Raw genomic sequence first — 144,179 nt, forward strand, 5'->3', positions numbered from 1 at the left:
GAAAGAGATGTTTTACAAGTGTTGACATGGATATTCCCTGCAGAATTTATTCTAAGGGCAGTGTTATGAGGAAGATAAACATATTAGGAATGAATTGCAATATCCAAATCATATATAGTTAGGTAGCCATGGGGACAGGGAGATCACAAAGAGCCAAATTCAATAGAAATTTTCGAAGGAAAAGTCATTATGACTTGATGGGCTAATAAAACAGGAGTGAGGTAAATACCGATGTAAAATTAAGATTCCGACTCCGCAAACTTGTACTATCAAGAAAATGATAGTACCTTTGACAACTGCAAGGGATAGAGAATGACCTCGTATGTTACATTTTGTTGCTGTTTTCATTGGTGTTGTAGTGTTGGAAAAGATAGAAACTCCCTTCTCCATTCAGATCCCCTTGCTGCATTTTTTTACCCTAGGCTAAATCAATCCAGTTTCCTCTTAAATGTGCGTTATGTCCTTAACTAGAAAATGCTCTGCATTCCACTTGCAGTCAAGGGCTCAGTTGAGCACAGGAGAGGTTAAGTCTTCTGACTTAGGGGTTTTTTTGTGGTTATTTGATAGAAATCAGAGATGAACATCTTCCTGAGATCAGGAGATTGGTTTCTCAGAAAAATATCCAGAATCAGATTCCTGTACTGAACAGCCTTTGCATGGCTTCCCATGTGCTGCTGATATCTGAAGAATGTTCATATACTAAGAGAATGAACTTCTGTTTACAATAAAAAAGAATGCAGGGTTGGAAGGGCTTATTACTAAGTGATGGAGGATAAGCCTCTGAATTCTTCATTTTGGATAAAGGTTGCTCTTCCCAGAACCTCTCAACACTGTTGATTCTTCTGGACCACATGCTTATTCTATAAGCTTTTGGAGTAAAGAAGGAAAGATCTCTCTCCATATCCACCCTCCTGAAAGATAGCAGATCCTTTTATTTACAAATTCATTATTATTACAAATTCATTTATATGAATTTGTAGAAACAACAGTCACATCATTTATTCATTCATTCATTTGTTGTTTAAAAAACACTTATTGAGAACCTAGCATGTGCATGACACTGTCTATGTTGTGAAGAATACAACAAACAAACAACAACAACTACCTAGTCCCTTTCCTCAAGAAGACAATATAAGAGAGGGGAAAAAAAAGATGAGTGATGTTACATCCCAAGTCAATGGCACAGACAGTACCATGTGACTTATCACAGAAGATGCTGAAGAGTAGAGAGAAAATCTGAACGTGCAAGTGCAAAGTGTGCACTTTATTTACTATGGAGGTAAATAAAAGCATGCAGGCAAAGATACTGAGGGTGATAGTCCAAGGGGGGTCCACAGTACTCAGCTAAGGAGAATTGAGAAATGAGAATTAAGGTGGAAAGGGTAGATTGAGGCTATATTATGGAGTGCTTTGAATGCAGCATGAGTACCTTCTCTTCTTTGATGAGAAATTATGTTTCAAGGAACTGGATTCTTCTCTTAACTGACAAAGCTCAGATGCTTTCTATTGTCCTGCCCAAATTGAATATTCTTTGACTGTATAAGAAAAGCAGAATTTATGATTGATCTGGAGAAATGGACAGGAAATCAGAGTAGGACACCAATGCAATACAGCAAGCTATGATAAGTTTTACACATATATTAACTGATTAACCTTCATAACAGTTCTTTATAATAAACAGACAAGATATTATTGTCTGATTTCACAGATGAATACATTGAAGGTCCTTGGGGTTAAATGACTTGTTAAAAATTACATATAAAGTAATAGGACAAGACCTTACTGAATCTGTAGCTTTTTCACTCTCTCTGTACCTTTGGCATAATAAATCCATCCTGTTCCAAAAAGTTACCAATCAGACATACTCTAAAATATACTGTAAAATGTAAAATTTTTTTGAATAACAGAGTAGCTCTTATATTGATCCACAGAAGCAGGAGTGGGTAGGCAGGATTATGTAAAATTCCTTTACAGAGACTTTTAAAAAATAGAGGATATATCTGTTGACTTTCTGAATACCATGTCTTAAACAATTCTTTTCATTTCAGTGTCTTATGATCAAGAGACAATATTTGAAGCCTACCGAAAATATAGCCAAGCTCACTTAGTGCTAACTTTACTTCTTTCTAGTAATTGAGTAATTTATAATAAAGACAATTTATTTCTTTCAGGCCAATAGAGGTTGAATGAACAATCATTACAACATTTCTGTGCTCATGGGACAAGGGCCACATCTTTTTTTTTTAGTAGAAGTGAGATGTCTTGTCACCATAGTAAATTGGCAACTGATACTCTTACCAGATTCTGTGCAATATAACCTCTTTTCTGGCTTTGTCTAGAACTTAGATGTTACCCTCCTAGTTAGGTTTTCATTATAGTTTGCCTATTGATGGAATAGCTCCATTTATAAAGTTTTATACATCAAAAAGTTTTGAATTTGATAACGCTGTCCATTAATTCAATTCTGAAAAAGTTAGATGGTATTTAATCTTAGCTACTATATTTTACAGCATTAAAAAGCTTAGGCATTAGGTAGCTTCTCAAACTGTTTTTCTGGCCTTATGCATGAGGCAAAGGCTCCCTGGGATTCTATTCATGAAAAAGACTTTTGATTTTGAGAGAGTTTTAGTTTAAGTAGACCTGAGGTCTCACTGGAGTCTTAGGAAGACCATTAGAATTGCTCTGAATTTATTCTTTCCAGGCTTGCTGGTTGTAAGATTCTTTTTTTAAAAAATAATTTCTCTCACTCTTCCCACCCTACGATGTGCCAACTGTTAAGGACATACAGATGTGGACCCAGGGGCCGTTTGCCTTGGTCATAGTGACATATCATCATGCTGTAGCAGGAAGAGAATCTTATTCACCTGGCAGTTGTAGACTAAAGAATGGCGACAGAACTACTTAGCTCCTGAGCGGTGGGTTCTCAGGACACTAAGAAGAGATTTGTTATCTGGCTTTCAATTTCTCTTCACTTCTTATTTACTTCTTACCCTTTTTTCCCCCTTAACAGTATTATTTTTTCTCACCTCTTCTGATATTCTTCACTCTCTGCACTCTGGTCTATCCCTCAATCAAGTCAACACTTAAGAAAGACTCTATGAGTATAATCACGTTCTCCTTATTGTGGATTCCAGGGAGTGCAAGATCAACATAAAAAGATTTCAGACATTGGGAGGAAAGTGTCTCTACTTTTAATTCATCTTTGATTAACTTGCTTATTGAATAGTTGAATTTGGACAGAAAAAATGTTTTCTCTAACAACCAGTTTCAGATACGCTCTGTTGTATCCCCCTTCCCAGACTCTTTTACTGTTCTTTTTCATTTCTTTTACTGGTAATTTCTGCTCTTTTTTTAAAAATTAAAATGTATTCGGGTGAAAATGGTTAGTAAAATTATACAGGTTTCAAGTGTATAATTCTGTAATACCTCATCTATATATCACATTGTGTGTTCACCACCCAGAGTCAGTTCTCCTTCCATCTCCATATACGTGTATTTAACCCATTTACCCTCTTCAACCATCTTCCCTCCTTACACTCTGGTAACCATTAAACTATTCTCTGTGTCTATGAGTTTTTGTTTCTTTATTTGTTTGTCTTGTTCCTTTGTTGCTTTCAGTTTTACATCCCGCATGTCAGTGAAATCATATTGTTCTCGACTTTTACTGTCTGACTTATTTCGCTCAGCATAATAATCTCAAGATCCATGCATGTTGTCATAAATGGCACTACTTCATCTTTTCTTATGGCAGAGTAGTATTCCATTGTGTAATATACCACAACTTCTCTATCCAATTATCTATTGAAGGACACTTTGGTTATTTTCATGTCTTGACCACCCTAAATAAAGCTGCAATGAACAGTAGAGCACATATATCTTTATGGATAAATGTTTTCAGATTTTTTTGGTATATACCCAGAAGAGGGATTGCTGACTCATATGGTAATTCTACTCTTAAATTTTTGAGGAACCTCCACACTGCCTTCCATAACGGCTGCACCAGTCTGCATTCCCACCAACAGTGTATGAGGGTTCCTTTTTCTCCACAGCCTCTCCAACACTTGTTACTATTTGTCTTGTTGATGATAGCCATTCCAACTCATGTGAGGTGATATCACATTGTGATTTTTATTTGCATTTTTCTGATGATTAGTGATCTTAGCATCTTTTCATATGCCTATTGGCCATCTGTATGTCCTCTTTGGAGAAATGTCTATTCAGGTCCTCTGCCAATTTTTTAATTGGATTTTGTTGTTGTTGTTGTTGTTGAGTTGTATGAGTTCCTTATATATTTTGCATATTAGCTCATTATCGGTGGTATTGTTTGCAAATATCTTCTCTCAATCAGTTGGTTGCTCTTTATTTATTTATTTATTTATTTATTTATTTATTATTATTATTTTTGTTTTGGTTGCTCTTTATTTAGTCATTGGTTTCTTTTGCTGTGCAGAAGCTTTTTAGTTTGATATAGTCCCATTCATTTGTTTTAGATTTTCCTTCCTTTGCCTTTGAGGTCAAATTCATAAAATACTCTTTGAAACCAAGTTCCATAAGTTTAGTACCTATGCTTTCTTCTATACAGTTTATTGTTTTATGTCTTATGTTTAGGTCTTTGATCCATTTTGAATTAATTTTAGTACATGGTGATTGATAGTGTAGTTTCATTCTTTTGCATGTGGCTTTCCAATTCTCACAGCACCATTTATTGAGAAGGCTTTCTTTTCTCCATTGTATTTTTTTGGACACTTTGTCAAAAATTATCTGTCCGTATTTATGTGGATTTATTTCTGGGTTTTCAGTTCTATTCCATTGGTCTGTGTGTCTGCTTTTCTACCAATACCATACTGTTTTGATTATTGTTGCCCTGTAGTACAAACTGAAGTCAGGGAGTGTGATAATTCCAGCATTATTCTTTTTTCTTGGGATTGCTTTGGCTATTTGGGGTGTTTTGTGGTTCTACACAAATCTGATGATTTTTTGTTCTTTCGTTAAAAAATGCTATTGGGATGTTGATGGAGATTGCACTAAATCTGTATATTGCTTTGGGTAATATGGCCATTTTAAGTATGTTGATTCTTCCAATCCTTGAGCATGGGATGTCTTTCTATTTCTTTGTGTCTTCTTCAATTTATTTTTAAAATGTCTTATGGTTTTTAGTGTATACTAGGTTCTTCACATCCTCGGTTAAGTTTATTCCTAGGTATTTTATTCTTTTTGCTGCAATTGCAAAAGGAATTTTTAAATTTAGTTTCTTATTCTGAGATTTCATTGTTAGTATATAGAAATGCAATGAACTTTTGTACATTGACTTTGTAGCCAGCAACTTTACTGTATTTGTTTGTTGTTTCTAATAGCTTTTTGTGGAGTCTTTTGGGTTTTCTATATGTAGCATCGGGTCATCTGCAAAAAGTGACAATTTAACTTCTTCATTCCCATTTTGGACCTTTTATTCCTTTCTCTTGCCTGATTGCTCTGGCTAGGATTTCCAATACAGTGTTGAAAAGCAGAGGTGATAGGGGACAACCCTGTCTTGTTCTTGAACGTAGAGCAAAGGGCTTCAGTTTTTCACCATTAATTATGAGATTAGCTGAGGGTTTGGCATATATGGCCTTTATTATGTTAAGGTATTTTCCTCTATACCCATTTTATTAAGCGTTTTTATTATAAATGAATGTTGTATCTTGTTAAATTCTTTGGTTTGCATCTATTGATATAATCATACATTTTTTCCTTTATTTTGTTTATGTAATGTATCACATTATTCGATCTGTGTATCGAACAATGTGTATTGAGCCATCCCTGTGCCCTTGGGATTAACCCTACTTGATCATGATATATAATCTTTAGAATGCATTGTTGTAGTGTATTTGCTAAAATTTTGTTTAAGATTTTTGCATCTGTATTCATCAGAGATATTGATCTGTAATTTTCTTTTGTTCTTTCATCCTTACTAGGTTTTGGTATGAGGGTAATATTGGCCTCATAAAGTGAGTTAGGGAGTATTGTCTCTTCTTCAATTATTTGGAAGAGTTTGAGTAGGATAGGCATTAGATCCTCTTTGAATGTTTGGTAGAAATTCACTAATGAAGCCCTCTGGTCCTGGACTTTTGCTTTTGGGAAGGTTTTAGATGACTGATTCAATTTCCTTACTGTTGATCGGCCAATGTAGATTTTCCAGTTCTTCATGATTCAGCCTAGACTCTTTTTATAGCTCAAACACATTTCATAGATATGTGGTCACTTTCAGCCTTTTCAAAGTCCATTTAAAACTTAAATTTCACATTCAATTTTTCTTTTTCCTTCTATCCCAATTCAGGCTTTACTTATTTTTCAGAGAATGTGTGTGTGTGTGTGTGTGTGTGTGTGTGTGTGTGTGTGTGTGAATGTGTATTTAGTTTTCCATAATTTCTTTACTCCCTTTCTGCTACTTTTGGCTTCTCAGAAAGAGGAAGGGAAATTTAAGGCAAAGAGGCAAAAAGTTGCGGACAGATGCTAAGGTCATCTAGCCACTGCCGCACCCTCCTCTTCTCTGCAGTACTAGCCTATTCCAGCTAGCTTCCTGCCTTAGGAATGATCCAAAAAAAGAAGCAGATGTCAGTTTCTACACTGGTGTAACCCTCCAAACCTCAGTGCATGCACATACACATTACACCTGGATGAACTTTCTCAGCTCAGCAGCAGTTCTGATTTCAGCACATGAGGTTCTGCAGCTTAGTCAAATTCATCAAGCCAGTGAATAAGTTGTCAGTTTTTTTGGGGAACTTCAACTCCATCTCTTCAGAGGCTCTCTCTCATGTAGGGTTGAGATAACGGAATAGACCCTTCCCCCATGCTCTTTCTATTCTAACAACTCTTTCAATTTATGAAATCCTCTTAGATTTCTGGCCTTTCTCTTATAAAAGTTAGCTGCTTATATAGAAACTAACTGGCTTGAAGAGCACGGGACTGTTTCTGCTATCTTCAGTAAGCCCTGGAAGATAGATATTGTAGTTTTCAGAAGTTATCTTTAGACGGTATATGTACCCCCACCTATTGTTCCAAAATATGAGGCTGAGAGATGAGGAAAATCCCATTAACTTCTTGTTAATACTATGTTAGCATTGTTTGCATTCCCAGACCAAACATTACGCATGGCATTTGGAAGTTTATTCAAAGGCAGAATGAATGAATGAATGAACGGTCAAGTAAATAAATGTGAAAGAAAAGTCATGCTGGTATAGTGGTCCGAACATCATATTAATGGCAGTTCCATTAGATATTTATTATTGCAGAACAAATTACCCCACAACTTAATAGCTTAAAACAGCATTTTTTTATCTCACAGTTTCTGAGAGTCAAAAATCCAGCAGCAAATTAGCTGAATGGTTCTGGCTCAGGGTCTCACATGAGGCTGTAGTAAAGATGTTGGCCAGGACAGCAGGCATCTGAAAGCATGACTGGGCTGAGGGATCTCTGTTTAAGATGATACATGCACAAGCCTGTTGGCAAATGTCTTCTTCATTTCTTAACCACATGAGGCTTTCCACAGAGCTGCTCAGAACATAGCATCTTGGTTTCCTCAGAGCCATAATCAGAGAGAGAGAGAGACAGAGAGACAGACAGAGAGAGAGGTGCCAAGTCAGAAGCTGTAATGTTTTTTATAACTTAATGTTGGAAGAAACACAAATATCACTTCTGGCATATTCTATCTGTCACACAGGCTGACTCTACCATAATGTGGGAAGTGACTACATAAGGGTGTGAATAACAGGAAGCAGGAATCATTGAGGTTTATCTTGGAGGCTCGCTACCACAGCAGACTATTCATATGTCTAAACTCTTTAAATGCTCATAAATTCAAAAAAGTAGAAGAAATGGACCCATTCCCTACAAACCACAAACTGCTGAAACTCAACCAGGATTAAGTAATCAACCTAATAGTTCCATAACCATTAAGGACATTAAATTTATAATTAAAATCTCCTGAAAAAGAGATATAGCCAGGCCCATATGGTTTCACTGGAGAAGCTTACCAAACATTTAAAGAAGGATTAATAGCAATTTTACACAATCTTTTTTTAAAAATTTTTATTAAATTTTTTAAGGTGACATTGGTTAGTAAAATTATACAGGTTTCAAGGGGCATGAGTCTATATACATCATCTATACATTGCCTTCTGTGTTCACAACCCTGAGTCAGTTCTCCTTCCATCACCATATATTTGACCCCATTTACCCTCTTCTACCACCTCCCTTCCCCCATTACCCTCTGGTAACCACTAAACTGTTGTCTGTGTCTATGATTTTTTGTTTGTTTGTTTGTCTTATTCATTTGCTGCTTTCAGTTTTATATCTCACATATAAGTGAATTCATATGGTTCTTGACATTTTCTATCTATTTCACTTAGCATGATAATCTCAGGATCCATCCACGTTGTCGCAAATGGCACTATTTCATCTTTTCTTATGGCCGACTAATATTCCATTGTATATATGTACCACATCTTCTTTATCCAAGCATCTATTGAAGGACACTTTGGTTGTTTCCATGTCTTGTCCATGAATAATGCTGCAATGAACATAAAGGTGCATATATTATCTTGGTATAGAATTAACCCTTGATCGTTCACAGAATATAAAAGGAATTTACAAGACTCTACAAGAGTGAACAAAGTTTTATCGAAAGTCAAAGAGAGACAGCTCTGGCAAAGGGAAATTTTGCGAGGACAGAGTCCGATAGGGACAGCTTCACTGATGAGAAGTTCTGAGGTTTTATATTTTTCTAAGCAGGATGTAGGGTACTTGTTAGCTTGCAGGGGGTAGTGGGCTGCCGTTACAATTGTCTTTTCCTGGGAACTGTCCTGTTCCTATCTATGATGGATGTTAGCTTGCAGGGGGTTGCTGTTGTGATTGGGAACTGTTCTGTTCCTACCTATGATGGATGTAAGGTGCTTGTCAGCTTGTAGGTGCAGTGCTAGCCAGTGGAGTCAGAGTGAAACAGTTACTGTTTAGCTCATTCCTGTTATCCCACAAGCTCATTCCTGTTAAATCTTTGCCTGTCCCATCCTGCCAGCTCACAAGCCAAGTCCTGTTAACTCTTTACTTGTCTCATCATATATCTTTATGGATAAATGTTTTCAGACTTTTAGGGCAGATACCCAGAAGAGGGGTTGCTGGGTCAAATGGTTATTCTATTCTTAATTTATTTTAGGAATCTCCATACTGTTTTCCATAGTGGCTACACTAATTTACACTCCCACCAGCAGTGTATGAGGGTTCTTTTTTCTCTACAACCTCTCCAATGCAAATCAAGACCACGATGAGATACCACTTCACACCTGTTAGAATGGCTATTACCAATAAGAGAAGTAATAACAATTTTATACAATCTTTATGAAACTAAAATTATCCTTATACCAAAACCAGAAATGAGAATGCAGAAAAAGACTACAGACCAATACCCTTCATTAACTCAGATGCAAAAATCTTCAACAAAATATCAGCAAATTAAATGTATAAAAAGAATTATACACCATGACTAACTGGGCTTTATTCCAGGGATACAAAACAGAGTCAACATTCAAAAGCAATTGTGTAACCACCATATTAACAGATTAAAGAAGAAAAACCAAATAACTCTATGAATCAATATAGAAAAAAGCATTTGACAAAATTCAAAATCCATTCAATAAATTAAAAAAGCTCTCAGAAAAATAGGAATAGAAAAAAACTTTAACTTACTAAAGATTATATATATATATATATATATATATATATATATATATATATATATATATATATATTTAACAGGCAAAACAAAATGCAAAAATACCCTACAGCTAACATCATACTAAGTTGGTAAATAACTGTTCCAGTAAGCCTTTCCTCTAAGATTAAGAACAATCAAGTATGTCTGCTCTCACTACGGTTAATAAGTGTAGTACTGAAGCCATTATAATAAGCTATTATAATAAGGCAAGAAAGCAAATATATATATGGCCAAAAAAATTTATACACATTTTAATAAAGGAGAAAACTGTATTAAAGTTGTAATACTGAATATATACCGATAACAAAAGATGAACACACGTCACGTTTGACTTCTGTAATTATTAGGTTTGTGCAAAAGTAACTGCAGTTTGAAAGGTTAAAAATAATTGCAAAAACCGCAATTACTGTTGCACCAGCCTAATACAAGAGGTGCTCAGAGTGGTTACCATCAGCATCCAGACACTTTTGATTATGGTGAACTACTGCTGCAGCAACGTTGACCAAAGTGTCCACTTGTATCACTGCACCTGCCATTTCAATTTCTTTCCAAAGCACTATGTATCTCAAACTTACCATGAATGCATGCAGTTGTTAGGCGTGCTGGAGGTCCTGTTACATACTCGTGCTTCCACTGTCATTGTACTTCCACAATGTTATCAAATTCAAATACCACTTCAAAATGGACTTGTGCTCCCAGAACAACAAATGTGCTTCCACCATTTTCTTTGATTGTCCTGCCTGTCACATGGTGATGCTAGCATTCATTTGATTAATGCCATTTTTTGAGGAAATGTCATTATACACATTGCTACTGTAATTCAAGTACAAATTGGTAGTTACAAAATAGTCATGGGAAGTACAGTAAAGCATAGGGAATATAGTCAATAATATGGTAATAAGTATGTATAGTGCCAGGTGGGTACTAGTGCCAGGGGGTGTCACTTCTTGAATTATATAAATGTCTAACCATTATGCTGTACCCCTGAAATTAATATAAAATAATACTGAATGTCAACTGTAATTGAAAAATTGAAAAGGGGGGAAGGTGAAGGGGAATAAAAGTTTCCAATTTCCAGATATAAAACAAATAAGTCATGAAGGTGTAACGTACAGAACAGGGAATACAGTTAATAATACTAGGGACGTCATCAAAATGGCGGCGTGAGGTGAGCCTCTGGAAATCTCCCCTGGAATTTACAACAAATTGAAAAACTATAACTCCACAAAGGACTCTGCACAGCAGACAGGCAAGACGAAGGGTCTCACTACTGAATTCACCTAAAGGTGGGCAAATTGTGTGAGCGGGGGAGGAGGGGAGGGAGAAGTGCAGAGACGGAGCCCCGAGGGCGCAGGAAGCAGACCTAGCTCAGTGATCCGAGCGCTGCATCCCGGAACTACTGCAGCTGCAGGAAAGGGAAGAACTAGGAATGGTAGGGCTTCATTTATGGCCAACAGGGCTGAGGGGACAGCATATAACACGGCTGAACCCAAGTCTCATGGCAGAGACCTCAGAGCAAAGACTGAGGGAAGAAGGCTGAAAATGGTGCTTTAAGCCCTCACTGCTACATGGAATGGAAGCCTTAGGCACTGAGACTAGATGCCCCCTCCCTACCCTCCCAGAGCTTGCCCCACCCCCACCTGCCCAGTGCTAGAAGTGGAACAGTAGCAGTGTCAGATCAAAAGAACAGAATGTTTGCAGTTCTGAGAACTGTTGTCCACAGACACAGATTCGCAGCCCAACTACTTCTGGCAAAGGGGAGGGAGTTGTGGAAGCAGGACCGGCTGTGGTGGTGGTCACCGACACTGCTCTGGGTCACCTCTCACAACCCACCCCGATCGTGTCCCCACCTATCTGAGCAGATCCCTGCAGGAGTAAACAGAACTGCTGAGACAAATGGGCTCTGAATCTGGTGCCGGAAGAGCTTTGGAACTTCAGAAGCTATCCACATCCCCACAGGGATGCGAGCCCTATGACCCAGGTGAACTGTTAACAGAGGAGAAGCCTGTCTCCCAGGGAATCCCCTCATTGTGTGACAAGCTGGAATAGTGCAGAGAAAAATACAACACTACCGTGTAAGAGAGATAAAAAGGCTGAAGTCGGAGAGAAAATAAAACATTAACAAAAACGTACTGGAAAACAAAAGAAAGACCTCTTCCTATCAATCTGTTGCAGAACCCACTCCTGTAGATGTTTAGGAAGAGAAATAATAAATCATTAATTGCTATGAATAACCAAGACAACAAGACAGCTCAGAAAGAAAGTGAAAAGTCTCCAGAAAATGAACTTAAAGATATGGAAATATGTGACTTAAATGACAGAGAATTCAAGATTGCAGTTCTGAAAAAACTCAACGAGATGCAAGAAAACACAGAAAAGCAGTTTAATGAACTCAGAAACACGATCAAAGAACAACATGAGCATTTTACAAAAGAGACTGAAATTTTAAAAAAGAACCACATAGAATTTCTGGAGATTAAGAACTCAATAGAAGAAATTAGGAATGAAATAGCCAATTTAGGTAGTAGAGTTGACCGGATGGAGGAAAGAATCAGTGACATCAAAGATAGAAAGCTGGAAATGACACGGATGGAAGAAGAAAGAGACTTGAGACTTAAAAGAAATGAAAGAACTCTACAAGAACTTTCTGACTCCATCAGAAAGAGCAATATAAGAATAATGGGCATACCAGAAGGAGAAGAAAGAGAGAAGGGAACACAGAGTATACTCAAACAAATTGTCGATGAGAACTTCCCAAACTTGTGGACAGAACTGGATCCTTGAATCCAAGAAGCAAATAGAACACCTAATTGCCTCAACCACAACAGGCTTTCTCCAAGGCACATTTTATTGAAGCTGTCAAAAATTGACAAACAAAGAATCCTTAGGGCAGCCAGGGAGAAGAAGACGGTAACCTACAAAGGAAAGCCCATTAGATTATCATCAGATTTCTCAGCAGAAACTCTACAAGACAAGAAGGAGTGCAACCAAATATTCAAACTATTGAAAGAGAGAAATTATGAGCCAAGAATAATATACCCAGCAAAGATATCCTTTAGATATGAAGGAGGAATAAAAACCTTTCCAGACATACAGAAGCTCAGGGAATTTTCTAATACACAACCTGCACTACAAGAAATACTAAAGAAGCCTATTTGACCACGATCAAGAGGGACAATTTGTGGCAACCGAAACATAAAACAGGGGAGAGTAAAGGCCTGAACTGGAATATGAGAATGGAGAATGTAAGCATGTTGAAGAAAATGAAATACTCTAAATATCAAACTTTCTTTTACATAAACTTAAGGGTAACCACTCAAAAAAAAAAAAAAAAAAAAAAATCCCGAACTGAAATATATACTGTAATAAAAGAGGAAACAGAGGAAAACATCATGGAATACCACCACACAGAAATAACAGACAACAACCAAAGGCAAAGAAACAATGGAGACACAGTCTTACTAGAAAACTAAAGATAGAATGATAGGAAATCCTCACATATCAATAATAACCCTAAATGTAAATGGACTGAACTCACCAATAAAAAGGCACAGAGTAGCAGACTGGATCAAAAAACTAAACACAACCATATGCTGTCTCCAAGAGACACATCTCAGCTACAAGGACGAGCATAGATTCAAAGTGAATGGGTGGAAATTGATACTCCAAGCAAATGATATCCAGAGAAAATAGGGGTAGCCATACTGATATCAGATGAAACAGGCTGCAGGGTGAAAAGGGTAACAAGAGACAAAGACGGACATTTCATAATGGTAAAGGGGACTATACAACAAGAAGACATAACAGTCATCAATATTTATGCCCCCAATCAGGGAGCACTGAAATATACCAAGCAACTATTAACAGAACTAAAGGGAGAAATTGACCAAAATACATTGAACTAGGGGACCTAAATATGTCACTGACAGCTATGAATAGATCATCCAAACAGAAAATAAATAATGAAATAGCAGCCCTAAATGACACACTATATGAAATGGACACAAATACATGGAGATTAAACTACATACTTTCAAAGAACGATGGGGTCCAAGAAGAAATTAGAGGAGAGATCAAAAGATACATAGAAACAAATGACAATGAAAATACATCCTACCAAAATTTTGGGGATGCAGTGAAAGCGGTTTTAAGAGGGAAATTTATATAATTACAGGCCTATCTCAAGAAACAAGAAAAATCCCAAATAAATAACCTCATGTTACACCTTAAAGAACTACAAAAAAAAAAAAAAAAAAAAGAACAGATGAAACCAAAGGTCAGCAGACGAAAGGAAATAATAAAAAACAGAGTAGAGCAAACGAAATAGAGAACAAAAAGACAATAGAAAAAATTAATGTGACAAAGAGCTGGTTCTTCGAAAAGATTAACAAAATTGACGAACCCTTGGCTAGGCTCAATGATATAAAAAGAGAGTAGACACTAATAAATAAGATCAGAAATGAAAAAGGGGAAGTTATCACGGATGCCACAGAAATACAAAGGATCGTCCAAGAATGCTATGAAGGACTATATGCCACTAAACTCAATAACCTAGAAGAAATGGACAAGTTCTTAGAAACATATAGCCTTCCTAGGATGAACCATGAAGAACTGGAAAATCTAAACAGACCGATCACCAGCAACGAATTGAATCAGTCATCCAAAACCTTCCCAAAAGCAAAAGGTCCCAGACTTTTGCTAGTAAATTCTACCAAACCTTCAAAGAGGATCTAATACCAATCCTGCTCAAACTCTTCCAAAAAATTGAAGAAGAAACAGTATTCCCTAACTCATTTTATGAGGCCAACATTACCCTGATATCAAAACCTGGTAAGGACAACACAAAAAAAGAGAACTGCAAACCAATATCTCTGATGAATACAGATGCAAAAATCCTAAGCAAAATTCTAGCAAATCGAATGCAACAATGCATTAAAAAGATTATTCGTCATGACCAACTGGGGTTCATCCCAGTGGCACACGGATGGTTCAACATATGCAAATCCATCAACGTGATACATCACATAAAATAAAGCACAAAAATTATATGATTATATCAATCGATGCAGAAAAAAGCATTTGACAAGATACAACATCCATTTATGATTAAAACACTTAATAAAATAGGTATAGAAGGAAGATACATTAACATAATAAAGGCCATATATGACAAACCCTCAGCTAATCTCATAATTAATGGTGAAAAACTGAAGCCCTTTGCTCTACGTTCAGGAACACGACAGGGCTGTCCCCAATCACCTCTGCTTTTACAACAGAGTGTTGGAAGTCCTCGCCAGAGCAATCAGGCAAGAGAAAGAAATAAAAGGCATCCATATTGGGAATGAAGAAGTTCAATTATCACTCTTTGCAGATGACATGATACTATGTATAGAAAACCCTAAAGACTCCACCAAAAAAGCTATTAGAAACAATCAACGAATACAGTAAAGTTGCCGGCTACAAAATCAATGTACAAAAGTCCATTGCATTCCTATATACTAACAATGAAATCTCAGAAAAAGAAATTAAAAAAAAAAAAGTTCCTTTTGCAATTGTAGCAAAAAGAATAAAATACCTAGGAATAAACTTAACCAAGGATGTGAAAGACCTATATGCTGAAAACTATAAGACATTTTTAAAAGAAATTGAAGAAGACATAAAGAAATGGAAAGACATTCCGTGCTAATGGATTGGAAGAATCAACATAGTTAAAATGGCCATATTACCCAAAGCAATACACAGATTTAATGCAATCCCCATCAAAATCGCAATGGCATTTTTTAAAGAAATAGAACAAAAAAATCATCAGATTTGTTTGGAACCACAAAAGACCCCGAATAGCCAAAGCAACATTAAGAAAAAAGAACAATGCTGGAGGTATCACACTCCCTGACTTCAGCTTGTACTACAGGGCTACAATACTCAGAACAGCATGGTATTGGTACAAAAACAGACACATAGACCAATGGAATAGAATTGAGAACTCAGAAATAAAACCACATAAATATGGACAGATAATTTTTGACAAAGAAGCCAAAAACATACAATGGAGAAAAGACAGCCTCTTCAATAAATGGTGCTGGAAGAATTGGGAAGCCACGTGCAAAAGAATGAAACTGGATTGCTATCTGTCACCATGTACCAAAATTAATTCAAAATGGATCAAAGACTTAAGCATAAGACCTGAAACAATAAACTGCATAGAAGAAAACATAGGTAATAAACTGATGGACCGTGGGTTCAAAGAGCATTTTATGAATTTGACTCCAAAGGCAAGGGAAGTAAAAGCTAAAATAAATTAATGGGACTATATCAAACTAAAACCTTCTGCACAGCAAAAGAAACCATCAACAAAATAAAGAGGCAACAAACTGAATGGAAGAAGATTTTTGCAAACAGTGCCTCCGATAAGGAGCTAATATGCAAAATATACAAGGAACTCATGCAACTCAACAACAAAAAAACAAACAACCCAATTGAAAAATGGGCAGAGGACCTGAAGAGACATTTCTCCAAAGAGGACATACAAATGGCAAGTAGACATATGAAAAAATGCTCAACATCACTAATCATCAGAGAAATACAAATAAAAACCACAATGAGATATCACCTCACCCCAGTCAGAATAGCTACCATCAACAAGACAAATAGTAACAAGTTTGGAGAGGCTGTGGAGAAAAAGGAACACTCATACACTGTTGGTGGGAATGCAGACTAGTGCAGCCGCTATGGAAGGCAGTGTGGAAGTTCTTCAAAAATTACTAATAGAATTACCGTATGACCCAGCAATCTCTCTCCTGGGTATCTACCGAAAAAATCTGAAAACATTTATCCATAAAGACACTTGTGCTCCAATGTTCATTGTAGCTTTATTTACGGTGGCCAAGACATGGAAACAACCAAAATGTCCTTCGATAGATGAATGGATAAAGAGGTTGTGGTATATATACACAATGGAATATTATTTGCCAGTAAGAAAAGATGAAATAGGACCATTTGTGACAACATGGATGGAATGAGAGTATAATACTAAGCGAAATAAGTCAGACAGAAAAAGCAGAGAACCGTATGATTTCACTGATATGTGGTATACAAACCAAAAACAACAAAAGAACAAGACAAACAAATAGAAACAAAAACTCATAGACACAGACAATAGTTTAGTGGTTGCCAGAGGGTAAGGGGGGTGGGGGGTGGGGGGTGATAGATGAGGGTAAAGGTGATCAAATATATGGTGATGGAAGGAGAACTGACTCTGGGTGGTGAACACACAATGGGTTTTATAGATGATTGCAATACAGAATTGTACACCTGAAATCTATATAACTTTACTAAGAATTGTCATCCCAATAAACTTTAATTAAAAATAAATAATAATAATATAATGATAGTGTGGTATGGTGTCAGATGTTTGCTGGACTTATTATGGTGATCACTTCCTTAGGTATATAAATGTTGAATAACTATAGTGTAAACTTGAAACTAATATAATATTGCATATTAGCTATATTTTAACAGAAATCTTAATAAAATCCATTTTAAAAATGTGTGTACTGTCTGAAAATAAAACTGTCTTTATTTTCAGAACACATGATTATTTACACAAAAAATTGCAAGGAATCTACAACAACAAAAAAAATTGCCTTAGAACTAATAAGGGAACTTAACAATTTCTCACAATACAAGATGAACATGCAAAAATCAATCACTTTTATATATAGTAACAACAAATACTTGGAAATCAAAATTTGAAACACTATTAAAAACACAAACTTTTACAATCACTCCAAAGAAAATTATATATTTAGGTATAAATTTAACAAAATATGCACAGGCTCTTTATGCTAAAAATTTTAGAGTGCTGATGAAGGAACTCAAATAACTCAATAAATGGAGAGAAATACTGTGTAATGGGATTGGAAGACTCAGAATAATAAATATGTCCATTCTCCTTAAATTGATCTACTGGTTTAATATAATTCCTGTCTAAATTCCAGCAAGACTATTGTGGACGTCTACAAGATTACTCAAAAATTTATATGGAAAGTCAATAGCCTAGAATAGATAAAATAATCTTGAAAATAAAGAATAAATTGGGAGGAGACTAAGCCTGAATCTAAGGCTTACTATTATAGCTGTAGCAAGCAAGACAGTGTAGAACTGATGGAGGCACAGACATAGTTCTACAGAACAGAATAGATAACCCAGAAGTATATGCATACCAATATGCCCAAATAATTTTTTAAATTGAACTTTTTATGTTGAGATAAATACAGATCACATGCAGTTGTAAGAAATAATACAGGGATATCCCATGTATACTTTACCTAGTTTCCCTCAGTGAAACATCTTGCAAAACAGTGGTTTAATATCACATCCGGAAGAGTTCTGTTACCACAGAGATCTTTTGTTGCCCCTTAACTACGTTTCCCTCCTCCTGCCCCCAAACCTAAAGAATGTGTGACCTACACAATGTTATATAAATAGAATCACAGTACATGACCATTTGGAACTGGCTTTTTACACTTAGCATAATCCCATGGATACCAATTGTTGCATTATCAATAGTTTGTTCTCTTTTCATTGCTGAGGAATATTCCATGGTATTGATGCACTGTTTGTTTAACCACTCATCCATTGATGAACATCTTGATTATTCCAGTATTCAGCCATTATGAATAAAGCTACTCTAAACACCCATATACAGTTGTTTATCTTCATATTGAGTTAGGTTGAGCAAACACATTTTAAGGGAATATTTCCATTTGTGAAAATATTTTCAGTAATATTTAAGAATTATGGAGAAGTGAAGATTGTAGGCACCCCTTCCTTACTCTTTTTACCTCTTCAGTCCTCTCCTGTAAACTCTTCCCATTCAGAAGGCCCGAGAGCCCACTACTACGCAACCATTTTGGGGGCCACATTATCTCTTTCCACAGAACATTGAAGTCTCTGCTTTTGGCTCACTTCTTTTGCCTTTCAAATTCTGGTCAGGGAAAGAAAGGATGAATTCTGATTAATAACCAGATAGTATCTGGTTTTCTCCTAAATTCATAAACTCAAATACAGTTCATCATCATTACATTTCTTTTAATTATGAGTAAATAGTTTGCATGAGAAATGCATTCTCCATTTATTAACAAGACTTTGACCCTATTGGTTGTGAAAGAATAACCATAACAATTATTATAAAGGTATATATACATATATATATATATATATATATATATATACCTTTATATATATATATATATATATATATACATATATATATATATATACCTTTATATATATATATATATATATATATATATATATATATATACCTTTATATATATATATATATATATATATATATACACACACACATATACATTTTGATATATATATATAGTTTGTTTTTTTGATATTATATATATCTATATATACCTTTTGCTCTTAAATTCATCACAAGGCTTTATTACATCAAACAAAATATATTTGCCTGCGCTTTTTAAATGAATGACACCATGCCAAAACTTCATCTAGTATATGTCATGTAGGTTCCACTCAGTAAATATCCATTGACTTAATCTCTGGAATTTTTCCTTGATCTTGTGAGCATAATGAGAACTGATAGATTATTGCCTATTTCTTTATAGGGCAGAAGGGTCAATGGATGGAACTGATAGGATGATCGAATTAGACCGTTTTGTAAAAAACCTTTCTAATATTGAGCTATTCAAAACGTAGAATGTACAGATTTTTGAAGTGGTAATCAACTTATTACTAGAACTATTTTCAAGATTAAGGTAGGAGACGTGATGGCATTGGGTAGAGGTTGGAAAACATCATCTTAAAAATCCCATGCAATTCTAAGATTCTATGTGTTTATACCCTTTTAATTGAAAAAATCTTAACTCAACGAATTTTTATATTAAAATATGTATAAATATAGACTGCATATCTTTTAAATTTTCCTAAGCAAATGCTATGGGAGAGAAAAAAGTCATCTGCTCCATCACCAATCCATTTTGGACTCTCTTACTAAATGAAATGACAATAAATGAGTTTCAAGAAAAAAAGATCTATACCGATAGGCAGAAATGTAAAATCAGTTTTTAACTCTGCCAAATTTTAGAGAGTTAACTTTATTTTGTTGAATATATATATATATATATATATATATATATATATATATATATATGTAACTTTATTGAAAAGGGAATATTATTTAATTCAACACCCATTTCCTTATGCTAGATGTGATTGTTAGTCTTATGTGTTAACTTGGTTAAACTATAGTACTCAGTTATTTAATCAAACACTAATATAGGTGTTGCTGTGAAGAAATTTTGTTAATGTGGTTAACGTCTGTATTCAGTTGACTTTAAGTAAAGATTAATTTTGATGATATGAGTGAGCCTGATCCAATCAATCAAAAGCGATAAGTACAAAAACTGAGGTTTCCCAGAGAAGAAGAAATTCTGCCTCAAGACCATAGCATCAAATCCTTTCTGATTTTGATTTTGCAGACTGTCAGCCTGATCTATGGATTTTAGACTTGCCAACCCCTACAATTATGTGGCAAGCCAATACCTTTAAATTAAAAAAAAAATGTATAAATAAATAAATGTGTGTGTGTGTGTGTGTGTGTGTGTGTGTGTGTGTGTGTGTACATATCAATTTGGTTCTGTTTCTCTGGAGAAACCTGACCCACTAGTTTTCTTATCTCCACTACCAAAATGTCTCCCTTATGGAGAAGATGTTGCTAATTTGGTCAGATTCCAGAACACAGTTTAGGTCAAATTCACTACTTCCTTAAAATGTTAGAGCTCTTACTTCTCATACTTATATTTTTTTGCTCCAAACATTCAAATATTCAAGTTCTTTATGATCATTTGTATTACCATTTGCCAAATGCTTATAGTTACTTATGGCAACCTGATTTAAGGAAACCATCAATAAAACAAAAAGGCAAACTACTGAGTGAAAGAAGATATTTGCAAATGATATATCTGATAAGAGATTAATATCCAAAATATATAAAGAACTCATACAGCTCAACATCAAAAAAAAAAAAAAAATCCAATTAAAAAAATGGAGGTGGATATGAATAGACACTTCTCTAAAGAGGACATCCAGATGGCCAACAGAGATGGGAAAAGATGCTCAACATCACTAATCATCAAGGAAATGCAAATCAAATCCTCACTGAGGCATCACCTCACAGCTGTCAGAATGGCTATCAACAAACTACAAGTGTTGGTGAGGATGTGGAGAAAAGGAAAACCTCATGTACCATTGGTGGGAATGGAAATTGGTATAGCCACTATGGAAAACAGTATGGAGTTTCCCCAAAAAAATAAAAATAGAACTACCATATGATTAAGTTATTTGACTTCTGGGTATTTATACAAAGAAATCCAAAACCCTAATTTGAAAAGATATATGTACCCCTATGTTTATAGCAGCATTATTGCAATAGCCAAGACATGGAAGCAACCTAAAAGCTCACTGATAAATGAATGGATAAAGAAGAAGTGGTACATTTCATATATACAATGAAATTTTACAATAAAGAATGAAATCTTGCCATTTGCAACAACATGCATGGACCTAGAAGGTATTAGGTTAAGTGAAGTAAGTCAGACAGAGAAGTACATATATCATATGATTTCACTTATATGTGGAATCTAAAAAACAAAATAAATGAGTAATGAAAACTGAAACAAACTCATAGATACAGAGAACAAATTGATGGTCATCAGATTCGGAGGGGTGTTGATGGAATGGATGAAAAAGGTGAAAGGGATTAAGAAGTACAAATTTCCTATTAAAATAGTCACAGGATATAAAGTACAACATAGGGAATATAATTAATAATATTGTAATACCTACGTATGGTGTCAGATGGTTACTAGACTTATTGGGATGATCACTTCGTAAGGTATATAAATGTCTAATCACTATGTTGTACATATGAAATTAATATAATATTGTATGTCAACTGCAATTGAAAAAAATAAATAAAAGATCAAAATTAACCAAAAAAATAATTTCATAGAATCATTGAATGCCAGACATAGAAAAGATCTTAGAAATCATCTCGTCCAAATTTTCACTTAATACACAAAGAAGGCCTTGATTGCTAATGTTAGAACTGGGCTAAGCAGCCATGTTTTATCAAACACAATTATATCATTCCACTCTGACATAGCCTTCTCATGCTGATAGTCTCCTCCTATCCCTCAGCCCTTGAAAACTGTCTGATTAGGCCACCATAGAGTGAACCAATTCTACTTCACTTGATGATTGTGGATGGGGTGGGAGAAACCATGGGGAAAGGAAATCTCTACATTTTTTTCAGGAACCCTACCATTAGCAAAAGCATTCAAGCCTTCCAAAGCTACCATGACCAGCCACATCCTCTGAGTTTTGGAGCCCTCTAGGAACTCTGGCACAATCAAAAAATAACGTGTTCCACTTGAATTCACACATGGTTCAAATATGCAACTTTCTCTGCATAAAAATTTTAAAAAGCCCAAAACATTTAAGAAACAGAAAGAACTTTGCTGCCAACAATTACTGATAGAATTTGTTTCCCCTCTAAGTGTAGTTTTATTTTCAAAATCAAGCTTGCAGAGAGTAATGTGCAGATAATGAGATTTTGTACTGAGAAAGTGAAACACAGTGTCTCAGACTTAGTGCTGCATTGGGACATTGGGTTTCTTTTGGGGAGTGTGACCCTTCATTGTGCAGAGTTATATTCTTTTAGCTGCCACCGGATACCATGGTGTTGGGGACCGTTTTGTATTGGGAGGAGTGAATTGGGGTTATGAAGTGAATATATAGTTGTTCTTAATGCCAAGAAACTGATTGAAATGTGGTACTGCAGGTCTTGCAAATTTTTCCTATAGAGATAAAAAAATGTTTCTGACTTTTAATCACACTAAGTTTTGTACTTAGTTCTTTACTCCAAATTTTGCACATGCATTTCTAAGAATAAATGGGTAGTGTTTTATGGCTTTAAAAGATTTCCAGACACAGAACCTCCATGGATTGTGGTAACTCAATGACGCATGCAGTGTAGCAATGGGGAAAACTAAGGCTATGGAGAGTATAGTCATTTCCCAACATCAAATAACTAGTAGTCAGCAGACTTAGGTCTTAATCTAGGTTTTATGATTCAAAATTTCATGAATTTTCACTACAGATTTTTGGCCATATAAATATCAAAACAGTATACTAGGTTAGACAGCTGAACCTCTCTTTTCTCTTCTTTATTTATGGTTCAGGAAAGATCAGCTCTACTGAATTTTAGCTCTTGATGTCTAAATTTAGTATAAAGAATTCTAATAATGCTTCATTTTTATATCTGTGGAATAAATGTCTACCATAAATGTTGGGCTATTACCCCAGTATTATAAATAAGGGCTATGAAATTCATGAGCTTTCACAATTTATGCAAGTTCCTTGGCATTCATCCATGACCCACAACTCCAAGTCAGCATTTCTAAATCTCTCCAGTCCCACCTCTCAGCTGGGGAGTTCCCAGGGTGAGGGACTTCAGAGCCAAAGGTTCCCTGAGGTAGCTTCGAGGCTGATTCATTGCTCTGGTATGAACCTTGAAGACCAGCTAGTTTAGGTGGAGTCCATTAGGCACCCACGTCAACAGAGAACACAAAACTGATTCATTCCCTAGCTCATGCACCTATATGGATGCTACAAAATCAGTAAGCATTCGATTTATAAAAGTTTGAATCACGTCTCTAATTTAGTCACTGGTAGTCTACCTAGGACTTCTGAAGCACAGTATTGGGAAGGCAAGTCAGCTTGCTTGTCAATGTTGGCTTATGTTGGCTGGAAGATTAATCTTTATATAGAAAGTATATATTTGGAAGTTGAAGTCACTCTATCTGCCTAGAACACCCTTCAGGACTTATGCTGTAACTGGTCCCAAATAAATTTGTTTTTCATCCCCTCATATGGATGAGGGTCCATATTTTTGCTCAATTTTGAGCCCCTTATTTTTTTTCTATTCTCTAAAAATAAGCCTCCTTATCTTAAAGGAAAAAAAATCACAGCAAAATATGGCTCAGAGTCTTCTCAGAAATCAAGGCGAACTTATGAAACACTATTTGCTTGTATTAATGTAAGTGTCAGTAAATCAAAATCATATGGGTTAAATTTCCTTGCAAATAAATAAGGGCTCACTAATGAGGAGTTGAGTTTGCATTTTGTCAAAACTAAAGTAACTTAGTAAACATGTGTAGCCTTTTTTGAACCAGATGGACCCACTATTTCACAGTAGAAAGCTAAATAGATAATAAAAAAAAAGTTCCAATACATCTTGATAAGGTATCCTCAAATCATTTAAAAAACTCTGACCAGTTATTGATTTTGGGTATAGATAAAAATTAGCAAATGTTGTAATCTTTAAAATTAATATTAACAAATACTATTTGGTTAATGAAAATTCCTGGGAACAGGTACATGAAAATGAACTCAACATCAGTAATCATTAGAGAAATACAAATCAAAACCAAAATGAGATATCACCTCATGCCTATTATTAATGGAATGGTGTCATTAAAAAGATAAGAGATAACAATTGCTGGCAAGTATGTGGAGAAAAAAGAACCCTTTGCACTGTTAGTGGGATTACCACTGTTAGTGGTACAGCCACTAGGGCAAACAGTATTGAGGTGCCTCAAAAAAAAAAAAATAAATAAATAAAAAAACTGAGTTATCATATAATCCAGCAATTCCATTTCTGGAAATGTATCCAGAAGAAATGAAAACACTATATGGAAGAGTTATCTTCACCCAATTTTCATAGCAGCATTATTTTCAATAGTCAAGACATGAATACAACTTAAGTGTCATTGATGGATAAATGAATAAAGAATTTGTGATATCTATCTATCTATCTATCTATCTATCTATCTATCTATCTATAGAGAGAGAGTTCAGCTATGAAAAAGAAACATTGCCATTTGTGATAACATGGACAGACCTTAAGGGCATTACACTAAATGAAATAAGTCAGATAGAGAAATGAAAATTCTGTATGATCTCACTTATATGTCAATACAAAAAACCACAAACAACACCTCATAGAAAGAGAGATCAGATTTGTGGTTACAAGAAGCAGAGGTTAGGGGGAGGGTGGATTGGGTAAAGGTGCTCAAAAGGTACAAACTTCTAGTTATAAGATAAATAAGCAGTAAGGATATAATGTACAACATCATGAATATAGTTAATGCTGCTCTATGATTTTTTTTTAATTTTATTAGTTTCAGGTTTACAAAACAACATAATATTAGACATTTACAACCCTCACAAAGTGATAAGCCCCCCAATCTGCTACCCTTCTGGCATCATATATAGCTGTTACAATACGATTGACTATTTGAAAGTTAAGACAGTAAATCCTAAGAGTTCTCATCACAAGGAAAATACATTTTTTTTCCTCTTTTTTTTTTTTTTTTTTGGTACCTATATGAGATGATGGATGTTAAATTAACTTATTGTGGTAATCATTTCACAATATATATAAGTCAGATCATTATGTTGTAGTTCCAGTCAAGATGGCAAAGAAGGTAAATGCTGTGCTTACCCCCTCTCACAGCTACATCAAAATTATAATTAAACTGCAGAACAACCATCATTGAGAATGAGACCTAAAGTCTAGCTGAACTGAAGCCCTACAACTAAGGACATTCAGAAGAAGCCACCTCGAGACTGGTAGGAGAGTCAGAGACAGAGAATGGGCTGGTCTCACAGCCGTGTGTGAGCATTAAAAATCAGGGGGGCTATCTTGGCTGCAGAGGTCCCCCTGAGGAGCAAAGGGTTCCAGCCTCACGCCAGGCTCCCTGGCCCAGGGTTCCAGTGCCCAGGAAAGAAGTCCTGAAAACTCCTGGTTGTGAAAACCAGAGGAGATTGTGTGTGGGTGAGATGGATGGTGGCTGCAGTCCCAGATGTTCCTCTTAAAGAGCCCACACATAGACTCACTCACTGACAGACTCACTTGCTCTTAGTTCCAGTGCTGGGGCAGCAGCTCAAAAGGTAACAGGGACATACGGGGAGGAACTGAATTGTCTGGCTACAGACCAAGAGCTGGAGGGGCAGTTTTCTCCCAGATGGAAGAGCTGGAGGAAGCCATTATTTTTTTGTTGAGCCCTCCTCCCTCATGGCATGAAAATATAGGCAGATGCCATATCTGAATCTCCATTAACCTGGCTAACACCATTCATTTGCCCCACTATGGTGATTCCTAGACCCTACCCCACCCAACTTTCTGACACAGCCAAACTGCTTCCAGTGGCTTTTCTGTACAAATGTCCTGTCTTGGCATGCTGCAGACTTTCCTAAAATCTCTCAAAGGTTCACGAAACCCAAACATGCAGCATCTGGCTTTAGCATGTCCCAGACTTCTGGATGAGCATCCCTACATCCAGTACTAGCAACAACCAGCCTCAGTTTGTGGTTTGGCCTCTCGACGCACCAACAAGCCCAGTGTGGGCAGCAGCCATTGCTTTGTGACTCACGCTAGGCAGCCCCAAGAAGCACACAGGCTACAGTTGTAAATTGCCTGCAGAGAGTCCTCTCCCAGGAGTCCCCAGGGCTGCCACACATGGTTGCCAGCATCAGACTTAGCTGGAGCATCATCTAGCTACATTCAAGGGATGACACACCGAAGGGCTAACTGGGCAGGTACCAGAGCCCTCCTAAAGCAAACACTGCCTTGTAGGGTCAGCCCTTACCACACAGCTCCTCTACTGTAGTCACAACCAGTCTTTAGAACCAGTCAGCCTGAGGGTCAATCACTCCCATGTTATATAAATGGCAACTAAGTCTCATCTACAACAGGAGGGTACACACAACCCACACAAGAGACACACCTGGAACACCCAGCTCTGGGGACCAGGGAGATTGTGCCACTGGGCCCCATAGGACACACTACATAGGGCTACTCTACTAAGACCAGGAGACATAGCAGCCATACCTAATACATAGAAACAAACACAGGGAGGCAGCCAAAATGGGGAAACGAAGAAACATGTCCCAAATGAAATAACAGAACAAAGCTGCAAAAAAGAGCTAAACAAAATGGAGACAAGTAATCTACCAGACACAGAGTTCAAAATACTGGTTGTTAGGATGTTCAATGATTTCTATGAGAACTTCAACAAAGAGATAAGAAACATAAACATGGAGATAAAAAAGAACCAGTCAGAAATAAAGAGTACAATAACTGAAGTGAAGAATACATTAGAGGGAATAAACCATAGATTAGATGAAGCAGAGGATCAAATCAGTAATTTAGAAAATAAGATAGTAGAAAGGACTCATTCAGAACAGGAAAAAAATAAATCCAAAAATATGAGGATAATGTATACCTTAAGGTGCCTCTGGGACAACATCAAGTGTACCAACATTCCCATCATGGGGTTCCAGAGAAAAAAAGAGATAGCAAGGAATAAATGAAAACATATTTGAAGAAATAATGATGGAAAACTTTCCTAACCTGGCAAAGGAAAGAGATATACAAGTCCAGGAAGAACAGTGAGTCCCAAACAAGATGAACCCAAAGAGGCCCACACCAAGACACATCATAATTTAAATGGCAAAGATTAAAGGCAAAGAAAGAATCTTAAAAGCAGCAAGAGAAAAGCAATTAGTTACCTACAAGGGAGCTCCCATAAGACTGTCAGCTGATTTCTGAACAGAAAATTTTCAGGCCAGGTAGGATTGGCAGGAAATATTCAAAGTGATGAAAAGAAATGACCTACCAAGATTACTCGACCTAGCAAAATTATCATTTAGAATCAAAGGACAGAAAAAGTGCTTCCCAGACAAGAAAAAGCTGAAGGAGTCCATTACCACCAAACCAGTATTACAAGGAATCTTAGAGGGACTTCTTTAAGATGAAAAAAAAAAATCAAAATATGAATAGTAAAATGGCAATAACTACATACCTATCAGCAATTACTTTAAATGTAAATGGATTAAATGCCAATCAAAAGACATATGGTGGCTGAATGGATAAGAAAACAAGACCCTTACTTAGGCCGCCTATAAGTGACTCATTTTAGATAGGAAGATACACACAGTCTGAAAGTAAAGGATGGAAAAAGACATTTCCTGGAAATGGAAACAAGCAAAAAAAGCTGGAGTAGCAATAATTATACCAGACAAAATAGGCTTTAAAATAAAGTCTATAACAAGATACAAATAAAGATTTAGTAACCCCACTTCAGGGTATTTATCCAAAGAAAACCAAATGCTACGATGTGGGAACGTTTGCATCTGTATGTTCATTGCATCATTGTTTACAATGGCCAAGATGTGGAGGCAGCCTTGGTATCTGATGATGGATTAATGGATAAAGAGAAGGTTGTACTTATGGAATATTGCTCAGCCATGGAAGGGAATGAGTTCTTGCCATCTGTGGCACATGGATGTACCTGGAGGATATTGTGCTAAGTGGCATATGTCAGACAGAGAAAGATAGATGCAATATGATTTCACTTATATGTGGAATCTAAAGAACAAAATAAACAAATCAGAAACAAACCCATAGATAAAAGAACTTTTTGATGGTTGCCAAATGGGAGGAGGGATGGGGTGAGCAAAAAAGAATGGCTTAAAAAGTACAAATTGGTTGTGACACAGTATTCATAAGGATCTAGGGTATAGCATAAGTGATATAGTCAATAATATTGTAATAACTATTTATTGTGTCAGGTGGGTACTAGATTTATCAAGGTGATAGATGGGAAAGGGATTGGGGAGCAGGGTGAAAATGGTGAAGGGATTAACAGGTACAAATTAGTAGTTACGAAATAGTTGTGGGGATGTAAAATAAAGCATAGAGAATACAGTCAATAATATGATAATAACTATGCATAGTGCCAGGTGGGTACTAGACTAGTCAGGTGGATCACTTTTTAAATTATATAAATTTCTAACCACTATGCTGTACAACTGAAATTAATATAAAATAATATTGAATGTCAATAGTAATTAAAAAATTAAAAGGGGGGGTGGGAGATGAAGGGGAATAAAAGGTTCAAATTTCCTGGTATAAAACAAATAAATTGTGGGGATTTAATGTACAGCAAAAGGAATATAGTCAATAATATTGTGATAGTATGGTACAGTGTCAAGTAGTTGCTATACTTATCATGGTGATCACTTCCTTACATATACTAATGTTAAATATCTATGGTACACCTGAAAATAATATTGTTATTTTATATAAAATAATTATAATTTATAATTATATAAAATAATACAATTTTATTAATTGTGCTAATGCAACATTAATGAAATCTAAAAAAATAACTTTACATCCATGTTTAGAAATGGGTTGTTTAATTATGCATGGCATCAGATGGGTACAAGGTTTATCAGAGTGGTCAATTCATAAGTTATGTAAATGTCTAATCACAATGTTGCACACCTGAAACTAAAATAATATTGTATGTCAACTGTTATTGAAAAAAAACTTAAATCTAAAAAAATGGAATGGGTTATTTAATGATTCAACAGTGGTATTTATCCACATAAAATTATGCAAAAATAAGATTCAAACTAGAAAAAGTATGATCTGAAGATGCTTAATCAGATATTCCTGTCTTTTTCCAGCCATATTACCAGTAATATACAAGTAATTACAGACTATAGTGAATATTTTGACTTGTTCTGGATAATGCTGGACAAAACTCTTGAGAGAAATTGGATAAAACAATGTTTTTATTTTTATAATGCATTTTGACCCAAAGCCAAGACTTACAGGCTTTTGCTTGGAATTACATTCTATTATTTGCAAACAAAGAGTTCCCTTGACTGTTAGATTGACAGAGCTAATAAAATACTGCTCATATGAGGCTATTTAATCTTAGCACTTTGAAAAGGTCCAATCTATTACTGCTACTAAATTTAACCTCATGTGAGTCACACCACTGGGGCATGAGGTTCACCATTCTTCTCAGCACAGAAAGTGAAAGTTTCTTTTCCCCATGCTTTGGTTAACACTCAGGATCACCATGATAAAGTGTATCCAGATGAAGCCCGGTCCTGCAGCTTTTTGTTGAGCTAATAGATATTTCCGTTGTGCCTATTATCTATTTAGGCTCATTGTACAGTCTTGGGTATATTTCTAGTTCTAGGGAACTCTGAGTCTAGTAGCAGGGAGAAATGCATAAACAAATGATCATGGTAAAATGTGAATCTTATAATAGAAATAGACACAGAGTGTTGGGATGTTTCAGAGTTCAAAATGCCTAGATATCTGAGGCTGGAGTTGGGTGGGCTTGTACCAATGGTCTATTGCCACATAACACTCCATTCAAGAACTAAGTGGTTTAAAACAATTGGCATTTATTTGTTTATGATTTTGCTCTGGCGTCTGGGCTCAGGCACACAGGTTTTCTGCTGATGTGTCCTGGGATTACTCATGGTGGTTTGGCTAGGGTCGGAGAGTCAAAGAAAAACTTACATACCTTGGGTAGGATTCCCAGCTGGGCATCTCGGTTCTCCTCCACGTGGCCTTTACAGCAGGTTAGCCCAGGTGTTTAATGTGGTGGCCGCAACACCCTAAGAAAGTGAGAACAACACCTGCAAGACATCTGAGCTCATGCTCGGCGATTATACAACATCACGTCTACTGCATTTTATTGGAGAAAGCAAGTAACTTCTATTCCAGAATCAAGAATGGGGGAAATAGTCCCCATCTCATGATGGGAGGAGCTGAAAAGAAGTTGTAGTCATTTTAAAGTACTACAGCATTAGTTGGGGAACACATCAAAGGAAGTTCTGTTGAACTGGATCTTTAAAAGATTTATATGACGTGCGTGTGTGTGTGTGTGTGGGGGGGGGGGCAGAAGGTAGTCCAGGAAAGGCAGAGGAAGCATTCCAAACTCAGAGATTAACATGAACAAAGGATGGTGCAATATGTGTGAAATTGCAAGTAAGTATGGATGGATATAGAATGCATCATAGCTATCAGGAGGAGAGAGTGACTAGCGGTGAAATAACGGTGAAGAAAGTGATGGAAAGACAGCTTAGCAAAGATTGTTAAGGAGTTTATGTGAAAGGCTGAGTGATTTGGAATTTATCCTTTAGGCATTGGGTAACTAGGAATCATTGTTATATCAAGTTTTAGGCCTATGTGACCTGGGTAAGTCCCTGAATAAGAATTTGTTAAATAAAGAAAAGCAGATTAGTAAAGTGATCAGATTTGTCATTCTTTTAAAAACAAATGGGATAAAGTTAAGAAGGCTTTTTTAAATGCCCTTGATCTAATGGTGGCTCTGAAAGGGTTTAGGGTAACAATGCAACTAGGGTGGAATGGTAGCTAGGAAACGATCTTGAAAAACATCCTTGGTTTTACTCTGCTGGTATATTTATTTGTTGTGGCCTTGGAGTCCTGTGGAGATTATGGGTGGGAGTACTCAGGCACCCCCAAACAACATCTTGGCTCTACTACTGAGGAAAGCTCAATGTCAAAATGACGAGATTGCATTGGCACATTGCTGTGGGCTAGACCACAGAGCTTATTCAGTTTTTATTATTTTTAAATTTCTTTGTGTGTGTGTTTCTAAGTAATTTTATCCCACACACAGATTCATATAATCACCACCACAGTCAAGGTAGGAACTCGTCCATCACTACAAAGACTCTCCTTCATGCTACACCTTCATATTTGCACATCCCTTTCTCTGAGTTAATTGATATGAATGGGATAGTGTTGGGATAATTATACAGAGGAGGGCATGCCTCAAGGCACTATGCTCCATTGTCCTGGAGCCTTATGCATTATATGTTATGAGCTACACCACGTTTTCTTGCTTTTCAGTCCTGGCATCATTATCTTGCTTAAAGTTGGATGGGTGCGAAATTTGAAAATATGTTGGTTCCAAGTTTAAAGATTTATTTTGCTTGCATCTCTCTTGTTTTATGGGAAGCACTCTTGCGGCACTTCCTGTCCTCCTCCACCTCCTGCCAAAGAAAGCCTGTCTCATATATTTACTATCTTTTCATTGGCAGAGGTCATTACTTCAAGTGCTAACTATCTGTCAAGAAAGCCCAGTTTAAAATGTGTGTTTGTATTAAGTTGGTGCAAAGGTAATTGTGGTTTTTGCAATTGTTTTTAACCTTTTAAACCACAATTACTTTTGCACCAACTTAATGTTATGTATTTGGAACATAGAGAATCACCACTGTTTTGCAAGCTCTTTTCCTTTAACTAATAACTAGTGAAAATAGAGTGATTAAGGATGATAGAGACTGACAGTAAGGTTGGTGATAAGAGACAGTGATTAAGGATGGTAGTAGTTGAGGCTCATACAGACAAAGGTATAAATTTGTATTATCTGGAAACAAAATAATTGTGGATAGTCACATTTATTTGATACGAACTTTGACTATTATGGACAATATTTGGTTGTGAATTAATTTCCAAAGGACCCACCTTTCACTATTCCTGCCAGTTTCTCTCTTGGCTTTTCATTAATCTATGAATTCATTGACTATTGTAAATGTAAGTGCCATGTTTCCCTGAAAATAAGCCCCAGTTAAGATTGTCAGCCAGATGGATGCATTTAGTACATTATGACGATGTTCCAGAAGATGACATGACTATATTTGAATAAATGTAGATTGTTGTACATGAAAAAATAAGACATTCCCTGAAAATATGCCCAACTGCATCTTTTGGAGCAAAAATTAATATAATGCCCAGTCTTATTTTGGGGAAAATATGGTATAAGACCTGGTCTTATTTTCAGGGAAACAAGGTATATTTCCTAAGAATGGAGACAAAGAAGGATTTTTTTTTCCCGAAAGAGAGGACACTCCTTCCTAGTTTGTCCCCTTCATGTGTACTCTACCTCAATCCTAGAGTATTTCTTAGAATTCTCCTTTCTTAGTAGCTAACCCCCTCTAAATGCTTAATAGTTTTAATATTAAACTTTCATTGTTCAAATTGATGGGCGATTTCTGTCTTCTGACTTCACTCCAAATGATATATAAACTAACTAAATTAAAGGCCTTTTCACACTGTTCTTCTACAACAGTGAGAAATAATTTGGCTTCCATTTGCTCAATTCAGTGAGAACCTCAAGCTTTATTCCAGATGTTCCTAACTATGTTGTACAAAGAATGTTGGTCAGCAACTGGCACTAAGGAAGAAAGAAAAAAAGACATTACATTATAAGTATTTTAACTACATTAAACCATTAAATTGCTTGGAGATATATATATATATATTTGGGGATGGGTGGTGTGGCGGGATGTGGATAAGAATTTAATGCTCACCCTTACCAATAGCAGCAAACTATTTTTTACTGGTGACCATCTCCTCTCAATTTGTTTATTATAAATATTAGGTAAACATCATCTCTGCAATGTGTTATTTTTTAAAACCTCATAACTGTGGTGATGTACTCCTGAGATGTTTAAGTTGATTCATCTAGCAAGAAGATAAAACATAGCCAGAAATGGAGCAGTGACGTCATGGTGCTGTTAGGAAGTAAGGTAGAATGAGCAGAGACTGTAGATTTGGAAACAGTTGAGAAACAAAGCTTTTGCATGCTGTGCCTAGTGGTTTCTAACATAATTGGAAAAAAGATCAATGCTTTTAGTTTGTTGCTTCGTTGGATTTTCAAGAAGGGCCCTAAATACAGAGTGGAACAAGATGTTTTGAGAGAAAAGTTGAAAGAGTTTGAGAGACCAAATGCCACAGTAAAGGCTAGACATTCAGTCCACAAATCTTCCAAACTTAACATAACATTTGCATAAGCTTATTAAATTTTCTTGCACTTGGCAGAGCTGGACTGTCACAGAAGACTTTGCCATTTATGACTTAGTTTGGAATCTTGCCCTGACTTGATATCTATTTTTTTTTTCTTTAACAAAACCTCGTGTCAATGGATCAAGCAATCTTGGGCTAGGGCGGAGGCTCTGAGATGTTTTTTTACTCACATCCAGTGGATGATTGTGAGATCACTCATCTATCTGCTGAGTGAATCATGGATCTTCTGGCCAAATATATGCGGGCCACATGTGAAACAGTATCTCCCTGCCAGACACCAATCATAGAAAGTCTTCATTAATAATTTCATGAGACAGATAATATAGAGAGATTAGTCCCAGTTATTCACATGCTGGGTTTCAGGGACAGCTCTGGCCCATAGGAGATGTTTGAGAAAGCCCCGCCCTGTCGATAGATGTTGTCATTCGCTGTGTGCAATAGATGAACAGCATCTGTGAGGAAGATAGAGCCTCTAATCAGCTGTTGGCAGAGGCATCTCTGGCTGCTTTTCAAGGCTAGGACCATAGCTTGTCTGGAGACAGGTTTAAAAGATAGGTGAACTCAATCCACCCAGTGATCACCCAGTTAAGGATGAGTAGGCAGGGCTCCTGGGTTTTCCCAAGTACATTGAAGCACCTCTCCCTTCTATTCCTAATGAAAGGCTGTTGTTCTCTTTGGCTGATTCCATTTTGGTGGTGTCTCAGCACACTGTATACATTCAAGACTGTAGCACAGTGGGTGGGATTTCATCTACTTAATTTAAAGGAGAGTGAATGGGTAGTAACAAAGCAAGAGGACAAAAAGGCACCTGCAAAATACCTCCATTCCCACTCCCCTCAACTCACTTTTAAGGAGTAGAGAATTTAGAAGTCCTTACTAAGAAATGTCCTAAATGTTCACCATGAGGTTTTCAATAGGGTCCTCTGAAACCAAATGATAGAGATTAGATTCTCTGCACAGAATGGCTTGACTCACATAAAGTCCAGTTCTTGACCTCATTGTGTCTTTCAAAATTAGCACCACTTAGTTAAGTTTCCTTAGCAACTTGCCTGTCTGCCTGCTTTTATTATATTGGTTACTATACAATGGTGTGTTGTTTGTTAAAATATGTGTCGCTCACATAGTTGTTGAACAGCTTACTCACTCATAGCAGTATCCTCAGCTGCTTAAAGGATGATCAATACTTAGAAAAATGCTTAACAATACTTGTTGGCCTATTAAATGTTGGTGCTGACACTGGTCAGTTGAAGGACCCACCATTCTGCTATCCTCACTTTCTTATTGTTTCCAATGTATCTTAAATACATGCCTTCCAAGAAGTAGGACCAGATGACTTAACGTTGCAAAGTGATGAAGAGCCCAGAGGTTCTGGAAGCAGATATTGGTGTGAATCCCAGGTATAGCATCGACTATGAAAAATTAGGTATGTTATTTAAAATTTTTACATTGTCACTTTCTTTATTTGTAAAATGAGTTTAATAACATTACCAAAGTCATAGAGTTTTGTGAAAATTAGATAATGTACATAAAGTGCCTGATATATAATAAACACTGAGAAAACGTTAGCTATTATTATGGCTATTGGCATATTACTCATCAAGTATAGGAAACCATATCTCTGTCATTTTAAGATTGGTGTTATGGAGCGCTACCATATTATTTTACCAACTATCCCTTGTAACTATTGCTGAGTATGAGGAAAGATGTGGTACAGTCATTCTCCAATGGCTCTTTTATTTGTAAAGACCTTTGAATTTTTTTAAGAGGGTGCATTAAAAAGCTGAGATATTTATTTGTGGCACCAAGAGTCAAAATAACTAACAGGGATTCCAGCAAGGATTTTTAACAACCTTTAAAGGCAGCATTTACAGACATTTTATCACGTCACCAAGAAATTTAGCTTTGTGAAGCAGAGGATGGTAATGTATTTAGCTGTTAAGGCTCTTATTTTCAAACAATTTGCATCAGATTCATCTGTGTTAGGAAAATGGAAATAAAAAAATTTGAGTCAGCTAAAACTGATTGTCTCCTTTCATTGGCTTATGGGATTCCACTCCACACAAACAACTACAGTGCCAGCTGGTATTTCAGCTGGAAACATCTGCAGGACCCTAAAATTGTTCCTTGCATCATTTTTTGTCCTGCTAATTTTTTTCCCCTCTTCTGTTGGTGATTGCACTCATTGAAGAAAAGTAGGATTGGGAGAGAGAGACAGACAGTTACGGTCACAGATGGAGTTCAATAATAAGACACAGAGCAAAATACTGTAGAAGTAAGGTGATTATTGGATAATTAGGACAAAAACTAAATTTTCAGGTAATCAGAGCTAAAATGGCATAATGAAGTCAAATCAGTTTTGAACATGTAGACATCATGTAATAGAAATAGCTTCCAATAAAATTTCTGAGTTCCACAAAGTGAAATCATTAGTTCGTAATAGAAGATACAAAACTCAAAATTTTCATCTAATAGTTAACTGATGCAACAAAGCCCAAATATAATATTTTTAAAGTGCAGCATTATTTGATATATCAATATTACATAACACTGTAGTCATATGATAGTATCAATATATTATTATATTTATTTCAGTAATGACCTTATGGTTTTAGGGTAGCGATTCAACCGATGACTCTCCTTTGCCATCTGATTTATGGATTAGAACAAAATGAATGCTAATCATCCAAGCTATCCTTGAGATAGAGTAATTGATTAGGTGTAGGTTGTGTTTCTTTGGAAGATCACTCATTCTTTAAGACCCCTGAACATAAGGATGTCATAGAGAATAGTGTAGCAATGACTTACTGCTTATTAATCAAGAATAAGCATACTTCATGAAGTCCCTCCCACCAAAAAATGTTTATGAGTTGAGAGAAGAGGAAATTTAAAAAAAAAAATACCCTTACATTAGTGTTTGTAAAAGTGAGCTTCATCGACTATCTGCATCTGAATTATCTGTAGGGTGTTTGTTAAAAATGCCAAACCTATGGCCCCATCCTAGATCTAGATTCAATCTTTGGGTGTGGCTTGGATCTATGCACTTAACAAGCTACTTATGCACTCTTTTTCATGTTAATGTTTGGGAATACTTGACCTGGAATGTCAGGGAGTCAGGGGAACCAGAGAGAATGTGGGGATATAGGTTTGCTATGCTACAAATTTTTTCAAATTAAGCTGTGAGAAATGCTCCCTGGGAACCAATAGCAATGACCAGGAAAAACAAACACCATGAGGCTGCCAATAGCGACCTCATTATCGAATAAAAAGGTAAGAATTATACTATTTCTATTAGTACTATTACCTAATTTGGTAAATACTGTGCAGAAATTCATATCCTGGGAAAATTGAACATTATTACATGTTTTTTCCTTTTTTAACAATTACTTTGCAGTGTAATTTGTGATTAGTTACTTTTCTGGACTGCAAGCTCTCTATTTGATCCTTATGTATTTTAAGTCCAATAATCAGATAGGTTCATTTTTTCCACTCTTCTTAGAATTTAAGTCCTGAAAAGACGTGGAACAAATTCCTTCCCAGACTAATGAAAAACAGTCTTCTACAAATTTTGAGGAACTCTACATGCAGGAACTCAGGAGTTATGTACAAATGTATGTGAATGTATGATTGTGCATTAGATTAGAAACCATTGCCAACAGCATCTAATTAATTCTGGTCACCAACATCTGAAAGAGCCTAACATCCTTTTATTTTTTTTATATTTATATTGCCATTAAAGTTGTTTGCTGTGTTGAACAATTCAAAAGGTCTCCGCATATACCAGTTTCCCATAGATTGACACTAGCTTTGGAAATCTGTGGCAGCGTCCTTCATGAAGTTTTTCCTTGCCTTTTGTTGCTGTTATCTGCAGAATCTTTCTGGAGTCTGTAATACATTAGGAGTTCAAAAAGGGAAGGTGACTACAAATGTGCTTTGCAGTTTGACCAGATGTGCAGCCAGTGTCATGAAATGTATTCGATTATACTATAAATAGAGGGCAGAGACATACTATTTACCACTTGGTAATTAATAAAATGTGCAGAATGCTGAGATATTTCTTACTCCCTATTACTCAATTACTATATCCAGTCTTTTTTCCCAGCAAAAGAAAAGTTTTGCAGATTTAAGAGAATGGATTTCATAATGGGAGTCTCTTTACAATAGCCTGAGAAAATACAGCTTAGACTGCAAACCAGAAGAAGCTGGATTTCTTTTCCTTTTTTACCCCAAAAGTTATAAAAATAAAGACAATAAAGAGATTTAGATGAGGAAAAAAATTCTGATCTATAACATTTTTTAACTCTGAAGGTAAAAAGGTACACATATATTGTGAATAGTTTGGTCTTCCCATTGGACTAGTATAGATCCAATAAAATTTACAACAGGAAAAAAATCTTAATTTGTCATTGTTAATCAAATTACCCATCTTTTGTAAAAAGTTTTCTACTTTTTCTTCCCCCTGTGATCTCAGGTATGGACAATTTCTCTGTGTCAATTTCTTGCCGGGTCATATGCAATGAAATGTGAGTTATTTATATTATGTATTATATTATATATTATGTATTTGTCTAAAGGGTACCAGAAAAGGAAAGGCCAGTGAAACATGTAAGTTGCATTTTTGGGTGGCTGAATGTATATACTTTGTTGATGAAGTGCTTTTCAATGTAAACTTTAAACCAGCCACTAAGCATTTGCCTGCTTCTGAACTGTGAGAGCCAAAGCAGTCATGTAAACAGAAATGCAAACTTTCTAGCACAACATTCCTGCTGAGGACTCAAGGATTATTCATCTAAATTCAAAATAAGTCCAGTGTATATGTTTTTCTAACAGCATTGGCAGGCATTTGCCCATATTCTCCTCTCCTCTCCTCTCCTCTCCTCTCCTCTCCTCTCCTCTCCTCTCCTCTCCTCTCCTCTCCTCTCCTCTCCTTTACTCTTTCCCCTCCTCTCTCTCATCCTCCCCTCCCTTCCCCTCCTCTCCCCCCTACCCCTCTCGCTCTGTCAGGACAAACTTAAATACTGTCATTTTCCGAACATGATGATTGATGCTCGGGTATATCTTTCCTGTGGCTGGTCTTGGCTGTACCAAACTCTCATTTCCCCCAGCTGTTTCCGATGTAACTGTTACATAAGATCACACTTGCCTTGCTTACTCCTTTACTGGAGGAACAGTTGTGGTTCAGCTGTCCCCAAATGTCTTTCAGGGCAAAGTGTTATAGTATAATAGAAACAGGAAGACATGGCTTTGTGAATTGATGTACAGCAAAACCAAGTGGAGAGTTAAGAAATTATATAATAAATTTTGAAATTCGTTGAGAGATATTTTGGGTAATTCTGGACTAAGGAAGACTTATTCCTTCCATAACAGATACTTTGATTGCACCCCCATTGAATTCAAGTGCTTTTTTAGACACCTCTAATATTCTAAAATTATTTATCTGATAGAAAAAATTATCATAAATTCATTGGATTTATGTCCCACTTCTATTAGGTATTTGGCAATGTCCTCTTACTTTTTTGTGTGTATTCTTTTACCATATTAGGCCATTTCCAAACAGTCTTGAGCGTAGTCACCTATGGTGGAGTCTCTGTGTAAGACCTAACTCATTTTTTTTTAAATTTATGATGAAAGAGAGAAAGATGTTTATTCAAATTGCCATGCACTTCCAAAAAAATAAAAATAAAAGGAAGGAACAGAAGGGAAGAAAAAGAAAGTGGAAAAAAAGAGAAAGAAAGAGAAGAAGAAGGAGCAGAGGAAGGAAATAAGGTAAAAGAAAAGAAGGAAGGAAAAAAGGAAGGGGAGGAAGGATGGATGGAAGAAAAGAAGGAAGGACAAGGTGTCAATATCATTATTTATTGCATATAATTACTTATGGAGAAAACTTCTGGAAATCACTGCCATATATGGCTGCCTGAACCACTGCTGAGGCTTGTCATTTGGTTCCAGAACGCATGTTACCTCAGGGAGAGACGTGGTCTCATGGTCTGATTCAGTGAATCGGTGTTAGGGTGGAAAAGACACATTAACTCATGTTCTTGCCTTTGCATTTAAAAAAAAAGTGATCCCATAGTATTGGTCTCTGGGGCTCAGTCCAGTCAGATTTCAAAATATTCCAAGCTTGAAGGCTTCGACCATTTCCCCCAGAGAGTATTTTATCATCTAGCTGATCTTAGACATACGGAAGGTTTTCCAGTTATTATTTTCCAAGTTCCTTTTTTAAAATGACATTCTAGTATTTACACTATTTCATTATGTCTTATTTTTATACCTTAGATTTTATAGCCTTCAAGTACTAAAAGATGGTTGTCATTTAACCCTCTTTATCCATCTTGTGACCAAAAGAACACAAAAGAGTTATTAAGTTCTGCATTACTGGAGTTTGTAAGCCCTATCCATAAACCAAAAATCCTAGCCTTGGGAAACAGGTACATATATATGGTAAAAGGAAATTTACTTTTAATATTTACATTTCTTTTTTAGTTTCAAATGCTTCTATCAACTGAGATGCTCACCAAAGTTCTGATTGATGAAAATCCTAGAGTGTGAATAAAAGAACCACAGACTTTCAGGGTGAGAAGGAACCTTCCTTAAAAAACATATCTGTACCAATTCTCCTTATATTGAGAAGCTAGAAGCTTCTCAAATATTCATGTCAAGTCATCATTCAGGCTTCACTAACAAGAGATACACAGAGAGCAAGATAACCTCCACCAAATAAATGGAACAAATTTTCCAGATGCAAAGGCATAATTCACATCCTCTGTGAGATTGAACTTCAACTCTATGTTTCTCTCTGTCCTGGAGGAACAAGAACAATCACAAAATTCAGCACCATTGAGCACCCATTCACAGAACAGGGATTCTGGAAATTAAATAGACTTCATTTAATTTTTATATCCCCCTGGGATAGATTTATCATCATTTCAAAATACAGAAATAGGATCAGAGAATTAATGAACTTGCTCAAGTTCTCAGAGATTTTAACTATTGGAATAACAGTTTGTGATTATGGAACCAGTAACGTAGAGATCCATGATATGTTTTGTTGTAGCACAGCTTGAAGTAAGATTATGCCTCAAAGTACTGAACAAATACCGAATATTCATTGAACAAGTTTGGTTCTTTAGGGAGACAGTTTTACTTACTTCTGTGATGAAGAGCTTATTCAATATTTAGTCCGGACCTAGTAAGTGCCCGACAATTTTTTAGTACTGGGGATACAGTTGTAAACAGAGCAGGCAAACATCCTGCTCTCATGCAACTCACATTCTAAATAAAATAAATATAGAAGATGCATAGTTTATCAGACAGTTGTTAAGTACTGTCGAGAAAAAAAAAAACTAGAACAAGAAAGGGGTGGGATTATAAACAAAGAGGTAATAAACAAATTTGTAGTTTATCAGACCATTTTATGTGCTAAGGAGAAAAGTAAAGTAAGGAAAAGGTTAAATAGCACTGGAAGGATGAGGGAAATCGTCTCCGGAGGTGACATTTAGACCAAGATTGAAAGAAGGTTAGAGAGTGAGCCAGCTGCGCTTAGCATTCCAGATCATCAAGTGCAAAGTCTCTGAGGTAGGGGGTGTCTAGTGTGTTCAAGGAAACACAGGAGAGCCAGTCCAACAGGGGCAAAATGAATGAGGGAGAGAACAGTAGAATGCTGTCAGGTGAGCAGGGAAGTTTGCATTGCTCCGTGTAAGCCATTGGAAGAACTCTGATCTTTATTTTGAGTGAGATAAAAAGCTATTAGATAGTTTTGAGCAGAATGACATTATGATTTACACTTTAAAAGTATCACTCTGGCTGTTATTTTAAAAAATGTGCTACCTATTAAAGAACAGGGGTCCAAAAAAGACCAATTAATACTTAGTAGTTAATAATGATTCCTAAACATAACAGTAGACATTTATTGGAACGCTTTGATATTTATTTTATACCCATTTTCTCATTTATTTTCACAATCTGTGTAATGGCTATCATCATTATATCCTTCTTGATATTTCTACTTGAGAATTCATGGGATTTTAATGGCAGTTGATCCAACACACATGTGGAGAGGAGCATATATTTGACTTGAATATATTTAGTTTTGTGTGTGTTTATCTTGGTAAGTGCATGATTTTTAAAATGTAAGTTAAAGATATAGTACCTGAACACTCAACAGATAATTAATTTGTAATGAATAGTCAACTAACTATATGAATCAACTCAAATTTTTATGAAAGAATGGGAATATTGAAAAATAATTAAACAAATGATCAGGTTTCTTCAGAGAAAGATAGAGAGCTTTCAGACCCAGAAAATGTGGCTGTTTCAAACTGGGGGTGTAATAACAGGGAAGGGAACTGTTATGGGGAAAGGATTTCCCATTTTTCCACAGCCCTGCATCTCACCAGGCTGTTTGTAAAGACGTTGCAGATAACTACTTCTTGTCAAAACTGGGGCTCAGGCAATAGCTCAGAGTCTAAAATATCCTCAGGGACAGGCCAAATTGTGGTCTGTGTAGGGGATCAGTGTCAGGGAGGGAGTATGCTACAAATGGACAGGGATGATTCATCTGAGGCCAACTGCTTTAACAAACAATGCCCACATTTCAGAAGCTTAAAAGAACAAAGGTCCATTTCTCATTCTAGCACTGAACTACTGTGGGTTCATGGTGTGGAGGGGCTGCTCTGTCTCTTGTCCCACACTTAGTCATTTGGGGGCCCAGGATTCCTCCATCTGGTAGCTCTTCAGACTCCAGGGTGTTAGAATTCTCTACCAGATGCATTCCAACCTCCTGACTGAAGAGGAATGAGAGAGAATAGAGAATCATATGCAAGATTTTAGAGACCAAGTCAGAAAAATCGTGTATATAGCTTTCACCTTTATTCCCTTAGCCAGACCTCAGTCATGTGGCCTCCACCTAAGAGCAAAGGGAGGAAAATGAGTAGAATTGTCTGATACAGGAGCTCAGGTATGTGCAAGTAAAGGGTAATCTTTAAGAAAAGCTATTTAAGAATTATTTTATAAAATTTCAAGCTGAAGTATGTCATTATACCCAGAAGACCACAGATAACTTTCCTTTCAACATGATTTGATCAGTTATCACATTTGAAATAAGGTCCACAGGTTTTTTTACACTTACGGTTGCCAGAGGGGACGGGGGTTGAGAGGCTGGCTGAAAAAGGTGAAGGGATTAAGAAATACAAATTGGTAGTTACAAAGTCATCACAGGGATGTAAAGTACAGCATAGAGAATATAGTCAGTAATGTTGCAACAAGTGTGTACAGTGCCAGGTGGGTACTAAAGTAATTGGCCGATTACTGCATAAATTATATAAATGTCTAATCACTATGCTGTACACCTAAAATATAAAATAATACTGAATGTCAACTGTAACTGAAAAAAAAAATAAAAAGATAAAGGTCAAATAAAATTACTCTGTACAAAACTAAGTGGGATGCACTGGCTACCAGAGAGGTAAGACATTGGTATCTGGAAGAATGAGCATCAGCTTCCGGAAATGGGGCCACATGGAGGACTAGGGATAGGAACCCACGTGTGGGGAACTCCTAATGATACCTGTGGCACTGGTTCAAAGCCAAGTGGTGAGCACAGGCTTGGAGTTCTTTCTATTGTCATTGTTTTGGGGACAAGATTGGAGACGGAATCTGAGGAGACCCTGAAGGAGGATAGGAATGTTTTAGGTTGTCCCAGCTGCAGTATTGGAGTAGGTTGAGGTGAGCAAAGATTCAAGCAGGTTACTGTAGTTACTTTACATCTTCAGGGGGCCTGGACTCTCCCTGTCACTCTATAGTCTAGGTATTGGTTCTCTGGGGTACATGGAGCAAGCTCAACAAGCACCGACCAGCACTGCAGTGACCTTTTGATGGTGGCAGGTGGTGGGAGGGAGTGTGGTTCCAAACCTGTGTTCTCACCTGCTCTGTGCTAGTGAGAAAACCACAGCTTGTCTTTTCTCAGAAGCTTCTATGGACAGACCTCATTGTAATGTACTGTAATATGCTCATGGTCTCTTTTTATTGCCAGATGGGAAAATCCTTTCATAGTATGTGACTTCCTGACATTTCCCATAACAAAGAGTGTAATAAGTATGTGTGTGCCTGTGTGTGTGTGTGTGTAAGAGAATTGTAGGAAGCTAACTTTAAAACAAAACATTTCTTGAGAGACATCTGGTGTACATCCAAATATGGGTAATGACGTTCAGCTCTAGTTACCCCAATATAGTACTAAAATCCTGCAGTCCTGACTCTTGGACTCCCTTCACTCATTTCTCCTTATTGCATAGCCTACTTTTCAAGTTTGAAGTAAAAATCCCAATTAGCACCCATTCTATCCTAAATGCAGGGAATCAAATACTAGTGTTTCGTTTGTGCATACTTTCCCAATATGTCATTATGTATTTTATTATTATTCCCAGTCAGTCATACAAACAAGTTCTGATCTATAGGCTTGGAACCAAAGAAATAAACAAGGATATGAGTATACAAGGAAAAAAAAATGATTTAGAACAGAAAAGATATTACTGTGTTCTTTCTTTCTTTTGCCTTAATCTTACGTCCTTGATTGTTTGCTTGTTTAGATGGGAATTTTGGGTGAATTTACTTCAGTATTTTCTTATATACTTTTGACTTTGTGATAGAAAACTCTGTTGCTTCCTTTTGCCCACTATCTAGATAGCTAACCAACCAACAAATGTTTATGCAGATCCTATTACCATGGAAAGGCATTCTGCTAAGTATAATAAAGTTTGAAGAAGAAGAGGTATATGTATCTAGTCCTATACCATATTGAATTACAATATATGCCATATATTTTATATATACTATTTTATATATATATATAAATGTATATACATATATACATATATGTGTGTGTGTGTGTATATATATATATATATATACACATATATATTTAGTACCTACTACATTAAGTGAAATGCAGCACCGTGTTTCCATAGGAAAGGCACCGGGAGGCCTCATATTTTAACATAGATGGCTCTGGAAGACCTGCTGGCCATTGCTTTATTTGATAGTGAACAAGCATTATTGTTGACTGTATACTATTGCCAGGCACTTTGCTAGGAATTAGAAACACGTTCCAAACATATCCCCAGAGGAAACAATTCAGAGGTTGAGGCAGACAAGCAAAAATACATGTGTGAAAACTGCTATTATATATATATATATATATATATATATATATATATATATATATATATATCTCCATATTTAGTACCTACTCTTTACCAGGCATTCTGCAGGATATCAGTTGAGATGGGTTTGTCATTTAGAAACATGGGCAGGGACAATGGAAATTGTGAAAGTTAAGTGAAATCTCTTAGCCAAATACTTTTTTAATGAATGCTTGCAAGCCTGTTCCCAGGCCTTCGTTCTCTACGTACACCAGAGTGACTCTGCTGGGAAATAGACCCTGCAGACAACTGGAATGACTTTCCCAGCAGGACCTGGGCTTTAAGCCTGTCCCTAATAATATATAAAGAAGACTAGGCTGAGTTCAAAGATAGGGAACATCAATCCTTGATAGCACACATTTTTTAGGATGGTGCCAGGAGTCCGGAATGTGTGACATGACATTTAGGGCAGGAAAATGACAGATGTGGCTGCTAAAAGACAAGGCTCACGTTACACGATAAGCGTTCATTTTCTCCAGAGCTGGAAGTTTAACCCACAGCTATAGCTGCTCTGAGAGAAGGGTGAGGTTTCACAACATTTTGGGACATCCTGGTCAGGGGAGTTCTGAGATTTATGAAAGCCTCAAATCGCAGAGCACAGTCAACAGTGCAGCTGAGTTTTATAGTCAGAAATCTGAAGTCCGATTTACTTCATCCACAGTCCTAGAGACATGGCACACAAACCCTCTGTCTGGAGCAGCTGTCCTTTCACCCTCCTCCCACAATTCTGTCTGGCTTGCCTCCTTGCCCATGCCTCAAAGGTCACCTACTTTAGAAAGTGTTTTTTCATGGCTCAAAGCTTAGTTAGATGCCCATCCTGTGACTCAAACAACACTGCACATTTACTGCATAATAGCATTTTTTACACCGTGTATTTTTTGCTTGTCTGCCTCACTCTCTGAATTGCTTCCTCTAGGGATATGTTTGGGGTGTGTTTCTAATACCTACCAAAGTGCCTGGCAATAGTATACAATCAATAATGCTTGTTCACTATCAGATAAATCAATGGCCAGCAGTTCTTCCAGACCTCTCTATGTTAAAATATGAGGCCTCCTGGGAGCTCTTGCCTCTAGTTCCTATGGAAACAGGGTGCTGCATTTCACTTAATGTAGAACATCTGAAAACAGGCCTGTGTGGGAGGAACCCTGGAATGCAAGACAATGAACGGCTCATTAGTGTCAGGGAAATTTCCCTCTGTGTGCAAACACACACACCATTAACATCTGGCCCTGAGCAACTGGGAGACGCCAACAGATGTTGTAAAGACTCCATGGCCCGCCTCTCCTCATTCACAAAAATGTGTTCCTTGCTACTCTCTTATCAGCCTTGATAGAATGGGAGTGACCTTCTCAATCACCCTAACTCTGTACCCATCACACTGAACCAAATCTCTTTCCTCATTGTGGCATCTGAAAGAAAAGAGAAGGGAGAAAAAATGGGCAGATGGACATCACTGATAACAATGTATGTGTTGGGCATAGGGCGTGTGTGTGTTTGATTGTATTAGTTTGTTAGGACTGCGGTAACAAAGTACCACAAACTGAATGGCTTAAACAATAGAAATTCATCGTCTCACAGTTCTAGAGGCTAGAAGACCAAGATCAAGGTGCTGGCAGTGTTGGTTCCTTCTGACTGCTATGAGGGAGAATCCGTTCCATGTTTCTTTATTAGATTCTGGTACCTTCAGGCATTCACTGGCTTGTAACTGGGCTCTCTTCTCCCTATGTCTTCACATCATTTTCCATCTGTATGTGTCTGTCTGTGTCCAAATTTCCTCTTTTAATAAGGACACAGTCATAGTGGATTTGGTCTTGTCATAATGACTTCATTTCAATTTGATCATCTGCAAAGACTCTATTTTCAAATAAGGTCATATTCAAAGATACTTGGGGTTAGGGCTTCAACATCTTGCGGAGGGACACAATTTAATCCATAACATATGTTAAGCAATTTAAGATCATTTTAAGGTAAAAAGAAACTGAGGCACAGGGAAGATAAATTTTATAATATTACAAACCAGGTTTGCCTGATTCTGATCTTCTCCCTTGATTTTCTGTGTTTTCCATGATTTCATGTTCTAGGAAAGAGCGATTGAGAGGGGAAGGGATTCTGCCAAGAAGTTTGTCCATTCACATAAATGGCAAAGCTAAAAGTGGGAAAACACTGCTAAATTTTCCTCTTAGTGGTTTATTTTTAACTAAAGTTTTATATCAAACTAAGGTGGACACTACTGACTCTAACAAAAGCTTGTTTCACACTTTTGTTCTACAGGTATTTACTGAGTACCTGGCAAATTCCTAACATTTTTCTAAGAGGTGAAAGTACTGTAGTGAATAAGACATATTCTTGCCTTCATGGAGCTTACAGTCTAGTATGCTGAGACAGTCAATAAACAAATAAACAAAACTGATTTCCTTTCTTTATATTTACATTATTAATTCCTGATAATAAAATGTCAGGCAATGAAAAAAATAAAATAAGGCCAGGTAAGGGGATAAAGAGTTGCTGGGAATGATAAGATGAGCTGATCAGAGAAAGGATCTCTGATGAGAGATCCAAGGAAGTAAGGGTAAGAGTCCTACTGGTATTTGAGGAAAAAAACATTTAATAAAGAGCAAAGAGCAACTGCAAAGGTCCTGAGGCAGGAGTTTGCTTGGTAGCTTTGAGTATTCCAAAACAAGGTCAGAATGAGCCTTGAACATTGATTTAATTAAGTAATGAGGGTCATCAAGAAGGAAGAAATCGATATAGCTAAGGAGGAAAGTCAGAATAATATAATGCAAGTTTAGAGCAAGAAGAAGAATCATATTTCAATATAGCAGAGGTTATAAAGTAGGGAAAAATGTCAGTAGCAATGACCATCTTCAGTCATTATGAACAGAATATCAAAACGAATATCTTTTTTGTTTCCTCTGTCTTTGACCTCATAAATAAAATTGGTGACTACAGTTGGCCAGTTTTGCTCCAGATTTCCTCTCTTGGTTATCCTTTCTTTCTGGTCACCCACTGCTGCTCTAATCCGTGTTAGTGCTCATTCAGATGACTGGTCATTTATCTAGTTCATTCTTCACAGTTACCGGTTATTTCCTTAAGCATGGTTCCATTTTCCAAAGGCCCTTTTCTGCCTCCAAAATACAAACTCACCCCCCTTTCCTCACAGTTCTGAACCTGTACTCATTATACTGGGCAGCACACCCAAAGGCCCAAGAGTGAAACAAGAGGGGAGCAGTATTTGGGAATATTGGAGACATTCTCCATTAACATGTTTATATGTTTTTCCTGCCACACTGGGAAATGTTCTACTCTACTCCCACCTCTCATCCACATCTGATATAGCACTGGGCTCCTGGAAGCCATGTAACCATGCTCCTCTGGCCGCTGTTATTTGGTCCAGGATGTGGCACTTGCCAAGGTGAGCTAAGTGGTACATTTTATATCGGTAATTTAAATTAAAAACTGGAGAGATTCTGTTGCTGCCACTGTTGCTGTCATTGTTCCAGAAGTGTGGATTTGTAAGATGTAAATTTTGGAGCGGTCATGTTTTTAATACTGAAGTTTAAAGAATCAGAGGAGACCAGCAGAGGAGTGCAGGGTGAGGAAGAGAGGTATAGAGAGAGATTCAGATAGCGATAGAGATGGATAGGGAGAGGTAGAGGGAAAAGGAAAGAGAGAGAGGGAAGAAGGGAGGGAGGGAAAAAAGGTGGGAGAGAAAGAGAGAGAAAGTAAACGAATAAAAATTAAGTAAAAGGAGACTCCCGACAGCATTTAAGCCAATAGTTGCTACACCGCCCTGGATTTTGTGGGACACCATTTTTTGCCTTTTCTTTTTGTTTAATTTGAATATATTTCTGTTGATGCATAACCAAGGGTTTAAGTAATTAAATTCTTCTTTCACTTTTACCTCCATCCTAACGTCCGCCTCAGGCATTCCCATAGACAGGTAGGTAAGTTAGTTGGCATCATGTCTGTACTTAACAGGTATGTCTACAGTGGTACATTATATTATCTGCTGATGTAAAACTTATACTCTTCAAGTATCTACCATTTTCTGTCTTGAAAGAAAACAGCAAAGTCATCTATTTTTAAGTTATGCAGTTGTGTCCTGCTTTAGGAATATGTGAATTATCAAATTATAAAATAATTCTTCCAGAACTGTTTGTGAGGGCATTAGGTACTTGAACAGAAAGATATAGAAATTCTTGAAGTAGAAGTCTTATTGTCATTTCCAATCAAAGAACAAATAAAGTGAAAGTAAGACACAGCTGAAGAAATAATTGTCAGTAGAAGAATAGGATTCCATCTGTAAATGTACAGACAAATTCCTCCAAATATACATACTACATGATGCAATGTGGATTAGAAGATTTGAATACAGTTATAGAGATGTGAAGCAAAAAACCTAACATATATCTAATACATACTGTGGAACAAGCACTCAGTATGTGAGTGTTCAACACATGTTGTATAATTTAATTTTTTTTATTAAAGTTTATTGGAGTGACAATTGTTAGTAAAGTTACATAGATTTCAGGTGTACAATTCTGTCTTACATTATTTATAAATCCCATTGTGGGTTCACCACCCAGAGTCAGTTCTCCTTCCATCACCATATATTTGATCCCTTTACCCTCATCTCCCACCCCTGACCCCCTGACCCTCTGGTAACCACTAAACTATTGTCTGTGTCTATGAGCTTTTGTTTCTCATTTGTTTGTCTTGTTCTTTTGTTATTTTTGGTTTATATACCACATATCAATGAAATCACATGGTTCTCTGCTTTTTCTGTCTAACTTATTTAGTTTCTCATTATAATCTCAAGATCCATCCGTGTTGTCACAAATGGTCCTATTTCATCTTTTTTTTTTTTACCGCCGAATAGTATTCCATTGTGTACATATATCACAACTTTATTGATTCATCTATCAAAGGACATTTTGGTTGTTTCCATGTCTTGGCCACCATAAATAAAGCTGCAATGAACATTGGAGCACACGTGTCTTTATGGATAAATGTTTTCAGATTTTTTGGGTAGATACCTGTGAGCGGGATTGCTGCGTCATACGGTAATTCTATTCGTAATTTTTTGAAGAACCTCCACACTGCCTTCCATAACAGCTGCACCTGTCTGCATTTCCACCAACAGTGTATGAGGGTTCCTTTTTTCCACAGCTTCTCCAACACTTGTTACTATTAGTCTTGTTGATGATAGCCATTCTGACTGGGGTGAGGTGATATCTCATTGTGGTTTTGATTTGCATTTCTCTGATGATTAGTGATGTTGAGCATTTTTTCATAGGTCTATTTCCCATTTGTATGTCGTCTTTGGAGAAATGTCTCTTCAGGTCCTCTGCCCATTTTTCAATTGGGTTGTTAGCTTTTTTGTTGTTGAGTTGCATGAGTTCCTTGTATATTTTGGATATTAGCCCCTTATCGGAGGCACTGTTTGCAAAAATCTTCTCCCATTCAGTTGGTTGACTCTTTCTTTTGTTGATGGTTTCTTTTGCTGTGCAGAAGCTTTTAAGTTTCATATAGTCCCATTAATTTATTTTAGCTTTTACTTCCCTTGTCTTTGGAGTCAAATAAATAAAATGTTCTTTGAACCCAAGGTCCATAAGTTTAGTACCTATGTTTTCTTCTGTGCAGTTTACTGTTTCAGGTCTAATACTTAAGTCTTTGATCCATTTTGAATTAATTTTGGTACATAGTGAAATATAGCAGTCCGGTTTCATTCTTTTGCACGTGGCTTTCCAATTCTGCCAGCGCCTTTTATTAAAGAGGCTGTCTTTTCTCCATTGCATGTTTTTGGCTTCTTTGTCAAAAATTATCTGTCCACATTTATGTGGTTTTATTTCTGAGTTCTCAATTCTATTCCATTGGTCCACGTGTCTGTTTTTCTGCCACTTCCATGCTGTTTTAGTTATTGTTGCCCTGTAGTACAAGCTAAAGTCAGGGAGTGTGATACCTCCAACACTATTCTTTTTTTTAAGATTCCTTTGGCTATTCAGGGTCTTTTGTGATTCCAGACAAATCTGCAATTTTTTGTTCTATTTCTTTAAAAAATGCCACTGAGATTTTGATGGGGATTGCATTGAATCTGTATATTGCTTTGGGTAATATGGCCATTTTAAGCATGTTGATTCTTCCAATCCGTGAGCATGGAATATCTTTCCATTTCTTTGTGTCTTCTTCAATTTCTTTTAAAAATGTTTTACAGTTTTCAGCATAAAGGTCTTTCACATTCTTGGTTAAGTTTATCCCTAGGTATTTTATTCTTTTCGCTGCAATTGAAAAAGGAATTTTTTTTTTTTCTGAGATTTCATTGTTAGTGTATAGGAATGCAATGGACTTTTGCACGTTGATTTTGTGGCCGGCAATATTACTGTATTCGTTGATTGTTTCTAATAGCTTTTTGGTGGAGTCTTTAGCGTTTTCTATACATAGCATCATGTCATTTGCAAAGAGTGACAATTTACCTTCTTCATTCCCAATTTGGATGCCTTTTATTTCTTTCTCTTGCCTGATTGCTCTGGCGAGGACTTCCAACCCTCTGTTGAAAAGCAGAGGTGATACGGGACAGCCCTGTCGTGTTCCTGAACATAGAACAAAGGGCTTCAGTTTTTCACCATTAATCATGAGAATAGCTGAGGGCTTGTCATATATGGCCTTTATTATGTTAAGGTATTTTCCTTCTATAACTATTTTATTAAGTGTTTTAATCAAAAATGGATGTTGTATCTTTTCAAATGCTTTTTTCTGCATCAATTGATATAATCATATAATTTTTGTCCTTTATTTTGTTTATGTGATGTATCACATTGACGGATTTGCGGATGTTGAACCATCCTTGTGCCCCTGGGATGAACCCCAGTTGGTCGTGATGAATAATCTTTTTAATGCGTTGTTGCATTTGATTTGCTAGAATTTTGTTTAGGATTTTTGCATCTGTATTTATCAGAGATATTGGTCTGTAGTTCTCTTCTTTTGTATTGTCCTCACCAGGGTTTGGTATCATGGTACTGTCCTCATAAAATGAGTTATGGATTACTGTCTCTTCTTCAATATTTGGAAGAGTTTGAGCAGGATTGGTATTAGATCCTCTTTGAAGGTTTGGTAGAATTCACTACTGAAGTCATCTGGTCCCGGACTTTTGCTTTTGGGAAAGTTTTGGATGACTGATTCAATTTCGTCACTGGTGATTGGTCTGTTTAGATTTTCCAGTTCTTCATTGTTCAGCCTAGGAAGGCTTTATGTTTCTAAGAACTTGTCCATTTCTTCTAGGTTATTGAATTTGGTGGCATATAGTCCTTCATAGTATTCTTGGACGAACCTATGTATTTCTGTGGCATACGTGATTACTCCCCTTTTCATTTCTGATTTTGTTAATTAGTGTCTGCTCTCTTTATAGCTTAGTGAGCCTAGCCAAAGGTTTGTCAATTTTGTTAATCTTTTCAAAGAACCAGCTCTTTGTCACATTAATTTTTTCTATTGTCTTTTTGTTCTCTATTTCATTTAGTTCTGCTCTGATTTTTATTATTTCCTTTCTTCTGCTGACCTTGGGTCATTTGTCCTTCTTTTTGTAGTTCTTTAAGGTGTAACATGAGGTTATTTATTTCGGATTTTTCTTGTTTCTTGAGATAGGCCTGTAATAATATAAATTTCCCTCCTAAAACTGCTTTCACTGCATCACCCAAATTTTGGTAGGATGTATTTTCATTCTCATTTGTTTCTTTGTATCTTTTGATCTCTCCTCTAATTTCTTCTTTGACCCAGTAGTTCTTTAAAAGTATATGGTTTAATCTCCATGTATTTGTGTTTTTTCCTGCTTTCTTTTTGCAGTTGATATCCAATTTCAAAGCCTTGTGATCAGAGAATATGCTTGGTATGATTTCAGTCTTCTTAAATTTGCTGAGGTTAGTTTTATGTCCCAATATATGGTCTATCCTTGAGAATGTTCCATGTACACTTGAAAAAAATGTGTAGTCTTGTTTTAGGATGAAGTGCTCTATAAATGTCAATTATGTCCATTTCATCTAATGTGTCAATTAGGGCTGCTATTTCATTATTTATTTTCTGTTTGGATGATCTATCCATAGCTGTCAATGATGTATTTAGGTCCCCTAGTATAATTGTGTTTTTGTCAATTTCTCCCTTTAGTTCTGTTAGTAGATGCTTGGTATATTTCGGTGCTCCCTGATTGGGGGCATAAATATTGATGACTGTTATGTCTTCTTGTTGTACAGTCCCCTTCACCATTATGAAATGTCCATCTTTGTCTCTTGTTACCTTTTTCACCCTAAAGTCTGTTTCATCAGATATCAGATAAAGAAGTGTGGTATACACTGATATACATACACTATTCGGCAGTAAGAAAAGATGAAATAGAACCATTTGTGACAACATGGATGGATCTTGAGTTTATAATGCTAAACGAAATAAGTCAGACAGAAAAAGTAGAGAATCATATGATTTCACTGATACGTGGTATTTAAAAGTGAAAACAACAAAAGAACAAGAAAAACAAAGAAACAAAAACTCATAGACATAGACAATAGTTTAAGGGTTACCAGAGAATAAAGAGGGTGGGGGCGCTGTAGAAGTGGGTAAAAAGGGTCTAGTATATGTTGATGGAAAGAGAACTGACTCTAGGTGATGAACACACAATATGAGACATAGGTAATGTATTACAAAATTGTATACCAGAAATCTATGTAACTTTACCAACAATTGTCCCTCCAATAAATTTTAATTTAAAATGAATAAATAAATAAGACTAATAGAGAGAGATACACTATGAACATAGATTTTAAAATAATAGTTTAGAGACTGAATGTAATTTTAATAAATGGATAAAGAAGTTGTGGTATATATACACAATGGAATACTATTAGGCGGTAAGAAAAGATGAAATAGGACCATTTGTGACAACATGGATGGATCTTGAGATTATAATGCTAAGTGAAATAAGTCAGACAGAAAAAGCAGAGAACCATATGATTTCACTGATATGTGGTATATAAACCAAAAACAACAAAATAAAAAGACAAGCAAATGAGAAAGGAAAACACAGACACAGACAATAGTTTAATGGTTACCAGAGGGTAAGGGGGTGGGGGTTGGTAGATGAGGGTAAAGGGGATCAAATACATGGTGAAGGAAGGAGAACTGACTCTGGGTGGTGAACACACAATGGGATTTATATATGATATAACACAGTATTGTACACCTGAAATCTATGTAACTTTACTAACAATTGTCATTCCAATAAACTTTAATTAAAAAAAAATTCAATACAGTGTGTTTTGTTTTGTTGTCAGTAGAACCTTGAAGACAGATTCTTTAAAATAAAATTTGGGATGCTGTGAAAGCAGTAATAAGAGAAATGTTTGTATCCAATTTATTATCATTTGTCAGGCTTATCTCAGGAAACAAGAAAAATCCTAAATAAATAACCTAACAGTACATATTAAAGAACTAGAGAAAAGAGAACAAATGAAATGCAAAGTGAGCAAAAGGAATTAAATAATAAAAATTAGAGCAGAAATAAATGAAATAAAGAACAAAATGATAATAGGAAAAACATACAACAAAGACTGGTGCTTTGAAAAGATTAATAAAATTGACAACACTTGACTAGAGTTACTAAGGAAAAAAGAGAGAAGACACACATAAACAAAATCAGAAATGAAAGAATAGAAGTTATGATGGATACTACGGAAATACAAAAGATCATACAAGAATACTATGAAAGACTATATGACACCAAATTCAATAACCTAGAAGAAATGGACAAGTTCTTAGAAATATATAACCTTCCTAGACTGAATCACAAAGAACTGGAAAATCTGAATATACAAATTGTCCAAAACCTCCCCAAGAGCAAAAGTCCAGGACCAGATGGCTTCACTAGTGAATTCTAATAAACCTTCAAAGAGGATTTAATATCTGTTCTCAAACTCTTCCAAAAAATTGAAGAAGAGACAATACTTCCTAACTCATTTTATGAGGCCAACATTACCCCAATAGAAAAACGTTGTAAGGATAATGCAGAAAGAAAACTACAGACCAATATCTCTGATGAATACAGATGCAAAAATCATAAATAAAATGCTAGCAAATCGAATACAACAATACATTAAAAAGATTATACATCACATTCAAGTGGGGTTCATTCCAGGGGTGCACGGATGGTTCAACATACACAAATCAATCAACGTGATAGACAGCGTAAACAAAATAAAGAAGAAAAATCATATGATCATATGAATAGATGCAGAAAAAGCATTTCACAAGATACAATATCCATTTATAATTAAAACACTTAATAAAATAGGTATAGAGGGAAAATACCTTAACATAATAAAGGCCATATATGACAAACCCTCAGCTAATCTCATAACTAATGGTGAAAAACTGAAGTCCTTTGCTCTATGTTCAGGAACACGACAGGGCTGTCCCCTATCACCTCTGCTTTTCAACATAGTATTGGCAGTTTTCGCCAGAACAATTAGGCAAAAGAAAGAAATAAAAGGCATTCAAATTGGGAATGAAGAAGTCAAAGTGTCACTTTTTGAGTATAATATGATTCTTAATATAGAAAAACCTAAAGACTCCACCAAAAAATCTATTAGAAACAATAAACAAATAGTGTAAAGTTGCCGGCTACAAAATCAATGCTAAAATATCCATTGCATTCCTATATACTAAAAATAAAATCTCAGAAAAAGAAATGAAAAATAAAATTATTTTGTTATTGCAACAAAAAGAATAAAACACCTAGGAATAAACTTAACAAAGTAGGTGAAAAACTTATACACTAAAAACTACAAAACATAATTAAAAGAAATTGAAGTAAACACAAAGAGATGGAAAGATATTCCATGATCATGGATTAAAAAAATCAACATAGTTAAAATGGCCATATTACCCAAAGCAATATACAGATTCATGCAATCCCCATCAAAATTCCAATGGCACTTTTTTTTAAAGAAATAGAACAAAAAGATTCATCAGATTTTATGGAATCACAAAGGACCCTGAATAGCCAAAGCAATCCTGAGAAAAAAGAACAAGGCCAGAGGTATCACACTACCTGACTTCAATTTATACTACAAAGCTACAATAATCAAAACAGCATGGTGTTGGCAGAGAAAAAGACTCACAGAACAATGATATAGAATTGAGAACCCAGAAATAAAACCAGGTATACATGGGCAGATTTTTGACAAAGGAGCCAAAAACATACAATGTAGAAAAGAAGGCCTCTTCAATAAATGGTGCTGGGAAAATTGGAAAGCCATGGGTAAAAGAATGAAACTAGACTGCCATTTGTCACCACATACCAAAATTAACTCAAAATGGATCGAAAAATCTAAATATAAGACCGGAAACAATAAATTTCATAGTAGAAAGCATCAATACTAAACTTATGGACCTTGGTTTTAGACAGGATTTTATTAATTTGACCTCAACAGCAAGGGAAGTAAAATAAAAACTAAATGATGAGACTATATCAAACAAAATCTTCTTCACAGTAAAAGAAACTATCAACAAAACAAAGAGGCAACCAACTGAATGGGAGAAGATATTTGCAAACAACAGCTCCAATAAGAGGCTAATATCCAAAACACATAAAGAACTCATATTACTCAACAACAATAAAACAAATAATCCAATCAAAAATGGGCAGAGGACCTGAACAGACACTTCTCCCAAGAAGACATACAAATGGCCAACAGATACATGAAAAAATGCTCAACTTCGCTAGCTATAAGGGGAATGCAAATCAAAATCACAATCAGATAGTTCCTCACACCTGTTAGAATGGCTATTATCAATAAGAAAAATAATAATAAGCAGTAGATAGGCTGTGGAGAATAAAGAACCCTCATACGTACACTGTTGGTGGGAATGTAAATTGGTACAGCCACTATGGAAAGCAGTATGGTGCTTCTTCAAAAACTTTAGAATTACTATACAAACCAGCAATCCCTCTTCTGAGTACCTACCCAAAAAATCTGAAAACATTTATCCATAAAGATATACGTAGCCTGATGTTCATTGCAGCATTATTCACAGTGCCCAAGACATGGAAACAGCCAAACTATCCTTTGATAGATGCTTGGCTAAATAAGATGTGGTATATATACACAATGGAATGTTACTTGGCTAAAAGAAAGATGAAATATTGCCATTTTTGACAACATGATGGATCTTGAGATTAGTGTGCTAAGCGAAATAAGTCAGACAGAAAAAGTCATGAACCATGTCACCTTACTCATAAATCAGAGAGAAAAAGTGAGACATGAAACTGAAATCAACAAATGAACAAGACAAACAAACAAACAAACAAAAACATCATAGACACAGACAATAGTTTAGTGGTTACCAGAGGGCAAGGGGGAAGGGGGGTGTAGAAGAGGGTAAAGGGGATCAAATACATGATGATGGAAGGAGAACTGAGTCTGGGTGGTGATATATTACAATGTGATATATACAGATGTTGTATTATAGAATTGTACACTTGAAACCTATACAATTTTGCTAACCAATGTCACCCCAATAAATTTGAAGAAAAATTTTAAAAAGAAAAGATGCTCAACATCAGTCATTATCAAGGAAATGTAAATCAAAACAACAATGAGATATCACCATTAGGATGGCCACTATTAAAAGAAAAAACAGAAAATAAATAACAAGTGTTGGCAAAGATTTGGAGAAAATGGAATTCTTGTACACTGTTGTAGGGAATGTAAAATATTCAGCCACCATTGAAAACAGTATGGCGGCTTCTCAAAAAATAAATACAGAATTATTAATTGATCCATTAATCCCACTTCTGTGTATACACTCAAAAGAATTGAAAGCAGGGCCTCAAAAAGATATTTGCACACCCATGTTCACTGCAACATTGTTCACAACAGCCAAGAGGTGAAAGCAACCTAGATATCCATTGATGGATAAACAGATAAAGAAAATGTGGTATGTACATACAATGGAACATTGTTCAGTCTTAAAAATAAAGAAATCTGTCATATGGTGAATCATGGGTGATCTTGTGACATTACGCTGAGAGACACAAGCCAGTCACAAAAAGATAAATACTGCACGATTCCACTTATAGAAGGTATCTAAATAGTCAAAGTCTTTGAAGGTAGAATGGTGTTGCCAAGTGTTGCTATGCAGGAAAAGGGGAGTTGTTGTCCAATGGTACAGAGTTTCAGTTTTGCAAGATGAGAAATACTAGAGATCTGTTGTACAACAGAGTACATAGAGTTAACATTACTCTACTAAACACTTAAATGGTTAAGATGATAAATTTTATGTTATGTGTACTTTACCACAGGGAAAAAAAGACATGTGTATCCAAGAGGGAGTGAGATGTCCGTAAGCAAGCAATCTGCGGGTTTCAGTAACCCACATGGTGCAAGGATGGTTTGGACCCGACCCACTTTCATGGTTCTGGTTTTCTCTGCGGGTAGCTGTTTTCATTGTACAAACTGAAGTTGTTGATTGGGCTTGGGTCACTTCAGGCGCTGGGCTGAGAAGCCAGGGGTCACTTTGTTGCAGAACTTATTGCTTGTGCCCTACCGGAAGGCGGAAGTGCCACAGAATAGTTTAGTGGTTACCAGTGGGTAAGGGGGTGATGGAAGTTTCAGGACAGAAACTTGGGAAGCAGCTGAGCTGATGGCATTTTAAGGTAAATTACAGAGTGAAAAAGGCACAAGAATTCAAGAATATGTAGGTTGCAATCCTGGCTCCATCAGTTAACTGTTGTATGAATACCTAACCCCTCTGGTCCTCACTATGAAATGGAGTTAATAATGAAATGTATAATGAGCTCAATAGTCAAAAAAATGTGTTAACAAATAATTGGCATAATGCATGTTTCTGTTCTTTCTCTTCTACAATGTTGATCACATGGTAATTTTTGTTCAATTGTCTATGTTCCTCACTAGACTTTAAGCTCAGGGAGCCAGGGATAATAATGCTGGTCTGGTAGGCTGCTGTGTCTCCAACAATGAGCCCAGTGCCTGGCAGAGAAGTAACTGGAAAAACAGCTGTTGACCGAATGAATGAATGAATGTGTTTGATAGTGCTTTGTCAAAAATCATTAAAGTATAAGAAATTTTTACTTAAGCTTTTCCACTTCTCATCTGTTAGCTGGTTAATTTGTTGTTCAGAGAGGACCCCCTACTCAGAAGTTGTTTACAGGGAAAGATGCTGGTGAGGCATATCACTCATGATGAAATATTTACTTGGACACCCTCCCCCACCCCCAAACCCGTCTCCTGCAATCTCCACCTCACAATGATAGGACAATGACGTCCAGGAAACAGCCTATTTCTTTAGAGAATAAAAAGTTCCCTCTGTCTCTCTTTGTTCCTCAGCATAACCTTCCTCTCCCTGCCCCTCCCCCTTACTCCCACCCTTTTCTATTCTCTGCTCCCTGATCCCATCATGTCTCTAGGCCACTGCTTGAAGTGTGAGTTGCCTTATGTGATTTATGGGCCCAGTGACGCCAAGGTCAGAACACAGATTGTTTTGCAGTCTCCCTGAAGCCCCTGTGTGGTGCTGGAGATTCAAGCCCAGAGGGATAGTTCACAGGATATGGGACTGAATTTGCAACAAGAGGCACAAAGTGGCACAGGATATTTATCACCAGACAAGCAAAACAGTCATTGTTTCCACCCACCCTATGACCCAGGCCTGGGTCTAGAAGGAGACAGCAGCTGTGGTCCTGACACCCCAGATAAACACTGAATAAAGAACAATATATTAGAAGGAAACAAGGTGCTAAGTTGTGAGTGAGGATGGCGACTGAGATTTCTGGGGTTCCATTTCTGTTTGGGGTTATGTTTACCTAAGCAATGTGAATGTGATAAGATTCTTTGTAGAATTGGAGCATGGAAATGATCAAATTGTGGGTCATTCCCTCAATTGTTTGATCAACAACCTGGTACTAACACGGTCTTCTTGATGCTGAACACTGGGCTTGGGGCTGAGGCAGACAAGAGACGAGGCTGAGCACATGAGCCTTTGGGCCAGTGTTCCAGGTCCACTTCTCACTCTCTGAGCCACCTCACACAGCTTGTTCAACCTGGTGGAGGAGACAAATTGTGAATATGACACTGATACCCTCACACACACACACACACACACACACACACACACACACGAAAGTTGAACAATTAAGTTCACAAACTTTCCACCATATAAGCGCACGGTGTGTGTGTGTGTGTGTGTGTGTGTGTGTGTGTGTGTGTGTGTCTATATATGTCATGTAATGTGGGGACAGAGCCAGGAGTACAGTTCCCAGGCTCTTGCCCTCACGTGGGAAGGTGCTCACTTGGGTAGTAAATGGCCATCAACTGTGATTGGATGGCCATCAGCTGTGGCTAGTTGGCCGTCAGATGTAACCAGTGAGCCATTGGCCACTAATACAACTGCCATGGCTATGCTAGCAGAAAATGGGGGGCTAGCAAGTGGATGGTGACTGAGCTAGCAAGAGTGGATTGCAGTTAGCAAGTGAGGTGGGTTGGCAGAGAGAAGTGGCACATGGTGTCATGCGGGGTCTCAGCTCCTGTCCCCCACAAAAGAACACAGGATATGGTAAAGCCAAAAAGGAACACCAACAGAGCCATAGATAGGGGAGTCATACCACTATATTCTCACTGGTGGCTGGGGTGGAGACACAGGGAGCAAATACCCACCAGTACCCCCACAAGGGGTCTTCCTGCACCCCAGTTTGTCTGGCAGCCAGGAGAGACACACACAGAAAGTAGTATCCACACGATCCACAATCTGCCGTCCACTTTTCTGCCTGCCAACCAACCAACCAACTAGTGCAGCCACGGCAGTTATATCAGTGGCTAATTGGCTAACTGGTTACAGCTGATAGCCATCCAATCACAGTTGATGGCCATATAATATCCAAGCCAGCCTTTCCACGTGAGGCTGAGAGCCTGGAAACTGCTCTCTGGGACTCTTTCCCCACTGGATATATATATATATATATATATATATATATATATATATATATATATATATATATATATATATATCCCTAGGGGTTCAATAGTATATGTGTACATATTTAAGTATAACACACAGTTCTTACTTTTAAGAGCTTAATTACAGTTCTCTGCTTTTAAGTGTGCTGCATAATAGAATTACCTGGGGAAATTTTAAAAAGTGTCAATGCCTAGCTCCTTCCTCTAGAGATCCTGAGGACGTGGCAAAGTTTTAAAAACTTCCCATGTCATTCTAAGGCACTAACAGGATTGAGGACAACTGTTTTACAAAACATAATTAACACAGGCATAATGAGATAAAAGTGTACCTCTAAGTGTCTGAAGCAACTTTCAAAGAACCTTAGTCCTGATGGCAACTTTCTCATCTAAATTATCCACAGGGCTTTGAAAACTTCCTACAAACTCATTGAACATTTAACAGTTGTATTTGGAGGCTTCTACTAAAATTCATATTACGGGTCCCTACTTTTTAAAAAAGTCCCTTCTTCCTAGTAAGCGTCCTGGCCACTTTCTCTTGCTCTACCCATGCTCTGTTGGCTGAAAAGCATTTGAGACTTTTATCTCCAGAAGCACAGACAGATTTTTTTTTTCACTGTATCTCCCATGAAAACCAAAGCCAGGGAGCAGGAAGGAGAAATAGAGAATATTAATTGCCTTTTATAACCTTCCCCACTTCTCTGTCCCTCTTGCCCCTCAAACCCCAGCTCACCTGATTCCTATTATGCCGATGTTAATGTTTTCCAAGCCTTGGGCACTTGGAGACATTGTCAACTCCACAGCTACCTGGTCACTTCACTTCCCTTGCTCTTGTCACCCTGACCCAAAGCACCAACCAGCTCTGACCTGGATATTGACGAGAGCATGGACATCAAACTCTTAAACATGAGTGTTTTATGTCAATAAGACTTCTTAACCACCATCCTCCTCCAGTCTTATCCATCTCCCAAGCCAGGAAGTCAAATCTCTTAACAAATATCAGTAAACTAATCTTTCTGGAACCCTGGAAGGCGGTGAGACAAATTAAATATAAAGATGCAAGTAATTATCCAAGGCCATTGCAAGGAGAATCAGGTGTTCCTATCTCCCACTTCCCAACACAAGGCCTAGTTCTCTGTTTGCAGAGCACCGTGTTGCTGTAATAGCCTAATTGATTTATAATGTTTTTCTCCATATTGTACCATGTGTGCAATTAGTTACTGAAAAGGAAATGCAGCTCCGCTCACTTGCCGCATCTGCTGCTAGTCAGGGACGTGCAATTTCATGCCCTATTTTCCAGATGGCTTGATTAACATTCAGAGAAACCTGGTGACTTGGCCAGGGCTGCAAAAGAAACTGGGGGAGCTCAGGTATAATCGGAGCTGGGAGAACTACCCCATATGGACAGAAAACACAGCACAATCTCATAATGCAAGCCAAACACACAACACTGTGAGAAGGACTCAAACGTGTGGAATGGCTCTTTCCTTCCCCCATGCCATTCATGTGTAGTTCATTCATATAACAGATATTTATCAAACACTTACTAGGTACCCGTATTCTTTGATTATACAGTGGTAAGCAAACGGATATGTTCCATGCTTTTATGGAGCCCACAGTCAATTCGAGGAGTCACATATTAAATAATCGCACAATTAAAAATATGAATATGCAAGTAACATGTGTTAGGACGGAAGTACAGTACTCTGAATCAGGGGAGGCTTCTTTGAGGAAGAGGTATTAAATCTGAGACTGAAGAATAAATAAAGATTAGCTCCAGAGAGGCTGAAAGGCACTCCAAGCAGTGGGAACAGTGGATTAGAGAAAATACCTTGGTGAGTTTCAGGAATGGTGGGAAGGCTGGTGCGGCTACACGCAGGGGTGTCCAAACTGCGGCCCGCGGGCCAACTGCGGCCCATGATCCATTGTTAATTGGCCCGCAGCAAATTCCAAAAATATATTTAGTTTACTTAAATAAACCAGGTGAGGCAATACGTACTTCACCTCGAGTGAGTGGCCCGGCTGTTCGTGTATTTTACCGCACATGGCCCTTGGTGAAAAACGTTGAAAAAATTTGGACACCCCTGGGCTACAGCATAAGGAGATATGGGAAGTGGTATAGGTAAGTCTGGACCTGTTGAAGGGGAATTAGATAAATTAAGTCTTTGAAGTTTTCCTTAAGAATTTTGTGTTTGGAATCTTAAAAGAAAAAGGCAATCTCAGAAACACAGAGCAGAGAAGTGGTTGTCCGGGGCTGGAGGGTGGAGGAAATAGGAAGATGTTGGTAAAAGGATACAAACTTTCAGCTATAGGATGAATAAAATCTGAGGATTTAAAGTATAATATGGTGACTATAATTGATAACATTGTATTATGTAATGAAATTTGCTATGAAAATAGAATTTAAATTCACATACATTTTATGTGTGGTGATGGATGTGTTAATTAACTAGATGGGGGAATCCTTTCACAAATGTATCAAATCATCATGATGTACACTTTAAATATCTTGCAATTTTGTCAATTATACTTCCATAGAACTGAAAAAAGAATTTTACATTGTCAGAAAATGAACTAAATTAAGCCTTTTAAGTAGAGGAGATGATATGATTTAAAACTTTAATTATTTTTTTTATCTGCTCCATGGAGAATGGAGACAGGATTGGAAGTTTAATGAGAAAAAGCAAAGATATTAGTTAGAATCCAGGTGACTGATGGTTGAAGCTTAGGTTTGGATAAACAGAAATAGAGTGAAATAGATGGTTTAGAGCGATATCTAGGAGGCAAAATAAGTAAGATGTGGTGGCAGATTAAAAGTGGAGAGGGAGAGAAAATGGTAAGAAGAATGTTGTTTTCTTTCTTAAGCCACTGTGTGTACATGGATAACATGTACTGAGTTGGGAAAAGGCCGAGTGGCAGTAATTCTAAATATTTGTCATATAGATGGAATTTAAAACAAGAAGGTGGAGTAAATCATTTTGAGGAAAATGTAGACTAGAAGGAAAAGAGGGCTCAAGGATGAGGCTTGAAGAGTTTCAACTTTAGAGGTCAAATTGGAGAAGCATCTGGTGAGGAAGAAGTGTATCTGGAGAGAAACGAGATAAACAAGAAGAATGTGGCATCCCAGCAACTTAAGAAAAAAATATATCGAGGAAGGGCTAATTAGCTGTGCTGAATGCAGTTGTATTATCAGATACCATGAGAGTTGAAAAATGTCTATTGGGTTTAGAGCATGGAAGTCATGAATGACCTATAGGAGACCAGTTTTGATGGATGTACGACATATTTTCAAAGGCCCAAACTCAATACCAGACTGACTCCCTGAGAAGTTATGTGAAGAACACCAACATGCTAGAGATGTTTCTCTGTAAGTATTGAAAGGAACTACTGGATGGTTGAATGGGTGGGTGAAAATAGACTTTGCCTGCATCTCAAAACTTTTTTTTTTTCATTTTCTTAAGTCTTCTGGCTGGTCAATATAACATGGTAGAAATAAAGGAACTAAAAAGTGCTGGAGATGGGAGTTGTAAACTCTCCTTGCTGGGAAAGAAAGGCATGGAGAAGATGATGAAGAGGGATTGCTCATACATATCTTCTAGCTAAGAGTTTAAGACCTATCAGGAGATCCATATTAATCCTCCATCTAGACCAGCCATTCTCAAGCCTGGCTGATCATAAGAATGACACCTATACTTGCAAGTACACTAGTTCAGCAAGCAAGTGGTGAGCCTGGGAATCAGCATTCTACAAGGTCCACAGGTGACTCTGATGATCATTCAGTCAGAGAACCACTGCATCAGCTGACTCTTGGTTTTAACTTCTACCATAATGCTTCCTGAAAATTCCAACATAACCCTTTCCCCTATCCCTCTCATTGTTTTGTAGAATATTGACCACAAAGAGAACATATTTTTGATTCACTTATAGTGCCAATAAGTGTGAAAGAGTTAATTTTTCTCCTATCATCAGAGGAAACCGAGCCTGAAAAATAAGTGTAACATAATTATTTACATCCATAGGGCAGTTAATTTACAAAGCTGCTCATATTATTCTGGAATGAATATTGGGAGGCAATTATCAACTCCATCAACTTCATTTTTCATATGAGGAAACTGACAGAGAGATTAAATGCACAGCCATTACATGATAAAGTGAAGACTTCTATCCAGATGTTTTATCTCCAAGTACAAGTTGTTCTTTTGGGGGAGTTAGGGTGCTGATCACCATCCTGATTTTTGAGATGGAAACCTATACCAGAGGGGACAACCAGCCTGGTGACTTGTAATATAATCTATACCTTGACACCTAAATACATACATGCATTCATTTTGAAAATTATTGGCTCCGTATCAAGCACAGAAAGAAAAATAAAGTAGTAACTATCATGATTTCTGCCCTCAAATGAGCCTGCAGTCTCAATGCCATGATGGGACACTTACTTCTGTAATGCCCAGATAGCTAATAACACAAGGCTGCTGGGCTAAGTGCACAATGAGTACTACAGATCATATTAATAGCTGCTGAAGATTAGACAGAGGTCAATTGTAATCACTAATCTACATTCCAGGTAGATAAGTGCATCTTATGAAGCCTTCCACTTGTACATTCTGGGATGAACCCTATCCATGCATTCACATGCTCATACATTTTTTGTAAAATGTGCAAAAGTAAGACTTTTTAATTGTAAGATTTTTTTTTTTAAATTAAATTTATTGGGGTGACAATTGTTAGTAAAATTACATAGATTTCAGGTGTACAATTCTGTATTACATCATCTATAAATCCCATTGTGTGTTCATCACCCAGAGTCAGTTCTCCTTCCATCACCATATATTCGGTCCCCCTTACCCTCATCTCCCACACCCCACCCCCCGCCCCCCTTACCCTCTGGCAACCACTAAACTATGGTCTGTGTCTATGAGTTTCTGTTTCCCATTTGTTTGTCTTGTTCTTTTGTTGTTTTTGGTTTATATACCACATATCAGTGAAATCACATGGTTCTCTGCTTTTTCTGTCTGACTTGTTTCGCTCAGCATTACTCTCTCAAGATCCATCCATGTTGTCACAAATGTTCCTACCTACCCAAAAAATCTGAAAACATTTAGAGATAAAGACACTTGTGCTCCAATGTTCATTGCAGCTTTGTTTACTGTGGCCAAGACATGGAAACAACCAAAATGTCCTTCGATAGATGAATGGATAAAGAAGTTGTGGTATATATATACACAATGGAATACTATTCGGCAGTAAGAAAAGATGATGTAAGATTTTTTAATGGTCTCTTTCTGCTTTGGCTTCAACTGCGTCATATTCTTCCTCATGCCTGTTGGTGTAGGACTGGCCCTGGCCATTTTGGAGATCTGGTTAAGGGGAGTTAGAGTCGGGGATATACTTAGTTCAGGGTTAGTGGAATATGTTTATGTGGCTCACAATCACTTCCGTGCATTGTTAAATCATAGTGAGCAGTGCTGGTATAGAAGTAGCTTTCATTAATATGTGTACTGCTTACTCTACCAGCTCACCAGCATCATGCACAACGGTTCTGGGTGAGTGGTCTTCTCCCAAATGAACATGTCCCATGGAGCCTGCCACAACAAGTATGTATTAATATGTGGGCAATTTTTAATGAGTGTATCAATTCAAAGATTATTTATAAGTAGTCACTGAATAAGAAAACTTGAAATCCTTGAAATTTTACAGGTCACATGTGAGGAAAACGTGTTAGAGATTTCTCCAAACTTGACAGCAATTCTCAACTATCAATTTTTGTTTTTAGATCAATGATGTATGCTAGAGGAAAGACTGGGTTATCTGTCTAGTCTCCATATAAAAAAAGATAATACAGAATTGCTGTCCTCTGAAGAGGACGATCATATTTTATTATTATTATTATTTATTAGTTTCAAGTGTACAAAGTAACATAGCAGTTAGACATTCACCTTTCACAAAGTGATAAACCTCTCCCCCAAACTACTTCCCCTCTGACATCTTATATACCTGTTACAATACCATTGACTATCTTCCTTATGCTGTACTCCACCTCATGTGGCTGTGTGTGTGTGTGTGTGTGTGTGTATATATATATATATATATATATATATATATATATATATATATATATTTGACATATAATATTATTCTACTTCAGCTTAAATTGTACAGTGCATTGGTCAGGCATCTACACAGTCTATGAAATGATCCCCTTTATAAGGTGCCCCCATCTGGCACCCTACACTGTCTTTACAACATTGTTGATTATATTCCTCATACTGTATTTCATATCCCATGACTATATTGTGTCTACTAATTTGTTCCTTCTAATCCCTTCACCTTCTCCTCAAATAATAATTTTTTTTTCATAAAGGGCATCCTCCCCAAACTCTATACATTTCATGTCCACCCCGCCCCTCCACACACACACACAAAATGGATCTGCCACTGAGTTTAGGGAATGGATAGGTCACAGGGGAGGTTAGGCAAGGCTTCATGACTTCTAGAAAGTGGGGAAAACATTCCAGGTAGACACATTTTGCACGTGGAGGCAGTATAAAGCCCAGCTTGAAAGGAGCACTTGGAAACTGTTCCTAGTGTCCTTGAAGGAAATCTATCCAGGCCAGTTTTTGTGGGGCTGTTTCTTTGTTCCTATTCCTCGTATTGTTTTTTGTTTTTAGTCATTTAAATTTTTTTACATCTCACTGTTGTAGAGAGGGGGCATCTCCCAGTGTTTCCAGGTAGGGTTGCCACATAAAATACAGAGTGCCAGATAAATCTGAATTTCAGATGAACAATGAACATGTTTAAGTATAAATGTATCCCATGCAATACATGAGACATATTTATACTAAAACACTATTTGTTGTTCATCTGAAATTCAAATTTGACTAGGCACCCTGTATTTTTATTTGCTAAACCTGGCAACTTCATTCCAAGGATAAAGTTGGGAATTCTGAAGGAAGGAAGACCAGTTTTAGTTGTGGAAACCTCTGACTCTGGGCCAGGGGTCTGCCTCTAGACACCGTTCACTGAACCAGCTGCCATGCTATGTCCAAAGTACAGTTTTAGGATCTGAAGAGCCTCCTTCGTCGGTCCACACAGAGCAGGGTAGGTTGGTAAAGAGACAGCGCTGTTGCATGATGGACTTTACCCATTCATGTTGGTGGCAAAACTTCCTTCTGGGAAACAAATGTCAGAGAGTGAAGTAAAGGCATTCCCCAATGAATGGGGAACACAATTAGCACCAGCGAAACGGAACCCAGGAGAGCTTCACTCAAACAGATCTGAGGAACGGAAACCTGATTTTGTGCAAATCCAGGGGTGGTTTTGTTTGGTTGATTCTTAATGTATGCTTGGCCTTCCTTATAAAGATGTTTGGAATATACTTTGGTTTCCTTGATTCAAAAATAGTTCAACATAGATTTTTAATTTCAAAACTCACTTACATACAATATTGTGCTCATTTATACCCTAGTCAAATATGGGTTTGCTGTGTGGATGGCTTAAGGTCACTAGATTTAGCAAATAAAAATACAGACTGCCCAGTTCAACTTGAATTGTTGATGGACAGCAAATAATATTTCAGTGTAAAACTGAGATAACATTTGTTATCAATCAGCAATTCACATTTAGACGTGCCATGTGGCTTATTTGGTAACCCTATATGGAATACAATCTGATATTCCTGATTTTGAAGTTACACAAAGGTGAAGAAAAGAGAGGGAAAAGAGAGAATTTTGTACACACGCAACATACTGCATTTTATTAAGAGACTTCTGGCAATGGGGAGATTTGAAGTTTCCCTAGATCAGTAGAATTATATTCCTACACAGTCTCAAGCCACTCTTGGTTTTGTGACCCAGTCTCCACCTGAGAAAAACGAGGTATTTGCAAAAGCAAATGATGGACACCTGCTCTGCACACAGTCTGCTGCATAAATCTCCTAACTCAGCCCACATGCCAAAGATCACCCCTTCGGAGGACCCAGTTGGGTTTCTAGCAGAGGGCCAGACAGTGTAGAAAGGAATATCTTCCAAAGTACCATCTGTAGCAACTTCAGCAGATTCGTGGATCGCCTACAGAAGCTAACACGTTCAACTTAACACGGAAGGGAGACTTCGTGAACTACACCTTCGGATATGTCTCGACTTCTTCAGGTATCTCATTTCTCCTTCAAGAGTTCACTTCTCTCTCTCTTTTTTTTAAAATTAAATTTATTGGGGTGACAATTGTTAGTAAAATTACATAGATTTCAGGTGTACAACTCTGTATTACATCATCTATAAATCCCATTGTGTGTTTATCACTTCTCTTTGAAAATGTGACTATCTGAGTTTTTTAATAGGGGAAACTGTTCAAAGATGGAAAACGTGCTTCAGGAGGGAGTGAGCCCCTTGGATTTGGGAGACTGGGTGAGCATTTTGTGGGCATGTTACAGAAGTGATGCATATTTGAATGAAAATATTTGTTGAATGTTTGGACTCGATGACATGATGATTTCTCAGGTCCTCAAATCTGATGTAGCATAGCACAGGCTCTAGGATCATATAGATTTAGTTTCATATTCACAACTTTGCCTTTTATTAATATTAACTTTGAGTAAATTACTGTATTTTTCTACGCCTCTATTTCTTTGTTTGTAAAATGGGGGCAAGCCTAAGGAGTTGTTATAAAGATTAAAAAGATAATGGATCTAAAGCACATAACACAGTTATAGATACAAGTCATAGTGAAATGAATGTTAGCTATTATTCACGTTCCTTCTAGTTCAGAGATTATATATTTCTATGAACTTCTGCCAGAAAAACCAAAGATGGGTATTTAAAGAGACCAGGAATTTAGGTTTGTAGAAGAGGTTGGCTAAGTTCAATAGCATGAGATCCTACCATGGTAAAGATCAAAAAGATATCACGGGGTCTCTTCATCAGTATGTTTTTGGAATTGGCTCAAGGAGAATGAATTTAGGCTCTGCTTTTCTTGTCTCTCTCTCTCTGGCACCTGGCACAACATTAAGTACATTTTTGGTGCTCAGGAAATAATGTTTCATGGAGAATGTGCTCTTCTTTGCCATAAATGAGAGTAGGGACTTTGATGTTTATTCCACGAAACCTCTGGCTAGAAAGAAACAAGAAAGAAATTCAGTCACAAGGACACAATGAGGCTTTTCTGTTCTTTAATTTCTCTGCAGACCTTCTAAAAAGTGGTTGTGAGCTTAGTTGTGGATAAAGAATTCCTATTTGCATTTTAAGCAGCTCTTAGTGAGGGGATCTCACTTTTTGAAAGGGCAGTCTCAAGCATTCGAGGTAAAAGTTCTCTGACTATTTCAGTCTTTTGTCCATATTAGCACAGATTAATATTTCTAACTGCCTGCTAATCTGTTTCTCAGTAATTTGCAGAAACCCTTGTCTTTTTTTTTTTTAGGATGTCATCTTGATTTGATCCATTCTTCTAAAATAGCACTGTCCCACAGGTCAGCAGATTCAAATAATAAATACATTTGACACAGAGGCTTTATAAAAATTAGTTTGTTTCCTGCCCACATAAGGAATGTGTTGTGTATGCACAATAAACCGGGAAGATTAGTTTATGAAAATTTTAGGTCCACCCTGAGTGCACAGAGATAAGTTCTAAAAATAAAGCTGACTTGGACTCTCCTCCCCCCGCCCCCAAGGGTAAATGCTGAGCGTAAGTCTTCCAGAGCCTTGAGACTAAAACACAGCCATCGGTCCTTATTCTGCAGTCTCACAGTGCCACCTTTTGGTGCTAGCTATCTCTCGTTACCTGAAGGTAAATTCCAGACAATCAATTCTTTGGGTGATTTTTACAATCTGGCTTCCTTGGTTATGGCTTGACATAATTTCCCTGGGGAGTTCAGGCTTAGCGTATGATAATATACTTTGGATCTGCAAAGCATTAAAAGGGAGGATATTGTCAGATATATGATCTAGCCGTGGACACAGGCCAGATGCATTCGTAACGAAAAGAGAAGGCCCTCTCGTCCTGGTCCTCTCTCAACTGGTTGCCTTTGCTGTTACCTATCAGCACCTTTCTTACTTTTGCAGGAAGCCTCCATTAGTTTCATTCGTTGGCCTTCCACTTATGTTGCTGGGAGCTTTCTTATGGCCATTTGTAACAGGTGACAACACTGTATTTTCAGAGAAATAAAACCAAGAGGGCAATAGCAACCGTATCGTGTTCTAACGGCATCGTTGGAATATTTATCTACAGTAGAGAGTGGGCTGCAGTGAATTATTTATAATGGGGGCACACTTCATTTTATTTATTTAATTAATTTAATAGTACATTTATTTATTTATTTATTTATTTATTCATTATTTAGGATTGGGGTTGTAGTTCAGGCATTAACTGAAACTAGACTTGAGTTAAGAATACGAAGTATGGTCAAATAATATGGTGAAGGCTGCTGTCGAGTGCCATCCAACGGAGAGGCAGGGATCTTTAATAAGGGAAGTGGCTCATCGAACCTTAGTGACAGTGTGTGACAAGTTTCAACTTGTTTGGTGCAGTCAGTCGGGTGTGAGCTACGAGTAAGGGGAGTGTTTTAAAGCGTGCCATAAATCGTGGATCATGAACAATGCATGAAATTTTGTTTCAAACTGCCAAAAAGGGCTAAAGAAACACAGGACATGTTAAAATTAGTTTATGGTGATGCTGCAGTGACCATGATCTGGCACCGTGCAACTTCTGGCTATTTCCCAAAGTCAAAATGATCATGAAAGGTAAACATTTTGAATCAATTCAGGACATCGAGGCAGCCATGACAGCGCAACTAAAGACACTCATGAAAGAAGACTTACAGAACTGCTCAGAAAGTGGCAAGAACGATGCGATAAATTTGTTTGAAGTGAAGAAGGGTATTTTGAGGGGCATTAATGACAATGTGTCTTTTACTGTTATATATTTTCTTTAATTTAAACATTCACCGTATTTTCTGATCACAACCTGTATAATAAAATAAATCTATCTGGGCCAACATTTTGGAGGGAACTTCAAAACAGCCAGAGACAATGAGATTGTGTTTTATGCTTGTGGCTTCTGGTTGGAAAACTTGAGAGAGAAAAAAACTGGCTGAGTTCTCTACAACTAGGTTTAATGCACGCCAAACCTTAGAATTTCAAGTCAACCATTGTGGCTGAATTTCTACACGGCCCCAATAGTTAGTCAACTGAATGAAAACACAACCTCTGTTGTTTGCCCTCACGTATCCATCAGAAATAGTAGTAATTTTCCTCCTTTAGTTTTCAACCAGAAATTTTGGTTTGATAGAGACTCAGTCTGTGTTGGCAACATTGTAGAATGCTTGTTTTAGTCTGAGTTTCAACAAGGAAATAATGAAGAGATGTTAGAAATAGAAGCTCTGATCTCTACTTTCAATTTGTATTTTAATATACAAGATAAAGTATACCTTTTTGTTAGAATGTTTGAGCTCCTCTACTTACAAAAATCCTACCCATCCATCACCGTCCAGTTCAGCTTTTATTTACTCCAAAAGCCATTCTATAATAAATCCTCCAATAGAAGTCTTTCTTTACTCTGAATATCTTTATCTCTTTTACATTATGACAGTGTGTTGTGTACTAAAGATGGAAATGTCCTAGAAATCCCAGACCATGTCTTACTGACATTAGTGCTTTGTTCCTCAAATGCTCTCAGTAAGTGATTTTTGAATAAAATTATGAAGGTACACATGGCAAAAGCACAAGAACATTTCTAAAACACAACAGCATAGCTCAATATAGTATAAATATCTCTGTGAGTATATAGCCATTACCTCTCAGTCATTTCTTTTTTTCTTCTGCCCAATCTAAATTCTGCTGCCACAGCAGTCAAAAGCAAATTTGAGACTATTCCTCTTCTACTTTAAGCTCCATGCTTCTTTCTGGCCTCTGGAATAGGCTCCACACTCCTTAGATGGGTCTACCAGGCTTGTACTGTGTGTCCCAATTCACTTCTACAATTTTTCTTCTCATCGTTCCACCCCATTCACACCTTGGTCGTACTCTGACTTCTTCTGCTGTTACCCTTTTCGCAAATATCCTTCCCTCACTTTTCTGCCTGGACAAATTTTCTTCATTATTCAAGACTCAACATAAAAGTTTTCAACCTCTGTTTAGGATTTTCCAAAGATCCAAGGCGGAATAAGTCTCAACTTCCTCTTGGATTTTACATAATTTTGTTTATTATTTTATTATAGACCTACCATGTCTTGTATCAAATTTTCCCTACTTACATTAAATCACTTACTAGATTTAAGTGATTTGAAGAGATTTGAAGAGAGGGACCATATTGATTTATTTATATCTTCAAGCAGCTAGTCTAGTTTCTAACATGTAGCGAGCTTCCATAAATGTGTAACAATGACTAAATCAATAATCCTGAAGGATAATAATAATGACAATGGACTGGGAATCGGTAGGCCTGTGTTCTAGACTCAGCCGTTTCTTTCTATTGTGATCTCAGACAGTTTAATCTTACTGGTCTCTGATTACCAGCATGAACAATGAGTGCTTCAGATTAGATTATGTAGCAAGTTTCTTCTGATACAAGGCCTGTGAAGTTTTGGCTCCTGAGTAAAGTTCATTGAGGCAGGCTCTCTGGAAACCTCCAAATTGAATAAGTTTCAATCGATTAGTCATGATTGAAGTAGATTATTGCAATAATTTCTGAAGTGGTTTTTCTGACTTCACATTTGCTCCCTTACATAGACTCTTCCAGATTTGGTAGCTCAGGATGTTTTGAAAGTATATACCAAGTAAGTAATGAAAAGATTGGAATTTCTGAAAAGAATAGATTTTAATCTTGAGCTTCTGATCTGTTTAGAGATAACTAAAATGTTGCAAATTCTGTCAATTCTTATTTACTTGAGGTTAATGAATGAACATCAGAGAATAAAGAGATACATTATGTTAAACATGTGAATAAGTGAATTGATTCTTTTATAAGCTATCCACATTCAGTGTCAGACTAAATTTCATAAAAAGTAAAATCCACATATAACATTTTGGAGGGTTGAATCCAGAGCATTTTCTTAGACATTCTAACAAGGGGTCTATAGGGCAGTTACCTAACATGCAAGTTTCCAATTATGTCATACTCTATGCTTTTTTTTTTTTTCTTACTATGCCTCACTTTTTAAAAGAGAACAGAAATCTAGGAAATTGAAGACTGGCCCCTGAGTATTCAACTCTCTTCTCAATATGTAATGATGTCTAACTGACATATCAAACTTAACATGGCATAAACAGAACTCTTCATTGTCTCAAATGCCCCAGATTCACTTCTTCAAGTATTACCTAAATGCCATCATTAGTAGCTCAATTGCTCAGGACAAAAACTTAGAAGTCATTATACATTCTTCTCTTCCCCTGAATCCCATCGTCCAATTCATCATTCAGCTATAACTTTAAAATAATGCTGCACACAATCACTTCTCACCACTCCACTGCAGCCACTCTTTCTCAAGTCACCATTATCTCTTACCTAGATTATTGCAATAATTTCTGAAGTGGTTTTTCTGACTTCACATTTGCTTCCTTACATAGAGAACCTTCAGGAATTAGCAACCACTGAGATCTTTGTAAAGCAAACTCCCCTATTTAACAGTTGTTAGTGGCTTCCAAATACTGTGTTTCCCTGAAAATAAGACCTAGCTGGACAATCAGCTCTAATGCGTCTTTCGGAGCAAAAATTAATATAAGACCCGGTCTTATTTTACTATAAGACCAGGTACGATATAATATAATATAATATAATATAATATAATATAATATAATATAATATAATATAATATAATATAATACTGGGTCTTATATTAATTTTTGCTCCAAAAGACACATTAGAGCTGATTGTCTGGCTAAGTATTATTTTCAGGGAAACATTGTACACTTTGAATAAAATCCAAACTACCTTCCATGACCTTCCCAGCCCAGCATTATCTGGCCTTGCAATGTCCACAACCTAATCTCCTTCTCTTCTTCCTCTGGTTTACTTTGCTTAGTCCATGGCCCTTTTTTTTTTTTTTTTTTTTGGAGTTTTAAACATACCAAAATATTCTCATATCGTATCATGGCATTTGTATACTTACGGTTCCTTCTACATTGAGTGATCTTCCCATATGGCTGGCTTATTCTCATTACATAGGTCTCAATTAGGGTGTCATCCTCATGGAGAACTTCTCTGACCTCCCTACCGAAAACAACTTCTCCTATTATAGTCACTCTCTGTCAAAATTGCCCTATTTTATCTTCTTCATAGCACATATCAGCATCTTAATTATCTTATTTATTGGCTTATTTACTTAAATATTGTCTGATCATCTCCACTACAATGTAATCGCCTTGTAGATGGAGATCCTGCCTCTCTTATTAAGTGTTGTGTTCCACTCTTTTAGAAAGCATGGTCAACATGTCATAGAATCTCAATAAATATTGGTTAATTGGATAACCAACCAACCTTTACTATTACTATATATGAGCATTTGGAAAACAGAAGACAAATAGCTGATTCATAAGGACCTGGATATCCCCCAAACAATATAAAAGCCTTTGCTTTATAAAGGAAATTTGTAATACACGGATATAAAAGTACATAAGACTTTTTAAAATATTTTCTCCCTTTTCTCTTTGGCAAGTGTTTATAGAGATATTTGTCAGAGTGAGACTATCATATGTGTTAGATAGATAGATGATAGACAGAACCTAACAATTATTCATGATTATCAGTTAGGGTCCAAAAGGAGATACCACACTACAATTGAGTTACTTGAGGAAAGTTTAATAAAGAGATACTTTATAAAGTTGGGAACAGGGTTCAGGAGGGACCCTGGTACTAGTAACAGCAATAGGCCATTATTACCTATTTCTTAAGGGTGAAGAAGCAATTACCTGAACCCAGAGAGAGGTGGCCAGAGAAAATCTCTTGACAGCAGCTGCAGACTTTGCTAAAAGGATGGAGCTAAACCAAGGTGACCTGCCAGCAATGGAATTAGGGTAATTGCTGTCGCACTGCACTCTCCTTCCCACTGGTTTCCCATGGGCAGAGATCTCCTGGGCAGAGCTCTACCAAAGCCTGGAGCCCCTTATGCTGCACACCTGGGTCACCCTCACAGAGCACAGGGAAGGGTGGGGTGTGCGAGAATGGCTCTGCAGCAGCAAATGGAAGATATCCAGCATGTAAGGGAAATTCAAAGAAAACCACAAACTATGGTCTCATCAAAAAGTCAACAGGCCAGGTCAAACAGAGCCACAGTCTAGTCCTAAAGCAGGGGTCGATGACTGTGGAGACAGAGTCCCAGAGAGCAGTTTCCAGGCTCTCGACCTCACGTGGAAAGGTGCTGGCTCAGGTAGTAGATGGTCATCAGCTGTGGCTAATTAACCATCATCTGTAACCAGTTAGCCAATTAGCCACTGATATAACTGCTGTGGCTGGCTGGTTTGGGAGTGGGTCGAGAGAGTCAGTCGATTCGAGAATGAGTCGAGTGGAATCGGTCGGTTGGCAGGCAGAAAAGCGGACAGCAGGTCACACGTCTTGTGACTCCAGCCTCCAGTGAGACTATGGTGGTATGACTCCCCTACCTATGGCTCCGTGGGTGTTCCTTTTTGGCCTAGCCACATCCTGCGTTCTTATGTGGGGAGTGGGAGCTGAGACCCCGCAGGCCGCCCTGCATGACAATAACCTTCTAAAAGTTTTCTGCCAAGGTACAGGTATACTTTCGCGCAGGAATCATGCCTGAACATAGAACTTCCTCTTTCTTCCTTTCCTTTTGTATGTACCTTTTATAAACCTGAGATGGTGACACTGGCTCTTCCCAGAAGTGCTAGAGGCCTAGTGCCACAGCGGTCGTGTAATAGGGTACACAATAACAAGTTTTGTTGTGCTCAGAAATCCACATTTTTTAACAACTTCACATAGAAGAAATGAGTAAATTTTAACAGCTTTCTGAAGGTAAATCTAGGAAAATATGAAACAAACGAACCCAATACTGTTAAATTTTACTAACTGGTGAGGTTTGAAGCATTCTAATTAAGAAGCAATATCAAACTGCTCACAGTTTCATATTGCTCCTCAGAGCATATACCTGGTTTTCAATAATTTTCAGGTAAGTTTTAAGAGACATCACAACCATCAGAAGGAATTACTGATATGTTCTCCAGCATGGTAAAAGAAAATACCGAAAGGTTGTATATTGGTCCTTTCCATTTTATGACCTTGGCCCCAAGCAGTTGGACTTCAGCAAGAGAACAATCATAGAAATATTTAAACTTCCTGCTGTTTATTTTCCTTGAAACTTTCATGCTCTTTATTTGACCCAAAGTGATTTGGCAAAGAAGATTACAGAATATTTCATTCAACTATTATGGATTTAGGCATGGAAGAGAAAGAGTTGGGATGACCAGGCACATACAAAAAAAGTATAAAGGAAAATGAAATGGGCCTGAAAGAACTAGGAATGGGGTGATGGAAATGATACCCCCATGTCGTGCGGGGCGTCCGGCAGGGTCTCTGGTCCCGCTCCCCACATAACGCAGGATATGGTGAGGCCAAAAAGGAACATCCACGGAGCCATAAGTAGGGGAGTCATACCACTACGGTCTCACTGGAGGCTGGGTTCACTGGACGTGCGACCTGCTGTTCGTTTTGTCTGCAACCCACCGGCGACTCTCTTTCACTCTCCTCCACTCTCCTCAGCTCTCCTTCGTAGCCGCAGCAGTTATATTAGTGGCTAATGGCTCAATGGCTACAGCTGACGGCCAATCAGTCACAGCTGATGGCCATCTACTACCCGAGCCAGCACCCCTCCACGTGAGGCCGAGAGCCTGTAAACTGCTTTCTGGGGCTCTGCCCCCACACCCCAAGATCTGTATCAGACTCTAAACTTAAATTAGGGATTCTTAACCATCCATAGAGTTGTCTATAGAGCACAAAGAGAGTGACAAAGGTAAAAAGGAGAAAGGAAATGGAGAAGTTACAAGGGAAAGGAAACAGGAGGAAAGGCTAGGAGAAGAGATAGAAGGGACAGGGGAGGTGGAGAAGGGAGCAAGGTCAATGGAATGAAGAAAACTGAAACCTCATGGGAAACCAGTCTACTCAGAAGGTAGAGGGGTCATACTGGCTTGACTTGTTCCAGGCATGAAGAAGCCAGTTGCAGACAGTTTTCAGTAGTGGAATTTTTAATTCTTTTTTTCCCCCTCTTTGGAAGGGAAACCCAAATTTATTTTGACAAATATATCATTAAAAGAAAGAATAAAAGGTATTCAAAAGCACACACATTGAACACTTGAATTGTTAGCACGTATGATGAAAAAGCCATCAGTTCCCAGTCCTAAGTTATGAAATGATCAACTTAGTATTTTGCAACTTTAGACAATACCATTTTTCAGGAAAATAAATAAATAAAAAGCTAGCAGCATAAATGGAAGCCAGACCATAATAAGTCAGGATGAAAAGAAGGGCATGTTCCTTTGCTTTCTTTCTTCAAATCCTTTACCTTTCCATCTACCGTGTGCACACACACTCAGACACACACACGTGTGTGCACACATGGCTGCTTCTAGAGGAAAGGAATTTTTAAGAATCTTATGTGAGTCACTGAATCAGCTAGTATATGGGAATCCTTGTCAGGTTTGCCTGACTGACTGATGAGAGTGTGCGATGTGCAGGGCACACACCCGTGTGTGTGTGTGTGTGTGTGTGTGTGTGTGTGTGTGTGTGTGTGTGTGGAGAGAGAAAGAAATACAGGAATTGTCACCTAAGTCTCAGCCCCCCAACGGTAAGGAATTGTTTTTACAATTTAGTTTCAGTTGTCCTAAGCAGTACGATTTCCTTGGCTCTGTTTGGGAGCCAGTTCCATAAATAACTCTTTCTGCATGCAAGGGAGAATTTTCTGACATTCAGGTATAATTTCTTTCCCTTAGTGTTATTTACCTATTCCCAATTATACTTTGAGAAACCTCTAAAAAATTATTTGATCTATCTGGCTAGGAATGATAACAGTAAATGAACAACCAAAGACTTTTCTATTCTAATATGTGTTTCCTGGAGTAATACAAAGGAATTTTGAATGGTAATCAGCTTGATTAGGTGGAAATGCAGTGAAAATCTGGAACAGGATAATTTCCAAGTGTCACATGTCACAGCCTTGTACAAGCACTGACTAAATCCATGATAGAAAGATCTTTGTGTTGGCCCAAAGAGATGAGATCCTATATAGCAGCTATCAAATGGATCCTGTGTTTGAATAAATGTATTCCTACGGTAGATAGTGAATTCCCGACTATAATTAAAGGTCACAATTGTTTGCCCAGTGTGTATCATTAGCTTTGCTTCTTCTTCCTTGACGCTTGGGTGATAATATAAATTTTCAATATGTTACTGCACTTTTATTATAAGGTTCATTGAAAATTTGGCATGTTTTATTTTAAAAATCTAATTCAGTGGGCGTGCATATACCACTTCAGTGACCCAGTCTAAATCACCTTTTAGACTAAATATATGAGCATGAAAATAGAAAATTTATACTTTTCTGGAAAGTAGTTTAGTAATATTTATCAAAAAGAATGTCCTTAACTTGGGGGTCAAAAATTCCTTTTATAGGAAGTTACTGTAAAATCACAATTATAAATGTAAACGAAGATCAGTACATTTTGTAGATTTATTTATAACTGAATAGCAAGTGTGGAAATTTAAAAAAAATCAACATAAGAGGATGAGTTAAATAAAGAATGATGCATCACTTAATGGGATATTTTATAATCATCTAAAGAATCATATTTAAAAACTTTTTGATGATGTGACAATGTTCACAATATAATCTTATGTTTAGAAAAGCTAGATGAAAAGGACTTTTGAATATAATTCTAATTTTTAAAAACATATGACATGTATCTTAGCTATACCAATAACAGCTAAAAGACCAACTGCAGGTCCAGTCCATGACTAGGAAAAACATTTACATTTGCACAAATATACATGTACCCAGAGCCCAGAAGATGATACAAACTATTGATTTTCTTTCATATAAATTTCACCTTTCAAATTATACTGCATCTACTTTGGTAGGCACCTAATATTTCCTTCATATCTGAGAATCCCTTCGTCTTTTAATCTCTTTCTTTTCTCACTGGAAGTCTTGCTCCATCCTAGAGGAACAGTGTGCTGCTGGCAAGCATTTTAGGTTCTACGGGCTTTTTTAAAAGAATAAATTATCCACAAGGTAAACAAGCACATTTTTTGCCAGTATTGACCACCTCTAGCTGTCATACTCAAAACCCCTTCTCATGTGGGTGTAGGGGGCAAGCAAAGGGAGGAAGGAGAAAGGAAAATTCTAGACACACACACACACACACACACACACACACACTCGCAATTGAAGGGATAATTATCAAAATATTATGAGTGGTTATTCTTGGGTTTGGGGATTCTGGATGACTCTAAATTTCTTAGTTGTACTTTCTGTATTTTCAGGGTTTTCTAGAATAAATATATTTTATAACCATAACGTTTCTGTTTCATTCATGTCCAATGTGAAAGAGGATATATAAATCTTCAAACTGCAAAACACTGTTAACATTAGCCTTCAGTCTATGTCAGCGTTCTTATATCTAACTTACACCTTGTTATAGATACAAAAATCCTTTTTTTAAACAAAAGACTAGCAATTAAAATAACAATAAAAACATGAGCAAAAAAAATCCATCCCAGAGAGAAGCTGGTTTATATTCAATATTAGCCTCTAAATTAAATATGTATAAGATATTTTCTCTTGATTCATTCCATTTATTATTTCTACTGAGTCATAACGAACTATATTTATCAAGAAATTTGTTCAGGAGGGGTGTTACTTTAGGACAAAGTAAGCCCTTTGGCTGTCACTCAAATTCCAATTGTGTGAGGCAATTGGATTTTGGAGAGGAAATCGTGTTATTATGCTACTAGTTAATATCAGTGTCTCTTGGGGATTGTAGAAGAGTGGCTTCTAAGAGCCAATAATCTCCCAGTCCAAATTATCTCCAGCAACGCCCTGGACAACCCTGACCTGCAGTTGTACAGGGATCATTTCATCCATTAAAATGTATAAGTCATACAGAATTCAATGGCTTACATTCAATCAATGCTCTTGAGAAGATATTTTAAGGTAACAATGTGAGCTTTTGGGTTCAGACCTTCTAAGGTGTCATGACTGAGGCTGAGACAGAAATGCCAGCTTTGCTAATTAAGGTGTGACTGTTTCATTTCCTTTTCAACTGACCTGGCAAATCGGAACTCCAGAAGGTGGTAAATTGTGACCAGCCCTTGGGATTCACTCATTCTTTTGTTTTTAGAAAATTCAGGTGATGTGAATTCAACCTATTGATGAATGTCTCTTCTCCTTCCAAAGCATCATCTGTACCAAATTGTACAATTTGGCATTTGCCTTGACAACTCTAGCAAGCAATCATTTTGACAGGAGACCATCTGTGTTAAAATACACAGTGTCTACATAAAAAAAACCGAGAACAGTGCATAGGAACAAGTAATTGTCTGAAATGACCTGGAGGTTGTATTTAGAATTTTAGGGGAGAATATATGCCAAGAGTTGAATATTTCAGACAGATTTCTGTCTAGAATGGTTTCAGGGACTAAGACTCTCCCTAGAGGATTGCAACGATGAGCGAGACACATTTAATAAATAGCTACCAGCATTGGATTAAGAAGCTGGCTCTAATCCTTTCCCTTTCATTAACTGACTCTATTTCCTGGGGTAATCCACTTGACCTCTTGGTATTCTGTTCTCTTTTCTGCATTAACTAGTCGTGTGTTGCCTTGCATAAGGCATTTAGCATTGGTTTGTCTATCTAATAAGCTTGACTATTTCTAGGAATTGTCTCACCCTCTCTTCAATGAATTTCCTCAGCTCCATTCCAAACAATAAGGCTGCCCTCCCCCACCTTGGCCAAAATGCATTGCTCCAATCAGATTTGTTCCCTTGTGTTTGGAATAGAGACAAAGACATTACAACTCAAAAAAATCTTCCTGTTCTCTTGAATTCAGACATGAACTTGAGGTCTCTTGGCAGCAGCCATTTACCATCATGTATGTGTACAAGGAAACTGAAGAAACTATTCTGGACAAAATAGACGATAAAGCAGATTTTTAAAAAGGCACAGAGAAAATATTCAGATGATTCACTTGCTCTTGAAGTCTAGGTATATTCATCTCTCTGAATTTTAGGAGATGTTCTAGTATCCTTATTATTATTTTTCCCCCTTTAACTAGTTTGTCATTTACAGCAAAAGGAAAGTAACTAAATGTTTTATAGGAGTTTGGTCTCTGATTTGCTCCTATTTTTATACAGAAGTATCACTTATAAATCTTTGGTTCTCAATGAGGAAAATAAAATGATGCTATACAAAATTAGTAAGCTGAATTATATGAGCCCTGTCATTCCATTCTGTTCTGTCTATTTCTAATTCTGTTTCTGTTAAGGTCAAAGTTTGGTAAGACATCCGCACGTAAAATCCATCACCTTTTTTTTTTTTTTTTATCATTTACACTTTATTGGTCATCGCGGTTTAAAATATATTTTGTATATTTTTTCCCTACTTTTTGGTATCTTTTGCCGTATGTATGTTTTTTTTAAAGTAAACTTTAAACATTAAAGGACACATAAATACAAAAACATATATACATTATACGTGTTCACCTTGGTGAATTTTTACAAACTGAACAGGCTGCGTAATCACCATCAGATCAAGATTTAGAATGCCACCAGAACACCAGACACCTCCCCTTGCCCCACAGAGTATTAACCCTCTGAGGTGACCTCCACCCTCACTCCTAGCCACACAGATTTGTTCTGCCCCTTTAGAATTTTATACAAACGGATTCATACAGTTGGTAGTCTTTTCTGGTTATGGAAATAACATGATCATTTACAAAATTTAGAAAACATAGTAAACTATAAAGAAGAAAATAATGGTTAGAGTGGTTTAGTATATGTTTCTCATTTATGGGCCATTTCTATGTTTTTCTTCTGTGAATTGCCTGTGAGGCTTTTGCATCTTTTTTCTATTTAAAGTTCGCTTTAAAAAAAGAAATGTGTTAAAGCACCTTTTCTGGAGTAAGGATATTAACACTTTTCCATCTTTGTTGCCCATATTTTTTCTTGGTTTGGCATTTACTTAATTTTATCACTTGGGGGTACAGATACTTTTACATTTTAGGTAAAATTTTTCTTTGTTATTTAGTTGTTTCCTTACTTTAAAAGACCTTCCTTAACTTACTATGAAGTCAGTTAAATATTCAACTGTATTTTCTTTAAAATTGTTATGGTTTCTTTTTTATGTTTAGCTGATGCCAGCTCCAAGAGAAGCTACAGCAGGAAGTGTCTTCTCCCTCTGGCTTGACTACGTGATTCTGAGTTCTCGTACTTAGGTTTAATTGTGACGTCAGTCATATCAGAAATTGCAACTTAAAAATAAAATTTAAACAAATACTGTTTATTCCTATGCAGTTGGCAAGATCTGACACTTTTCAGGGCCAAAGCTGGCTCAGCTGGGAGAATGAAATGTCTGATTGTTGTACTAAGAGCCCTCCTTGAGGTGAATCTCATTGCTTACGGGCCCATAATAATTTAAAGACAATAGCAAGTTAAAGACTTGAAGAGGTAATCGACAGCTTAGTGACAGCCTTTGGAGTCAGGGTCCTCTTGGTATTCTGGTACAACTTACCTGCTCACTGCTTTCTCTGTCTGTGTTCAGTCTCCTCTCCTGGTATCTTTGTTTGCACAGATTCTCCCGTATTGTTATGGTCTCTGCCCTGTACGTCTCAATTCCAACTTCATCTCTTGAAGGAAGCTTTTAGCATACTTTATCCCACAGTGATGGTTCCCTCCTCTGAATTCAAAGTGTTTACTCTGAAAATCATGTAGAGCTGTGCTATGATAATGCTAGCTACTCTAAGAAATAAATTCCAAAAACTTCAGTGGCTTAACCCAATAGAAACTTATTTGTTATTCATAACCTAGTACAGGTTTCTAGCCATTTGATATATTTCCTCTAAATGGTGATTCAGAAACCAAGATTCCTTCCATCATGCTCTCCTGCAAAATGCTCCAAGGCCTTAGAGACACATACCATACCGTCTTGGCCTAGAAGTGATGGCCGTGCATTTTTCTTGTATTCATTCCATTGGAAAAGAACTAGTCACATGGCCTCACATGCAAGTATGATGACATATGTAGCTCCTGGCTGGATAACCCCTTTTGAATGCAACTCTGTACAAGTGGGAGCTTGAATTTTGGTTGATGGTTGGCTCTCTTTTTTCCATATTTCTTGCACTTAACTCGCTGTCTATGCAATATTTCTCATTTCAGTAGTGACACAATAATATTCTTAGTAGTGACACAATAATATTTTTTCCCTTTTTTTCTTAATTAAAGTTTATTGGACTGACAAATGTTAGCAAAGTTACGTAGATTTCAGATGTATTCCCATGGCATAAAATATACTACCTTGAACATATATTGTTATCATTAAATGTATCTTGATCAGTTTGTACTAAATTGGGAAAGCATCTAAGAATTACAGTAATGCAAAATTTCCCCAAAGTGCTTAGATATTACCGTTACCTGGTTTGATGACTCCTGGGGACAAATGGATAAATAGAATAGAAATATTCTCTAAAACTGTGGTACTGTGCTTCCCTCAACAATAGTTATTTCACAAATATTTGTTGAGTAACCACAGTTTGCCAAACATTATGCCAGATGCTTTGGCAAAGGAGATGAATATATCAGAGTCCCTGAACACGAGATTCCACAGTTAAGCCCAACAATAAAAATCAGTTATGAACATGCAGACTGGTAAGTCTTCAAGAAGAGCACAGAAGAGCGGTCCCTCACTTACAGTTTAATTCATTGAGGCAAACAATAGATAGAAGCCATGAGACTATTCTTTACCATGATAAAAATCAATGTTACTAATGTAAAAATAAAATTGGTATCACACAATATCAAATGCTTTTATGTAAATCATACTGTTTGCCTCCACTACAATTCTTTGAGGCAGGTGTAATTGGTATTTCACTTTGGGAGGACTGAAAAACCAAGGCTCAGGGAAGAAAAGTGAATTTCCCAAGATTATAAAATTAATACATAGTGGAGCTTGGAGTTATCCCACTACTGTAACAAGTTTGTACCATGTATTAGGTATCTAATTAGATTCCTTCAACTTTTATATTTTTTAATATATGGAAGTGAAGAGTCACAATGGCACAGTCAGTAATAGGAATACATCTTTTATGTCTGTCACCTTGTAGGTGCTGAAGAAATAAGCGTCCTAATGAACGGGTGAGTTGGCATTTTATGTAATTGTGTGTACAAGTTTAGATCATTAGGGGGCCATTACCAAATTGCTCTTTTCAGTAGGTGTGCTAACTAGTAAATTGATTACATATTTCCCTGGAAGTTCCAAAATAGGAGGACTTGAACTAGTATCTTATTAGCTTTTCATTTAAAATGGCAACAGTGTAGGAGGAGACAGAGTCCTTCACCGAGAGTGCAGAGAGAGAGAGCAGAGTTCACAAAGCAATGTGGAGTCCACACTGGCTCCAGACCATCTTGCCAGTAAAAACGTTATGCTGGAGTTGAGCAGTGCTACAGCTACACCTACTGGACTTTCCCTAAACCACAAGTGGAGTTTCAATACAAGTGTGACATATAATAGAAGAAAATTTAAAATTTTAATGCCAATTCATCTTTCTTTTTAAAAGATCTGCACTTACACATATGGGAAATAAGATAGCTTCCTTTGGAAAAAATAGTCACGAAAGATTACCTTACTTTCCACATGTGTCAGCATAGCTTTTTATGTAGTAGAGAAAAGATCTGACAATAAATGTTTAATTTTAGACTAAAATACAGTAAGAAATGTTTCTATTTTACCACCCAAAGCAAAAGTGGAATCATTGATAATATAGAATTGCAATAACATTAGAGTATATAAATCTGAGCGTATTTATAAAATACATTGTCTGATGAATAAGCTGTATCGCTTTTCATGTGGCTCAAAGATAAAGGTCAAATTTACTCCTCACTGAGATTGCTCTTGTTTCAAAGTTCCACAGGTCACCCCAGCCAGAACTGGGTTTGTGCTTCTTTTGTCTTTTTTTCCCCTTTCTTTTCTCTTCCACCTCCACTATTCTCCCTGTCCTCCCATAAACCTGGGGCAAAGTGTACTCCACGAGCAGCAACACCAGCCACAGCATCTTGGATTAGTTAAGAGCTTTGCAGATGAGCTCAAACTCATTTTTCATCTCATTCTTGAAGTCATCAGATTCAAGCTTGTCACATTTTCTGGACACAAAACTCCAAGCATGTTTTATTCATTATCTGTTCTCATCTTTGAGACAAACACCTGCAACCCATTTCAGGGTCGGGAGACATCTATGAAATTTCAACCTACCCTGCATAGGTTTTTGTATCTTTTCTTGGGCCAGGAATCCCAGCAACAGTGTGGTTCATTCCAGCTACTTGGTGGCCCATCTAAGAACTAGGTTCAAGTGTTCATGAACGTGTTTTTGCTGTTGGTATTTGAGGACAAACTGAAACTAACATAGGACGAATTCCTTATTAGCCTTTACATCATATGACTTAAGCTATTTTCTCGAAATTCTTGAGGATGATGGCAGAAAAATGGAAGTAATACGGACTTAAGTGCAGCTGGCTTAATTACTAACACAATGGCCTACATGCGACCTCATGACTCATGATAACGACTGTTAGTGGGCAAAACACTAGGATGCACAAGATTATTAATACTTCCAGGTAATCTTGGGAAGCTGTTCCACTTCTCTGCTTTGGTGTATCTATTGCTGAGGGAGGATAATTGTAAGCTGATCAATCATTTGCAAAAATTGCCTTCTTTCTCGAGTGCTCAAAGGAGATCACATGATAGAGATGGTGGACTCTTTTTTGATTCTTTAGAGTAAAAATATAAGTAATGTAGATGAATGGCAAATCAATGGTAGAAAGATATATACATCAAGTATTTTAATTCCAAGTCTACTGATCTTAGGAGAAGACCTTGTCCTGTGATAGAGTGTTCCCTAATAATAAAGAATCCAACATTTCTGAAGTTATTCAAAACAGAAGAAAATCAGAATTGGTTTAAAATTTAGTGGTAATAATGGTCATATGATAAATTCCATCCCAGCTTTCTATATATGTTTATCTTTGTGTAGTGTGACAAAGCTATGTTTAACTAATTAGCTAACTAACTTACAAACTAGACAAATAAATCAAAGGGGAAAGGCTCCAGAAGGTTAAATGCAAATTACTTGCACTGAAAATTCTATGGGGAGGCAATATTGGGAAACACCATTCTTTTTTCTTTTATTCACAGAAAAACAAATACAAGTACTAGGTCAGAAATCAATTGGTCATTCAGCAAATAACCTGGATACAGGCCCAGGACCTCATATAGGGTCATACCACTTCATAAAGGGATAGCATATTTGATAAGTGTCACACAAGGATGGGAGCTGAGCTAATTGATCACAAAGGATGGTTTTACTCTATTCCAATCTCACCTTCTAGTGATCACATGCAGGACACCAGTTTCCTCCTTCTCAGCTGCTGGAAGAGGTCCACAGCATGCCCTAACGGAGACTATACCTTCCCAGCCATGGCTAATACAAAGAGAAATATTCACAAAAGCTCAACCACTTCATATACATGTATCGAGGGCATGTATTGTAATTTTAAGGTATACAAATATGTATGAGATATAATCTCTGCTGACCAAGAATTTACAATCCATTTTGGAGAAATAGTACTTCCCAAAAATTTAAGCAGCAGTAGAGAAGGAGGTTACCATACATGAGGTATTATAAAGTATGTTATGATAAAAGCAAAGGAGAACAACAGGTAGAAAATGCAGGGCTTTGGGGAGGCTACATGTGGGATGAAGGGGTAGAGAAGACTTCTCAAAGGGGAATTCTGAGATGGCTATTGAAAGATGGGTAGGAGTTGGATGCTACAAATAAGTCCAGTTGTGATAGCCAATGGAAAAACAAAAATCTTGGTTGCAAACAAAAGCATGGATGGAAACAAAAAGGCAACCTGACTACATTCAGTGGCTCAGACACACATGCCCATGGCCAAATGTGTCTGGCGAACCTCGCTTTTAGACTAAGCCAGTTCAATCTGTTGGGTTGCTGGTTAGCTGCGGAAATCTGCACTTATTCCCTACTGCCTCTTTTTTATTTATTGTTCTAATCACTGGACATAATAGCGGCCAAGTCATCGAGGGATGGTCCTGTGACAGGATAATGATCTCCGGCTTTGAAAATAACGTCTCAGTTTCTTGGAGGCCTCTTCTATGGCATCAGGAGACCATTAGCTTGTCACATTGTCCGGCCCTATTGACATTATCTTTTAATTTCCCCCAAAGACCCATCTCCTAGGCAGTGGGTCTGAGGTTTTCAGAGCACCGGGCTTTTGGACTGACATCCCAATCCATTTTATCATCTAGCTTCAGAACGTCTAAGGGGAAAAGAAGATTAAAGGCTTTTTAAAATGGAGAGGGGCATTGTGGGAAGATGTAGGGAAGGATATGTTCATGACAACAATTAAAGACAAAGTAAAGTGGCAAGGAAAGCAAGTTATTCTGCAAGAATTCTAGGAACAGATGTGTGTGTGGCTGTATGTAAGGAGAAGTATGCCATGTTAAATAGAAAAAAAATCAAATTTCTGAACTGAGCATTTTTATAGTTTTATATAGGGCATAATTAGAGAAGCAGGATGGTGCCAAGTCTGGGAATATTTGCTCTGCCCTCAACTTTTCTTGGGAGACAGATCTGTATGTCTGGGTGGTCCTTTCTGTTGGCTCCATTGTTTCTGTCAAGTGTCTAACGTGTGATTATGTCCAAGAGGTTGGACAGCTGTTCCCTATCTCCACTGAAGACAAAGCAAAGTCAATCAGCTTAAACTGTAGGAAGAGGCTTTATACAGGTGAGACATAAGAAAGCAGTTTGGGACGATGGACAGTTGAGATCTGATAGTCAAAGAAAATGGAAATTTCTTGTTGTTAATAGCTGATTGGTGTGGGAGGGCTTAGGTGTAGACTTAGGTGTCGGGAATCCCCAGGTGTGTGAGGGTTAGGAGAAGAGAAGAGAAGGGTAGAGCTTCTTACATTTGAGTCCGTGGTGGGAGGGACTGACTCTGGATTTGTGACGAAAGGATGGGCACTATGGGGCACTCAAGTACAAATGGGAGGTAGACTCCATGTTTCTCTATTGCTTCAAGCCTAGGATGCTGCCTTCATCATCTTACGGCTGCGAGGTTCCCCCTGGAGCTCATTTGTGAGAAAATGAACTCTGCATTAATATGTCTTTGCCTGTGTACAGTCCTAGGACCCAGTGAACAGACACACCAAGGCAGCTATTTGGGGATGTGTACTGCTTCTTGCCCCAGCTCTGGGAGTCATGGCTTCCTGCCCATGTTTCTAGCTCACAATAACATCATGGCTGCCAGCCTCTGATTAAAGGCCTCCCTGGGGCCTTCACTTGTAGCCTGTCTTCTTTCCCTACAGTCCCACCCTCTTCTACATTCCAGAATCCCCTCCCTCTTCCTGTTATTGTCCTGCCTGTTTCTGATAAGATTTCATTTGTCCCTATGAAGAGAAAATTTTCTTTCCTGTACATTAATGTTTTTCAAAGGCACACTAATGAAAAGATCTCTACCCTCATGCCAGATAATTTATACTAAGTGTTAAGGGATCTGAGAGAGGAATAGGAAGGCCCAGGAGGTAGGGGAGCCCCGATTCTCCTTTAATCATTAATAAAACATTTGACAGACTATCAGCAAACTTCTGATTCTAGTTTCTAAGTGTAGTTTTATGTTGTCTACAGGGAAAGGAATTGCATTTTACAAGCTAGAGTGAATAGGTCAGCTGTAAAGGAGAAACAATCCAAAGAAGTGAGTTCCAGTGTTAACTTTTCTGTTGAGCTTAGCTGGTATGGGGGCAAGTCAGTTCATATCCACCTCAGCTTCTTCATTTGTGAAACAGGCCATTAATCTACCTCAGGGTTCTTGTAGGAGTTAATGAAATATTTTGCCAACCATGTCTTATACAGGGGAAATATAAATATAATGTCGTTTGATCACCTAAACATATCAATTGTGACTCAACGTACGTTTCATGAACTCTGGGAAACTGGCCCCATAAAGGGTTTTAGACACTGTCTTCATCCTCGTAGTCAGCTCCCGGCCAGGTCTCAGCATTCAAATTTTGTTTAAATATGCTACAGAAGTCTTTCCAAGCTCTACCACATGAAAAATGATCCTTAGCAATCACTTCATAGATGGTGAAATTAAAACTCCAAAGGACAAGATAATTATTCAAGTTGGTGCATAATTTTTAACAGCAAAGACAGCACTAGATAGAATTCAGTCAAGACTTGAGATACCTGGGCTGGGTTCTGTCCAGTCAAACATGGAGTTTCTTTGACCAAGAACGTGATTATTGTGATTGTCCTTTAAAGCCACATTGGATTTAACCGCAGTAGTCCATGGACCTACTGTAGGCTCCCTAGCATGAAAGCAAAGGACTTGGGTTTAAATTGATAGTAAATTTACAGCCTTCATCTGCTGAGCTGACTATCTTCTGATCTATCATCCTGTTTCCGTTGGCTCTACTGATTTATCCTTCTCTTGGCCCCGACTGAGCATCTTGGCTTGCCAGTTTACCAGAAGTTGGGGCTGGAGGGAAGTTGGCTTTGGTCCATTAATCAGTGGTTCAGAGAATTTGACACCCCTTAGTGCAATGGCAAACCTTGCTACCCCACCTGGAAATAATAGACAACTGTTTCCATAGGAGCCATAATAACAAAGGAAAACACCACTGAATTCATGTAAAAGTGAGACTGGAGACTCAAAAGACCCAGAAATCCTCAGGAAAAAAAATGGCCAAAAATAGTAGTTCTCAAACTTGTATGCAGAATTAGAATCATCCGGAACTTTTAAAAGTTTTGGATGCTGAAACCACAGCCTAGACTGGTGGTTCACCAATTTTAACATTCGTCAGAAACACATGCAGGGCTTGTTAAAACAGATTATTGGGCCCCACCTGCAGAGTTTCTGATTCAGTCGCCCTATGGTGGGATCTGAGGATTCTCAGTTCTAACAGATTTCTGGATGAGATTATGAGATTATAAGATTATGAGATTATGAGATTATGTCTCATATGTCCAGTGGTCTCATTTTGAGAAACACTTCCATAGAGCAATTATATCAAAATTTCCGGGGAAAGGCTCCAGACATCAGTACATTTTAAAACTCCCTAGGTGATGCCAATGTATAGCTAAATTTGAGAACTACCTATGATAGAGGGTAACACAGATACCAAAACAAGTAGCTATGGGGGCCCATTCATACTTCTCAAGAGGATGTATCCTGAATCTTCTCAGGAGAGTGCATCTTTCTGATAACCAGATAGCTAGGCATCTGCCTCTGTGGTATGTGCAGTTTAACTGGAAAGACACTAAGAATTCATTGTGCCAAACATTCCTTCTTATGCTCCTTTTATCCCTTCCTCTTTCCTTAACTAGAGACCTAAGCTTCATGGGGTATGTGAAGCTCACCCCCTATACCTTGAAGACATAGGGAAGGCCAGCCTTAATGTCCTAAAGGATCCTGGAAGGAGTGATGTGAGAGACTAGCCAGAGGTTCTTATCTTATCCCTGTAGTCTGAAGACATTTCCAGCTGAAAAATAAATAAATAAATAAATAAATAAATAAATAAATAAATAATAAAATAAAATAAAAAGCATAGCAGGACACTGTAGCTGTGAAATGCCAGAGGTCGCTACGTCACTAGCTTGTCCTCATGTTGGTCATCATTAAGTCCTGTTCACACTCAAAAAGCAGAATCTCTGGTCACGGAGAAGCTTTGTATGAAGCATGTAATACTGTCTCACCATCTGGAGCCAGTAGGGTGATATCTGCTAAAATGGAGTCAGTAGATAGTAACCTGACGTTTAGTCATTAATTAAGACCTAATAACTAATATTGATCGGTCATATGACAGAGCTCATTTTATACATTTTCTTATTTAATTTCATCACACCAACCTTATGAGACAGGCACTAGGTTTCTATTTTATAGAGCGGGGCACTAAGGTTCAGCAAGATAACATAGTTTGCCAAAAGTCATAAAGCTGGGATTGCTACTTAAGTCTGACCTGGTACACCACTGAGTGCCAGAAATATGAGGGGAGACTAGGCAGCAGCAGAGAGCAAAGGCATGGCATGTACAGAGGCCAGAACCATTTTGGATAGAGGAACTGCTAAAGAGGCTTGAGAGTGAGGCCAGAGATGGAAAAGAAGAGGACCATTCAAGAGACAATGAAACCAACTTCATAATTTGTCTTAAGGCCTCCTTCCTGGACTAGCGTAGTACTTAGACAATGAAAACACAAACACAATAAGGAAAGCTTGAAAACATAATTCTCATTAGCCAAAGTTATTGTTAACATAATGTAGTAATTTATGCATATGCAAATCTAATGGATTTGTAAAATCTGGAGACATGCTGCAAATACTGATTTGCAGCTTGTTTTTTTTTAATCTATGAGTTATTCAACCTAAAAATTTTATTTATCTTGATAAATATTTTTCTAAAATATGATTTTAACAAGTGGATTTTATTACACTCTATGTTTGTGTGCCATATTTAACCAATTTCATGTTGTAAGTACTTTAGCTTTTATCCAGTTGTCATCTTTATAAAATAAAATTATAATGAAGATTATATATTCCACATCCTTCCTTATTTTTAATATAAAATTCCTATAAGTTGAATTCCTGGGTCTTATGCATGCATATTTTTTAAGGTCTTTGATGCCTATTACTAAACACTACAGAAAGTTTTTATTTTGTTGAACTACTCTATACGTAAATTGTCAGAGGGTGCTCATTTCTGCCAACCTCAGAAACACTGCATAATAACGCTTTTAAATATTAATTGGAGAGGTAAGAATTGGTGCTCACTGAATTTTTTTATTGGCATCACATTCTCCTAGAAAGTAAAAAAGGACACCATTTATTTAACCAAACAGGATTATTACACTAGTAACAGGTTTCTCAACACCATTGTAATGACACATCTTCGCTTAAATCGTAATTTAGATGTACTAACATGCTTAGCCACACTTTCTTCTCCTGCTCTTACTGTTCTTTCTCTTTTATAAACTCTGAACTTTGCTATTTAGAACTCCTAGATATAAAGTCTCTCTCTCTCTCTCTCTCTCTCTCTCTCTCTCTCTCTCTCTCTCTCTCTCTCTCTCTCTCTCTCGGATGTTATTTCCCCCCAAACTTTGGTATTTAAGAACTAAATAAAATAATATTTCCTTCTTAGGAAAACCAGTATTTCTATTTGTATCTTCATTTCTCCACTGTTCTCCACCTCCTTGTTAGCTACCTCATTTCCCAATTAACCTAGGCATCCTCGATTCGGGGGGTAAAAGGCGAAACTGAGAGCTGTGCAGACAATATATAATACCCCCATGAGGGCGTCAGAATTTGACAGCCTTCAATAGGTTAATTTTTCAAAGTGGTAAGCTGATATTTCTGTATAAAATGCACATCTGCAGGGTAAATGGTATTAAGTGTTGGTGAATTATGGTCCCAGCCTAGGGGTCACTTGAGCTTCAGTGCTACAAGCACCTTAATGCTTTTTTGAATGAAGGCTCCACTAATTGCTTCCATATGACTCTGCCCTTGCCCCTCCTCCCAGCCTCCATCATTGTCCTCACCCCCTCCCAATTGTGCTTTGGCACACACAGGAATAATGAGCTATGAAATTGTACCGTATTGATTGGGGGCTGATCTTAGAGCAGAAACTGCCATTTTCCCCTGGATTTTCTTTGACTCTTGACGTTCAGACAGCTTCAGGGTCAAGTCCCAGAAGCCCTAAGTCGTCCCCCTCTGCTCCCTACGCCCCCATTCCTTTAAACCACTGGGAGTACACACTTAGACTGTGAAGGGGCAGGCAGACCATTAATTAGCTTGACTGTTATGCTGTCTGGTGGAAGTGGGATCTGAGGGCATTTTAAAGGGTGTGTTGGCATGTTCATGGGGACGAGGGAGAGGAAAGGAGTTGTAAGCATTTCCAAAATATGCCACTGGAGGGATCCCCTGGGTGAGGCAAACAAGCCCAGAAATTAGTTTTCTGAGGTTTGCCTAATTCCCACCCAGATTACCCAGCAATGTTTGAACCCCGGCACGCCGGATAGAGCCCTGAGAGACAACTCAGGCTGGTCTCCCAGTTGGAGGTTTAATTAAAATATTGTGAATTTGGTTAAAAGAGGATCAACAGGATACCTGGCGACAGGCAAATACAAAGAAGGAAGCCTACATGTATCTCACACCTATTGCAAGTAGGGTGCTCTCATAAGCATCACTGGCTCTAACTCACCTAGCTGCCATGGGAGGCAGGTATGGATATGACCACTTCTACAATGAAAAAAACGCTTACCACATCAAACTGTTTGCCCAGTAATACTACTTGTTAGTCTGATCTTACAAACAGTGTGATCTAGATTGTTGTTACCATCATTATTTCTGTTTCCTCCTAGGAACCACCAACCCCCACTGTCTCATATATTTGACACGCAGTCCGCCCTAGGGCTCCTCATTCCACCCTACCCCGATTTTAAGTGCAGTTTCTTATCCTGACCAGTCCAGGTTGAAGTGACTTTGCATTCTTTTGAATTCTCCTAATACTACCAGTCCTATTCTCTTGGCAGTAATACACACTGCTCTCTCCCTTTAATTATATTATTGAACCAGTGTTTTTCTTTTATAGCTATATAATTTCCCCATATTTATGGCTTGTTCTCCCCCAACTAAATTGTGGGGATCTCTACAGGGCAGAGGTCTCACATTTCTTTTAGTTTCTTAGTGTACCTGGTTTGAAACCATGCCAAGCATTGCTGCTCAAAGAAAGTATGAGGATTCTATTTTATAACATTTTAATAAAGAGTGTAAAATCTTGTTTTAGATACCCTAAAGAAATTTGGTGGAATGTATTTTATTCCCCACGTCACTGGTCTATTCTGTAGTCTGTACCTGGCTAGGCAACTCAGAACCATCTGCATGTCTCGGGCCACTGTGGAAGCTCGTGCTGGCATCTAATGTGAGACAGTATTTGGTATTGAAATTCTCTTTTGAGACAATCAGATATAATTTTTTTAAAAGACACCTAGGTAAACAAAACAGTTCAAAAAATGTATTCAGCCAGACTAATTTTTTTTTTAAAGGTTATACTCTCTCGCTGTGCCCCCCACCGTGTAGCCAAACAAATGGTTGACATTTATTTATCTTTACGCAGCAGAAATTCATGCTGAATTTTACAGTTACAGTTCTTTCAGGCACATTTTGCAAAAACTCAACACAAACTAGCTTGAGAAAAAAAGGATACTAGGGATAGACTGAAAAAACAAACCAAAACAGCTTTCAGGGATCTTAAAAACTGGAATCCAAACCATCCTTCTCTCTCTGCCTCTCTTCCCTTACTTCTTATTTTTTTCCTTCTCTCTAGGTGACAGATTTGTCGTCTTAATTTATTCTGCTTTGGAATTAAAGCTCCACAGTAAAATAAAAAGGGTGTTTCCTCCAACAGTTCTTTGTAGAAAACGACCAGGGTGAATTCCGATAGAAACAGGAATGTGGGATATTATAGTTAGCATAGTCTGGGTCTCAAGCTCACAGCCACCTCCACCTCCAACCCCACTACACCCAGAAAGGCCAACATTTGTTGCCACTCAGCAAAATACCTTCCAGGTCCAGGCATGTCACTGCAGATGGTAGAACCCATTCCCATCCATGGTCGAACAATATTCTATTGTATATATGTACCACTTCCTCTTTATTCATTCATCCATCAATGGACACCCAGACTGCTTTTGCATCTTGGCTATTATAACCAGTGTTGCAATTAACATATTGATGCATTCATCCCCTCAAAGCAGTGTTTTGGGTTTCTTTAGATAAATACCCAGAAGTGAAATTGCTGGTTCCTTCCTTGTCCCTTGTTATAGCTTTTGTTTTTAAGTCAGTTTTATCTGGTATAAGTATTGCTACCTCAGCTTCTTTTTTTTTTTCTTCTTCCATTTTCATTAATTATCTTTTCCCCATCCCTTTACTTTCAGTATGCATGTGCCTTTCAACCCGAAGTGGGTTTCTTATAGGCAACATATGTAAGGGTCTTATTTTCTTATTTATTCAGACACCCTATGTCTTTTGACTGGAACATTTAATCTATTAACATTTTAAATAATTGTATGCAGCCAATATGCACCTATTGCCATTTTATCATTTATATTTTTGACTTTTTTTTTCTTGTCTTAAAGAAGTCCCTGTAAGATTCCTTGTAATATGGGTTTGGTGCTGCTGAACTCCTTTAGCTTTTTCTTCTTTGGCAAGCTCTTTATTTGTCTTTCTATTCTAAATGACAGCTTTGCTGGGTAGAGTAATCTTGGTTGTAGGTCTTTTCTTTTCATCACTTTGAATATTTCCTGCCAATCCCTTCTGGCCTGCAAAATTTCTGTTGAGAAATCAGCTGACAGCCTATGGGAGCACCTTTGTAGTTAATTAACCACTTTTCTCTTGCTTTTAAGATTCTCTCTTTGTCTTTAATCTTTGGCATTTTAATTATGATGTGTCTTGGTGTAGGCCTCTTTGGGTTCATCTTGTTTGGCACTCTGCACTTCTTGGGCTTGTAGATCTATTTCCTCCACCAGGTTAAGGAAATTTTCTGTCATTATTTCTGCAAATAGATTTTCAATTCTTTGCTCTTTCTCCTCCTCCTGGTACCCCTATAATGCAAATATTGGTATGCTTTATGTTATCCCAGAGGCCACTTAAATGATCCTCAGTTTTTTATTATTCTTTTTTCTTTTTGCTCTTCTGTTTGGGTGTTTTCTACTACCTTGTCTTTCAAATTGCTAATTGAATCCTCTGCTTCATCTAATCTACTCTGGATTCCCTCTTATGTATTCTTCATTTCAGTTATTGTACTTTTTATTTCTGACTACTTCTTTTTTATGTTTTCTATCTCTGTGTTGAACTTTTCCCTGAGATCACTGAGCATCCCACTAATCAGTGTTTGGAACTCTGCATCTAGTAGATTGCTTGTCTCCATTTTGTTTAGCTCTTTTTCTGGATGTTTGTTCTGTTCTTCTATTTGGGACATGTTTCTATGTCTCCCTATTTTGACTGCCTCCCTGTATTTGTTTCTATGTAGTAGGTAGTGCTGCTATGCCTCCCAGTCTTACTAGAGTGGCCTTATTTAGTAGGTGTCCTGTGGGACCCAGTGGGGCAGTCTCCCTGGTGACCAGAGCCGTGTCCTCGAGGTGTGTCCAATGTGTGGGTTGTGTGTGCCCTCCTGTTGTAGTTGAGCCTTAGTGGCTACTTGAACATCATGTGAGGGATTGACCCTCAAGCTAATTGGTTGTGGGGACTGGCTGTGACTATAGTGGAGTAGCAGGGTTTGCTTTAGCAGGTCTCTGGCACTTGTCCTGTATGCCCTTTGGGTGTGTCATCCTTGGAGGCAGCCAGGTGGTGCTCTGGCATGGTCCAAAGGTGGCCACCAGGAGTGCCAGCCCTGGGGACTCCAGGAAGGGGTCTTGCTGCAGGCCAAGTTTAGCCACAGACTGTTACTTTCCCAGGGCTACCTAGTATGTGCCACAAAGCAATTCCCAGATGGCTGCTGCCCACACTGGGCTTGGAGATGCCTTGATCAGCCAATCTGCAAACCAAGGCTGGCTGTCAGTAGTGCTGGCCTTAGGGCTGCTCAACTAGAGGTATGGGACATGCTAAAGCCAGATGCTGCTTATTTGGGTTTTGTGAACTTTAAGAGATTTTAGGAAAGACCACAGCATGAGCTAGGATAGGTTGTTTGTAGGGAAAAGCCACTGGAAGCCTTTTGGGTGTGCTGGAAATTTGGGTGGGGTGTGGTCTCAGAGAATTACTAAGGTGGAACAGATGAAAGGTGATGGCCAATTTGACGGAGACTCATATGGTGGCAGCCTGTGTGTGCACTTGGGGGTGGTGGGAAGGGCTCAACAAAGAAACAATGGTTTCCACCAGCTTTTCCCTCCTGGAGAAAGCTGCCGCTCCAGCCTTCACCCTGAACCTAGACAATTCAGTTCCTCCTGGTATGTCCCTGGTGATGTTAGAGCTAATGCCCCAGTGCTGGTGCTCAGAGTAAATAAGTCTGTCAGTGAATAAGTCCATATGTGGGCTGCAGCTGCCCTCCAGCTCACTCAGCCACAATCTCCCCTGGTTTTCACAGATGGAAGTTATGGCACTTCATTTCCTAGTGCTAGAACCCTGGGTTGGGGAGCCTGGTGTGGGTTGGGACCTCTCACTCCTCCTCTGGGGGTTGGGGGTACTTCCGAAGCCAAGATATCCCTCTTGATTTTTAATTGTCACATAAAGATGTGGGACCAGCCGTTCCATGTCTCTGCCCCTCCTACCAGCCTTGAAATGGCTTCTTCTGTATGTTTGTAGTTGTAGGGCTTTGGATCAGCTAGACTTCAGATAGTTCTGAATGACGGTTGTTCTGCACTTTAGTTGTGACAGATATGGTCCTGAGAGGAGTGGAACGCAGTGTTTACCTACTCTGCCATCTTGACCAGAAATCTCCAATATCTGTTTAATTCAGCTGGTGAAGGATAAGCCATTGTGATGACGGTTCCACAGAGTTGATGAATATTTGATTTGAAATACAATATTATAGAACATGTCACTGTATAGACCCTTATGAGGACCAAGATGGATATGTTAAAAAGTTTCAGATCTGAAAGCTTTTCTGAAAGAAGGGGTTTATTGAGAGATATACTAGGCAGAAAAAGGACCAGGTCTGGGCCATGCAGTCTGAACCACCAGCAGCAGGGTTGGATGGGGAAGACATGTCCACTGTCTTATAACTGACAGGGTTCTTTTAAAGATGTACATTGTTTTGAAAGAATTTACATTAGCTACAGATAAGGGGATGAGAAAAGGTATACTACTTTTGATTGGTTGTAGGCAACAGTCCTGAAAGTTAACGCATATGCAGCATATGGTGGCATCTTGTTGTCAGCTACTTCTTTTGAAACAGACACCTGCAAGTCTGCAAGTTGATTCAAAGCTACTTTGTAGTCTTCTTTTCTTGTGATGTATTTCCCTGGTTTTTGTACCAGAGTAATACTGTTTCCTTTATATTTAATTTGCTCTTCTTTTTTTTCTAATTTCCTAAGGTGGAAAATTAGTTTATTGATTTTTAAATTTTTTCCAATGCATGCATTCAATGCTATAAATTTTGTCTAAGCAATGCTTTTGCTTGATCCCACCAATATTACATTGTATTTTAATTTTCATTTAGTTAAAATATTTTGTAATTTCTCTTAAGACTTCCTCTTTGACCCATGTGCTATTTAGAAGTATGTTTTTTACTCTCCAAATATTTTTGGATTTTCCAGTTATCTTTCAACTATTGATTTCTAGTTTAATTCCATTGTGGTCTGAGAGCATACTTTGTATGATTTCTATTATTGTCAATTTACTAAAGCATGTTTATCACCCAAAATCCAGTCTATCTTGCTCAAGGGTTCATATAATCTTGAGAAGGAGGTGTATTCTTCCATTATTGGATGAAATATTCTGTAAATGTCAATTAGATCCCATTGATTGATAGTATTTTTCAGTTTGTCTATATACCTACTGATTTTTCTGCTCATGGATCTGTCAATTACTGACACAGGGATATTGAAGTTTCCAACTCTAATAGTAGATTTGTGATTTTCTTCTTACAATTTTATCAGTTTTGCTTCATATAGTTTGATGTTATGCTATTAGATTAATGCAAGCTAAGGATTATTATGTCTTCTTAGAGAATTTATCTCTTAAACATTATGCAATATCCTACTTTATTCTTGATAATTTTCCTTGTTCTGAAGTTTGCTTTATCTGAAATTAATATAGTTACTCCAGGTTTCTTTTTATTGGTGTTGTGGTACATCTTTCTGAATCCACTTACTTTTAACCTATCTGTGTCTTTATAGCTAAAATGGACTTCTTGTGAACAACCTACAGTTTGGTCTTAATTTTTATTTCGACTCTATATATTTTTATTGGTGTTTTTGAACCATTTATGTGCAGTGTGATTATGGATATGGTTGGATTAATATCTATCATATGTGTTACTATTTTTTTATTTGTTACACTTGTTCTGTTTATTTTTTAACTTTTCCTCTTTTACGGACTTCTCTTGTTTTATTGGAGCATTTTTTTATTATTCTGTTTTCTCTCTTCTCTTAGCATATCAATTACATTTACTTTCTAAAAATTAAATCTAAGTTGCCCTGGAGTTTTCAAAATACATTTACAACTAATCTAAATCCATTTTCTAATAACACTGCTCCACTGTATTTGTAGTGCAGGTACATTGTAGTTGAGTATTCTTACTCTTCTCATCTCTTATAAAATTGCTGTTTTTCTTTTAACTTATTTATATCCTATAGTCACTGCAGAAACCATTGCTGTTATTAATTTGAACAAGCATTAATTAGGCCAATAAGAATGAGTTAAATAGAAGATTTTATTTTCAACTATATTGTTATATAATTTTGTCTTTCTTTATGTAGGTTCAAATTTCTGACATATATCATTTTCCTTCTCTCTGAAGAACTTCTTCTAATCGTTCCTGCAGAGCAGGTGTACAGACAACATACTCCCAGTTTTTGTTTCTCTCAGAAAGTCTTTATTTCTCATTCCCTTTTGAAAGAAAATTTTACTGTCTACAAAATCATGGGTTGATATTTCTTTTTTTCAATACTTTAAATATTTTACTTCATACTTTTCTTGCTAGTATGGTTTCTGACAAGAAGTCCAATGCAATATTTATCTTTCTTTCTCTATACTAAAGTATCCTCACACAACCTCTGGATTCTGTGACAATTTTTTTTTGTTTTTAGTACCTGCGATTTGAATATAGTATGCCTAAGTGTACATTTTTTGTTATTTATCCAGCTTGGTGTTCTCTGAGCCTCCTGCATCTGTGGTTTGGTCTTTATCATGAATTTGGAAAATTCCTAGCCATTATAATCAAATACTTATACTTCTCAATTCTCTTTTTTTTCTCCTTCTGGTATTCTCATTACACATATGTTACATCTTTTTAATTATTCCATAGTTCTTGGAAGTTGTCTTCTAGGGTTTTGTTATTATTATTATTATTATTATTATTATTATTAGGGTATTATTATTATTATTGGTTTTCAGTTTGGGGAGTTTCTATTGACATACCTTCAAGATCACTGATTCTTTCCTGAGCCATGTCTAGTTGACTTATGAGCTTATCAAAGACACTGTTCATTTTTGTTTCAGTGTTTTTGATTTCTAGCGCTTCCTCTTGATACTTTCTTAGAGTGTCCATTTATGTTCTTACATTCTTCATCTGTTCTTACATGTTGTTCTTTTTAAAAATTTATTTTGGAGTCCTTAACATATTAATCATAATCATTTTAAGTTCCCTATAGGATAACTCCAAAATATTTGCCATATCTGTGTTTGACTCTGATATTTGCTCTATCTCCTCAAACTGCTTTCTTTTTTTTTTTTTTTTTTGCCTTTTAGTGTGCCTTATAATTTTTTGTTGAATGTTGAATATGATGTATTGGGTAAAAGGAATTGAAGCAAATAGGCCTTTATGGTGAGGTTTTATGTTTTTGTGGCTAGAAAGAAATTAGGCTGTGCTTACCGTTTTCTATATCTATAACTATCAGAGGCTAAAATTTTCTGTAGTGTTGTGGGGACAGAGCCAGGAGTGCAGTTTCCAGGCTCTCAACCTCAGTGGAAAGGTGTTGGCTCAGGTAGTAAATGACCATCAACTGTGATTGGACGGTCGTCGGCTGTGACTGGTTGGCCGTTGGCTGCTGATATAACTGCCATGACTGCGTTAGTTGGTTGGTTGGTTGGCAGGCAAAAAAGCGGAAGGTGGATTGCGAATCGTGTGGATCCTACTTCATATGTCTCGCCAGGCAGCCAGTGAGAATATAGTGGTATGACTCCCCTATCTATGGCTCCATGGGTGTTCCTTTTTGGCCTTACCATATCTTGTGTTCTTATGTGGGGAGCAGGAGCTGAGACCCCACGTGACACCCTGCATGATAAGTGTCATCATTTTTGTCTTCTTTGTTGTCTTTGGGTTCCCTATAAACTTTTCTTAAATATGTACTGAGACTTGTATTTATTTTACTTATAACATCTTTTACTATATAGAAATCCTAGTTAAGTGGTAGTAGGTGTGGGGGAGGGGAAGTTTTCTATAGTCCTATGATTAGGTCTTTTAGTCAGCCTGTGCCCCTATTGTGACCTTCACATTGCTTCTCAGTCTCTCTGCCCCTCCAGTGACACAGGAAATACAGAGAAGAATGGAGTTGGAAATTTCCATTCCCCCACATGGGAGGCTTGACAAGGCTGGAGTTAGGTATTTCCCTCAACTTATGTTGGTTAGGCTCTCATAAAACCCAAAGTGGTTAGGCTCTGATAAAATAATTTCCCTTGAAGTCAGGCTTTGTTAAAGAAACAAAATGCTCTGGGCATATTTTAGAATGGTTACTTTCTCTTCTGTCTGAAGGAAGCATGAGGGGATTTTTCTTTGATCTTCACCCTAACAACCTGGTGGGATTCCTGGAGATAAAACTTAGGAAAGTGTGGGGATTCCCTTAATATTGGTGTCCCCTGGGGTTCTTAACTCTTGAGCTTGTCCATACCGAGCCTCCAGAAATTCATTAATTACAATTTAAGTTCTCCTACCAAGGTACTGGCTCTGGATTTAGGCTTCTGTGCCTGGGCTGCTCCTACGGTGAGCTGTCATTATCTGTATATGCCTATCGTTCCAATTTGGGGCACAGTAGTTTGCCCAAAGCTCATCCAGAGGACTATGGCCAATTCTGAGAGGTCTCTTTATTGAAAGTATGGAAATAGGAAGAGTTCTAGGTTCAGAATTTAATCATTTAACTAAAGCACCTTAATTAAGTGAGGGGAGCACAGCTCATCCCTGAAGTCTCAGTACCACAGGAATGGCAGTGTAACAGCACATGTCCTGTGTAGGATACAAGTGCATTGCCAATATTATCATGGCCACTTTCTGCTCAGCAGCCAGTGTTTTTCTTCTGAATAAATGTCATGAAAAGAGGATTGGATTTGATTGAATTTTCTACCTTAAGATACCTGTAAGCGTTATAGAAACCCTGAATACATAATGGGGATGGGATTGGCCGTCTTATATTTGGATATATTGGACTTGTGGGTTTCTTACTATTAGGGTCATGGGGGTGCTTGATTATTCAGTGAATGGTCTGAAACATTCTATTTTTATACAAAACCTGGTAGAAGGTTATTCCACTTAAGTAAGTACGTATGTTGAAATTAATTAAATTTTAAAAATTCACCTGAAGTCAAATTGTGCAGCTGTTTTCAATAGATGAGGATCAAGCATATACTATAACAAATGAGATATAGGCAGAAACCAGACCTTGGGTTTAGTTGAGGGAAGACTTGTGTTGAGGACAATGCTGGGTTAATTATAGAATAATAATCCATGGTCAGGAGACACCATTTGGGTGAAGTTTTAGAACACCAGGTGGCATGAGTGTGTAAAGTTAAAATATCTACAGATTTTTCTATATGGCATGAAAAACAAATGAAATGAAAAAAATGAAACTCATAAAGTTTATGGATGGGCTTTGAAAGGGGACATGCAAGATAAATGGAAAAACTGGAGACATGAAAAATAAGTACAGTGTACATCAGAGAGATCAGCAAGTGTGTTCTTGATCCTTCTTTTCCTCTTTCTATTCAAGAATGTTTTCTATTTTAAAACTAAGTATAGAAAATTTTGAGAACACAGAAGAGAATAAAGAAGACAATATAAATCCCTCTTAATCTAAAACCCAAGGTAATAGCTCTTCCCATTTCAGTGTATATTATTACATTCTTCCAGAAAATGTATTTATAATAATGGGACTTAAGCCAGGGTTATCGAACCAGACCTCTCTGTGGATTTAAACATTTGAACCAAGACCTGAATGACATTTTAGTATTAGCATTGGAGACAGCACCAGAAAAGAGAATGTGAGGAAGTGGGAGCTTTGACTGAGGGTTCAGAGTGAAGGAATAAATTTGGGGCTTGATTGCTTCTGAACCTATCTTCAATTTAGTCAGTGCACTTGACATTTGGGAATGGGGAGAGCTCTTAGGTAAAACAAAGAATTCCCTCACCTTGCATTTTTGGAAAGTGTGCTTCATGAACAACTAGTGCTAGAAGATGTTAATTAGTGTCCACTGGACAACAAGGTTTTATGATCAAGTGAGTTTTGGTTGGGTTGAATAAAACCAAACAGGTTTCTCTATGGCACAATTTCTCATACCATTTAATATGCTAGTATGTAATACTAATCACTGAGACAGGAAGTAAAATATGCCGTGTTTTTCAAATACTGACCAAGAAGGTAACCATGGAAGGAGCTGGTATTCCAAAGTAGATCCTTTGGAAAATGCCCCCCTGTATTCATTTAGAGTGATGCTTTGCTCATGTTTCCAGATAATGGAGGGAAGATACAAATACCCTTCAAAGACAAGTTATGACACAGCTGTGGCAGAGCTACCCAGGTGACTTTGTCAGGCATGTAGCAGGGCATCTACTGGGGCTCTCCATCAGGCTCTCAAATCTTTTAAGAGGATGAGCTGAGTGGTAAAGGAGAATAGGGGCTACTGCCCCAGAGAGAGTTAGAGGAAGAAGGTGGCAAACTAGGCATGAGTCAAAGAGAACCAGAGAACCGAGACAAAGCAGGCACTGACCCACACCAGCTCTGCTTGTGCCCACTGTGGGCGGTATACAAAGGAAATCAGATAATCAGAGTCTCTGGGAAGCTGATGGCTCCTGGGTTATCTCATTGGGATTATAAGCTCCTTTTTGTACCTGAAAGCGCTCACAGTGGAGGCCCCTTCCTTGGTTTTACAGAAAACATGTCTTAGGAAAATTGCTTTCTACATTGCGCTGTGATGATCCAATTAACTCTACTATAGAGGATTGTGTTGTTTTTAACTTCTACTTACTCTAACACTGTAATACTCATGTGGGAAATAAGGCAAATTATGCAAAGTTTATAGAGAGGTTAAATGAATGAAGTCAAGATTGTTTTCCACAGGGCTGTAAATATTATTTAATGAATATGTATTATCTGCAGAGATCTTCAAAGTTTTGGAAAATCGGCCCTGTTATTCTAATTCAGAGAAGAAGAAGAAGAAGCTTTAGTTCAGGAATAATTATTTGTGGAGGAATTGCACAGTAGAAGAAAGCGTATGGACTTTTGGACTGATTGTGCTTTAATTCTGACTCTGTTGTTTCTCTTTTGCTTTGTACCCAGGGACAATTTGAGTCAAGCCATAAATAGCTATAAATCAAATCACATGCATCATGCTCTCCCTTGACTCATAGCAATATGACTTGGGTAGTTTATTGTTTCCTCAAAGCCTGAATTTCTCATCTGAAAAAATTGGATTAGTGATATTTGACTCACAGAGTTCAAATAAGGTAAAGTTTAAATATACATAAACTGTCCAGCAAGGTTCTCAAATACATAATAAGTGACCAAAAAAAGTAATTACTGAGCACATCATGGGTAGGCCAGGCATATTTTGCCTTCTTTGGTGTTCAAGTTACAGGTCATAAATGCTGACATTTTCTTTAAATGGCAGTAAAGGGTCTTAATTATCAGTCACTAATGTTCCAGGAAAAGTTATTTAATCTGAGGTACTATATAATTTCAGATAAATTATTGAACACCTCTGTTTTCTGTCATGTACCCATTGAAATAATTCCATCCCATCCTAGTAAAAAATAGAATTGGAGTTATGGGACCTGAATTGGAGACTTAGCTCCTTGGGACTTTCGACCAAGCGTCTTAACATTTCCGAGTCTCACTTCCCTCATGCATACAATGCCAGTGAAACCTGTCCAATCTATTTCACAGTAGGACACACCGGAATAATTGAGATAAAGTGTTTGGAAGTACTATGTGAACTGTGTAAAGCAGGATATAACTCTACATTGATATAAACAACAAACGGAGGAGTAGAGTTCATAGGTCTCAGCTGCTGGAAGCTCCATTAAGATATGGGGAACTTGAGCTGGCAAGTAAGAGATTGTGTTTCTCATTCTTACTATTTCTGCCTGTGTATCTTAGCGTGTAATTTTACCTCTTTGTTTTCCATTTTATCATCTGATAAAAATTGGGGGAGTGGAAGGGAAGGCAATTTGAATAGGATTCTAAGATTTCTCACTGCCCACCATTTTGAGTCAACATGTATTGTAATTTCCCTTTTCTGTTGCCATTGTAAGGGATAGTGTCAACATTCCTAAGTCTGCTTGGATTCAGTGGCTTGTAGAGAAATTCCTGCCAGAGGTATATAGTATAGTTTGGTAAACCTGCTGTGTTTCTGTAAAAATTACGTCTTTTACATTTTTCTTTCAGAGGAAACAAATGCACAGTTTGGCCTCCTTTTCAAAAGAACTTTCTGTCCCACATTCTTGCTGGTCAGATACCAGGTGCCAAGAACCAAGTGATCCCACAAGTATTTCACTTTGGCACTACCGAGGACAAAGGGGTCATTTTAACATTTCACAATCATGGGCAGGCTCAACACCTAGTTTGAAGCACAGAGTCTGATTAATTGGGTTGTCACTTTCAACAACTCTGAGCTTTGGCCTTTCCATTTGCCAGAAGAAAAAAGAAAGCAGCATTCCTATACTTAATTTTCACAACCTTGATCCAATAGCATGTGACAAAGGCCGACTATTTCTCAACCATGAGTTTCTTCTCCCTGTAACGCTGAACCTCAGTGGTTCTTTTCAGTTGTATAATTGAGGTAACATGTAGAACTAAAATTTGAGTGCAAGAAACCACTCCCATCCATACACTCTCAACACACAACACACACACAATCTCATAGCTAGATATACAGACACACAGATGTGCACTCACATATAGCATGTACATATCCTGTGGGGAAATACAGATTATTTGAGACTCTTAATTACTACTATTTGCTAGTCTCTTTTGAGCTTTTTAGGAGACAGATTTTTGTTTCCATTATGTGTCTGTATTTGTCTTCTTATTTCATAATTAACCATTAGTCATATTTATGATGATGGTAATAATAGCTGACATCTAACAAGTGCTTCTTATGTATAGGGCTTTGAGTTAAGCGCTTTATTTATAACACCCCTCCCAGAAACTCTATGAAATCAATATGATTGTTATTAATTGGACTTTATAGATGTAGCAACCAAAACATAAAGAGATTAAATCACTTTTCCACAGACATACAGGGCTTGAACTTGTTCTTAAATCAAAGTATTTCTGATTCCAAATCTCAAGCTTTTGGTCCCTTTCCTCTACCCAGTTCTACATATATGCCTAAGTTAAAAAAATATATGTATATCTGTCAAAATTTTTTCAAGCCCAATGACTTTAAAGTCCTAAGAAAGCAGTAACTCTTAAGTACCTATTGTGAATCTTGAACTGAACCCCTTCCTAGTTATGAAGCAAGTAGACAGAATCCATTCTTACTCTCGAAGCAGGAATGAGCACTATATTACATGTTGAGTGATATGAAATTGCTGATTGTTGACTATTTTTAACAACAGAAATGGCAATTTAATATGGATTTATATACATCAAGTATTTTATGTTTGGCACACACCAGGATATTTCAAACAGGAGTGAGGCAGAAAATGTAAGTAAGTGAAGCATTAGACATAAAGCTTTGGAGATACCAGGACATGTGAAGAAAAGATGACTGGCCTTGCCAAAAGACATATACATAAAATAAACATAAACCAATCTGCTGGTCCAAAAAATACATGTCTCCAGTTTTCAACTGCTTCTTTAGAAAACAGATTTACCAGTAATTAGAATAGGCAGAATTAACTGACAAGTGGAGTTTTCAGAAAGCTGCACAGAAATATAGAATCTTGAGGTAAGCCTTTTAGAAAAGATAGAATTGAAATAAACAGAATTGCAGTTAAATGACCATGGACCATTTATTTTAAAAATATCTGGTCCTGTAATATTTTACTACAGTGCAAGAATATATGAATAATCTCAGAATTTACATAATATTTTGGGAAAATTTAACACGACTAGCACTTCGATCTCAGCACAGATTCTAACAAATATCACAATGAATTAATAAATATTTATCAAATGCTTCTATGTGCTCCGTGCTGAGCAAAACGTAAAGAGCTGGAACAAAACTACAACCCAAGTTTCTTATGCTCACAAAACTGACAATTTGATTTTGAACTATCCCTGAGTTTTATTGTATATCCTAGCTGCTGTTGAAATTAGGAGGGAAAGCCCAAATCAATCTTGGTGGGGAATTCGCTGTTTCAGCCTTTTGTTAAACTACAGTTCCTTTTCTGTCAAACAGTGTCAGCCTTTCTATATCCAAGACTCTGCTTGCCTAAGTGGTCAGCAAGAACCGCCCCTCTCCTCCCAGACCTTCCCAAGAGAGTTTGATCCCAGTCTCACAGTCATTCCTGGGAGGGGGAGGTGCAGCTAAGCCCAAATGAAGTCAATGCTGGGACTGACAAGTAAATGAGTGCAGGGCTACTCTGGCTCTGTCTGCCCTTTCAGAAAGTAATCAAGTCAAATTATCTATGAGAAGAAGCTAGGCTCATGGCTGAGGGGGCGTGCAAATGAAAACCAGATTCCTATGGAGGCTGACTTGAGAAAGCCCAGGAGCTTTATTTGGGAAAAAAAAAAAAAAAAAGGAATACATGTTTTCTCCCCACCCCCAGACTCTGCTTACTTTTAAATACTTTGCTTTCTCTTGTGCATTTCTTCCCCTCTCTGTTTCCATCCGGAATCTTCTCAAGCTAGGCTGAGGACTCCAAGGTCAGGCAGAGGAGAACCTCTTGGTGCGGGCATGGGGAAGGAAGAAGGAGAGCAGAGTGTATGCTTGGGCATGAATGTGACTTGGCTCTGGAGTGACCTTCCAGCAGGAATGATGGGAAGGGGCCAGAACTGGTTTTGGTTTAAAGCTACACACAGCAGCTTTTGGCCCAGACTGTAGTTCATTTGTGGGCCCTGTAAAATGCATTTGAACCCTTTAGGCTTTTCACTGGACAATTTTATTTTAGAGACACTTGGTAATATCTGGAGATAGTTTTGGTTGTCACAGCACTGAGGGGTTTTGCTTTTGGTATCTATTGAATAAAGGCCAGGATGCTGCTAAACATTCTACAATGCACAGGATAGCCCCCCCCCCCCCAAAACAACGAATTGTCTGACACAAAATGTTAGTAGTGCTCAGACTGAAAAAACTGCTTGATGAGGGCCTGAATGACAGTCTAGAAGTAAACAAATGGCGGATGGAGTACCCTTCCCAGCTACCTCTGCAGAACCCTCTTTATTGTGTGCTTAGCATCTCCTGTGCCTTTATTTGAAATAGGAGGCTAAAGTTCCATTAGAAATGACCTCTCCAGTGATGATCTCTTCCCTTGGGAAATAGAGAAGTAGTGATGTAGACACTCACTTATGGGCTCTCTCGCTGGGCTATAGTCCTTATTCTTTTCCGTCTATCCCTAAGAACCATAGTTCCCTTTCTGAACAGAACCACCTCCAAGAAGCATCTCTCTAGCATGATTCTGTGCACCCATCACATCACTTGCTTCTGCCCTCCCCTCACTTAAATATGTGTACCGGAGAAATCAGGACGACTTTAAAGAGGAAAGGATGCCCCACATGTGGTTTTCTCTATGGAGTGTGTGGCTAGAAAGGGAAAAATCCAATCACTTTGTCTTAAGGCTGCATAGCATTTGGCAAATGGATCTCTGAATCCAGACATTGCTAGCGAGCTTGATGATAGTAAACACATTTTCACCTGGGGGCAATATCAGGTAGTTCAGCAGTGGGAAGGAGGAAGATAGCATGGTTATAGTGTCACCAGAATGCCCCTTGGTGCCTGGTTCACTTTATCTCTTGACAACTCCCTTCATATGCCTCACCTTTTGTGGTGATCAGCCCCTCTTTCTTTCACTGTATCTAATGCAATTTACAGTCAATCTCTGCTTCAGCCTTTGTGTATTCTTGTCAGGGGCTGCCCACCATTTCTCTTTCTAAAAGCAGCTACAGTTCAGCTAATTTGATTTTTTTCTAAGTTCCAGAATGACAGACAGAGAAAATAGCTTATCTCTGCAGCCCACTCAGGGTTTGTTATGGTTAAGAAGTGAACTCAGAGGGAAGAAGTGTGGGTGTGAGCTCGTGTCCCAAGGGAGACAAATCCACAGATGGTTGTAGCAACTGCAACAGATTCCAGTGATCACATGGGTAATTATCTATACCTGTGTGTCTGCGAATGGGCATTCCAATTCTTGAGGCTCTCCCTTCCTGACACTGAGGTGGAAGGAATTGTGTCTCATGCCAGACTTTAGCAGGGGACATTGGGAGTGAGAAAACATAGCTTCAACTTACAAGATAACATTTAGGTGCAGATTCTTACCTTTTCCTTTCTGTGCTTTATTCCTTAGCTAATGTGCTCTCTCTCTCTCTCTCTCTCTCTCTCTCTCTCTCTCTAAAAAAAAAAAAAAAAAGCCTTATTCAAAGGGACTTTACTTTGCCTTGGCAAAAATACAACTTCACGTTTTCAAAAGTCTCACATGCCTGCAACAAGGCTCAGAGGGTGGCTTGAGCACTGACGGCTTGAACAAAATGATGTGGAGATGCAGTGAATATAACTCAATCAGTAGCTTGTGGGTTATATTTCTCTTAAAATCCACACCATTTTAAACGAAAGGAAGAAGCATAAGATCAAAGAGATGCTAAATTTTGTTCAGCCTCAAAAAACCATGAACAAATTGTTCTCCTCACTTGTTTTCAGTTTTTACTCTATAGGGAAAGGAGGCTACACCACATAATCTTTTATGCCCCTTTTAACTCTGGCAGTCTGGCTCTCTGACCCAGAATTCGTCCTGTTCACTCGTTCAACTTTTCTTTTATGGTGAGAGTGGGATTTCTGACAGGTCAATGAAGAAGAGACCAGAGGGTAGATTTGTCCAGTAGATAACTCCCATTGGTCTTCACTCACCATAAAATCAAAATGAAAAATGAAAACAAATGAAGCTTTCAAACGCTTAAGCCATCTGGAATTGAAACACTTGTTTTGTTTTCAAGGAGGGAGCAGCAGTGATTAGGTGTTTCAGAACAGCCTCTCTAGATTCTGATGGAGCATCAGGAAATTTCATTGTTTTAAAGGGCTGAATTATGCTTAGTTGAATGAAAAGCACAAAGAATTGAGGAATTTGTACCACATACCACCCTGCAGGCTTTTGTTCAGTTAGCCTCTACTTGCTTGCAAGGAATAGTGGCATGAATGATTGCAAACAGATGCAGGAAGAATAACAGTGTGGTCTGAATAAAGGGGCAGCTAATATATGAAACTACATTTTTATGGGGCCACTCATCTGGTCTTAGTACATGAGAAGATGATGGAGTTCCACTTCGCTACAACCACTTTAACCTGGTGGAGCAGATGCTGTTCTAGCCATGTGGCCTCTAATAACAAACATTACCTCAAAAAACTAGCTGGAATAAGGTAGACATCAGTTGAAACTCTGGTTAATCAGCTACCATGTCATGATTTTCTTCATTCATTCAAGAAATATTGTTTGAGTTCTTATAGGTGTCAGACAATGTGCTAAAATGCTGGGAATGCAACAGGGAGTAAAGGAGATGTAGTCCCTGACCTCAAGGAACTTATAAAGAACTTATATAGAAGGAATTAAATGGCAAACCTTTAAAGGCATAATGTGACAGCTTTGTGCTAGCTGATGCAACTATCTTATTTAATGCTCCTGCCCAACAGCTGTTTTGTTATAGTTGAATAAACAGATGCTCAGAGGTGAAATAATTTGTCCAATTCCACTTACCTGGTCAATAGATATCAAAATCCTTCAAAATCCTTGTAACCTGTTATGCCCTCACTCAAGAGAATAACTTCTCTGGGAATTAAGATTCCTCATCTCTACAGTGAAGAAGCTGGAGATAATTATTTAGAAGGTGTCTTCCAAACATAATATTTTATTTGGACATTCACAAATTTCAGGGATTCTTCTTCCATATTTGAATTTCTTAAAATGTTTTTCCTTTGTTGGATTATTTAGCTCCTTTCTTTCCTGGATCTTTTTCTGGTTTTTCTGAATGCTCTTTTCCAATCTTTTTTGCTGGCTTATTTTCTTTAGTTCCTTTGAAATGTTGCTGTTGCCCAAAATCTCACTCTGGACCATTCTCGCCTCTGTTCCTACTTTTCTATGGTGAGATAACCAGTTCCAATATTTCCATCCCTCTTCCATGTGCAGATAGTCCCAAAGGTATAGGTTCAGACATCACTTTTATTCTGAGCTCGAGACTGATGTTTTTAACTTCCCCAGAAACATGTTCATGTGTTTTTACACAAGCACTTCACTCTGTGATGAATGTGAAGGATTGGCCCTCAGCATCCATTCCAACCCCCTTCTTGTATGTTTTTTGGTATCTAAGAGGCTGGGACCCATGTGCAATATTTTCCAGTGTGTAAATCATGTCTCACTTATTAGAACTTGTGCAATATTTGAAAATTGGTAGAGAAACAGCCACAGATTACTGTTGTTTTTAATGTTAATGCTGGTAGGCAATATTGTGGAGGTTTTCTGTTTTTATTTTTTGGCAATAACATTGCAATTAGTAGCTTTGTAGGTGTTGAAAGACATTTCTGGGGTGGTGGCATCCTGAAACATGTATCGCAGGTCCAACTGGGTGTTCTTTTTTACTTTATAAAACATTTTATTTACGTTTAGTATACCTACAGAAAAGTGCACACACCATGCACTTACAACTCGATAAATTTCACAAAGTAAGCACATGAACACACATGTAATGGCATCCACATAAAGAAACAGCATGAAGGCTGACAGAGGATTCAAGATAGTGGCGTAGATAAATGCTGCACTTGCCTCCTCCCATGACCACATTGAAATTACAACTAAATTATAGAGCAATCAACCTGGAAAACTATCTGAAGTTCTAGTTAAACAGAAGTCCTGTAACTGGGGATATAAAGAAGTCAAGTCAAGACTGGTAGAAGGCACAGAGATGTGAAACAGTTCAGCCCAACACCTGCATGTGACATTTGAGAATTGGGAGGGAGATCACAGAGGTCCCACCCATAAGACTGAGGGTCCCCAGCCTCAAGTACTGATGCCAGGAAGAGGAGCCCCCATAACATCTGGCTGTGAAAAACAGTGGGGATTACAACCATCTAAATGAGAGAGAAGGTCGTGGAAAACCCATATATCCTCTTTAAAAGCCTATGCACAGATTCCTCATGTGCAGGCACTCACCTTGGGCTCCAGTGGAGATGTGGTGGTTCAGGAAGAGTCAGAGACATATGGGGAGAGACTAAGCTGTGTGGCTTCCGGACAAGGACTGGAGGAACATTCACAATTTTCCCTGTGTAGAATCCTTCTCCTGTGCAGCCAGAAGGTGGGCACCATCTTTCCTGTGATGAGTCCTCCCCCATATGGCCAAATCTGAATCTTCATTGGCATAGTGAGTTCCTTTCACTCCACCATGGTGACTCCCTGGGACCCCAAACCACCCAACTTTCACAACATGGGAGGCTCTTTTTTGGCTAGCAGTCAGCCCTGCCAACATTGCCCTGTTTCTTGGAAAACGCTTAGAGTTTGTAGTCTCCAGGCAGGCGGCAGCTGACCTCAGTGTGCTCTGAGACTTTTACTGAGTAGCTCCAGGCTCAGCACTGGCACCAAAGCACAATCTACATTAATCTGGTGAACACCACTCATCCCTCCCTGGTGATACCCTGAGATCCCTCTTCACCCAACTCACCTACCACACAAGTCTCTATCAGTAGCTAAACCTTACAGGAACCAGCAGGTGACAGCAAGACTTGGGGGTGTCCTGGCTTTTTGCAGAGCTACTCCAGGCCTGGTATTGGTGGTAGTCATCCTTAGTTCATAATGTGGTCACTCTCCTGTGCCTCCAGGATCAACACAGGGAGCAACCAACTGAAGATTGCTTTGTAGCTCATACCAGGTAGACCCTGGCTGGTCATAGGCTGTGGCTGACCTGGGCCTATACAAGAAGTCTCAGAATTGAAATAGCTGGGGGTTGGCTTCAGACCATTGCAGAGCACCACCCAACTAGTCCAACTGGCACACACAAAAGATGGTCTCAGCAGGCACTAGAGCCTGTTGGGGCAAATCCTGCTCTGCAAGATAAGTCTCCTTCACAGTAGCCCATAAGCTATGGATGTGGCCAAACCCCACAGCCAGTCAGCCTGAGGGTCAATCCCACACATTGACATGCCAGTAGCAATCAAGGCTCAACTATAACAGGAGGGCATGCACAACCAACACAGAGTCGTACCTGGAGCACCTAGCACAGGTGATCAGGGAGACTGTGCCACTGGGTCTCACAGGGCACATACAACATAGGGCCACCTGGCCGAGAATTGCAGATTATGCCTAATACATAGAAACAAACACAGAGAGGCAGCCAAAATGAGGAAACAACTAAATATGTCCCAAATGAAAGAACAGGAGAAACTCCAGAAAAAAAGAACTAAACGAAATGGAGACAAACATCCTATCGGTTACAGAGTTTAAAACAATGGTTATAAGAATGCTCAATGAACTTAAGGGAAGAATAGATTAATTCAGTGAGAACTTCAATAAAGAGACAGTAAGCATAAAAAGGACACAGAAACCACAAAAAAGGACCAGTCAGAAATGAAAACTAAGAGAATAACTGAAATGAAGACTATGTTAAAGGAATCAACAGTAGATTAGATGAAGCAGAAGATCAAATCAGCAATTTGGAATATAATGTAGCAGAAAACACCCAATCAGAACAACAAAAAGAGAAAAAGAATCCAAAAAAATGAGGATAGTTTAAGGGCCCTCTGAGACAATACCAAATGTAACATCATGGGGTATCAGAAGGAGAAGAGAGAAAGCAAGGGATTGAGAACCTACTTGAAGAAATAATGACTTAAAACTAACCTGGTGAAGGAAATAGACGTACAAGCCCAGGAAGTACAGAGAGTCCCAAACAAGATGAACCCAAACATATCCACACCAAGATGCATTACAATTTAAATAGCAAAGGCAAGAGACAAAGAGAGAATGCTAAAAGCAGCAAAAGAAAGGCAAATAGTTACGTATGAGGGCACTCCCATAGATGGTTAGCTGCTTTCTCAACAAAAACGTAGGCAAGAAAAGATTGGCACAAAATATTGAAAGCAATGAAAAGCAAGGACCACAAACCATGACTACTCTACCCAGCAAGGTTATCAGCTAAAATCGAGGGAGAGATAAAGAGTTTCCCAGACAAGATACAGCTGAAGGAGTTCATCACCACCAAGCAGGAATTACAAGGAATGTTAGAGGGACTTCTTTAAGAAGAAGAAAGGGGAAAAACATAAATATGAATAATAAAATGGAAATAATTATGTAGCTATCAATAATCACTTTAAATATAAATGGATTAAATACTCCAATCAAAAGATGGAGTAGCTGAATGGATAAGAACACAAGACCCACACATATGCTGTCTACAAGAGACCCATTTCAGATTGAAAGACACACACAGTCTGAAAGTAAAGGGATGGATAAAGATATTAAATGTGAATGGAAATGAAGGGGAATAAAAGCTGGGGTAGCAATACTTAGACAAAATACAGTTTAAAACAAAAGCTATAATAAGAGACAAAGAGGAACATCACATAATGATAAAGAGATCAAGCCAATAGGAGGATATAACCATTGTAAACATTTATGCATCCAACATAGAAGCACCTAAATATATAAAGTAAATATTGACCAACACAAAGGGAGAGATCAACAGTAATATAATCGTAGCAGGGGACTTTAACATCCCATTGACATCAATGGAAAGATCTTCTAGACAGAAAGTCAACAAGGAGACAGTGGCCTTAAATGGTACACTATGCCAGATGGATTTAATGGATATTTTAGAGCATTTCATCCCAGAACAGCAGAATATATATTATTTTCAAGTGCTCATGGACCATTATCCTAGATAAATTACATGTTAGGCAACAACACAAGTCTCAATAAATTTAAGAAGACTGAAATCAGATCAAGCATCTTCTCTGACTACAATGGTATGAAACTAGAAATCAATTCCAAGAAAAAAAATTGAAAACACACAGACAAATGGATACATGCTAGTAAATAACATGTTAGTAAATAAGATGCTAGTAAATAATGAATAGTTCAGCAATGAGATCAAGGAAGAAATCAAAAGCTACCTTGAGGCAAGTGAAAGTGAAAACACAATGACCGAAAATATATGGGACACAGCAAAAGCAATCCTAGGAAGGAAATTCATAGCAATACAGGCCTACCTCAAGAATCAAGAAAAATCTCAAATAAATAGTCCAACTTTACACCTAAGTGAACTGGAGAAAGAACAGCAAACAAAGCCCAAAGTGACAGGAAAGAAGGAAATAATAATGGTCAGAGCAGAAATAAATGAAATAGAGGTTTAGAAAAAACAAACAAAAAAAGAATATGAAAAAAATCAACGACACCAAGAGATGTTTTTTTGAAAAGATAAACAAAATTGATAATCATTTAATAGACACATCAAGAAAAAAACAAAGAGGACCCAAACAAATAAAATCAGAAATAGAAGAGCAGAAGTGACCATGAACAACCCTGAAACAAAAGAGTATAAGGAAATATTACTAACAATTATATACCAGCAAATTGAACAATCTGAAAGAAATGGATAAATTCCTAGAAACATACAATCTTCCAAGACAGAATCAAGAAGAAACAGAAAATCTGAACCGACTGATTACTACTAACAAAGTTGAATCAGTAATCAAAAAACTCCCAAAAAACAAAAGGCATGGAACAGATGGCTTCTCAGGTGAATTTTACCAAACATTCAAAGAAGAATGAATGCCTATCTTTTTCAAACTATTCCAAAAAATTAAAGAGGAGGGAAAATTCCCAAGCTTATTTTAGGAAGCCACCATTACCCTGATTCCAAAACCAGACAAAGATATTACAACAAAAGAAAATTATTGGCCGGAATCCCTGATGAACAGAGATGCAAAAATCCTCAACAGAATATTACATTAGAAAGATTCAGCAATATGTTAAAAAGATCATATACTATGATCAAGTGGATTTATTCCTGGGATGCAAGGTTGGTTCATCCATGCTTGCAACAACATGGATGGATCTATAGAGTATTAAGCTAAGTGAAATAAGTCAGACAGAAAAAGACAAGTGCCATATGATTTCACTTATATGTGGAATCTAAAGAACAAAATAAATGAACAAACAAAGCAGATACAGACTCACAATTACAGAAAACAAACTGATGGTTGCCAGTGGAGAGGAGTGTTGGGGAGCTGGTGAGAAAGGTGAAGGGATTAAGAAATACAAATTGGTAGTTATGAAATAGTCACAGGAATGTGAAGTACAGCATAGAGCATATAGTCAATAATGTTGCAACAACTAGGTATAGTGCCAGGTGGGTAATAAAGTAATTGGGAGATTATTGCATAAATTATATAAATGTCTAACCACTATGCTTATGCTGTACACCTGAAACTAATATAAAATGGTATTGAATGTAACTGAAAAAAAAGTAAATAATTAAAAATATAGATAAAAAAGAAGAAAACGAGCATGAACAGTAACCCAGAGCCCCTGTCCCAGTCACTGCATTGTTCACAAAAGGATGACCACTGTCCTGACTTCTAGCAGCATAAAGTTCTGCCTGTTTCTTTTTTTAACGTTATATAAATGGAATTGCATAGTATATATTCCTTTGTGTCTGACTTCTTTCCACTCAACATTATTCTTTTGATATTCACTCATATAGTTGTGCGTAAAGGTAATTTATGCTAATTATATATATAACATTTTATGAAGTACAGTTTCTTTCTAAATTCTTTTGTTGATGAACAATTGAATTTCCCATGTAAAACCACTACAAACAATGTTGCTATGAACATGCTAGTACACATATTTGGTAAACTCCATATGCATTTTTGGGGGTGTGTACAGGGAGTGGAATTTCTGGGATGTGTATACTTAGGCTAAGTAGATACTGTCAAGCAGATTTCCAAGTGTAATTGGTCCTATCAATTTATACTCTACTGGCAATATATTTGAGTTTCAGTTGTTCCTTATCATCATCAACATTTATTTTCCATCTCTTGCTATTTTTGCTATTCTGGTGGGTATGTAGTGAAAACTCATTGTGGTTTTAATCTCCATCTCCTTCGTGACAAACTTGAACACCTTTTCATATATTTATTGGACATTTAGATATTCTTACTTAATAAGTTCCTATTCATATCTGTCTTTTCTCACTGATTTGTAAGAATTCTTTATACATTTTTGATATTAGCCCTTTATTGGCTAGATGTGTGTTATTGTGCTTTGACTTTTCCATCTCGTGGTGGTTTTTTATAAACGAGTTAATTTATTTACAGGACAATTTATCAGTTTATTTTCACTTATGGTTAGTAGTTTTATAATCTATTTAATGGCTTGTTCTCCTATGTTTACTTCTAAATCTTTACTATGTTTTATATTTAGATCTACTACCTTCGTGGATAGATATTTGTGGATGATAGGGGGAGATCAAGGCACATAATTGTTCATTTAGCTGTCCAATTGACCCATCGCCATTCATTGGGAAAATCGTATTTCTCCCCTACTGAAGTGTCATATTTGTGATATATCAGGTGATAAGTGTGTGCAAGTCTATTTCTATATTTTCTATTCTGTTCCCTTAGTCTATCTGTGCATTAATACTATACAGTCTTAATCATGATAGTTTCATAATAAGTCTCAAAAGTACCACAAGAATTTCTTGTAGTAATTCTCCCAGCTTTACTTTTGATTATCCTTGGCCCTTTGCCTTTCCAAATTTTTGCAGATGTTAGCTTGTCAATTTGCACAGATACACACACATAGACGCACACCTGTTTGGATTTTAATTGGGATGACATTGAATCTAGAGATTGTGAAGAACTGACATTTTTTCTGTATTGAGTCTTCTGACTCATGAGCATAAAATATGCTTCCATTTATTTGGGTCTTAGTTAATTTATCTCAATAGCATTTTGTTGTTTCCAGTGTAGCTATATCGCACACATTTCTTCAAATTTACTCTTGAGTATTTGGTTATTTTTATGCTAATATAAATGTATCATTTTAAATTTTATTTATTATTTGTTTGTAGCTAATTTATAGAAATGCAAAAGATATTGCACATTGACTTTCTATATAGTACTCTCACTAAATGCATTTATTAATTTTCATAGCTTTCTGTATTCTATTTGATTTTTGCATTTAGAACCATGTTGTCTATAAATAATGTTACTTTCTTTTTCATAATTATGACGTTTTTCCTTAATTGCATTGGCTAGAAACTCTGATACAATTTTGAATAAAAGCAGTGTTAGCACAAATCTGGACTTGTTGCTGATTTCTGAGAGAAAGCATATACTATTTCACCATAGAATTGTAGGGTTTTAAAAATATATATTATCAGCTTAAGTAAGCCCTAGTCCTACTTTGTAAAAATTTTTACCATTAATATATTGAATTTTGTCAAATGATTTTGCTGCATCTAATTTATTAGCATTACAATGTGATTTTTTTTTCAATTTGGAGAATTACATTAATTGATTTTCAAATGTTAAGCCATTTTGTACTGCTGAAATAAGCCTCAATTTGTTGAACTGTATAATATTTTTTGTCTGTTGTTAGATTTAATTTGCTAACTTTTAAAATAATTTTTCCATCTGTAATTGTCCATACTAGTTACCTCCTTGTCAGCTTTTGGCATCAAGGCCTTATAGAAGAAGTTGAAACAGCTCACTCTTCTACTCTCCGGTAGACTGTGTGAGATTGGAATATTTGAAAGAATTCATCAGTTCAAACCATCATTTCTTTTCTTCTTTTCAGCTTTGGCAAGTTGTATTTTTTTTAAAGAGGTTTATTCATTTCATCCAAATTTTTCTGTGGTCACAATACATTCAAACTAGAAAGAAACACTGAAAAACAATTCAAAACAAATGCAGATCCTTGAAATGATCCCTCAGTAACTTTTGAATCATAGGAAAACACAAACCAAGACATAGAGACTAATGAGGAAACAATAAAACAATTCAGTACATATTAAAATATCTAGAATGCAGACATACAGAAATATTAAATACAACTTTATATTTCTAAATACTTTTATTCCTGCCTTAAAAAACGTGAATACAAACAAACTAATCATTTGAATAGAAACATGGGAAAAGACCTCAAATTAGCTGGAAGGGAAACAATAGTAAAAAGGAACTTTCTCCCATGTTCTGGAAGGAATAAAGAGTAGCAGGAAGAGTAAATACTAGGGAAAATATAGATAGGGTTTTATTTTTACTTATATTCAAATTTTACACTTATAAAGATGATTATTGACAGATTAAATATGAAAAAACAATGTGTTGTAAGCTTATAGATATATAGAAGCAAAATATATGACAAGTTTAGAGCATGTGGGAGATACTTGGAATTATAGGTTTCAGGTGTACAATTCTGTAATATGTCATCTATATATCACATTGTGTGTTCACCACCCAGAGTAGTTCTCCTTCCATCACCATATATTTGATCCCTTTTACCTTTGTCTACCACCCCCTGACCCCCTACTGGTAACCACTAAACTATTGTCTGTGTCTATGAGTTTTTGTTTCTTCATTTGTTTGTCTTGTTCCTTTGTTGTTTTCAGTTGTATATACCACAATATGACATCTTTTAAAATCCCTAAATTTTGGAAAGATAAGCAACATATTATTAAAACAACCAACAGGTTCTAAAGAAATAATTCTTTTGAACTGAATGATAACAAAAAGACAGCATGTCAAATTTGTGAGATGCAGCTAAAGCATTGTATTCAAGGAAATTTATAGTGCCTATGTTTGGGAAGATAGGAAGATTTCAAATCCTCCTGTAGAGCCTCTACATTAAGAAGTTCCAGGCAAAAAAAAAAAAAAGAGAAGGAAAGGGGGTGGGGGGCGGGGAAAGGCAAATAAAGCCAAAAGAAGTAATGGAAGGAAATAACGAAAGTAAGTGTTCATAACAATAAAATAGCGAACAATGAAGAAATGCAACAAAATGAAAAGTTTGTTCATTAAAAAGATTAACAAAATAGATAAACCTTTTAGACAGACTGAAAAAAAAAAAAAAAAAAAGAAAACTTGAAAAAGAAAAGAGAGAAAGCACAAACTACAAATAAAAGAGGGATAATTAAAAAAGGATATCATGGTAGATCCTACTGACATTAAAACGATAATAGGGAGATATTATGAAAAACTTTATTCCAACATATTCAACAACTCATATAAGATACATAAATTTCTTTTTAAAAAACTTACACTGTAAAAAATTGGATGTAATACAGAATTGTACACCTGAAATCTATGTAATTTTACTAACAATTGTCACCCCAATAAATTTAATAAAAAAAAAATTTGAATAGCATTAAATCTATCAAAGCAATTAAATTTGTTAATAAAAAATCTTTCACATTAAAAATTTCAGATACAGATGCCTTTATTGGTGAATTCTATCAAACATTTAAGAAATAATTAACACCAATCTTACACAATTATTGCAGAAAATAGAGTTGAAGCAGATACTTCAGACTTGATGAGGCTTGCATAACCCTGATACTAAAATCAGACAAAAACATTAAAAGAAAATTATAACCAAATAAATGTCTTATGAATAGATTCCAAAACATTAATTAAAATATTAGCAAATTAAAGTCAGTAATATATAAAAAGATAACTTTATAATTAAGGGGGTTTCAATTACAAACGGAAAATTAGTTTAACAATCAAAACTCAATTGATTGCCATATTAACAAATAAAGGAGAAAAAACAGAACACAGGAGATACACAATGGGTGTAAAAAAAAATGACAAAGTTTAGTACACACTCATGATTTAAACAACAAAACAAAAACACCCTCATCCCTTCCCCCCAAAAAAAAGAAAAGAAAAAAAACCTTTGCAAACTAGGAATAGAAGAAAATGTCTCCAGTTTGATAAGGGACATCTATGAAATACACAGAGGTTAATGTCTTAATTACCGAAGAAACATTGAATGCTTTCCCTCCTAAAATTGGGCACATCGTAATCATTTCTGCTCTTATCACTTATATTAATCTTTCATTGTACTGGAAATCACAGCTAGTACAATAAAAACAAAACAAAACAAAATAACAACAAACTAGTATTTCTAGATACCATCAAAAAGCTATTAGAAAATGAATTTTTTAAAGGCAATCTGTTAGCACACACAAAAAAAATCAAATACCTTAAAATAAATCTAAAAAAAATGTGAACGGTGCTAAATATAAAATGCAGAGAGAAATCAAAGACATACATAAATGGATCAATACATCATGTTCATGAGTTAGAAGACTCAATATTGTTAAGATGTACATTCTACGCAAAGTGATGTATTATTTGATTCAATACCTTTTCAATCAAAACACCAGCAAGAATGTTTGATGAATAAGTTTACAATTTATATGGAAAATCAAAGGATATGTAAGAACAAAACCATCTTGAAAATAGATTAGTGGTTGCCAGAGGGTAAGGGGGGCGGGGGGTGGGGGGTGGGAGATGAGGGTAAGGGGGATCGAATATATGGTGATGGAAGGAGAACTGACTCTGGGTGATGAACACACAATGGGATTTATAGATGATGTAATACAGAATTGTACACCTGAAATCTATGTAATTTTACTAACAATTGTCACCCCAATAAATTTAATTAAAAAAAAAAAAGAAAATAGAAAGAACAACTTTGAGAACTTTATCCAATTTTAAGACCTAATATAAATTCATGGTAATCAAGATACTGCGGTATCGATGAAAGATAACATGGATCACTAGAATTAAATAAAGAGTCCAGAAATAAAGTTACATATTTACAGTCAATTTATTTTTAACAAAGTTCTGAAGTCAACTCAATAAGGATAGAAAATTCTTCTTTTACCATTCTGTTCTGGAAAGATAGATATTTATGTGTAAAAAGAAAAATCTGGATCCTGACTTCACTGCATACACGAAGACCATCTGAGATAAAAGTATAGATCTAAATGTTAATACTAGGTCTATAGATGACATAAAGAACATTACCCATAAAAATAATTGATAAATTGGACTTACTGGAAATCAAATATGCTGCTAATGAAAAGACATCACAAAAATGGTAGGCAGGTAAATGATAAGTACAATATAGTCACAATCATGTACTTGTCAAATTACTTCTATGCAGAATATAGGGGTAAAACATAAGGTGGGAAATGGCCAAGCAATAATAAAAAAACACAACCCAATATAAAACAGACAAAAGACTTAATTAGATACTTCTCAAAAGAAGACACATAAAATGGCTAACAAGAGCATGAGAAGTTGCTCAGCATTACAAGTCAATAGGGAAATGCAAATTATAACCACTATGTAATATTATTTTAGATCCACAATTGTGGCCGCCCAATCCAAAAAGACTGAAAACATCAAAAGTTGCCGAGGCAGTGGAGCGATTGCATATCTTGTACATTGCTGATGAGGGTAACGCAAGTTAGGAAAGCTGTTTGGAAGTTTCTTACACAATTAACATACATCTACCCAATGACCCAGCTTTCATCTGGATATTTGCTCAAGAAATATAATATAGTTCCCCAAAAAGACTTTTCTAAGAATGCTCACCGCAGTCTTATTCATAATAACCCAAACTGATAGTAAGCCAAAATGTCTACCAGCAGGAGAATGGGTAAGCAAATTGTAGAATCATCACATAATGTAACTACTTTACAATAATTGAGACATGTTACAACACGGTTGAATCTAAAAGATATTGTGTAAAGTAATATAAGCCAGACAAAAAACAAACAAACGAGTACATACTATGTGATGCTATTATAGGTAAAACTTATCCATGGTATTAAAAATAAGAAAGTCACTGCATCCGGATAGATTGGTTGGGGTTAAGGGGTGAGGAAATTTCCTAGACATGGTCAAAATGGAACTTTCTGGGGATGATGGAAATGCTCTATATATTGTTTTGGGTGGCGGTTACACAGATTTTTGCAGTTGTCAAGTCTCATCAGACTTAGTCCTTATGACCTGGGCATTTCTTTCTATATAAACTATAACCCAATATCAAAAAAAATATATTAACTGAGATTTTTCTGTATTAGTGGCTGTTAAAATTTTTCTGTAAAAGGCCATATAGTAAATAATATAGCCTTTGAAGGCAGCACTGAGTCTTGCAATTATTAAATTCTGCCCAAAGTGCCCATCAATAAAAGTAGCCATCAACAAGTTAACAATGGGCATGGCTGTGTGCGGATAAAACTGTCTTTACAAAAACAGGTGGCAGATTGGTTTGCGGGCCATCATTTGCTACCTCTGCTCTGTATACTTACTTATTTTCTCTAAGTGATCAATTATTATGAGAGATATTGAAATAATTCCTCTATTGCTGAGCTTGTCAATTTCTTTGGGTTATTCTGTCAAATTTTACTTCATGTACTTTGAGGATTTTTTATCATATGAATGCATTTTATGTACTTGTAAATACACTGGTGAATTGAAACTCTTTAAAATCATTTTTTGTTAGCATACTCTTTATCTGTAGAACAGAAAGTTATTGGTTTTAAAGTATAAAGCTAGTATTAAATTCTATTACCAAATAGTAAAATATTCCATGTTTAAAGTAAAATATATCTGATAGATATTTTTTTCATGTAAATATAAATAAACTTTCTGTGCCTTTATCATTTTGGAAGAATTTTTTTTATAAGCAACATATAGTTAAATTTCTCTTTAGCAATCTCTGTCTTGTAATTGGAAAGTTTAACCTATTTATATTTGTAATTTTTATGCTGTGTGTATGTGTATGAATACTAACATATATTTTCATTTTCTCTATGTCGCTTATTTTATGTTTATTATTTTTTCTGTCTTTGTGTGAACATGTTGAATTTTTATATTTTATTTTCCTATTCTACTATTTTATAACCGACACACTAGTTCCATTCTTTAAGTAGTTTCTAAAATATATGCATACTTTACTAAAAATCTAAAGTCAATGCCTCTGAATAGTAAGATAATATAACATAGTAACTTCAATTACATTAGTCCATCTTACCATTTTATCCATTTCCAATATTTTAACACTATTTTATCTCCCAAATTAGACATTATTGTTATTATTTTGTAAGCCAATTTATATTTTTACTTACAGCACAAAACTTCCTTTAAGATTATTTCCTGCCACCTGAAACATATCTTTTAGAAATTATTTATACGAGAGTCATTTGAGTCAACTCTGTCAATTTTTAATAAAAGTGACTTTATCGCACTCTATTTTTAGATAATAATATTTCTTATTTACTTATTTTTATAACTTATTGGAGTGACAAATGTTAGTAAAATTACACAGATTTCAGGTGTACAATTCTGTATTACAATCCGAGAGTCAATTCTCCTTCCATCACCATATATTTGATCCCCCTAACCTCATCTCCCACTCCCCACCCCACTTACCCTCTGGTAACCACTAAACTATTGTCTGTGTCTGTGAGTTTTGTTTCTCATTTGTTTGTCTTGTTCTTTTGTTGTTTTTGGTTTATATGCCACATATCAGTGAAATCATATGGTTCTCTGATTTTTCTGTCTGACTTATTTCGCTTAGCATTATACTCTCAAGATCCATCCATGTTGTCACAAATGTTCCTATATCATCTTTTCTTACCGCCAAATAGTATTCCATTGTGTATATATACCACAACTTCTTTATCCATTCCTCTATCAAAGGACATTTTGGTTGTTTCCATGTCTTGGCCACCGTAAACAAAGCTGCAATGAACATTGGAGCACACGTGTCTTTATGTACAAATGTTTTCAGATTTTTTGGGTAGATACCCAGGAGAGGGATTGCTGGGTCATGTGGCAATTCTACTCGTAATTTTTTCAGGAACCTCCACAATGCCTTCCATAACGGCTGCACCAGTCTGCATTCCCACCAACAGTGTATAAGGGTTCCTTTTTCTCCATAGCCTCTCCAACACTTGTTACTATTTGTCTTGTTGATGATAACCATTCTGACTGGGGTGAGGTGGTATCTCCTTGTGGTTTTTATTTGCATTTCTCTGATGATTAGTGATGTTGAGCACTTTTTCTTATGTCTATTTGCTATTTGTATGTCTTCTTTAGAGAAACATCTCTTCAGGTCGTCTGCCCATTTTTCAATTGGGTTGTTTGTTCTTTTGTTGGTGAGTTGCATGAGTTCCTTGTATATTTTGGATATTAGCCCACTATCGGAGGCACTGTTTGCAAAAATCTTCTCCCATTCAGTCGGTTGCCTCTTTATTTTGTCGATGGTTTCTTTTGCTGTGCAGAAGCTTTTAAGTTTCATATAGTCCCATTCGTTTATTTTAGATTTTACTTCCCTTGCCTTTGGAGTCAAATTCATAAACTGCTCTTTGAACCCAAGGTCCATAAGTTTAGTACCTATGTTTTCTTCTATGCAGTTTATTGTTTCAGGTCTTATGCTTAAGTCTTTTATCCACTTTGAATTAATTTTGGTACATGGTGACAGATAGCAGTCCAGTTTCATACTTTTGTACGTGGCTATCCAATTCTGCCAGCACCATTTATTGAAGAGGCTGTCTTTTCTCATTGGATGTTTTTTCCTACTTTGTCAACAATTATCTGTTCATATTTAGGTGGTTTTATTTCTGGGTTCTCAATTCTATTCCATTGGTCTACATGTCTGTTTTTCTGCCAATACCATGCTGTTTTGATTATTGTAGCCCTGTAGTACAAGCTAAAGTCAGGGAGTGTGATGCCTCCAGTATTGTTCTTTTCTGTTAAGATTGTTTTGCCTATTCGGGGTCTTTTGTGGTTCCAAACAAATCTGATGATTTTTTGTTCTATATCTTTTAAAAATGCCATTGTGATTTTGATGGGGATTGCATTAAATCTGTATATTGCTTTGGGTAATATGGCCATTAAAACTATCTTGATTCTTCCAATCCATGAGCACGGAATGCTTTCCATTTCTTTGTGTCTTCTATAATTTCTTTTAAAAATGTCTTATAGTTTTCAAAAAAAAAAAAAAAAAGGTCTTTTACATCCTTGGTTAAGTTTATTCCTGGGTATTTTATTCTTTTTGCTGCAATTGCAAAAGGAATTGTTATTTGTATTTCTATTTCTGAGATTTCATTGTTAGTACATAGGAAGGCAATGGACTTTTGTACCTTGATTTTGTAGCCGGCAACTTTACTGTATTCGTTGATTGTTTCTAATAGCTTTTTGGTGGAGTCTTTAGGGTTTTCTATATATAGCATCATGCCATCTGCAAAGAGTGATAATTTAACTTCATTCCCAATTTGGATGCCTTTTATTTCTTTCTCTTGCCTGATTGCTCTGGAGAGGACTTCCAACACTATGTTGAAAAGCAGAGGTGATAGGGGACAGCCCTGTCGTGTTCCTGAACGTAGAGCAAAGGGCTTCGGTTTTTCACTGTTAATTATGAGATTAGCTGAGGGCTTGTCATATATGGCCTTTATTATGTTGAGGTATTTTCCTTCTATACCTATTTTATTAAGTGTTTTAATCATAAATGGATGTTGTATCTTGTCAAACGCTTTTTCTGCATCAATTGATATAATCATATGATTTTTGTCCTTTATTTTGTTTATGTGATGTATCACATTGATGGATTTGCAAATGTTGAACCTTCCTTGTGCCCTGGGGATGAACCCCACTTGGTCGTGATGAATAATCTTTTTAATGCATTGCTGTTTCAATTTGCTAGAATTTTGTTTAGCAATTTTGTGTCTGTATTCATCAGAAATATTGGTCTGTAGTTTTCTTTTCTTGTGTTGTCCTTACCAGGTTTTGATATCAGGGTAATGTTGGCCTCATAAAATGAGTTAGGGAGTACTGTCTCTTCTTCAATTTTTTGGAAGAGTTTGAGCAGGATTGGTATTAGATCCTCTTTGAAGGTTTGGTAGAATTCACTAGTGAAGCCATCTGATCTAGGACTTTTGCTTTTGGGAAGGTTTTAGATAACTGATTCAATTTCGTTACTGATGATTGGTTTGTTTAGATTTTCCAGTTCTTCATGTTTCAGCCTTGGAAGGCTATATGTTTCTAAGAACTTGTCCATTTCTTCTAGGTTATTGAATTTGGTGGCATATAGTCATTCATAGTATTCTTGGATGATCCTTTGTATTTCTGTGGTGTCCGTGATAACTTCCCCTTTTTCATTTCTGATTTTGTTAATTAGTGTCTTCTCTCTTTTTATCTTAGTGAGTCTATCCAAGGTTTTGTCAATTTTGTTAATCTCTTCAAAGAACCAGTTCTTTGTCACATTAATTTTTTCTATTGTCTTTTTGTTCTCTATTTCATTTAGTTCTGCTCTGATTTTTGTTATTTCCTTTCTTCTGCTGAACTTGGGTTTCATTTTCTTCTTTTTCTAGTTCTTTAAGGTGTAACATGAGGTTTTATTTGGGATTTTTCTTGTTTCTTGAGGTAGACCGGTAATGATATAAATTTCCCTCTTAAAACTGCTTTCACTGCATCCCCCAAATTTTGGTAGGATGTATTTTCATTGTCATTTGTTTCTATGTATCTTTTGAACTTTCTTCTAATTTCTTCTTTGACCTGGTTGTTCTTTAAAAGTATGTTGTTTAATCTCCATGTATTTGTGTTTTTTCCCGCTTTCTTTTTGCAGTTGATATCCAATTTCAAAGCCTTGTGATCAGAGAATATGCTTGGAATGATTTCAATCTTCTTAAATTTGCTGAGGCTGATTTTATGTCCCAATATATGGTCTATCCTTGATTATGTTCCATGTACACTAGAAAACAATGTATAGCCTGATGTTTTAGGATGAAGTGCTCTATGTATGTCAATTTTGTCCATTTCATCTAATGTGTCCTATAGGGGCTGCTATTTCTTTATTTATTTTCTCTTTGGATGATCTATCCTCAACTGTCAATGAGGTATTTTGGTCCCCTAGTATAATTGTGTTTTGGTCAATTTCTCCCTTACTTCTGTTAGTAGTTGCTTGGTATATTTTGGTGCTCCCTGATCGGGGGCATAAATATTGATGACTGTTATGTCTTCTTGTTGTATATTCCCCTTTACCATTATGAAATGTCCATCTTTGTCTCTTGTTACCTTTTTCACCCTGAAGTCTGTTTCATCTCATATCAGTATGACTACACCTGATTTTCTCTGGATACCATTTGCTTGGAGTGTCAATTTCCACCCTTTCACTTTGAGTCTATACTTGACCTTGTAGCTGAGAGGTCTCTTGAAGACAGCACATTGTTCGGATTAGTTTTTGATCCAATCTGATACTCTGTGCCTTTTTATTGGTGAGTTCAGTCCATTTACATTTAGGGTGATTATTGATATGTGAGGATGTCCTGTCATTCTATCTTTAGTTTTCTGGTAATGCTGTGTCTCCATTGTTTCTTTGTCTTTTGTTGTTGTGTATTATTTCTGTGTGGTGGTACTCTATGATGTTTCCCTCTGTTTCTTCTTTTATTACAGTACATATTTCAGTTCTGGATTTTTTTTTGAGTGGTTACCCTTAAGTTTATGTAAAAGAAAGTTTGATATTTAGAGTATTCCATTTTCTTCAGCACACTTACTTTCTCCATTCCCATATTCCGGTTCAGGCCTTTACTCTCCCCCTTTTTATGCTTTGGTTGCCACAAATTGTCCCTGTTGATAGGGGTTGAATAGCCTCCTTTAGTATTTCTTGTAGTGCAGGTTGTGCATTAGAAAATTCCCTCAGCTTCTGTATGTCTGCAAAGGTCTTTATTCCTCCTTCATATCTAAAGGATATGTTTGCTGGATATATTATTCTTGGCTCATAATTTCTCTCAATATTTTGAATATTGCGTTCCACTCCCTCCTGGCTTGTAGAGATTCTGCCGAAAAATCTGATGATAATCTAATGGGCTTTCCTTTGTCATGGGCTTTTCCTTTGTAATGGGCTTTCCATCTTCTTTTCCCTGGCTACCTTGAGGATTCTTTCTTTGTCGTTGATTTTAGACAGCTTCAATACCATGTGCCTTGGAGAAGGCCTGTTGGGATTGAGATAATTAGGTGGTCTAGTGGCTTCTTGGATTCGAGGATCCAGTTCTGTCCACAAGTTTGGGAAGTTCTCATCGACAATTTGTTTGAATATATTCTCTGTTCCCTTCTCTCTTTCTTCTCCTTCTGGTGTGACCATTATTTTTATATTGCTCTTTCTGATGGAGTCAGAAAGTTCTTGTGGAGTTCTTTCATTTCTTTTAAGTCTCAAGTCTCTTTCTTCTTCCATCTGTGTCATTTCCAGGTTTCTATCTTCGATGTCACTGATTCTTTCCTCCATCTGGTCAACTCTACTACCTAAACTGGCTATTTCATTCCTAATTTCTTCTATTGAGTTCTTAATCTCCAGAAATTCTATGTGGTTCTTTTTTAAAATTTCAGTCTCTTTTGTAAAATGCTCATGTTTTTCTTTGATCGTGTTTCTGAGTTCATTCAACTGCCTTTCTGTGTTTTCTTGCATCTCGTTGAGTTTTTTCAGAACTGCAATCTTGAATTCTCTGTCATTTAAGTCACATATTCCCATATCCTTAAGTTCCTTTTCTGGAGACTTTTCACTTTCTTTCTGAGCTGTCTTGTTGCCTTGGTTATTCATGGCAATTACTGATTTATTATTTCTCTTCCTGGACATCTACAGGAGTGGCTTCTGCAACAAGTTGATAGGAAGAGGTCTTTCGTTTGTTTTCCAGTACTTGTTGGTGGAATGTTTTATTTTCTCTCTGACTGCAGCCTTTTTTATATCTTACACGGTAGTGCTATGTTTTCTCTGCACTATTCCAGCTTCTCACACAATGGGGGCATTCCCTGGGAGATGGGCTTCTCCTCTGTTAATAGTTCACCTGGGTCACAGGGCTCAGTGTCCGTGTTTGTATGCGGAGAGCTTTTGAATTTCCAAAGCTCTTCCTGCACCAGATTCAGAGCTCATATATTTCAGTAGCTCTGTTTACTCCTGCAGGAATCCACACAGATAGGTGTGGTTAGGGTCAGGGTGAGTTGTAAGAGGTGACCAGACCAATGGCGGTGACCACCACCACAGCTGGCCCTGCTTCCACATCTCCCTCCCCTTTTCCAGAACTAGTTGGACTGTGAATATGTGTCTGTGATCCACAGTTCTCAGTAGAGCAAATATTCTGTTCTTTTGATCTGACTCTGCTACTGTTCTTCTAGCACCAGGCAGGTGAGGGCAGGGCGAGCTTTGATAGGGTAGGGAGGGGGAAGCTAGTCTCAGTGCCTAAGGCTTCCATTCTCTGGTCAGCAGTGAAGGCTTAAACCACCATTTTCAGCCTTCTTCCCTCAGTCTTTGCTCCGAAGTCTCTGCCGTGAGCGTTGGGTTCAGCCGTGTTATATGCTGTCCCCTCAGCCCTGTGGGCCATAAATGGAGCCCTAGGTCCGAGTTCTTCCCTCTCCTGCAGCTGCAGTTGTTCTGGGATGCATCGAGCTTGAAGCACTGAGCTAGGTCTGCATCCTGCGCCTGCATGGTTCTGTCTCCACACTTCTCCCTCCCCTCCTACCCCGCTCGGGGATTCACCCCCCTTTAGGTGAATTCAGTAGTGGGTCTCTTCGTCTTGCCTCTCTGCTGTCCAGGGAGTCCTTTGTGAAGTTATAGTTGTCCAATTAGTTGTATATTCCAGGGGAGATTTACAGAGGTTCATCTCACGCTGCCATTTTGATGATGTCTCTCGATAATTATTTAACTGAGATAATAATTTCCCTGAGAACTTTGAAATTATTATCTTTTTCCTTCCACAATTGCAATTGAAAAGTCAGTTCCTAGTCTGTCATTCTTCATAGTTAATCTTTTTTTTCTTTTTTAAATTTATTGGGGTGACAATTGTTAGTAAAATTACATAGATTTCAGGTGCACAATTCTGTATTACATCATCTATAAATCCCATTGTGTGTTCATCACCCAGAGTCAGTTCTCCTTCCATCACCATATATTCGATCCCCCTTACCCTCATCTCCCACCCCCCACCCCCCACCCCCCTTATCCTCTGGCAACCACTAAACTATTGTCTGTGTCTATGAGTTTCTGTTTCTCATTTGTTTGTCTTGTTCTTTTGTTGTTTTTGGTTTATATACCACATATCAGTGAAATCACATGGTTCTCTGCTTTTTTTGTCTGACTTATTTCGCTCAGCATTACTCTCTCAAGATCCATCCATGTTGTCACAAATGTTCCTATATCATCTTTTCTTACCACCGAATAGTATTCCATTGTGTAGATATACCACAACTTCTTTATCCATTCATCTATCGAAGGACATTTTCTTTTCCTTTTTTTTCTGGAGTCTTCAATATCATCTCCTTTTCTTTGTGTTTTGCAGTTTTACTGGATTTATTATTATTATTTTTATCCTCCTTAGAGTTTATTGGGCTTCCCAAAGTAGAAGTTTTTATTTTTTTACTTCTTCCACCTTTTCTACACATTTTCAGTGCTTATCTCATCAAAGATTGCATTTCTCTAATTCTTTGTTGACATTTAATCAGTTATTTTTATTTATTTATTTATTTTTTAAATTTTATTTTATTAAATTTATTGGGGTGACAATTGTTAGTAATCAGTTATTTGATATTGCTTTTTATTCTTTCCTCCATCTCCTTATCTTTAAATTTCATATCACTTGATCTCTGTACAGAATTCTGGTAATTTCTTTAGATTTATTTTTCAGTTTACCAGCTCTCTCTGAAGTATTATCTAATCTGTTATTTAAATAATCTATTGATTTTATAAATTTTCAATGACAAATTTTTTATTCCTATAATTTCTTTTAAGATTATTTTCAAATACTTTTACCATCCTTTATTCATGTTTTAAATTTCCAATTTAATTACTTTAACTATTTAACACTCTCATTTGGGATATGAATATTCTAGTATATGAGGCTCTTGGAGGTAAACTTATGCTACTTATTATTTTTGCTGTCACTCCTGGTGGTTTCCTTCTCTTTAGAGATTTGGCATTGGGAGATCTTCTTTTGACCTTATGTCCTTTGTGAAATAAAATTCAAGTCCAACCTCACTACCAGTGAGAGCTTGGCCTGGCTGGTTCCCTTTATTACTCATTTGTAAATTAAGTACCTAAAGAAAATGAAGCTTTACTTTTTTTCTCAGAGACAACAAATTTTAGTCCTGTAGTACTGAAGATATTTCTCCCTTGAACATGTTTTTAAAATTGTAAATTTATTTTGCCACTGGGACAAATATTTGCCTCATTATTTATGTGTGGTGCATTTGCCTCTTTCCTTATCCCTTCAGAAGGCAGCTGCATGAAAAACGTCAGTACATTGCTCTTTGCTACACATAAGGAATGACACTAATGCTAGTTAGATGGCTTTCATTTTAGAAATGGACACCCCCAAATTGCCACTTGTGGGAGTTTTCCCAAGCAAGGGTTTCCCCGTACAGAGTTGCCTGCCTCACTATCACATCTAAATGTATCTGGGTTCCTCACTGTCCCAAGCCATCATCATCTCTTGCTGGTAGTATACCAGTGACCTCCTAACTGATCTCGTAATTCACCTCAGACGCTCCTCAAATCTATTCTCCTCACTACAACTTCAAAAACGGGAGTAAGAAACCAGTTCTTAAGGAACTATATTTTTAATTAAGAGATAACAATTAAAACCAAGAACAACCTGAAGGGTTAACAAGTTATTTGTTTAGCCAAGCAGTATTTGTAGTCTAAACAGAAGATACTGGGGTAGGAAGAAAGAAAAAAACAAAATAAAGGTGAAAGAACAAAATGAGGTGGAAGGAGAAGAGGGGTATGGGTTGCAAGATAGAAGAAAGTGAAAAGATAAAAGGGAAACTGAGGGCTCTTTGGAGAAAACACTATCCATTTTTGTTAACTCTTTCTTTGGTTAGGCCACATGAACTTACCTTAGCAATGGGGTGGAAAGGAGGGAAAAAAGGAATGCCTTTCTCACTCTTAAAAGGCTCAGATTCAATAAATCATGTGCAATATGACAGTATATCCCATTAGACCTCACTTGGGCACAGACTGATGGGACTTGGACAGGGTCCAGTGGCAATCTACTAGCACCACAAACTTTCCAGCTGTGCTGTTCGCTCGAATGTAAAACTGCTTGCAAGAAGGCAGGAGGGCATTTGAAATGAGTGACTTGTTGTTTGGAGGCTAAACTGGCTTCTACGCAGAAAATTGTGGAAGAAAGAATGTGAGAAAAAGAGGAGGAAATATACAGGTACTGCCTGAAAGAAGAAACAGGACTGAAGACCTGACTAGGTCTGCTCCCTCTATGTAAAACTCCACTTGCAAGAGATGCATGGTTGGCAGAATCTACGAGGCTAACCAGGTGTAGAGTACTCAGTCACTCTTATCCATCATCCTTTGCTATCTAGACTAGGAGAGGGTGCAGATGAGGGACTTTGAATAAGAACATAGCTGTGAGGGAAAGGGAGGATACATAAGAAAGACTTCATTCTTCTGCGTGTCCAAGTCACTCCTTTCCAGTACAAGTGATGCAACAGTGACTTCCGATGCACCTGAGTCCAATGGGGTATGTGTTTATCAAACTAATTCATCATATTACCTGGGGGTAGATCAGGAGAGTCATAGGCGTATTTCCTGAAAAAAGGTTGGTGTGGGGAGGGAGCCATGAGGGAAGGCGGGTCTCATCCAACAAGAAAGGGTCTCATTCTTTCTTGCTCTTAAGCTACTAACGGATGTAAATCATGCCTCCTTTAACTGACAGGCACAGACTCTGGAGCTGCACTGCTTGGGTTCCAAATCCTGGCTCTGCACTTGCTAGTTGTGCTGTCTTGGATAGGTTACTTAACCTTCTGTACCTCAGTTTCGTCACATATGAAATGGAAAGATTAATTTCATTAGTAAATGTAAGTGCTTGGAACAATTCCTGGCACACAGTAACATTATGAAATGTTTGCTGGAATGATCATACCCCAGCTAAGTCAAATCAAATTTGATTCTAAGGCCTCACTCCCCAGTCTTCAAGATATACAATATACATCATTTTGGTGGCTCCTTCTTCTTTCCACGGTGGTACAAAGACTCTGAGATTATGCAGCCCAGGTGGGGATGAGCAAGGAGACCCATGATTGTTAATCCATATTTGCCTCAGTCTTCACCGTTGGTCTTTTTGCCACCCAATGCCATCGTCAAGCTCGTTGGACACATATAGTACTGATAATATGCAAGTTCATTCTATGGATTTTTACCACAGTTCTCAAGGACATGATGTTTACTCAGTGCACAGACTCCATAAGCCCCAGAGAACCCTCATTTGAGGTCTTGGCTTCTCCAGGTAGTATGCAAGGGACGTATAGGTGTTTGCCACCTTACAACCCCTAGTCTGTCCCTTCCCAATGAGCTGCATCCCACTTCTGAAAAGTCCTCCCTTCCTCTTGTAGCACAAGTTTACCTCTCTTTCCCCTTTGGAATCATCCATCCATATCCTCTTCATTAGGCCTAGGATTAAAGCAATAAGGTTCTGTTAATTCCCCCCATGGGTTTGTAAGGAGCAGAGACCTCAGTGATATGAACTTTTCCTTTTGAGGTATTTTTGTGTGTATATCATCAGTCCACAGCAGAGAGAGAGAAACTTCTTATCAATTTTAATATCACTAAAAGTGGTATCAGTTTTAATATTACTAAAGATATAGTAACAAGTAAACAGAAAAGCCTTTGAAGTATAAATGCCAAAAATATAGTTTGGGTGTTTGAGGATGGATGGGATACAAAGATGAAAGGAAAACAATACAAACCCTTGCCCTTACCAAATATAGATGCTAGCTGGGATGTCACAAGCTTTAAACACAGCACACATGCCTGTTATAATGCATGCAAATGCAGAGAAATTCAGGCAGTCCTACCCTGAGCCATGTTGCTTTTAGAAATCATACATCTATTAACCTCTGTCCTCTTTTACTCCCCAAACTGACACTTTTGATCAGTTTTGAGGACAACAATATAGCCTCATACTTGAGTGGTTTCTTCTCCTTCCAGTATTCACTCCCAAAGTCTCTATTAACGGATACTGAGGCTCAGAGAACAAAACCCCAGAAGGGAATAGACAGGTGTCTACATTTTAATAGGAGAATCACTTTGCTGCAGCCAAGGTAGCTCTTTGAAAATCCAGGTAAAGATGCAGCTGTCACAGGCAGGAACACCAGTGTACTACTAGAAGACTTATTTGCATTTGAACATAATCTCCATCTTAAAAGAGCAGCCTGACTTCCTTCCAAGCCATCATTAACATTTTGATAGGAAACTCTGCTTGGAATTAGGGGTAGAAACACACACAGTTTCTTGTGTCTCTTCTCCTGACATCTGCCTAGGATTGCCTGAGAGTTAGTTCTTGAAAAAGAGAGCTGGCCAAACACCTTGCAGGCTTTGCTGCTATGTTAAAGGGGAATTTTCCTCTCTGCTCCAGATGGGGGGAAGAAAATATAAGAAAATTTAAGAAGATTGAGCTTAAATAGAATTGAATTGATTCCAAATGGCTTCACTTTTGCATAGAGTCCCAAATCAAATCTAAACATAATCACTACTTGAGTTGTAAGCCTTGCTTCTAGCTATCAGATTCTGCTAATTGTACTCCAAAGTTTGAGAGAGTTTGCTTTGTTTCTTGAATCAAATCATCCGCCTTTTCTAAAAGCCATTGCCACCTTATAACACTTTTCAAACTTCTCAAATGAGTCAATGAAGTATCTCTCCAGAGGCAGTGTAATAGAGTGGTTATAAACGTGGCCTTTGGGCCAGAAAAACTGAGTCTGAATAAAGATTATCTACTGACCTTGAGTAAATAACAGCTTCCCCATTGCTTTATAAGTGTGGATCATAAGGATTAAATGCTATATTGCGTAAAAAGTGCTTAGTACAGTGCCTGGTACATAAAGGGTTAATAAGATAACAGTTGTTAATCTTACTTAATTCTAGTAAGTTAGATGATTCATTCTGAATTGATAGACTTATGGATACGAAGTCATGAAATCTTTATGTATTTATATATTCTCTAGTCAGCCACATGGCTAGAATTTGGATCACAAGTTCCTTTGAAAATATAATCGAAGCCATGGATCTCCTTCCCCAACAAGCAAAAATGCATATTTTCAAAATATGCACCAATATTCATAGCAACATTATTCACAATAGTCAAAAGGTTGAAACAAACAAACTGTCCATTGATGGACGAATAGATAAACAAATGTTGTACATACATACAGTGGAATGAAGATTCATTCCCTAAAAAGGAATGAAATTCTGACACATACTACAACATTGAGAAACCTGGAAAACATGCTGAGTGAAATAAGCCAGACACAAAAGGACAACCATTATATGATTTCACTTATTTGAAGTACCTAGAGTAGCCAGATTCAGGGTCTGAAGTGCAATGGTAGTTGTCAGGGGCTGTAGAAAGGGAGAACTTTGAGTTAGTGTTTAGTGTGTACACAGGTTTAGTATGGGATGACAAAAATGTTCTGGAGATGGACAGTGGTGATGGTTTCACAATAATGTGAATGTACTAATGCCACTGAACTGTATACTTAAAAATGGGTAAAATGGTAAATTTTATGTTATGTGCACTTTCCCACAACTAAAACAGTGCTGGGGAATTCTGGTTTAGTAAGTCTAAAGAAAGGTTTAAACATTTTTAAGCAGCTTTATTGAGTTATTACTTAAACAGCATACAATTCACTCATTTTCAGAGAGCAGTTACTTGTTTTAGTAAATTTATATAGTTGTACATCCTTCACTGTAATCCTATTTTACCTCTTTTACTGTATTAATTGATTTCAAGTTGTTTTCAAAATGTTTCAGAAATCCACAAAAAATGAAAAGTTGATATTGTGACTATTTTATTCATTTAATAACATTTTGAGTTGATTTGTACATAAATGACATTATTTTTATTTTACACTTTTGTTATATAGTAATAAATTTACCATTATGTTGAATTTTCACAAAAAATACTCAAAACAGACTAAAAGGCATCAATTAGATTTAAGTATAGATAAATTAGAATCCAATGGCATTGATGACATAAACAATTTACTAGAAAATGTCACACAATATGACATACAAAACATCTTTGTTATTGATAGTGCAAGCCACAAGAAAACATACCAGAACACTCAAGGCAAAAAGAGTTAGGATTCACGTCATCAAAATGGTGGCATTTTTTATGGACACATGGACACATGGACACTGCGCCCTGTGACCCAGAAAAACTATTAACAGAGGAGAATCCCGTCTCCCAGGGAATCCCCCCATTGTTTGAGAAGCTGGAATAATGCAGAGAAAACATAGCACTACTGTGTGAGAGAGAAGAAAAGGCTGCAGTCAGAGAGAAAATAAAACATTCTACCAACAAGTACTGGAAAACAAAACAAAGACCTCTTCCTATTAATCTGTTGCAGAAACCACTCCTGTAGATGTCTAGGAAGAGAAATAATAAATCAGTAATTGCCATGAATAACCAAGGCAACAAGACAGCTCAGTAAGAAAGTGAAAAGTCTCCAGAAAAGGAACTTAAAGGTATGGAAATATGTGACTTAAATGACAGAGAATTCAAGATTGCAGTTCTGAAAAAACTCAACGGATGCAAGAAAACACAGAAAGGCAGTTTAATGAACTCAGAAACACGATCAAACAACAACATGCGCATTTTACGAAAGAGACTGAAATTTTCAAAAAGAACCAAATAGAATTCCTGGAGATTAAGAACCCAATAGAACAAATTAAGAATGAAATAGCCATCTTAGGTAGTAGAGTTGACCAGACGGAGGAAAGAATCAGTGACATCGAAGATAGAAACCTGGAAATGACACGGATGGAAGAAGAAAGAGACTTGAGACTTAAAAGAAATGAAAGAACTCTACAAGAACTTTCTGACTCCATCAGAAAGAGCAATATAAGAATAATGGGCTTACCAGAGGAGAAGAAAGAGAGAAGGGAACAGAGAATATATTCAAACAAATTGTCGATGAGAACTTCCCAAACTTGTGGACAGAACTGTATCCTCAAATCCAAGAGGCCACTAGAACACGCAATTATCTCAATTCCAACTGGCCTTCTCCAAGGCACATTGCATTGAAGCTCTCTAAAATCAACAACAAAGAAAGAATCCTTAAGGCAGCCAGGGAAAAGAAGACGGAAAGCCCATTACAAAGGAGAAGCCCATGACAAAGGAAAGCCCATTAGATTATCATCAGATTTTTCAGCAGAAACTCTACAAGCCAGGAGGGAGTGCAACGCAATATTCAAAATATTGAAAGAGAGAAATTATGAGCCAAGAATAATATATCCAGCAAAGATATTGTGGGGGCAAAGCCCCAGAAAGTAGTTTACAGGCTCTCGGCCTCACGTGGAGGGGTGCTGGCTCAGGTAGTAGATGGCCATCAGCTGTGGTTGATTGGCCGTCAGCTGTAGCCATTGAGCCATTGGCCACTAATATAACTGCTGCAGCTACGAAGGAGAGTCGAGGAGAGTGGAGGAGAGTGGAGGAGAGTCGTTGGTCGGTTGCAGAGAAAACGGACAGCAGGTCACACGTCCAGTGAACCCAGCCTCCAGTGAGACCGTAGTGGTATGACTCCCCTACCTATGGCTCCGTGGGTGTTCCTTTTTGGCCTCACCATATCCTGCGTTCTTGTATGGGGAGCGGGACCAGAGACCCCGCAGGCCGCCCCGCACGACAGATATCCTTTAGATACGAAGGAGGAATAAAGACCTTTCCAGACATACAGAAGTTGAGGGAATTTTCTAATACACGACCTGCACTACAAGAAATACTAAAGGAGGCTATTTGACCACTATCAACAGGGACAATTTGTGGCAACCAAAACATAACAAGGGGGAGAGTAAAGGCCTGAACCGGAATATGGGAATGGAGAAAGTAAGCATGTTGAAGAAAATGGAATACTCTAAATAGCAAACTTTCTTTTACATAACCTTAAGGGTAACCACTCAAAAACAATCCAGAACTGAAAACCATAGTGTAATAAAAGAAGAAACAGAGGGAAACATCATAGAATACCACCACACAGAAATAATAGACAACAACAAAAGGCAAAGAAACAATGGAGACACAGCATTACCAGAAAACTAAAGATAGAATGACAGGACATCCTCACATATCAATAATCACCCTAAATATAAAAGGACTGATCTCACCAATAAAAAGGTAGAGTAGCAGAGTGGATAAAAAAACTAAACCGGACCATAAGCTGTCTTCAAGAGACACCTCTCAGCTACAAGGTCGAGTATAGACTCAAAGTGAAAGGGTGGAAATTGACACTCCGAGCAAATGGTATCCAGAGAAAATCAGGTGTAGTCATACTGGTATCAGATGAGACAGACTTCAGGGTGAAAAAGGTAACAAGAGACAAAGATGGACATTTCATAATGGTAAAGGGGAATATACAACAAGAAGACATAACAGTCATCAATATTTATGCCCCCAATCAGGGAGCACCGAAATATACCAAGCAAAATATACAAAATAAAGGACAAAAATCATATGATTATATTAATTGATGCAGAAAAAGCATTTGACAAGATACAACATCCATTTATGATTAAAACACTTAATAAAATAGGTATAGAAGGAAAATACTTTAACATAATAAAGGCCATATATGACAAACCCGCAGCTAATCTCATAATTAAAGGTGAAAAACTGAAGCCCTTTGCTCTATGTTCAGGAACACAACAGGGCTGTGCCCTATCACCTCTGCTTTTCAACGTAGTGTTGGAAGTCCTGCCAGAGCAATCAGGCAAGAGAAAGAAATAAAAGGCATCATAATTGGGAATGAAGAAGTTAAATTGTCACTCTTTGCAGATGGCATGATGCTACATATAGAAAACCCTAAAGACTCCACCAAAACCTATCAGAAATAATCAACGAATGCAGTAAAGTTGCTGGCTACAAAATCAATGTACAAAAATCCACTGCATTCATAAATACTCACAATAAAATCTCAGAAAAAGAAATACAAAAACAATTCCTTTTGCAACTGCAGCAAAAAGAATAAAATTCCTAGGAATAAACTTAATGCAAGATGTGAAAGTCCTGTGTGCTGAAAACTACAAGACATTTTTAAAAGAAATTGAAGAAGACACAAATAAATGGAAAGACATTCTGTGCTCATGGATTGGAAGAATCAACATAGTTAAAATGGCCATATTACCCAAAGCAATATAGAGTTTTAATGCCATCCCCATCAAAATCTCCATGGCATTTTTTAAAGAAAAAGAACAAGAAATCATCAGATTTGTTTGGAACCACAAAAGACCCCAAATAGCCGAAACAATCTTAACAGAAAAGAACAATACTGGAGGTATCACACTCCCTGACTTTAGCTTGTACTACAAGGCTACAATAATCAAAACAGCATGCTATTGGCAGAAAAACAGCACATAGATCAATGGAATAGAATTGAGAACCCGGTAATAAAACCAAATAAATATGGACAAATAATTTTTGACAAAGAAGCTAAAAACGTACAATGGGGAAAAGACAGCCTCTTCAGTAAATGGTGCTGGGAGAATTGGATAGCCACGTGCAAAAGAATGAAACTGGACTGCTATCTGTCACCATGTACCAAAATTAATTCAAAATGAATCAAAGACTTAAGCATAAGACCTGAAACAATAAACTGCATAGAAGAAAACATAGGTACTAAATTTATGGACCTTGGGTTCAAAGAGCAGTTTATGAATTTGACTCCAAAGGCAATGGAAGTAAAATCTAAAATAAACGAATGGGACTATATGAAACTTAAAAGCTTCTGCACAGCAAAAGAATCCATCGACAAAATAAAGAGGCAACCGACTGAACGGGAGAAGATTTTTTGCAAACAGTGCCTCCGATAAGAGGCTAATATCCAGAATATACAAGGAACTCATGCAACTCAACAACAAAAAAACAAACAATTGAAAAATGGGCAGACGACCTGAAGAGACATTTCTCCAAAGAGGACATACAAATGGCAAATAGACAAATGAAAAAATGCTCAACATCACTAATCATCAGAGAAATGCAAATAAAAACCACAAGGAGATATCACCTCACCCCAGTCAGAATGGCTATCATCAACAAGACAAATAGTAACAAGTGTTGGAGAGGCTGTGAGAAAAAGGAACCCTCATACACTGTTGGTGGGAATGCAGACTGGTGCAGCCATTATGGAAGGCAGTGTGGAGGTTCCTCAAAAAATTACGAATAGAATTACCATATGACCCAGCAATCCCTCTCCTGGGTATCTACCCAAAAAATCTGAAAACATTTATACATAAAGACATGTGTGCTCCAATGTTCATTGCAGCTTTGTTTACGGTGGCCAAGACATGGAAACAACCAAAATGTCCTTCGATAGATCAATGGATAAAGAAGCTGTGGTAATATACATAAAGGAATACTATTCGGCGGTAAGAAAAGATGATATAGGAACATTTGTGACAACATGAATGTATCTTGAGAGTATAATGCTAAGCGAAATAAGTCAGTCAGAAAAATCAGAGAACCATATGATTTCACTGGTATGTGGTATATAAACCAAAAACAACAAAAGAACAAGACAAACAAATGAGAAACAAAACTCATAGACACAGACAATAGTTTAGTGGTTACCAGAGGGTAAGGGGAGTGGGGTGTGGGTGATGAGGTTAGGGGTATCAAATATATGGTGATGGAAGGAGAACTGAATCTGGGTGGTGAACACACAATGGGATTTATAGATGATGTAATACAGAATTGTACACCTGAAATCTATGTAATTTTACTAACAATTGTCACCCTAATCAATCAAAAAAAAAAAAAAAAAAAGGTGGCAATGCTAAAAAAGCAAAAGAGTTAAGATGTGTCCACCATGTAAAAAGGTTACCTTGTTTACATTTGCAGTTAATTACTTGCTCCCTCCTGGGCTGAGGCAATCACTTGTGTGTTTTCTGCTGCTCTAGTTTTGCATTTTCTACAAATTTCATTAAAAAATTAATCACACACTATATGTAGTGTTTGTGTCTGGTTTCTTTCATTTAGGATGATGTTTTTGAGATTCATCCACATTGTAGCATGCATTGGGATTTTATTTCTGTTTGTTGCTGAGTAGGGTTGCTGAGTAGGATTCTACCTTATGAATATACCACAAATTGTTTATCCACTCACCAGTTGATGGACATTATGGTTGTTTCCAGGTTTTTGCTATTATGGATAATGCTGCTTTGAACATTCATGAACACGTTTTTGTGTAAGATTTTATTTCTCTGGCATAAATACATAGAATACAATGGCTTGGTTGTGAGGTAAATGTATGTTTAACTGTTTAAGTAACTACCAAATTGTCTTCCCAATTATCTGTACCACTTTACATTCCCACCAACAGTGTATGCAAGTTCTTGCTTTTGAGGTTATTTTGTTTTGTTTTTCATTTTGAAGCTCCATAAGCAGCTGATACCAACTGTACATGGGAGCAGAAATAGTAGATTAAAGCTAGTTGATTAGGGTATTTAATTAAAATTCTGTGTATATACATACAATTACTGATATAGAAATTCTTATTGTTCTCACTGTCCTTGTTTCAAAATATAACAGAAAATTTGCATTCAATGTTACAAGCTTTTTCTTGCCCTTTTAATCTTATTTTTATTCTGGATCTTGCAAGTCAATGTGCGGTTACACTAGTTCATAAGGAGGTGTTTAGTAACTAATGTGCTATGGTTTCAGGATTATCTCAACTTCTGCACTAAATTGCAGATTGGGGAAGAACATGAGGTCCTGAGTCAGTGTGTGTTTTGAATCCTGGCTCTACCACTAACCATCTTTGTGTATTAGGGAACATTATTTAACCTCTCTGTGTGACACATTTTTTATCTTAAAGTAGAGTTGATAACAATGCTTACCTCGTAAAGTTGACATAAAATTAAAGGGGAAAACACATGTAAAGTATTGAAACAGTAGCTCTTATATATGCTTTATTAAAAGAAGAAGGGATGACCAAAAACAAAGCTCAATCCAAAGAAACGATTGGTAAAATTCCAGAAGTAGTTGGAGAGGTTTAACTCTGTTCACCTCCTACACGTGAATACTTGCAGAAAACATGAAAACAAC

The sequence above is a fragment of the Rhinolophus sinicus genome, chromosome 9 (assembly GCF_057876585.1).
Source record: "Rhinolophus sinicus isolate RSI-liver-muscle chromosome 9, RSI-T2T, whole genome shotgun sequence".
In the NCBI taxonomy this organism is placed as follows: domain Eukaryota; kingdom Metazoa; phylum Chordata; class Mammalia; order Chiroptera; family Rhinolophidae; genus Rhinolophus; species Rhinolophus sinicus.